The sequence below is a fragment of the Nelumbo lutea genome, chromosome 2, assembly GCF_056320005.1.
Source record: "Nelumbo lutea isolate HS-2025 chromosome 2, American lotus-T2T, whole genome shotgun sequence".
Classification (NCBI taxonomy): domain Eukaryota; kingdom Viridiplantae; phylum Streptophyta; class Magnoliopsida; order Proteales; family Nelumbonaceae; genus Nelumbo; species Nelumbo lutea.
In genome coordinates this window covers 48,024,029-48,168,207 of record NC_142685.1, presented here as the reverse complement: position 1 = coordinate 48,168,207, position 144,179 = coordinate 48,024,029, and the positions used below count along the sequence as shown (strand labels likewise).

Genomic DNA, 144,179 nt, shown 5'->3' with positions numbered 1-144,179 from the left:
TGTTTATGTTGCCTATTGATTGTTGCTATTGGATTATTTTACGTTTTGTCAATGTTAACATCTTGTTTAGGTCCTTGAGCGTAGCCTATAACAACATCCAATGATACATCACATATATGTGTGTTAAATTTATGGGAAGATATTTTCAATGTATACTGGATATCCATACTTTCACAGTAAGCATAGAGTTTTTGCTTGAATATAATCCTTTTGTAAAAAGGGCATCGGGGAATTCAACCAAGATTAACTTGCGAAGGAATTCTCTACGAGAAAAAACCTTGAACACTCTACAAACATGAAAACCCCATTGCACATTAGGAATATCTCCCCATGAATTTAATATGTTTCCAATGTGCAGTTGGATGATATATATTAGATGGCTTTAAAATCTGATTCTCTAAGGGGTGTTTAACAACATAGACGGTTTTGTGCTTTTGTTTATGAAAACAAAAACAACTGCCACTTCAAACCAATTAGACGGTTTTGTGTTTCATCGAATCTTGTTGGAATCTTTTAGGAACATTCCACCTTTTCCAATTTTTTTCCTTGCAAACCAATTAACCAAATAGAGCTTTAAGTTCCAGCACTTTGCACTTTGACTCATTAAAAGAGTTGACAATAAAAAATAAAATTATTAAATTGTGCATTCATGATTCTATAATTTGACAATAATAAATATTGGTGAAAATAACAATTTCAAAAGGTTGTGTTTGTTTTTTAGTGTAAATTGGAATCGACGTAGGACTTCACCGTTGGTACGCATTTATATGCATTTGTTTCCAATGTAAAAGTGAACCGGTGTAAAACTCTACACCCAACTCATTTTTTGAGACATTTGTTCAACAATTTAATTGTCTGACTTTTTCATCAATAATCGATATAATTGTACATAAACTAGAGCTGTTCACAAAATATCATAAACTGACCAAACCGAACTAATTCAATCCGAGATTATCCGTTTTATAAAAACTTCGTTGGTTTCAGTTTTGATAACAGTAGAAACCATTGACTCAATTCGGTTATGGCTTATATTTTTTACCCGACTTAAAGTATATATTATTAAAATTTGATTTTAATATATATTATATGTTATAACTGAAAACCAAACTTAAAAATTCAGTTTTTCTATAATATGGTTTTTGTTTGCTTTTATTTTTTATTTTTTAATTCAGTTTTTAAAATTTTGATTTATTCAATTAGGTTTTTAACTAAATAAATTGAATGCTTCCCCTTACCTTAGTTCCATTAAAATTTGACAAATGAAATGACTAATAAGGGGCCCACATGCATAGGTGGTACTATACTCTTACATTTGTTTCACTCTGTCCAAACACGCCGAATATAGGTTCCATCAATAAAATCTAGATTGTATAAAAAACCAATGGATCCTTAGATGGCCAGAATTTTACGATATGGTGTCCATGTATATATATATCAGGTCCGGTTAACATATTTTATGAAATCAAAATTTATTATATTATATATTAATATATAAATATATTATGTATTATATGTTATATATTATATACTATATGTTACATATTATATCTTATATATTACATATAATAATAGAAAGTTTGGTTAACTGAGTTTCTAATTCTAAAAACCAAAATTGAAAACCGAATTAGTCAAAAACCTAATTAATCAAATTAATTTAACCAAAAACCAAAAAGGTTGAACCGTAAAAACCAATACCAAAATTTTTGGTTCAGTTTTTCAGTTTTAACCAAATATTTCTCACCCCTAACTATAGGATATAACTACCTAACCATCTATAAAATCCACCCCACTTTTACAACAAATTGTGTCATTAAATTCATGCACCTGAACTTGACACATTGTCACAAGTGACCAATTTTCCACACCATCAAGTGCCTTCACCATGCCCACAACCTGCCATCCGAGTGTCCAAGTGTGTGTCTTGGGTGGGGCATTGCATGATTTTGTATGGGGGATTGCCAATGGCATTACTATAATTCTATAGTATGATTTTTCACATTTTTTATGTTTCTTATTGTCACTCCCTCAAAAGCTTAATGTACTCTTTGAGGGGAGGTAGGTAGTTGAGTGAATCAAGAGCATGTAAAGGTTAAGCATGAGATCCCCTCAACACTGAACTGTGTGCTTATCATTTCCATCCACTAATATAATACAATTTACTTTTTGTCTAATTTGTGTGTCATCTTTGTTGCATTTTCTTGTATTGTTGTTTGTCACTTAGGCTTACTCGTCGCATTCAAGTGCCGCACAGGGCCCCAATGACTATCCCCGTGACAGTTGGTATCAGAGCAGGAGCTTCTACATACACATTGGACCCTATCTTCTCCCATACTTTAACACAATGAAGAGCAACCGGGACATTGCCGCTGACACACTACACGGGCTACACCAAGCCCACGACACTAATGAGGCTCCACTCGACAAACCCACCAAGACATAAGCCCCAAAGTGCCGCACAACTAAAGCTAGCAAGCGCGATAATTCAGTCGACCAACTAGCTAGCATGGACATGTGCACCCTACGTTGCGAGGTGACAGTGGGAGAAACCCGAGATTGGGTCGATGAACTCCACCTCAACCTAGAGACTGTTGAGAATGCAGTGGTGGAACTAGAAGGGTGTTTCAATGGCACCTTTGGAGACACGCACAACACCCTACAAAACCTGGGAGCTTTGCCTTCCCAAAGTACTCTATAGGGCTTGCTAGACAGATTTCAAGCGCAATTGGACGAGATGAGAGACGAGATAACTCTCCTAAAGAGGGCGGTGGTCAACTCATCTAGCACTCCCTCCACCCTAGCTTCCATGCACATCAAGATTCGCAAGCCAACACCTTACTCGGGTGCTTAGGATGCTAGGGAGCTTGACAAATTCTTGTGGCAATTGGAGTAATATTTCTCTACCACTGGCATCATTAATAACCAAACTCAGGTACGTACAATCGCTATGTATTTGATTGATATCGCAGTGTTATGGTGGCATAGGTGTTGCCAAGACATAGAACGTGGAACCCGCACCATTGACACCTAGGTTGGATTCAAGCATGAGATCAAGCGTCAATTCTACCCTGAAAATGTGGAGCACATGGCACGCCGAAGAATGAAGAACCTTAGACATCAAGAATCACTACATGACTATGTCAAGGAATTTTTGGCCTTAACGCTTGAGATCTCTGACATGTCAGACAAGGACCTCCTGTTCAATTTCATGGACATTCTTAAGCCATGGGATGAGCTTGAACTTCAACGACGCGGGGTTAAGGACCTCGCCACTACCATGGCCATAGCTGAGCAACTTGTTGATCTAAGGGCACCTAAGGAAGAAGAGCAAAAACCATCCAGCCCACATACCATGAGTTTCAGTGGAGGAGATCAACAATCAATCTCTACAAAGGAGAAGCCAATGTGCACTAACAAGCCCATCAATCACCAACAAGGGAAGAAGCCACAAGGAGCCCAAATCCATCAAGGCCATCGGTACACCAGGAGACCCACTACTCCTCCCGCACCTTGTTACATTTGCAATGAAAAGCACTGGATTAGCGACTGTCCTGTGTAGAAGAAAATCAATGCCCTCCCGCACCTTGTCAGTGATGATGAAGAGAGTGATGAGGAGAAAACCACAGTTGTGCCAAGAGTAGGCGCCCTTCAACTTATCAACGCCATGGTTAAGAAAAATGTCACGTCTAAGTGGCCCACCAAAGCTCATAAGGGGCTGAATTATGTAGACATCACCCTCGGTGGGAGGCCAACCCAAGCCTTGATGGACATTGGGGCCACCCACAACTTCATTTCACTTGCGGAGGCAAAGCGACTTGACTTGACCACCACCAAACAAATAGGGTTGGTCAAGGCTGTCAACTCAGGGGCCAAAGAAGTAGAGGGCATGACTCGTGGAGTAGAACTCCAAGTTGGACCATGGAAATGACCCATCAATCTATCTATGGTACTTTTGGATGATTTTCAGGTTGTTCTTGGAGTGGAGTTTCCCACGCAGGCGGAATCAGCACTTATGCCAAACACTAGCAGCTACTTATCTTGGATGAGCACTCCCCTTGCATGGTTCCCGTATCATCAGCCATGCAGATACATGGGAAGCAGCTTTCAACCTTACAGTTGTACCAAGAAACAAGCAACCATGAAGCCAGCGCCGTGTCAACAAGAAAGGCCCCCTGTCAATCATCTCACATCAACACTGGAACTGGTTGGGAAGTCATCACTAGGAAGAAGTCTCCCCCAAAATCATTCCATTTCCAGTGCCGCCAGCACCAACATCAACATCAGCCTCAGTCTCAACATCAGTAGAAGCCGCAAGTGCCCGCAATTGATAGACCCAAGGGAAGACCCAAGGCCAACTCCAACACCCAGTTTACCTACCATAATGGGAAGAGATTGCCACCCCAACTCGATAGGGTCCATTCCAACACTCGACCTTAATCCAAACACCCCTCTACATCCAACGCCCTCTTAATCCAAACTCACCTTTTGCACCAATCCTTCCCTTAGCTAGTAGCGCAAGCCAGCCTAGGCCTCATTTGACATACCTTCAAGCCGCTAGCCAAGGACTTAATCTAACATTTAGCCTTAGGTCTCCCCAGCACCTCAAGAACCTTCAATCCCATCACCCCAGCACTTGCCCAAACCTTGGAAGAGAAGAAGCTTGTGGAGCCGCTGAAGAATCCTTCACCAACAGCAGTCTCACGCCACAAGCAGAAGTTGGTCTTCGAGGATGAAGATCGAATTGAGTGGGAGAGACTATCACAAGTGACCAATTTGCCACACCGTCAAGTGCCTTCACCACACCCACAGCCTGCCATCCGAGTGTCCAAGTGTGTGTCTTGGGTGGGGCATTGCATGATTTTGTATGGGGGATTACCAACGGCATTATTGTAATTCTATAATATGATTTTTCACATTTTTTATGTTTCTTATTGTCACTCCCCCAAAAACTTAACGTACTCTTTGAGGGGAGGTAGGTAGTCGAGTGAATCAAGAGCATGTAAAGGTTAAGCATGAGATCCTCTCGACACTGAACTGTGTGTTTATGCTTGCCATCCATTAATGCAATGACTATCCTCGTGACAACATGGCATAGCTAGTCATCTATAAAATCCACCCACACGAACATTATCAAAGTATTGTACTTGGGCCCATAAAGGAGAATGCTGGATCGATTGAATTCAAATCGACTAAAACTAACTCCAATAATAACTAATTTCAATTTGGTTTTAAATTAACTTTGATTAGTTTCCATTAGTTTTTAAATCAAGCTGATGTGATCAATTTGGTTTTAAATAAACAAAACCAAACCAAACCAATCCAACCCATGAACAGATCATCAATAAAATCAATGGAAAAAGTAGGAGAGGGAAGGAAAAGACAAGAAAACCATTATAAAGGTTGTAAAGGTTACTTTATCTTTTCCTTCCTTTTCTTACATTTACCTTCAAACCAAACATAGCATTATGGATTGACTTTTCCATCAACTAACATTTACATGGATGATTTTTCCACGGAATCAAATGCACCCAAAGTAGAAATTGTTCTCAACACAATCTTAAGACGAATTAGGATTTAAAAAAAATAAAAGCTAGGTTAAAATGGTAAATGAATTTATAAAGTAACATAAGGGTAGTTTTGAGTTTTACAGCTATTTAAAGAAAATAAATATTTTATGAAATCAATTGGCGGAATAGTAACGGCGACGGCAAAGTGCTGAAATGCAGAAGTTTAGGGGAGCTTTTATTACAAAACAAAGTTACGGGGGTCGAAAAAATGTTATAGGGTCAAGTGTCACTACATCCAATTATAAGGGTTGTTGTTTATATGATTTACCCTAAGATTTTCACAACAGTAGGGGCATTTTCGGTAATCACATAGACCCCCTCTCTATCTCTCTCTCTCTCTCCCCGAGTCTGGTCACCGTTAGTACATATTAGGGAAGAAAAATGAATGGTTGTGTGTATCTCTTGTGTTAGCGGTACGGACTAGGAAGAAAGGGTTGAGGGTTTTGAACTTCTACTTGCTTTCTACACAGAGAGAAGATGCCTTGCCTGAACCTGTCCACTAACGTCAGTTTGGATGGAGTCGATACGTCCTCCATTCTTTCTGAAGCCACTAGGACCGTCGCTAAGATCATCGGAAAACCGGAGGCCGTAAATATCTCCCCTCTTTCTCCTTCGTGTTTCTGTTCTTTCCATTATTTTCTCTCTTTTTTTTTTTCTTTTTTCTTTTGGTAGTTTTCATGTATCGTGGATCCTCACATCTTGATTTTTTTCTCCTTTTCTTTTGCTTCATTTTTTCCATTGTTTATTGGGCAAACGTATTAATTAACTTTATGCACATCAACCATCTAGGCCACCTTCATCACTGTTGTTGCTTGCCTAGGTATTCCTCGGCACCCATTGATCGGGATATGCAGGTTGTCAGATGAAAGCATTTAGGAAATGTTCGTGATTCAGCAGTTTGAACTTAGTTGTCTTGTTACTAACCAATATACCTTTAGACTTAGTAGCTCAAGATTTAGAATATTACACTATATTTCTGGTAGGAAAACCAAATAACTGAATAGATTTGAGCAATAACCTAGAAGTTCCAAGAAAGGGGGAAATGAAAAGGGCGAACAGATTAATTGAGGCATATATGAAACAGTTTACCATATAACATGCATAAAAAATGGCCTAGTCCTTTGTTCTTTGAAAACCCTAGTCACCATGTTCTCTGTAATTGTCTAATTTATTACTTTCTTTTTACCTGTTTTGTTTTGTTTTGTTTTGTCAACTCTGCTTCCCTCCCTTCAGATTTCTCCTTATGTACTGCATACAGAGCAATTAATTCCAATTAATTTATTGCATTAACTTAGAATGGAATATACCTTACAACTTTAACAACACCAATTCAACCAAAAAGGCAAAACCATAGTTATCCAAATCGCTAGTTTGCTTGGTTCCTATTTGTGTTTGTCATTCTTAGTCGGCAACCCAGCCTTCAGTGAACGAGGTTTAGTCGGGGTAGGATTTTATATATTTTTTTCATTGATGATTTGCTAGTGCATGGAGTTCTTGATAGGGTATTATTTAGACTATACTTTGTTTTATAGTGTTAAAAGTATGGTTTGCCTTCTTTACATGGTAATAATTTTGCACATAGAAATAAGAGTTTTTGCATTTAATGGTAATTTTTGTTTTATTAGGCTTTTTGTCCAAATGATGGTGGAAATAAAGGAAATATTTTTTAGTTCCTTTTTGTGGATAAGTATTGTATTGTATTGTATTAATTATAGGCATGTTTCAAGAAGTTACATCAGTAACGCTGTCCAAGACATTGTACAATGGGGCTACACAAGCGCCATATGCAATTATGCATCAGAAGAGATGGCCGTTCTCAAACTTTGATCCTACGAAAGAGAATTATAGGAAATGCCCCTAAATCTCCTATGCATTAATAGCAAGCACAGCCTGCCCTTAACCTTCCTTGTTAACATCTCCTCAGAGCTATTTTATGCTAAAGTCCATGCATTTCTTCCACCCCATATGGTGTAATGTTCCATACAACTTTGCCCCTTTTACTCAGTTCCAGAAAATACCAGCCACAAAAGAACTCCTCAACTGAGCTTGGAAATCAAACTTCTTCCCTAAATGGTCTTATGCTTCTTCCTCACAGTTTGCTACCACCATATTAGTGTAGAAAAGATGATCTCAACACAGATTCATTATATAGAACCACACTTCTCTTATTAAGATTATCAGTTGTTAAGCACTTGGATGGCACACCTGAGTGCCTTTTTGTTGAACTAGGAAAATTTCCTGCCGCCATTGGATCGGTATTGTTGAAGGACCTCACAAATAAAGCACCGGATCTATCCCATGCCCACACTACTTTTGATTCTGAATGCTTAATAATCACTCAAACCAAATTCTGAATTTCCCAATTATTCATATTCCTTCTGAACTGCATACTCCACACCACCTCCTCATTTTGCATTTCAAAGTACTCTGCAACCAATGCTTCCTTCTCCTATTGCAATTGCAAAACAAAGAGGGAAAAACCTCCATAAGTGGGCATTACCATGCCATGGATCGGTATTGTTGAAGAAGGACCTCACAAATAAAGCACCAGATCTATCCCATGCCCACACTACTCTTCTAGTCTTCTATTGTCTTCATCTGGACTTGGCTTTTGATTCTGAATGCTTAATAATCACTCAAACCAAATTCTGAATTTCCCAATTATTCATATTCCTTCTGAACTGCATACTCCACACCACCTCCTCATTTTGCATCTCAAAGTACTCTGCAACCAATGCTTCCTTCTCCTATTGCAATTGCAAAACAAAGAGGGAAAAACCTCCATAAGTGGGCATTACCATGCCATGGATCATTTTGCATATCAATGAATTTTGTGTCCTTACTATTTTACAAGCTGTTTGTTATATAAATCAAATCAATAGGGTTCTTTAAAATAAGCAATATTTTAGTCTTCCATTGGGGTAAACAAATAGGTCTCTGTCTTTGTGTATATTCCTTTAAGAGAATTGAAGTATTATGTTATTTTCTATGGTTGATTTAATGTGAACCTACCTGCAAATTGGTTTCTTGTCAAGTATCTTGCAAATTACTTAGATAACTATGTGCAGAAAATAAAAGGATTCTGATATGATCACCTGCGAGTTGGTTTCATGTCATATCTCATATCCATTGTTAAATTGAGTACTCATTTTTTTTTTATTATGTTGATGCTTCCATCAGTTACATAAATCTTGTATTGACTATGTTGGCATTGTCCAATGTTTTGTAATGTGATGTGTATGTATGTGTGTTTGTTTATGAATGTGCGGTTTTCTTTAATTTTGAAGTATTCCCCTTTGTTTGCTTTTAGTTGTATCTTTATTTACCTGATAACTAAGTAAACATTTATACTAATTTTATGGTAATTTCTTTAAAGTATGTCATGATAGTGTTGAAGGGATCAGTACCCATGTCTTTTGGTGGGAATGAGCAACCAGCAGCCTATGGTGAGCTGGTGTCTATTGGGGGCCTCAATCCTGAAGTAAACAAGAAACTGAGTGGTGCAATTGCAACAATTCTTGAGACCAAATTGTCTGTTCCTAAGTCACGATTCTTCCTCAAATTCTACGACACAAAGGCAAGTTATTTTATTTTCTCAAGGTGTCTCCACTCCCCCCATTGGGTAATGATGGATCATCTGAAATTTTCTCATTGCATTTTTCCTGTTTGTTTAGGCCCATCAAAGCCAAGAATATGCACAGTGTTTGCATTCTTTACATCAGCACTAGATAATGTAAATAACCTTTTACTGTTTAAAATCACGAGTGAGGTTTTTGTTAGCTTTCAACTTTCTAGACATTCCCTCAAATAATGCTTTTCTTCAATCTCTGCACTTGTATTGTGTGCCATTTCATGCTCTCTGCAATTGTAAAGCTTGTAAGTTTAAATCTTAATCTCTTTTCCTATTTTGCATTTGCAGGGCTCCAACTTTGGATGGAATGGGTCCACCTTCTAAATTCTGTAGAAGTTCTGGTGTGTTGCCTGAACTCTTTTTACAGACCAAATGGCATATGTAGAAGTAAACTCTATGACAATCTATCAATATGGTCTTATAACTGTTGTAGAGACGCAACAAGGGACATCATGTTTTGTTTTGTAATCGACATGTTTAATTTCAGGGAATTGTTGAACATATAGTGGCAGTACTTTCGTTTGGGGATAAGATTTCTTCTTTGTTGGTTTGTTGGAATAAAATGTTTTTCCTTCTGAGGATTAGTTAAGCTGTTGCCTTATATTGGAGAGATTAAATTAGATACCCTGTTTCCATACAAAATTGGATACCTGTATAACAAAGCATAATAGATGGCTTCAGACTTAGGTATCTCCAATGAAGTGCTTGTAGAAGCTTGGTGCTTTACGATGACCATGTATTTGTGGCAAGGTTCAAAATATTTATACGCCTCATATGCCGATAGGGGTGTATCGGGCGAATCGATACACATTTTGGAGATGCTTTTTTTTTTTTTTTGCAACCGGTTCAGGGGGGCTGGTTTAGGTCTTCTCTACCCCTGAACCGGTTAGACCTCCGATACACCTGTTGGGGTGTATCGGAGGGGTCCTGGAACGATATGCATCGGCCGATACTTGTTGATACTTTGAACCTCGATCTGTGAAAATCTGGCTCTTGTTAAATATTATAAACATTTTTTTATCATTTCGGTGTGCATGCTTTATTGCACATACCATAAAGAAAATTGCCTTTGTACAGGAAGAAATAGTGCACCAGAAGAACTAAAGTCTGTCTTGTGCAGAGTTACGCAAGTAACAATTCACAGAGTTTAGATTTGTTTGAGTTAATTTTTCCCCATCGCATTTTGATTTTCTGCGCTTTTGTTTCCATGCAAGAACTGGAGAAAAAGGTTTAACCACTTAAAGAGTTATTACAGTGCCAGTGCCATCTTTATTTAAACAATATATGGCCAGTGGCCATCACAGAGATGAGAGATCACAGCTCACGAGGGCTCGCTATGTAACATTTATTTTTAACTTAGATTGATGGGAAGATGGACGGTTTCTCTGAACTCCAGCCTCCTAGTCTCGTTATAAATTGTCCTATATTTATTAGGCCAGTATGTTAACCAAATCCACCCTTTAATCTCCCACTCCATTGTTGTCCCTATCGCGCTTCTATCCACCTTCCACAAAACACTCTCTCCATATTCATCTCCAGCAAAAATAACCCCTCCTTCCCTGGTAAAGGGCCGATGAGCGCTGCAATACCGGTTCTTGAACCAAGCTTTTGGTTGGACCAATTTGAGCATTGAAGGCTTTTTAGAAGAGACTTCTCGTCCGTCTTTGCTATCGTGGAGGAACCAATTCAAATTTGCACCGTTTCCATCCACGGATTGCTCAAATTTCCATGGTTTCAAGCTCATGGTCACGGTCTCCGAAGCTGAGACTTTTACTCCCAAGTAAGGGTTTGGGGGATCAAATCCAGCTTCAAGGGCCTTCTCTGTGCCGATCTCTCGTGACGGATTATCAGAGGATTTGCTCACCGTTACTGATAACACGTTGGTTTGGAGAGTCGGGGTGAGCTGCAAAGATATACGTGAAGGGAAATGTTTTTCTGCTACTCCAGCTCCTCTCTCTGCCATGAGGGTCTCAGACACCAGCCGGGTCACATCGCATCTGATAGAACAAAAGAAAGAATGAGGCAATACACAAAATAATTTAAGAAGCCTCACCTCAAGCACAAGCCCACACATGTATTAATTACCAACCTTATGTTATCAACGTTCACCATCACGTCGACCCACTCATCACGAACTATGACCTTGTAACCAAACTGGATGACACACTCCAACTGGTGATACTTGAGCGAGAAGAGCACTCTTTTGTCCGCAGTATTGCTTGAATTTTCAGTTTCCATGGCAACGACCGGACAATATAATTGAGCTTTCCACAGACCAACTGTCGAAATTGCATAGGAAAACAAGGGTAACATTGTTGTTAGGGCGTGATGGGATTCCTGAAGCTCTATGGTCCAATTAGTGATGGCAAGGTTTAATGACCTCATCCATTGGTCTTCGATGTTGGAGCCCAGGAGCCTCATGAGTTGCTTTGATGCTTCTCTCGATTGGGATCTGGTTAAGTGATTCTTAAGAGTATCTAGACATCCTGATCGTATATCCTTGGGGGCTTCGTAGATGCAAACGAGGAACGCCAGAGAAAAGAAGGTGATATCGAAGATGTCTTTGAAATAGATGATGGTTTCTAAGGTGGGGATATTGAGAAAGGAGGTGTTCTTGCTGGGGCCGTAACCAAGGAAGTCATTAATGAAATTGATGAACAGATTGTAAACGATCCCCACATCTATTGACTCTGGAGCCTTGGTGTTGAGTTTGAATGATTTGGAGGACCAGAGAGAAATGGGGAAATTGAAATCTGCAATCACAGAGAAGGAAACAAAAGAGTCATGAAGGTCTTTTGTTATGGAGAGATTGAGAGATGGCTGCAGGGTTGATCTTGAGGAACATATACAGACGGAAACGGCATTGGTTTTCCACTGGGTGATGGGTGGGAGATTATTGATCCACGACCATATATCAACTGGAATGCAGAAAGAAGCCATGATGCATGGAGTGTTGTGTTTAGGCACTTGATTCATATTTAAGGACCTGCATCAACGAAAAGAATAGAGTGGACAGTGGAGAGATTCTTCGTACGAAATATGGTGAAAAGGATACCCACGTAAATAAGCCCAGTTCCTTGGAAGGTAGAAACTACACGGATGACGGATGCTGGTAGACTGGAATTAGCCTGTGAGCATAGGCATAGCTAGCTAGTTAGGACCTTGAATAGTAGTGCAGGACTGAAGCTATCCGCAAGCATTGATGGACCGTTAGGTCAAGATGATGAAGAATGCCATGTACTGACCCTAGTTACACGGAAGGATGGTATTGAGTATTGACGCGACCACTCCCACAAGTGCTCAAGGTGTTGTGATTAATCTGTTGCATGAAGATTTTAGGAGCTACCACTTAGTCAAACACGTACGCTGAAAATTGCTCAGTTAGAGTGATTGTCCACCATCCCTACTTCAGGGAAAAAGACGGATTTGAACGATCGAGGTGAGCACTGAGAAGAAGTTGTTAAGACAATGATGAGCAAATGAAACATTTTCAGGCAATTAGCAAAGCTGTTGTATTAGAACTATTATGTACGAACTTTTGTCTACATCACTCATTGCATCAACCCTTGGCTTTATTTCTCTAGATTAAGAAAACTCCTACTTTCAAGCAAGACTATTGGGTATGGAATACATCAATAGGGATATTATCTAGAAAGGGTAATTAATAGTTGTTAAGCAAACCTGCGATAAGGTTGAATGAAGGAATGGATGAGTAAGGGACGGAAAGAAAACATAGAAAATGATGGGGAATTTTTAACCCATTCAAAGCTTGCAGCAAGTTTCTTTCTTCTGAGAATTGGCAATCATTTAGTTGCAGAATCACACCATGCTGGAAACCTTTCTTATGATTTAACTAGAGAATACAAGAAACCCAACACCACTACATAGGGAGGAGGATTTCCACCTATGTATATATTCATCAGATGGTATAATGTTTCTTGCTCACAGAGAACCCACCTAACTTACGAATATATGCTTAATTAAAGCCTTAAGCTTGCCAGGATTGCTTAAGATTCAAGCAAACTATCCTATATCTTTATTTGCAGCGACCTAATTAACGTGGGGAAGATAAAAAGAAGTAAAGGTTTGTTAAAATAGCTAGCATCAACAACTTAGGGTCCGTTTGGTTTGTGGTTGGAATCGGAAGCGGAATGGTCCATTCCTATAGTCTGTTTGGTTCAGACAAGAATGAAAATGGGAATTAAAATCAGTAGGAATGGGATTTTGGTTACCAAGAGGAGCAGGGAATGATCATTCCCTCAAACAGTTGGAATCAGAATAGTCCATTCCGATTCCGATTCCAAACCCCTATTCCTGCAAACCAAACATACCCTTAGTAATTAGTTCCTTACAAGTTTCTCAACGCGCCGAATCTGTTATATATCTAGGACTAAACAGGTTTGCGTCAAGTCCTACAATTAACCACAAGGTTGTAATGAGATAAACATCTTCTCTTGCAATATCAACAAGGGCTTAAGGACCCGTTCGGCTCTAATCTCATTCCTTCTCTTCCCTTTGCAAATGAAATTCCATTCCAATTTTGATTTCCACTTGAACCAAACAGATTCTAATTTATCTCGTCTAAGAGATATAAAAGACGAAATACCAGCTTGGTTGGATGCATTCAACCATCAAATGAATAGATCGCCTTCTTCTAAAGGATAACAGCATTCTTTAACCATGTTTTTTTTTTTTTTTGCCAACTTTGGAGGTAAAAATCTTCTAAGACGGAACCTACAAATGGAAAGCAAGCTAGTTATGGGAGTAAAGGGTTTGCCTAATAAGCCGTAAGCATCCTTTTCTTGAAACAATGCTTTCAACCCAAATTCCAACCAGCCGGTCAAACTGGTTTATTCACACGCACCCAAATTTTTATGTCCATTTCACCCTCTAATCATCTGAAAAAAAAAATATTCAGTTAATGATCAAATGACACGTTTGGTTCAACCACTGAACCATTTGATCCATTCAGCAGACGGTTGGACCACTTGACCAGTCACCTGGACGAGGCTCATATATTTCAAACCAGCCTAACCCGGCCCAAGATGCCTCTCTCTCTCTCTCCTATATCATTATTTGCACTCTTCCTAAAACGGAACCTCTATTAGTAGACCTGGCAAAAAGTTGACTCAGCCCACGAACCCGACCTAACCCAACCCGAAAAAACAGGGTTAGGGTCTCATATTTAGCTACCTAAATGTGAGAATGACCCGACCCGACCCGGAAAAACTGGGTTGGATTGGGTTGGGTCATGAGTCAATCCACTAACCCGATTATTGAGTCTAATTGGGATTATTTATGCATTGTTAGAAGTTTCCACTCTTTAATTTTTTTTATTTAGCCTTTACTCTTTATTGTTTACTCTTTAAATTGTTAAATGTTCAAGTTTTTTTTGTTTTATATTTGGAATTTTAAGGTTAATTCCTTTAATTTTGGCATTTTTCATGTAGTTTTCTTTATTTTTTTAAATTTCAGTTATATTTTAGAATGGCCTGAATTGACCCATGGGTCAACCCTAACCCGAACATTTAAGATTAGAGTCTAGCATTTGATAACCCAACCCAAAATTCAACCCGACCCAAAATCAATCCGAAGTGTATTGACCCAACCCGAACCGGACCCACCCGACCCAATTGCCAGGTCTAGACTATTGGTTTGCAAAGAGTGCAAATACAAATACGCATGAGACAGAGAGCCCTAGTTTCCATTTATTTGCAATGTAATTTCATTTGTACTAATACAAATGCATGTGAACAAGATGCAAATTTCAGTTAAATTATTTTAGATTTTAGCTTGCTTCCTTTCATGTTTTGTTTTATTTCATCTGCACTCCAAACAAAAAAAAATGGTAAAAACTAAAATAAAAATAAATCAAAATTTACACAACTAATTTCCACTCCCATACTTTTCATTAGTGTAAACAAACTTAGGGCCCTACGTGTGGGAAGGTTATTTATAGAAACCTTAAATTGACATTGTTTGGTGTAGGGATAAAGTTTAACCAATCTAGCTGAGAAGTAACTCTCATATTGGTGTGACAATCACATCTCTCAACCTAAAAAGTTTCACTCTTGTATCTTTAGGCTATATTTGGTTTGAAGGAAAGTGTAGAAAAAAGAAAGAAAATGTAGGAATACCTTTAGATTTTGTTTGGTTTGAAGGAAAAGGTAAGGAAGAGAAAATCAAGAAAATCTATACAAAGTTTATAAAGGTTTTCCTATTTTCCCTTCTTTTCTTTACATTTTCCTTTAAACCAAATATAGCCTTAAGCCACAGAGGACTGAAGCCGCCAAGTTTCACCTACTGGAGTGGGTTGATTTTAAATCCCACCTCCCATCCCCTCGATACCTCATGATTCTTAGCTTTGTATTCGTTTCAATTTCAATCCCGACATGCTCATTGGAGAGGACAGCAGACCGACTCAAATTGCTGTTTCTAACTGAGATTTTCTTTTATTACCTAAAAAGCTTTGAATTATGAACTGAACCATAAACTTAACGATAAAGCCCCATATATATATATACACGGTTTACTCAGTAAAGTGACATATATTAGATGTGAGTTTGTGACAATGCATATATTTCATCAATTTAAAATGATAAACACAAATCGTTTCAGGTAGAAACGGTAATAATACCAAACACAACGTTAATGTGGCATGTCATGACTTTCTCTAGAACACAATGAGATGAGTTGAAGTAACTTTTTAACCGTTGAGTCATGTGGCTATCGTCTACTTAGATGGATATTTGGTGCCAAATGCCAAACAAAGCATAGCGATTATTGACACCTCCATTTAAAAGCTCAGCACCCCCCATTAACGCACCTTTTTTTTTTCTTATTGTGCCCTCCTTATGAGTGCACTTATATCGCACATCAGGAATATTATCCATGGTTGGTGGCACCCACCCACCATTAGTAAAAATTGAGACCGTGTCCCAGATTAGTAGGTACAGAAAAGAAAATTTGCCTACTTTGGCAATTGATATCTCTCTCTATATTTGAAAATTTCATGGATGGGCCCGGCTCATAACTTACCATCATCACCCAACAGTATTCAGTGTCATGCTGATTCTTACTGCAAGGCATTCTTTTTTTTTTTTTCTGATGGAAGTCAATGTTTTCAATCCACTGTAACATTGTTGATTCGGATGGTTGAACCATTCAAATTGTTATTCAATGATGTTTTGTGTCCAATTTTTTTAAAACTCGGCTTTTGACAAAAAAAAAAAAAGCAAATTATTGATTTGGTAAAAAAAATATTCAATTCGGATAGTCAGATGATTGAACCATTGACTCATTTGATCTTGTCATTGGATCACAGGTTGTATATTAAAGTTTTAGGAATTAAGTTACTAGCGGGGACCAATGCAATGCAATGAAATTATTAAGCAAAGACTAAATAATAGAAACACATAAGAGTATATAATTGTTTTATTCTTTTATTTTTTAAATAATTAATGTTTATTTGTATTTTGGGTTCAACTTCAATATGGGAAACATATGATATCTGAAAATTTTTTTACCAATCAACTAGTATCATAATTGTGGTAGCCAATCAGGTGTTATTTATCAAAATTCATGAGTGGACTTCGATTGATCAAAACTCTTACAATACCATATCTTTCTTGCATCATAAATTTTCCCTTATATTTTATATACCACTTTTAATAATTTTTTTTTTACAATAATAAATTTCACCTAGGGTTGTTCATCAAACTGGTGAAACCGACCAACCTGACCAACTCGACTCGAGTTTATCAATTTTCTAGTATTTTTTGTCAACTTTGGCTCAACAATTTCCCAACTTGACCAATTTGGTTTTCATATTTCTTAGTCTAAAATATTTTATATCATAAATTTAATTTTTTTATTTTAATTTTTTAATAATGCTACTTAATTTTTTAAATTTAACTTCAAGTTTTTAAGTTTAAATCTTTGGAACCGACCGAGCAAACCGAAAAAATTACCCAAACTGATACAACCCAAGTTGTCTTGTTTTCACAAACGGTCAATCAGGTTCAGATGACCAACTCCCCAACCTGACCAAGTTGATTTGGATGGCAAAACAACCTACAACCAAACAGAACCAACCCATCAACACTCCTAATTTTAGCTAAATTAAAAATTTAATATGTCTATAATAAATAATAATAGTTTAACCTCCAATAATTACTGCAAATTTATTGCAAAAGTACATAATTATTGAAAATATATTGATAATGAAAATAAAATAATTACAAAAATAAAATAAGTGCAATAAATTACACTTAAAAAGTTAAACACCAGTAGTTTAATCTCCAATAATTATTGAAATTTTTTTGTTAAATAAAAAACAAAAATTGATTTTATACTTAATTATTGAGAATGTATTTATCACAAAAAACAATAAAAAATAATCAAAATACAATAAATATTAATTTTAGTACATATTAATATATAATAAATATAGATCATGATTTTAAATTTATTATTAATAAATACTAATTTTTTGAAAGTTTTTTTTAGAATTTTTAATTAATATAAGTGAAATTAGTTATTTGCAATATTATTTAGTTATTTAAATAATCTCATTATTTAAATTTAAAAATATTAACTATTTATTGAATTTAATAATCCATAAAATTATTTTTTATACTATTATTACATAATTTCATTATTAATTTTGTAAAATATTAAATTATTAATTTAATATTTATGTTATAATTATTTTTCTAGTTTTAAGAAAATATTTAATTTTATTACATAATTTCATTATTTTAACTATTTAAAATCTAGTTATGTTATAAAATTTTTAACATTTTTCATTATTTGAACTTTATTTCTATTTAAGATATTACATAATATTAAATATTTTGTTAATAATTTAGCTATTTTTAATATTTTTTATTTAAGATATTTAGTTCTTGAAATATTTAAATAATATTTTATTTTTTACTGTTAAATTCTTATTATTTGAATAGCATTTAAATTGAATAGTCCAGAAAACCCTAATTTATATTGTTAGTACATAATTTCATGATGTATTTTGTAAAACCCTAATTTAAATCAATTATAATTATTTTTTGTTTTTAATAAATATTTTTAAGTTATTATATAATTTTTTGTATATATGTATGTATGTGTGTGTATATATATATAAATGCGTATGGAGCTTTTTTGTTTTGCATTCTACAATTTTTATGGTGTTGCAACTTGCAACCATTTTTGCAAACTAAATTTTTTTGCTTTCTTGATAGGCTTCTTTTATGCATCAATCATGGAATTATTGAAATAAAAATGGAGAGTGATATATGATATCAGGTGTTATTTATTAAAATTCATGGGTGGTTTTGATTGGTCAAAACTCTTTCCATACCATGTCTTTCCTGCATCATATATTTTCTCTTTTTTTTTCACAATCATGGAAATGTCTTTCCTTGATCCTTGGTGATGAGTAATTTGGTCCTCTGAATCACATCACGGCACGTAGCCTTCAAGTGACACCTCATCCCTGAGTAAGTGAACCGGCTCGTCAAGTTGGCCTAAAGCACCTCGCCCCGGCCAACCTCCATCTCGGTTGGGCCGAGCTGACAGATTTCTCAACTTATCACGACCTACCTCGGTCGGGCTATAGGAACCTATGGCGACTTGCCAAACGAGCCCACTAACTTGTCTCGAAGATACGTTACCAGCCCGAGATCTCTAGAACATTAATGCATTGACCATTAGACCTGCCTACAACACTACACACATCAGAGTTATTCGGATGAAATGTAACCCTTGCGCAAATTTTGTAACTGATGTAATAACTCACCCAACCAGGCAGAAACATCTCCGCGAGAACATGAGACCCGTTGTGAGAAGGCTCAAACCACTCACACCTATATAAAGTCTCCATTCCTACTAGAGAAGGTATGTGTGATTATAAGCTCTCAATCTCTCTTGTTTTCTAAAAAAATTCAAAGACATTCTCTGACTTAAGCATCAGAGTGCCCACCCCAGGTAAAGACAGCGTGGGCACTCTAACCCTCTCTCTTGTAGAACATAACAGCAAGGCTAGCTACAACTCGACCCTGACAAGGTCTCATCCGAATCAGCGTCTGAGTCACCTGACACATGAGAGCAACTAGATCGCTCTACATCAATTAGCATCCTCTGCGGGAATTTGATACAAAAAGCTAAGTACTCATCCTTTATTTTACGAAACCTTAAAACAAATGGCATCTTCAAGCAAGCCTTCCAACAACAACAACAACCAAATCACTAGGTAGCTTGAGACAATCCCAGAAGCCCCCTTAGTGAACATTGGACAGATTGATGTCCCTCTGAACCCTACCATCGCACCGGTGAACGTGCCTCCCCTTGTGGTCGAGCCCGAAGTGGCTCCCTATCGACCTGTACATCAAGCTCATTCGACACATCGTTCACGGAGAAAGTGCCAAAGTCGAAATCAGGGTGCAGTGTCTTCAAGTAGCAGATTTAGATTTTAAACCCCTTTTGCATTGCAAGGATTGAGAGCTCCACCTTCTCCTGGTCATATTCAGGAGAGATACAAAAACGAGAAATGACTGCCACCTTGTCTCAATAGATATCCTCGGTATACTTAGTATGCTTCTCTTCCAATTAGCGCTCCTAGACGACAATGGTCTCTCGGGCCTCCTCCATCTCAAGCTGCATCTTCCCGCTCATCTCGATGGATCGCTGATAGTCTTCCTCAACGTTGAGCTAGACCCCACACATCTAAGACTACAACGCGTTGACATTGGCCTACAACTTGCCTCTCTCCTTTTGGCCCGTAGTGACTTGATCCAACAGGACTTGCCACATGGTGTTCACCTAGCAAAAGAAGAAAGGTATGATCAGAACAAGAGTTACAGAATTGAAAGACATAAACTTAGGAAGAAAACAAACCTGGACTATGCAACAAGCCATCCAAACCCCTACATCAACTGGGTCCAGGCCGCAATAGTACCACACGTCCTTGGGAAGCAACATGCTCCTTGCCATCTGAAGAGCTATGCATGGGACGAAGCGAGGTATGTCCGAGGTGTGAGGGCTGGCAAAATGTTCCTCCTGGCCAACCTGAGGTTGGAAGGCAACTAGACCCATGGAGTCCCAATCAGTACTCACTGGGCACCCTTCATTGATGAAGGGAGCAAACGACGACAACCTCACCTCGGCACTAGCCAAGGTACCCTTCATTGATGAACAACGATCGACCCTTTGCTTCTTCCTTGGAGCTTTCTTCTTAGATGCCGCCAACATCGATTCCATGCTCGCCATATCTGAAAATGGGAAAGAGGAATTAGTCGAGTTAAGAATCATTGAAATACCAAAATCAAATGCAAAGGACTTGAAGGCCAACCTAACTACGCAACTCATGCTAGCCTGTATAAGCATGGGCTAGACCAAAAGAGTTTCTACTAAAACCTTCTAGCGGACAAAATCCTGAACAGCAGCTCACAGCTTCCCATCGAAGTCTATGCTAAAACCCCGACACTCCCCCTACCAGACAATACTCATGTTCCAGCCACTACTCTTAGAAAGGAAGAAGTATCTACTCTTCCAATCCTTGACCTTGGAGGGAAACTCGGTTAACACCTTATAGCCACCGCAAAAGGGGAGGTAGAAATAGTAAGGGACACTAGGAACTTTCTTCGTAGAGCACAAGCCGAAGAAGATATCTAGATCTAAAGGGAAGCCGCGGTGGTGGCATAAGCAAATAAGTTCTACCAGAATTGAAACTGCATTGGAGTGAAGCTGACCTAAGGAGACACCATAGTACGATGACACCAAAGGAATAAAAGGATGCAGGGGAAATCGGAGGCCGGCAACCAGCGCCTCCTCAAAAACACAAACAACATCTCGCCCATGACTCCAAGGGTATTTGTCAAGGCCTGGCTGGATACAGTCAAACTTGGCAGGGATTTGGTAAAGACTGTAATCTACAATGTGCTCCCTAGAAAGTGAAGTTGGACAAAAAATGGACTTCACTAATTGAACTTCTACTCCCAAAAACTCCCCTTGGGAATCCAAACCTGAGGAACCCACCTCTTCGTCCCACCTTTGGTCAGGCGACCTACTTCCCGAGGGATCAAAAGACATCAGTAAAGGGAAGCTACTCACCGGAAAGAAAGACAGAGAAGACCAGCACCGGTGATGGGCAAAATCTCAATAGGTGAACCGAAGGCAGTACTTCGACCTAACCTCCTTAGACTGGACACCTCCTCAGAAAATCCAAAAATAGTGTAAATGGGGACCTTAGTTGGGACCCCATATTTATATTCCGCTAGGCATAAGGGTGAATTACTGAGATACACTAATATCAGATCGGCGATTGAGACAAGGGCAACGCATGCAAGAAATTTTGAATTCAAAATTTTGTGTGCCTACTATGCATGCCCCCTTTTTCAAATTTGAAATTTGAAATCCACTGCGGTCCCGCCCAGTCTCAAACTGGATCAAGAGAGCGAGTCAAGCGACCTTTGAACCAATTGGACTAATTACCTTACTAAGAGCTACTCCCTTCACCGAGCTGACATAGGCTCGGGAGTGGGGGACAATTGATGAAGGGTAATTTGGTCATCCGAATCGCATCGCAACACGTGGCCTTCAAGCGACAGCGTTGAGTAAGCAAATCAGCTCGGAAACTTGGCCTAAAGCACCTCGCCTAGGCTGACCTCCACCTCGGCCAGGCCGAGCTGACAAGTTTCTCAACTTATGGCGACCTACCTCAGAGACCGGCCAAGCTATAGGAACCTATGACAACCTATTAGGCGAGCCCACTGACTCAGAGATACATTACCAACCTGAGATCTCTAGAGCATTCATGCATCGACCGTTAGACTGGCCTACCACATCCGCATGCATTAAAATTATTCAAATGGATCGTAACCCTCGCGTAGATTTCATAATTGACGTAATAACTCACCCAACCAAGCAGAAACGGCTTCGCGAGAACATGACGCCCATTGTGAGAAGGCTCAAACCACTCACACCTATATAAAATCCCCATTCCTACCAGAGAAGGTACGTGCGATTACAAGCTCTCAAGCTCTCTTGTTTTTTTTTCTTTTTCTTTTTTTAAAAAAACTCTCAAAGACATTTTTCGACTTAAGAGAAGGAAATAGATGTGCTAACTTTCTTTGCTAATGCTGGAATTGATGTTAGATGCCATGCAATATTTGATAATGATTGAGATCTTCTGACTAGTCTTAATAAACTCATGCATGAGGACCCTCTTTTGCGTATTTACTAGATGTATTTGTTTTTTTATTTTGTAATGTGGTTTGCTTCTTTATTTTGGGTGGGCTTCGAAAGAGGTAAGGTGATAGCTCTTTATTTAGGCTTGAGGCAAGGCGAGTTATGTCCTCTCCCGTGGTGGATGCAAATGGATCGGATACAAAGCAAGGTATATCAAAATATAATTATTTAAATAAAGAAAATTAAAAAAATACAAGTTTTTTCAATTATTTTTGTAACATATATAATTTTTTATAAAAAAATAAATAATATAAAAATATACAAAAATGCAGTATAAATAATACATTTTTAAATAAATAAAATAATATATATATATATATATATATATATATGAAATATCTGAATTCGAAAATCCAACTCCGACGAAATAGGATGGGACTTTGGATCATTTGCCCCCCTTAATCTTCCTTTTGATAATGAGGAATAAAATTTATCTGTTCGTCCGTCCTCCATTTAGAATAAATTTTGGGGTTATAAAATACATATTATTCGTCCAAAGAGAAATCTAATCTCTTCAACATCCTCGAGGTCCGGATGATCAACGCTGATTTTCAGCTATCAGCTCTCATTTTGAGCACTAATTACTGACCGCAAGTCCGCCACTTGTACATCCTCACCTCCCAAATGGAATCATGGTAGGACGTATTTCACAGGTTACACGTTGGTCCACTATCATGATGGGCGGTGGGCCCTTAACCTCTGATTGTGACCTGTGAGCAACAGAATGCACCTACTCCCCAGTCCCCGAGTATGGTTCGTTCACTAGACGTTGTTTCTAAACCAAACCAATATTTTAGCAAAATAATAAAAAAATCCTGATTAATGAATAAAATTTGTCGGTGAGAAATGAAAACTAATGAAATTTGTACTGCTGCATGTGGGACAGGAGTGATACCGGATCTGCTCCTTACAGCTCCCGCACTTATTAATTATTATTCACGCACTTATTAATTATTATTCAGAGGAGATTTCCTAATACACCTAAATGTGCATGTGAGGCGCCCATTTCTGAAAAACAGATCTCATCTCGTGTATTGAAACCCAGTGTTGGGATCAGGTCTAGATTTAGACTCTCTCCTGAAAGCAAAATACGTTCGAACATATCGACGTTGTGAGGCGCCTGTGTAAGGAGATCGGCTTCGGGCAAATTTGTGTGACACCATTCTAATAACCTTTTTCTACCATGCATTGAAAATATTTTCCCATAAATAAAACATGTGTGCCGAGATATTTTCAATGCAATGCAGAAAAAGTTGTCTGAATGGGCCTTGCCCTGATTGAAGTTGACTTGCTATTTGAGGTGCTTTGATGGAAGCCAAGATGGCATACCAAACAAGCAAACACCACCACGTGATGGTTTATGTAAGGACAAGTCAATGTTCACAATGTTACAACCCATTGGTCCCACATCGGTAGTTTGAGATGTTGTGAGGTGTATATATGTTTGGCTTCCCTTTCTTTAGGGTAAGTTCTTCTAAGACACATAATAGATGGTATCAAAGCCTATATTATTCTTAATTGTAATATGCACGTGATAACATCAGCATTATAGTGTTTGGTCGGACTAGGTGGATTAGTGCCAAGTCAGCCTGTATGAGTGTCGGGACTGTGGAGCATGGTGGAATGTTACAACCCATTGGTCTGGATTCTCTCTTTAACAATTAGCTCTTAGGGGTGAGTTATTCTAAGGCATATTACAAGCACATGTGGAGCAACCCCTTACAATTTTATATTAGGAATATCTTAAAATAAATCACATAAATACGAAAGATATTCTCAACGCACGACCGTAAAGGCTGTTGGAACGAGCTTTGCGCTGACCGAAGCCGGACTCGGTGGAACGTGCCTCTGACGTCGGTGTTAGGAGCAGGTATAGACTTCCACTACCAACAGCCAGCGCAGGTGAGGTGCGGCTTCCCGTCATGTTCATAAGTGCTGCCCCAACGGCTAACGCGTAGGGTAGTAAGTGGACAGTAAAGAGGAAGATACATCAGCGTGCGCGAGAGGTATATCACTATATTGTAGTCAAATCAAATCTTCACGATTAAGTTAAGTGTTTAACCAGTTATCAAAAAGGAAAAAAAGGTTGAAGTGTGTAAACGGCACCCGTTCGAGAACCTACGGTGCTATATTATCTCGCAATACATATTATCAAAGTTCTGTTTCTGCTTATATATCCGTCCAATAAAAGCGCAGGCACAACGCAAAGACGGCTCCTTTACTCTTTGTTCTCTCCGCTGATCTCTCTCTCTCGTCTCTCCCAGATCCAAAGTCATCTTCTGCACCTGAAAACCTCTCTCGATAATCAAATAATCAATCCCGCTGCGCCCGATTTACCGGCCAAATATCCGTCCACTCATCGCAAGAGAAGGTATGTCGTCTCCTCCTCGCGCTACCCTCCCGATCTCAAACCCGCCAACCGTCCCTACGGCCGGCCAATCTCAGCCGCCCATTGCCACACCCGCCTTCCGCGCCTTCATCTCCCGCCTCTCCGAAACCGTCCGCCACGGCCTTTCGCAACGCCGACCTTGGTCGGAGCTTGTCGATCGTTCCGCCTTCTCCCGTCCTGATTCATTAACCGAAGCCGCATCGCGTGCCCGCAAGAACTTCTCCTACTTCCGGATCAACTACGTCACCCTTATCACCGCTGTCCTCGCCCTCTCTCTTCTCTCTCACCCCTTCTCTCTCCTCGTCCTCCTTTGCCTCCTTGCCGCCTGGCTCTTCCTTTATCTCTTCCGTCCGTCAGATCCGCCTCTCGTCCTCTTCGGCCGCACTTTTAGCGATCGTGAGACCCTTGGTATCCTGATTGTGCTCACCGCCGTCGTTGTCTTTCTCACCAGCGTTGGATCGCTTCTCATCTCCGCTCTAATGCTTGGCGTGGCCATAGTGTGCGCTCACGGTGCATTTAGGGTTCCAGAGGATCTATTTCTTGACGACCAAGAGCCTGCCACTGCCGGATTTCTCTCGTTTCTCGGAGGCGCGGCCTCATCTGCCGCCGCCGCCGCTGCGCCTGTTGTTGCCGCTCGCGTCTGAGAGTCTGACATGATCTGATTCACGGTGTCAAGGTTGGTTGGAGCAAGCTGAATTGTTTATTCTTGAGTGGGTTTTCTCCCATTTTCCTCCTTTTAGGTATCAAAACGAAAGATTCATTGCTTCGAAATTTTTTGCCGCACTCGCTTAGGGTTTACTTTTTTCTTCTTCTTTGCCCCTTCTTTTCTTCTCTTCTATATGTAGATCAGATCTCGAACCAGCAATTGTAGAATTGTTTACGCTTTATATTGTGCCTGATATAGAAATTCATGTAATATTTGAAAATGGATCTGAAAACTGCTTATTAGTGTTCTATAATGCTGTTTACGACAAATCTTTAGCGATCTGTTATATATCATGTTCATGGAGTCCTTTTGCGTGGTTGGTTAATGACATTTTATCTTTCTTGTATACATTTTGTTTCGGTTAAAATCAATCCATCGCTGCCAACTGATGGTGGCTCAGTTGGTAGGTTATCTGACTTGTCGGAGTAGAGACCTGGGATCAAATCCCGCTGTCACCAGGGGGGGGTGGGGGTTAAGGGAAAGGGGATGGGTTACCCCCTGTTGTGTAGCCCCATGAAGCAAAAAAAAAAAAAAAAAAAAAGAAAATCAATCCAATGCTTGTTCTTTTTTCACTTCCACCCAGATACAGATCTACATGCTTGTGTAAACTTTCTCTTCTTCCCTTCTTCCTCTTAGGATTGAGTACGAGAGGGGATCCTGTCTGTTTCCTCTTTTAGATCCCATTGCTTTTCCATCTTCTCTGTATCGGCTGTAGGATATTGGTTCCTTGTTTCATTTGAATTATTTCATTCTTAATCAAGATCTTGGGATGAAAGAAAGACGCATGAGGTTTTCTATACCCCGAAATTGCCGACGGGGCTACTGGTTTTTACTCGCTTTAGAGAAGATCGAGTTTGCAATTACTATGATTTTTACTTTCCCCAACTTTTATTTCCATTTGTTACCTAGGCTTTTTGTTTATATTCCACGATATGTTTGTCGGCGAGGATTGTGGATACATTTTGCAAATCAGAAGGGTGATTACATTGTTTTCGGTAATCTCTGTTTATTTGAGCATTGAATATTTGGAGTTAGAGGTGCAGAACATGCATGCCATGGATCTCCAGTTGTTAAGTTGGAAAACAGACGAAACAGACGAAGCGTTCTCTGCGGTTGATCATATGTAGTCGTCACTCGTAGCCAGATCTCACACTAACATGAAAATTTTGGCAGAGAAATGATTTTTATAAGGAAACATTCGCACACTTCATTCTTCTTTAAATTTTCAAGCGCAAATTTTTACTAATTTACCAAGTATACCCTATTGTTTGATTATTGTCTAATCGTTAAAATAATAATGGAAGGCTGAAATGCCCGTTTAGCCCTTAGGTCAAATTGAAAGTTCCACTGGTTTCTTCATGAGGTGGGTAGGCACGGAGGAGCTTTGAACAGATGTTGATCTGAGCAAAATTCAAAGTATCGATACGAATTGGCTCGCAACGGCCGATATGTATTGTTCCGGGACCTTTCCGATACGCACTTAGGGTGGGTGTATCCGAGGTCAAACTGGCCCTCCTAAATTGGTTGCAAAAAATGAAAATAAAAAAAACGCCTGAAAAACTGTATCGATTAGTATGAGAGTATAGGCGTATCGATATTTTCAACCTTGGATTTGATCGGAGAGCTTTGAAAAGATGTAAAACAGCAGCGGCCTCTTCCTCTCCTTTGTTTTCTCTTGTACTCACATTTGGCCCCTCTCTCTCTCCCTCTTTCCCTTGTTTCATCATCACCATTGCAACACATTTGGCCTTTCTCTCTCTCTTTCTCTCTCCATCCCCTTCTTTTTTTTGGCCCCTGTTTCATCACCACTGCTATTACTGCAAAGCCGTGGACCCCTCCACATCTAACCTCTCTCTTTGTCCATTACACTCTCTCTCCCTTACACCCCTGTTTCATCAATGTTGTTGCAGCAGCAGCGGATCCCTTCACATCCGGCTTCTCTGCGTCTTTCTATTTCCTTCGTTCTTTCTCCCTCTTGCCCTTGTTTTGTTCTTAGAGAAGTTTTTTTGTGGGATAAGTCGCTTGGAGGAGGAAGTAGAAAGCAGCATTAAAATCGTAGATGTATGCTATATTTAGACTGATTATTAAATCAGTTAACAAGTTGGATCTAACTTTTCTTTTGGGATTTTTGGACTGCAATCCCCCATAAATCTTTTTTGCAGCCCCATCCTAGTCTAGTAGTAGTCTCCCCCCCTAAAACCACATCCTGCCTACGAATTTGACATCAATCCACGGGCAGGATTCAGTCTATCCCTAGAAATCCTAGCTCCACCCAGGGGTTGACTGAACGATAAAATCCCCCTTTTTTTTTGCTTTAATACATCTCTGTTATAGAATCTACAACTCAAACTATAAGAATGGATAAAAACCTGATTGTATTGCCATTGATTTGTGCAATTCTTTTGTTGAATTTGATTTGTGAAAATTTTATCCCATTTGATAGTTGGACTTGCCCATACATACTAGATGCTCGAGGAAATTAAAGTCCTCTTTATTTCTTTGTGTTTTTTGTTATTAATGTAAAGAAAAAGAAAGAGTTAGTTTAGATTGTGGTCTCTGTTGCCATCTTTGTGTGAGTTAACTTAGATATTGGAAAGACTTGCTGCCAATCAACCGGTATAATAAAAGAGGTTATCACGCAACTGATTCTGATTGATTAGCTGTAAGGTTTTCTGGTATTATAGTCAGACCCTAGTTAGGGTTTAAAGACACTTGTGGGTGAACTATCATATGGATGAATAGTTTAATTGTTCTCCCTCTTGCCCCTATTTCATCACTGCCAACCCTTTCAGAGAGAAGCAACAAAAAGAGGAAATGAGGGATAACTCTTTTTGTTGTCAACATGAATTTTTTTTACCCCACAGAGTGGAGTTTTTGGGTTTTTATTGGCAGATTGGCAGGTGTTGAAGACGGTGGAGGAGAGGGAGAGGGACGAAGGGTAAAATTGGGTTTTAAAAAAAATGTCATTAACGGATGCTAATGGTGATGGTAAGAGCTAGTCAATTGTCATAAATAGTAGGGGTAGCATTAGACAATAGTCAAACAGTAGGGGTATACTTGGTCAATTAACTAAACCATAAGGGTAGTTTAAGAAATTTGCTCAATTTTCAAAATAACTGCTCTATAGACTCTAATTCTATACAAGAAGATAGACTAATACAAGAACACAAGGTTCTAAGTTCTATGCGTAGAGAAGACCAAAGGAAAATTTTAGGGAAATGGCGATCGAAAGAATCCTGATTCATCATTGCTTATCATCACCTTTCAAATCTTCTCATTTTTTCAATTTTCATATCTTTTAAACATTGTAATGAGCCAACAGATGATATAGGGTGAAAGTCAAAATAACTGCTCTATATTCTTCAAGGAATGAATATATATATATATATATAGGCCTTCTTCCATCTTTCCTTGTCCAATACAAACTACTCCTTTGATAAGGATTAGTGATCACTAACTCCGGATAGGAGTTGTCCCTTGAATTAAATAATATCCTCCTACTTTGACAGCTCACGCTAATACTCCCCCTCACGTTGGTGCATACAAATCTTGGATGCCCAACTTGCTAAGTGAGCTGTGGAAATTTTTACTAGATACAACTTTTGTAAGTATATCCGCCAGCTAGTCTTCAGATTTGACAAAAGGAAATCGGATGATTTTGTCTTCAATATTTTGTTTGATGAAATGCCGGTCCACCTCCACATGCTTTGTTTGATCATGTTGAACGGGATTCTGAGAGATATCTATGGCAGCCTTGTTATCACAGAATAGGTCCATCTTAGAGGTTGGGGAGAAACCGATTTCAGTCATTAATCTTCTAAGCCAGAGAAGCTCGCAAAGCCCTTTAGCTATTCCCCGAAACTCAGTTTTAGCACTTGACAATGCCACCACTTTCTGTTTTTTACTCTTCCATGTGATAAGATTTCCACCAACAAATGTAAAGTACCCCAAGGTGGATCTTCTGTCCGAGATATTTCTAGCCCAATCTGCGTCTGTATACCCTTCAATCTTTAGATGATTATTCTTTGAGAACACAAGTCCTCTTCCGAGTGAGGACTTCAAGTATCGAAGAATTCGCATTACAGCATTCATGTGATCTTCGCTTGGACAATGCATGAATTGACTCACCACGCTAACCACGTAAGTGATGTCTGGACGAGTATATGAGAGGTAAATAAGTTTACCAACCAGCCTTTGATATCTCTCCTTACTGGTAGGTACTTGGTCGGGGTATTCTCCAAGTTTATGGTTTTGTATAATTGGTGTGTCTGCCGGCTTGCATTCCAATTGTCCTACTTCAGATAGTAAATCTAAAGTGTACTTTCGTTGAGACAGAAATATACATCTCCTTGATCTAGTAACTTCAATTCCTAGAAAATATTTGAGCCCTCCCAAGTTCATTTCGAACTAAGTTGCCAATTGCCTTTGAAGAGTTGCTATTTCTTCTAAATCATTTCCGGTGATAATCATGTCATCTACATATATTATTAAGGCTGTTACCTTCCATCGTTGGTGCTTTAGAAATAGTGTATGGTCCGAATAGCTTTGTTGAAAGCCATATTTCTTCATCGCAAGACTAAACCGCCCAAACCATGCCTGCGGTGATTGTTTCAGTCCATATAGTGCTCGTTGCAGTTTACACACAACTTTGGTCTTGGAATTTGCTGTATAACTAGGTGGGATGTCCATGTACACCTCCTCTTCAAGGTCACCATGGAGGAAGGCGTTCTTTACGTCGAACTGGTGTAGCGGCCAATCAAGGTTTGCTGCAAGAGATAATAAAACTCTAACCGTATTCAATTTTGCCACTAGTGAGAATGTCTCTTGATAATCTACGCCATGTATCTGAGTATAACCTTTCGCGACTAGCCTTGCTTTGTATCTCTCGGTCGACCCATCTACTTTGTATTTAATGGAAAATACCCACTTACACCCTACAGGTTTCTTCCCTTCGGGCAAGGTAACAAGAGTCCATGTTTTGTTCTTTAATAGTGCCTCTATTTCTTCCTGTATGGTCTGTGTCCATTTCTAGTTTGTCAAAGCTTCTTGAACATTGGTGGGAATATGATGTGAGGACAATTCTTGCACAAATGTTTTGAGAGGTTTGGAGAGTCTCTTTGTTGATACATAATTGACAATTGGATACTTTGACATCCGGTCCTCAATCTCTAGAGAATATCTATTTGGCGGTTTGCCACGATTATGCCTGAAAGGTAAAGTGTAACCAACAGAAGTATTCATATCATTAGAGTTTGAAGGCATAGTAGGAGAGTTTACCTCAGGGTCATTCACTTTAGGAATATTCTCAGGAAATGGGTCTTTGGGTACTGTGGAGGTTGGGGTCTCTATTTCTTCTACTGGAAGTGGCGATGGCGATGTAGACGTTTCCGGTGTTGTAGATGTCTCTCTTGAAACTCCACCAGTTGTAGAAGGTTCTTCATTGACCATCTTTTCTGTTGAATCACTATTATTCAGTCAATCGGGTAGAAACCAGTTATGTTTTGCACTCTGATTCTCCCCCTGAAGAGAAGAATTGGTTTTGGAAGGAGAGTAGAATGTTTCAGATTCCAAAAAAGTAACATCCATGGTAATATAGGTCCGTTGGGTGGCTGTATCATAACATCGGTATCCTTTCTAATGTAACGCATACCCCAAAAATACACACCGAGTTGCTCGTGGATCAAGTTTTGTGCGTTGATTTTTATGTAGATATACAAATGCCACAACCAAAAACTCGAGGTGGAATCATCAACACGGATGGTAGAGAGACATGTGATGAAAGTGCTTGTAATGGTGTCTTAAAATGTAAGATGCGTGATGGCATTCAATTAAGGAGGTGTACAACAGTAGCAACAGCATCAACCCAATGTCGGTTAGGTACAAGTGCTCCAAGTAGCAAAGCACGAGCAGTTTCGAGTATGTGCCGATTCTTTCTCTCAGCAATGCCATTTTGCTGTGGAGTTTGTAGACATGAAGTCTCATGAAGTAGTCTATGAATCCATAAATAATCTTGGAACCGTTGATTTATGTATTCTCCGCCATTATCAGACCTGAGAACCTGAATTTTAGCCGAGAACTGAGTCTTCACCATCATATGGAAGGATTGAAATATAATCAACACTCCATCTTTATGTTTCATCAGATATAACCATGTCATGTGAGTGCAATCATCAACAAATATTACAAACCAGCGAAACCCAAACACCGTAGTTACCGGGGATGGCCCCCACACATCAGAGTGAATTAAAGCAAATGGAACTTTACTTTTATTCATACTTAAAGGATATATAGTTCTATGACTCTTAGCTAAGATGAAAGTTTCACATTGAAAATTACGAGGCTGCATATCTGTAAATAAATCCGAAAATAAATGTTTCATGTAACCAAATGATGGATGTCCCAACCGGCGATGCTAGATCCAAATCTGCTATTCTTTGGTATTACTCTGATGGTGTGCATGATGTGCTCGACCCATACTGAGATCATCCATGTAGTAGAGCCCCCCCTCCCTAGTACCACACCCAATTATCTCCTTGGTGAGAATATCCTGAAGAAGACAAAAAGTAGGATAGATGAGCACAACACAATTTAGATCAGTGGAAATTTGGCTAACAGATGGTAATTTATGAGAGAGAAAGGAAACAAGCAAAGTGTTCTTTAAGGATATTGTAGGTGACAAGGTTACAGTGCCTGCTCTTGTCACTAGATATATAGCCCAATTGGCATTAGAAATTGTAGTCCGTCTTGGTGGTGAAGTTTTTGAAAAATCAGTGGCATCATAGGTCATGTGGTCGGTAGCCCCCGAGTCAAGTATCCATGCATTGCTATCAGTAGTGTTGTGGGGAAGGTTGTTACCTGAATCTGAGAGGTGTACGTCTCCTTGTGGTAGTTCAACAAGCGATGTGAATGACAGTTGGGATTCTGCTGTAACCATCGCAGCCTTACCACCAGTTTCAGCCTTGTCTTGACGTTTCTGGGCTTAAAGTTCATGTAGTTTGAAGCAATTCTCCCGGGTATGCTTTGAGTTACCACAATGAGAACACATAGTTTTATCAGAAGATGTTCGAGATTTAGAGGACATACCAGCTTTTCCGTTGCTCAAAGAAAGAGAGCCTATTAAGGATGAAGTAGGTTGTCCCGTTTTAACACTTTTGGAGGCCAAAACAGCTCCTGGAGTTTCAATATTGTTACCAGTGATCATGACCTTTTGCCGAATAGCTTCCCTACGAACATGTGCATATGCCTGCTCAATAGTGGGAAACACGTGCATTTGGAGTACATCTACTTGAATCTTGTCAAGTTTGTCATCAAGGCCATCTAAGAAAATATACACTCTCTCTTCTTGAAGAAGATCATTATATCATTGAATATTTGCAGCACACTCCATTGGATTTGGATGGCGAAAATCAATTTCACGCCACAAACCTTGGAGATCATTAAATATTTTTCAAGAGATCCTCCAGACTAGCGCAAGCGGGTCACACGGCGTTGGAGATCATATACTTGTGAGGTGTCACTGCCATCAAAGTAGGTAGTAGCAACAGAATCCCACACCATCTTTGCCGTAGGGAATCGAATAAAGTTACCGATCAAGGATACGTCAATGGAGTTAATTAACCAGCCCTTGACAATAGCGTTGTCCGTGCGCCACCTTCGAAAGGTTGGGTCAGTCTGAGGAGGTCGGGGAAGCTCACCATTAATATATCCCAATTTGTCTTTACTGGAGATATACGTCTCAACAACTTGGGACCAAAGAGCATAGTTGGTGTCGTCCAACTTGATACCAATCTGTGCGACAGGAGTCTCTGTAGTCAAGGTTGGTCTGTGCAGGTTTTTAGCCATTTTGGTGGTTGATTCTGTGAGGGTAGGTCGGATCGTTGTTCCCCCACCGGATCTAAGGTTTTTGAATTGGACATGGTTGTATCTCCCGAAGGGTGTCCCTACTAATGGTGTCTCGGAGCAGAAGAGCTTAGTGCCATAGGGCGGAGGAAGAGGTGAGAAATCTTGGAAATCAAACACCGAGTTCGCAATCTCGACGAAGGAATCCGAGTTCCTCTTGTTGGTTGAAAAAACCATTCGCGCTTCGTCGATCTCCGAGATAAAAAACCAAAGCTCTAAAAATAGTAATATTCTAGTACGGCTACGAATTACCTCAAGAACGTGATCTTGATGCTGATCTCTGTAGATGCTCCACAGAACCGATAAATTTTCCCAGTAGATTGAACGTGTAGAGGTCCTTTGGAGATTGCCTATCCGGCTGCGTTCGACTTCTGACGTCGGAGATAGACGACACAATCCGGTTGCGTCCACAGAGTTGAGGAAGAGGTGATCGCCTATCCGGCTGTGTCCGACTTCCGACGTCAGAGATAGACGACATGATTCGGCTGCGTCCACAGGGCTGAGGAAGAGGTGATCGCTTGTCTGGCTGCGTCCGACTTCCGATGACTTTATCACTGCTCCGAACTTCTATTTTATCTCTCCTGGTTTTTGGGTGATTTGTCGTTGATCATCAAGCAGAGAGAGAGAGAGCCAACCATGACTGGAAGGACGAAGCCTAATAAGCACACGGCCAAGGAGATTGCCACCAAGATCAATGCTGCTACCACTAATAGAGGAGGAGGTAAGGTTGGGCTCGTCGATTGTTCTGGGCTCGGTACGGGTGGCCAATCACTGTAGGATCACCTCTCGAATGCCTTCCCTATAGGATCGATGCTCTGATACCATGACAATTCGTGTAGAACGAAAGATATTATTCTTTTATTCCCCTGTCTTTCTTCAGGGAATGAATATATATATATATATATATGGCCTTCTTCCATCTTTCCTTGTCCAATACAAACTACTCCTATGATAAGGATTAGTGATCACTAACTCCGGATAGGAGTTGTCCCTTGAATTAAGGAATATCCTCATACTTTGACAACTCACGCTAATAATTTTTGAGAGTCCGGATCTCCTGCCCACACAAACTCTGCCCACGTTGATCGCAGTCACACATGGAGAACATCTCACCATCTACATAGTATTATGCAGGGGGAGATGTTCTCAATTCACGGGGGGTAGTGTGTTGTGGGTAGACGTGAATAGGAGATCCGAATTCCATTTTTTTATTAAAACCATTTTCAAGTAATTCATAATTCGCAAAGCCAAAGAAATCTGTTGGTCAGGCTCAATTTGGAAAGAGTATAAATACAAATATGTATAGTACAAATACATACAAAATAATACAAAATGCAAGGTTTTACGCTCTACATATTTGTGTTTGTACTCCTTCCAAATGTAATCTTAAACAATATCAACAATGCAAAATTAATAAAACGATGAAGATTTTTATCTGTTTCTGTTATTCTTTTTCCTATTTCCTATGATGTTATTTTTTTTTTTATGTTTCTGTCAGAAATCCAAACGACCGAAAAGAACGCCGTAACAGAGAACAGAAAGGGAAAACCCTCCAACCCCAACTAAACTCTCACTAGAATACACTGATTTATTTTCCATTACCATCCATACAAAACTGCTTGAACTGTCACCCAGGTCTTGATTTTGGGTCTCGCATGGTTGAAATTTGCCTTTTGGCATTTGGTTAAAAACTGTTTGACCCAGGTAGTTTAGCCGTTGGTTCGTTTGGCCAGTCATTTTATTGTGGGTTGTACATTTGATGTACGTATAAATTTTTGAAGATCATAATTTTGTACTTAGTTGATTTTTTTGGGTGAATAATTTTTTAAGATCTATAAGTCATGTTATTTTCGCCAAAAAAAAACCCTCTTTTGGGTCTCAAATTTAAGTTTTTAATATAAATCAAAAACTAAATTTAAAAATGATTATACACATTATTACATCTCAAAAATAATTATATACTAGTGGGGACTTGTTCCATGCATGGGATTTGTTAAGTTAAAGATAAACAATAGAAACATGTAAGAGTATATAATTGTTTTATATAATAATTTAATAATCATTTATATTTTATATACTACTTTTAATAATTTTTTACAATACAAAAATAACAATAATTAATTTTAAATAGGGTTGTTTATCAAATTTAGGGATGACGATTTTTTCCATTTCCCCGCTCTTAGTAGGGGTCCACCCTAAATGAGGCAGGGATGGGGGTGATTTTTCCCCATGGGGATGGAGATGTGAAAATTTTCATCCCTATTGGTGGGGACGATGTAGGGACGGGGAGAGTGCTCCCTGCCCCACGGGGACCCTAATCCCCACTCCATGGAATCCCCGTTACTATATATGTATATATATATCCATACCTTTATATATGTATGTATATATGTACACATACGTCTATATGTCAATATTTTTAAAAATATGGTTGAATTTATTTGAATCTTTTCTAATATGATTGTAAATTTTAATTATTTTATTTTATTTAACAAAAAAACATAATGGTTGACATTATAAAGAATCATGGGGAGTGGGGATCCCCGTGGAGACATGGATAGGGATAACTTTGTCCCTATTAGTAGGGATGGGGATTTTTGCAGGAACGGGTATGGGGAGAGGCTCCTCATCCCCGCCTCGCCTCATTGCCATTCCTAATGAAACTAACCAACTCAATTTCTATTATTTCCAATCAGGTTTGGTTCAACAATTTCCCAACTCAATTAGGTCGGATCAATTTTGCTTTAGCCATTTATAAACCAACTAAAATCAAACGACCCAACCATAGATATATTTTAATATTTTATATTTTAAATATATTTTTAATATGAGAAAATGGAAAATTTTCAATATTTCTTAGGTTAAAATATTTTATATCATAAACTTAATTCTTAAATTTAGTTTTTAAATAATGTCATTGTAATTTTTTTAAATTTACTTAATTTTTAAATTTAATTTTTTAGTTTAATTCTTTTGAACCCACCGACCAAATCGAAAGTTGACCCAAACCAATATAACCTTAGTGACCAATCCCCAACCTGACCAAGTCGATTTGGTTGGCCAAATAACCTACAATTGAACCGAACAAACCTATGAACAATAGTTTAATCTTCAATAATTATTAAAAATTTATAGCAGAAATACACAATAAATTAAATTTAAAAAGCTAAGTAACAGTGGTTTAGATTCCAATAATTATTGAAAATTTTCTATTAAATAACAAAACAAAAATAGATTTATACATAATTATTGAAAATATATTTATCATAAAAACAATAAATAATTACTGAAATACAATAAACATTATTTTTTTGAAAGTTATTTTCTAGAATTATTAATTGATATAAATGAAATTATTTATTTATTGAAATAATATCATTATTTAAATTTTAAAATATTAATTACTTGTTCAATTTAATAACCTTAAAATTATAGTACTATTAATACATAATTTTGTTATTTTAACTATTTAAAATCTAGTTTTGTTTTATAATTAAAAGTTATTCAATAACTATTTAAAATATATTATTAATTGATTTAAAATATTAATTTTAATATTGATAAAATTCAGATCTATATATTGTTAGTTTTAGAATAAAAGAGAAGGAAAGATAAAAGAGAGAGGGAGAGAAGAGAGAGGAAGAGAGAGGAAGAGAGGGAGAGAAGAAAGAAAGACCGATTCAAACTAGAGAGAAGAATCTACCCTCTCTAGTTGGCCAGGTTATATTTATAGTTTTCTATATCAAAAATAAGTTCACTCTTGTGCCCCTACTTAAGTATGGAACATATTACTTAACTCAACACTACACCTCATATTAAACATAAACAAAAAGACTAATCTGCCCCTATATAATCGACACTAACATTCCCCCTCAATCTAGTGAGTATATATCATATAATCCTAGCTTGTTACATATGTAATCCACTCTTGCCCGATTCAACCTTTTGGTGAACAGATCTATCCATTGGCTTCTTGTGTTAACATATGTTGTACTTATTACTCCACTAAGAACCTTCTCTCTCACAAAGTGACAATCAACTTCTTCTGTGTTTTATTCTCTCATGAAAAACTAGATTAGAGGAGATGTGGATTGCAGCTTGGTTGTCACAATAAAGCTTTATCGAAGTATTAATTGAGTATCCCATCTGTTGTTAAAAATTTCTCAACCACACTAGTTCACAAGTTGTATGTGCCATGGCTTTGTATTCAGCTTTTACACTATTTGCCACCATTGTCTATTTCTTACTCTTCCATATCACCAAGCTACCCCAAGAAAGGTACAATAACTTGTAGTGGACCTTTTGATAGATACAAAACCATCCCAATCAGCACCAGTGTATCATTCTATTTTAAGTTTTCCTCTACTCATGTATAGCAAGCCACGACCAGGAGCTCCCTTCAAATACCTTACAATCCTTAGAATTGCATCCCAATGTGGAACCCGAGGATTTTGCATAAATTGATTCACCAAACTAACTGTAAATGAAATATCTAGCCGAGTAATGGTTAGGTAGTTTAGCTTACCCACTAACTTTCTGTACTTTCCTGGATCTTCAAACTCCTCACCTGTATTAGTACTCAACTTGGCATTCAATTCCATGAGTGTTTCAGCTGGTTTGGCACCCAAGAACTTTGTTTCCTTTTGTAGGTTAAAGACATATTTCCTCTAGCACAAGTTAATACCATAATACTTGGACCTCGCTACCTCTACCCCTAATAAATATCTTATTTTACCAAGGTCCTTTGTCTAGAAGTGATCATGCAAAAAGGTCTTCAACCTATCAATCCTGGACCTGTCACTACCAGTAATAACAATATCATCTACATATACCACCAACAAAATCTTCATAGCACCAAAATCATAGTTGAATACTGAATGATCGACTTAACATTGTTTCATGCCAAATTTCTTCACTACTTCACCGAATCTTCCAAACCATGCACAAGGGGACTGTTTAAGTCCATAAATAGCTTTACCACCATTAGCCACCGCATGATTTGTCCAGGTTGAAAGTGGGTCATATAGATCATAGCAAAAATTAATAGTATGTCCATCCATACCACAATGTGTACACCTTCTTGGACCATTACTACATCCTTTACCACGAGCTTCCCTTGAATCTTGACCTCCAACATGCCCACCACCATGACTGTATGAGTCTACCTCCACCACGACTGTACAAATGTCTACCACTACCACCACGGCCTGGTTGAACCTGATGAGTTACTCCTATACCACCATGACCTGCCCCTTTTGTCACTATAAAAGCATACCTATCCGATATGGTGGGGTTCTCCAGATGTTCAATGGAAATCCTTTGGAGATGGGCAAACACCTCTTCAAGGGGAGGAAGGGCAGACCCACTTAGTATCTGTGCTCTCATCGATTCATATTCAAACTTCAATCCCACCAAAAATTTGGTTACATCAAGTTGCTCTCTCTATCATTGCTGAATTTTAACATCAGATGTAAGGGAATGATACACATTCAACTCATTTCTTAGATTCCTCAGATTAGCATAGTACTCCTCAAGACTTTGATTATCTTACTGTAGATTAAAATGCTCTTGATAAAGCTGGTATATTGTAGTGGTATTGTCCTACCCTAAGTAAAGTTTCTTTGCATGATCCCAAATCTCCTTAGTTGTGTCTAAGAATATGAAGTTCACACTAATCTTAGGTTCCATAACCAAGTCATAATCTATGCATCTTCTTGTTCCTAATCATTGTACTCCTGAGAGTCAACTAAGGGTTTATCTTCTCTCACATGCTTTACTTTCTTCTTAGCTCTGAGAAACACTTCAATAGATTTGTTCCAGAGCAAGTAATTCTCTCCGTTTAATTTGATGGAGGTCATTTGCACATTCAAGTAATCAGGGGGAATCATAACAGACTTGTGTTCACTACTGTCTCCCATAATTGTCAAATTTTTTTTTCTTTCTCACACTAATATGCTACCCTACCTTACCAACAATCACCATACTACACTCCTATGGCTGAACGATCACCACTGTTTCACTCTTACAGCTGAGCATTGCTGAAACATTCACTATCACAGGTTTCAACAATGGTAATAACCATTGTTCTCCACTTTTGGCACCACACAAAATCCATCAAACCAGCACTCCACACATCTAGTACTAGATCTTCAACCACCTATCTGAACCACACATCTGAACATAGACCACGAAACTACTATAGCAACCCTCTTTGGTCCATCGAAGGGTTTCCTTCCAGCCACCTGAAACCATCACACCACAATCAATTGGAGGCATTAAAACCTCTAGAAGGAAAGGAATGACTACTCCTTTTTAGCCTTTTTGTCAAACTCCAAGAGACCTAAGAGAAATCTGCAAAATACTCAACTAGGGTGTGCAAAAGACTATATAGAACACCTCATACTAAGCATAAACAAAAGGACTATATAGAGCACCTCCAAATCTTGTGCCCCTACTTAAGTATGAGAGACATCACTTAACTAAACATAAACAAAAAGACAATTCTACCCCTATATAATCGACACTAAAAATTGTTTTGTTATTTAAGATATTTAGTTATTGAAATATTTAAATAATATTTCATTTTTTTAATATTAGTTTTTTATTATTTGAATAACATTAAGATTGAATAATCTAAAAATCGTAATTTATATTGTTTGTACATAATTCTATGATGAATTTTATAAAAACATATAATTATTAATAATATAAATATTATTAAATCAATTATAATTATTTGTATTTTTAATAAATATTTTAAAGTTATTATATAATTTTGTTAGAATATTTTAATAATTCTTAAATTTTTTTAATTTAAACTTTCTTTAGATAGATGTAGATAAAAAGTGGGGGAGAAGATAAATAAGAATTAGAAATAATTTAGGAGAGAAACTCTCTACTAAATTAGTGATAACTCAGGAGAAAGTTGGGGATAGTTGAGGGACTCCGGATCACCTTCCCATGAGAACTTTGCCCACGTCTACTCACAACACACTACAACACTCGCCAGAGCAACAGCCTCAGAACTTCTATTCACTTGATTCCTCTATCGACGATGCTTTTCAATCTCTGGCAACACTCTTGTGGTTAGAACTTCATACCCTTTGCTGTCTCAACAGCCTCATTTTGGGTATTAGGTTCTCTTGTCTCGTCTTATTTCTCCTCTTTTCCACATACACTACCACCACCTAAATGTACCAATGCTTCTCAGTTTGAGAAGAATAATGAGAGTGATGGAGGTGGTAAGGGAAAAGCAATTGAAGGAAAGAGAATATAAGAGGAAGGAGAATAGAAAGAGACTGTTTGGATTAGTTTTGTCTCTTCATAGAAGACACGGGTTTTGAAGGTTCTGGTGTTGAAGAAAGCAGAGCATCAACCACAAAGGATAATATCCAGTTTTAAAAAAGTTTTGTTATGTGGTCACATGTAAACGAATTGTAATGGAACACTAATGGATGCTAACGTAAACGGTAGGATAGGATTTAATCAAATATCAAAAAAAAGGGGGTACTTTGGGGCAATTTAAAAAAAATAGGGTAAAATAAATCAATTTTTAAAATTTAGGAATATTTTAAGAAATTTATAGGTTTCTTTACCATGATTTGGCTAGGCTTGAGCATTGTTCTAAAATAGAGCTTACATACACGGGTTTTCAAGCGATTAAGGAATGTAAATGTTACCAACTCGCCTTGTGAAATCTGAGACCAAGAAAGCAAACAATCAACAAACATAGAGTATGTATTTGATGAAGAGAAATTAATGTGATTTGGTGATAAATTCTCACTCTTCTCAGGTCAGTTTTTACTTTTACCTCACGAGCCACGACCCCGATACCTAATTAGTATTTGGCTCATTCCTTACAATTCCATTGTTTTTCTTCGGATTACTGACGGGTTTGTCGAAGCCCTCAAAATTATTACTAGTCCCACAATAAAATATTTGCAGTAAAAGTAGTTCTAGGTCGAATCCCACAGGGAGCAAATCAGTAATTTCTTAGCCGAATGGATAAAGTAATTGTGTGGGAAAATTAAATAACTAAAATTAAAAGAATAACAAACTAAGCAAACAAGAGAAAATCAGTCTTACCGAATTCTGGTTCAAGGGTTCGGGTTGAATCGATTGGCCATCGATCCTAGGTACAATTCAGCATTCTTGCAATTCAAGCATTTAACCTTAGATTTATTAGGATAGCCATAATAAACCTTGTGTTTTCCTAATTCAGTTGACCAAACCCAGCATTCGATCAACACTTATCACCACTCAACTGGGTACGATAGCGTTCCATGTTAAACAATGATAGCATTAAGATTTGTGAAAACAGTTAAACCAAAATAACAATAATTGAGATAGCTGCAACTACTGAATTTTGTTCCATCGATTCTTTTAGGTTGAACCATATTAAAACATTGGTCAAAGGCTGTCACGAACAATTGACCCAAAAAGATATCAACCTAATTGCTACTTGTACCATTATTCGTGACAATTACGGATCATCGAAATCATGGATAGCAGTAGGAAAATCAACATTAATTCAGTTTGTCAGACTAATTAACATTAACATCCAATAAAAATGTGCACAAAAACCAATGAATACTTGAATTAAAAAGAAAGAAAATAAAGTAACTACAGAACCTCACAATGGCACAATCGAACCTCCCCCCTTGAACCAGAAAAAGAAGCTTAGCTTCTCATGATCTGTGCAATCTCCATGCTTTGCTTCTCCATGGCCGAACTGATCTTCTTGAGTTGCTTGATGCTTGATTGCTGATTGATTGAGTGATTGCTAGAGCTGGTTCGCCCCCCTCTTTATATAGCCAAAGGAGAGGGCTGTTATCCAACTCCTTCTAGGAGATCATCTTATCCTTAGGGAGTTTTGATCTTATCTTGAACTAATCATATCCTATCTCTTATCTAATGCTCTAATCTCAATCTTCTTATCTCTCTAGGATTACATTCAAGACTTTAAATCTGATAAAACTCTCTCATTGGAGATTACATTCGAAATTCGGACTCTTAACTCTTGAATTCGAGTTGGGCTGCTTCAAGGTACTTCTGCGAGTTGGGCTTAAGTTGTGAAATGGGCCTGGCTACGAACTTGCTCCAACTTTGGGCTCATTTTCCTACTCGATGCGGGCCGAATCTATCAAAACCCAAAACATAAAAGTTGTGGGTTTTCCTTTCATCTTTCTAATGCTTCTTGAATTGTCCAATTCGGTGTCCGGAATTGAGAGTTAGGCCCAGATTACTGACTATCGCCGAAACTGTGCAAAATCACTCGATTTGCCATGTTTTCTTCTAATTGCCTTCTTTATTGCCCTGAATCGAAATACAATAGTAATGAATCCATTTAAGTGCTAAATAAATGTAAAAGAGTGAATATTAGGGGATAAAATTAGGGTTCTTTTTTGTCTCATCAATTACCAAGTGAATGTGAATGGAATTCTTTTTTACTTGACTTTTGGTTTAAAAGAGGTTGTTTTGGACCTTTTGGTCCTCTTGTCCATTAGAGGGGAAATGATTTTGTGATATAAAAAGAAAATATATTAAGCAGAACATCATCCAACAAAAACAAAAAGTTATAGGTCGAAGGGAGAGAAGAAAAAGATCCATTTAGAGCTGAAAGAACCACAAAAGAATCAAAAAGCACCAACAAAGAAGGGAATCCTCATACACAAAAGACAATCCAAAACCGACATGAATTTTAATTACTACTAGATTTTGAAGATCCACAGTCACCCATGATTGAAAAAACGTTCCCAAGGAGCCAAATATAATGACATATAACAGCGATCCAAATCAGCACAAGACTTTTATCCCTTGCCAAACTAAGAGAAGCTCACAACCATTAAATTAAATCCACCACTGAATGATGACTGATGAGAATAAACATCCCTACAAATTTCAAAAGGAAATGGGTTAAGATAGTAATTTACACCTTTAAAAGGATATCGGTTAAGAATATTAACAAACGATTCAGTGGTTCATGTGGCAATACCATATAGTTGGGATAAGGTTCAGTTGAGTTGTTATTTTAAAAAAAAAAAAAGTAAATTATTTTATAGGGAATGTGCAATGAATTGTGAGGTTTTGGAGCTGCAACGGTTCAAATCGAAAAAGGATATAAGTAAATCCGAATTTAAATGGAATCATATCCATCACACTTGCATTGAATTCAGATTGAAATAAATATTGGATAATATTAATAAGTTAAATAAAAATATATTATTAGTAGAATAAACGAAAAATGACTTTAATATTTAATTTCATGAACCAAATGAATCAAAAATAACATTGAACCTACGAGAATTTTGAAAAATTACAATTTTTTTACTCTACAACAATACAATAGCATCAAGAGGGAAAGGTGGGGTCTCGTGTCATCTCCATCTATGCGAGAACTGCAATAATGATAAGGTCCCGGTTCGGAATTGATGTCAATTTAAGGGCGGATATGGGTTTTCGACCTTTTAAATGTTTATAGAATTGTATCAGAATTCAGAATTCTGCATTAAATCCATCCGTACTTTTCCATAAAAACAAATATGTAACGTTTAAAAATCTGCTCTGACCAGTTCATAAATACAAATCGATTTAATTTTGCACTGATAAATTTTATATTTCAATCAAACGTTTTTTGATTGTAATGACTGATCTCAAGACTGAAATCCACCTTTTTTATGTTAATCAGCTATGAGTGCAAAGTTTGTAATCTAAAAAATTGATACAAACCTTCTATCAACTATAAATACAAATATGTCATAAAAATTGGGATAACTATTATGTGTACACAAATGTATACTTACCAAAAGCGCTTCCACTTGTATTGTGTATATACTGTTCTTCTACGCCTTTTACTCCCAAATCCCAATGCTTCTCTTACTTTTCGTCCAAAAAATAAAAATAAAAACAAAAACAAAAACAGAACTTCCTTTCTGTGTTCAAGTCTCTACATTTTTTCTATTTTTTCTGTACCTGATTTCTTAATTTCGTCATCATCCCAATTACTTCGCCAGTAGCTTGAATCGGCCGCGGCCAGTTTTTATAAACTATGCACATCTATTGGCTTGAATCGTGATCATTAGGCCAACCGTATGGCAAAAGAACTTCAACGCCAAAACAATTAAATTGAAAACAAAATCATAACCTCTTCCATTAATATCATCATCGTCATCGTTATTGCTGTTATTGTTATTTTATTTCTTGTTTAACCCGATGTATACATTTATCCACATCAGTTTACTTCACCTTCCCAACCCCTTATAATTTTTCATAGTTTTCTGATTAAAAATATAAAAATCAAACATAGGGCTATTTAAATTCACCCACAATCAATACTGTTTCCTTTTCATTAGAACACTGAATGTAATCAAAACATGGGGCTATTTAAAAAAATTCACACATCAAGTAACTCACAGTCCATGAATCACTTCATTTCCCAAAGTCAAAGGGGAACATGTTTATAAAAAAAAAAAATAGAGTAAAAGGCTTAAACCTCCCATACAAGGCCTTGCCTCTCAGCTCTCTTTTCAAAATAGATTAAACCTAACCTGTCAGATATAATAGTAAAAAAGTTACAAGAGAATGTCTACAGCACCTCTCTAGAATTGTTGTCAAATAACCCACAACGTATAAACTTTTCTTACAGACAAAGTTGTTTGGCACCGAGGCGTTGCACAAGCGATCCGTTTCTTGGAAAATTAGGAACGCCTCGGAAAAAAAACAAGCAACCGATTCCACTGAAAACACAAAAAAAAAAAAAAAAATCGGGATGTAGGCTGATGGGGCGTTTAAAATAATTTAACTTATTATTATAATATATTTATAATAACAACCTATGATATCTTAGAAAGAAGAAAGTATTTTCAAATTTAAATATGCCACATCACCTTGGTGAGTTAAGATAGTTATGGCAATTCAAGAAATTTCAATTTGGCATTTCAAAAAACCCCTCCTTTCCTGAATCCTCAGACTAATCATTGCAAAAAGGTTGTTTTAAGAAACAGAATCTACATCAGTAGAATCGAATCTCTCGTGAAATGCCTCGGTCCCAAGCCCCCTCAGAGACTTTTCTCACGTCCACAATGTCACTACAAAACTGGAATAGCATTATGAAGCAAAGCAAACCTTTTATAGGAGAAGAAGAAAGAAGTTTGTAGAGAGAACAACCACACCGAGTGTATCTTGCAAAAACAAAGAACCTCTCTGTCGTTTCTCTTTTTTTTTTCACACTCTCCCCACCAAAGATATAACCTTCCTTAGTTCTTGTCGCCAAACAGCTCATGTCCCATGATGTAAGTTATGAAGTGTGCATTCCAAAAGTGCCCTTTCAGAGAAAGACAAAGTCACTCGAGTGCAGGAAAATAAAACGGTGGTTTTGTATTGCCCATACAGAGCCATGCCATGGTGATTTGAGGAATTTTGTTTTCACCACTACATCGTGTATTTGAGAAAGCCCTAAACTAAAGGATTCCAATCTCCTCTTCACTGGTCCACAAGACAGAAAGACGATGAAATAAATGCGATGTGAAAATGAGTGAGGTTTTTACATATTCAATGCGATTTAGCATTATAATGACATGCAGAAAACTTGAAAAGGGTCAATTTGTAGGTTCCCACTGTCAACTCCAAGGGTGAGAAAGGCTTCGAACAGGCCTTAATACACAGGTATAGACCACCCAAAGCATCTGCACACTCAGGTTTGCTGATGACAACCACAGCTAGAAAATTGGTTTTCTGGTTTGTGAGTTGCACGAACAGAGGCAGTGATGAATTCGACAATCCGGCAGCCCAGGGAACGGATTTGACTCAACGATACAGGAAAAAGTGTGGGAAAACGTTGAGTCCTTTCGGAGTAATGCTCCATAGATTCACATTTCACAGCGCCATTCAACCAGATTTCTTGTCTAAGCAAAGCAACCCAATCCAGTTCCCATAAGCTTGTTTGAACAAGATAATAGGCCAGTAGAATACGTAAGATTTGGTCTAGTTTCGACTTTCGAAACATCCGTATTATGGTGGATTTCAAATCTAGCACTATAAAAGCATCATACCTCCTGCCTTGCCTTCCAGGGCAAACAGTGTTTGTACCAAGATTCCTGTTCCTTTACAGCAACTTAGGTGATGTTTGGCATTAGTGATAAACTGATGATTTTTTTGAAAATTACTTGCATGTCGAAACTACATCAGTGTTGGAAGAATCGGTGTTAAAACTTCTGATTGGTTAACCAATTCTAAGACAAAAATAATCGGCCCTTGAAAATCGGTACCAAACAGATTCAAAATGGCAAAAGATACCAAATAACGAAATTTACCAATTTTTTAAAATACACTGATTTCAAAATCTCAGCGATTTTTGAAAAATCCGCAAGGAATGATCAACAACTTCAGCGTAGTTGTTGTTAGACCACAGTGCGAACAGAATTAGGAAAAGCATGATGGATCTCTAGATATTCCATATTCTAACCAAGTGCTCTCCTTTATTACTATGGAGAATGGACGTGTCATTAATTCATTATTTCCTAGTAGTGTACATAAATGAAATTGAGGGAAAAACTGCATGTAAAAACAAAAAACAAAACCTAAATTTACAATCACACTTTAACTACTCTCTTTTGTGTAACCACTTGTTTCTTCTGCAACATTTGCCCACTCATTGGCTATTTTCTCGGCATACCCCACCTGTAATCAAATAAAAGCATTTTTCATGTTTACATACACCAGTAAAGAACCATATCGAATAAGAACCATAAGAAAACTCCATAAAGAAAGTAAAACATGTGATGATGTTGAAATTGATCACCACTAGACAACATTTAGAAGCCACAGAGCAATTTAAAACATGATAAATATCTAGTTAATTGGCAAGGATAAGATGAAAAGTATGCAAAGACAGAACTACTCCCGCCTAGTACGATTCTTTTTCTTTTTTTCCTTATCAGTACTCGCACAGTCACACCTAGTATGTGTTAGTCTCAACATTTGTCGTGCAAGTCCTAAAATTTGCTGAGAAAAAGAGGTTAGTAGCAACTTCTTAAATAAAATAGCCTCTCAAGTAGGTCTCAGATTATCAATGTAAAGTAATTTTCATAGGGAAGACCAAACCACCATTATTAGTAGAATATACAATGTTAATATTTGCAATTTCTTATTGATACAATGATAAAATCTAGGGATGATAAGCATGAGGGTGTCATTTTTCTTTTTTTTCTTCTTTAAAGAACGTCAGCTCAAGAGTGAGAAGGATCACTCTGCTGAAAATGCCAAAGGCTAGGTCCATATCCAACACCTCTCTCCCAAGACCCCAGATAGCTAGGACAGCATTGGGTAATAGCCTTTTTCATAAGTCTCCAGGAGACAACACTACATAATATCCTCATTTGAATTAGGATATACAAGAATATCTTCTAGAATCTGCATACACCGTATGCCCGTTCAATTCTGCAGTGTATATATACAAGTCTGGTGTGAGAATATCATGGGAATATGATGTAATTTAAAAGTCTTCCGCCTATGCAATTCAAACAATGGATTCTCCGGAAATACTGCTGACAAGTGAGCTGAGCAAGCCAAGTTGGCACTTAACACCTCAAGCTTATGACAAGCCTCGTCCTATGGTAATGATTCTGAGACAAGCAGAGCAAAGTTGTCAGGTCGGTTCATTGACAGGCCTACTCAACCCCACAAACCACTGATCTCTTGGTTATCAAGTGGTCCATAGGGTCAGGTTGGCCCAAGTAAGATTTTTACACTGCTTCGGGCTGGGCCAATTGAAATGTCGACAATACCCCAGCCCAAGCTCCACACCAACTAACTTATAGTACAATTTTTTGTTTTATTTATTTATTTTTTGAGAAGCACCCAACTTAAAGTAGAATCACACATCAGATTTACTTGGATCATTCTTTAAGTTGAAACAGTTATCAGAATCCTCCAAAAGACACTGTTGTATCTGAAGTTCTCCCTGACAATGCTCCACCAGACGCACCGATATTTTGTTGCACCACCCTTCCATGTTATCTATGCTGTTTTAACACCTTCAACTTGCATTAAAATTCACTAGTTACTGATGTGGCATCTGTTTAGAGTGGTAGTGTTCTTTGTCTTACGTCATAGAAGTGTGTAAAGATCTTTTGGGCTCTTACTGGCTGGCCTCCTGGGTTTAGGTGTTTTCATTGTATACAATCTGTAGAGGTGGTACTTGTCAATGTTCTCCCTTCCTCCTGCCTTTTTTTTTTTTTTTGAGAAAAAAAGGTAAGTTTTCTGGCTTAATCCCTTTAGATGTTTCTTCTTTCTTGTACTTCTTTGACTTCTTTTCAGTGGTTAATGAACCAAGTATGCACAAATGAGGAAAAATGAGAAAGAAAAGCCCAAGGAAGAAAAGAAAAACTTACCAGTGTAGCTATTGGTCCTATGAACATGACAAAAATAGGCCTAAAAGTCTAAAACCTAGCTTGCACTTGAGCTAACATAAAGCCAGTTCAGACCATCGAAATTTAAAAGGAATTTCTTTTATCAATAACACCAGCTTCATTAAATTAAAAGAAAAGAGGGAATATTGATACAAGAGGGGAGATAAAATATCTTAGCTCCCCAAAAACAGAAAACAAAAGGAGTGCAAAGAGAAAAGATTAAAAACTAGCCCAAAAAACAGACTCCCTTTTCATTCCTTGCTTGGCCAACCCATCCGCACATGAGTTGGCACTCCTCTTCACCTAGATGTACTGAATCTCAATGTCCCTACCCAGCCATAAGAACTGTTTTTTTTCATTGTTAAAGTTCCACAAACCACTATCCTCTGTCTTCAACCAACTAACCACCACCTTCGAATCACCTTCCAGGATCAAATGGCTGATATTTAATTCCTTTGCTCTTCAAATTCCTTCAAGCGCTACGAGGATCTCAGCCCTAAGAGAGTCACCTTCCCCAATAGGGCCAGAGTATAAAGCAATAACAATCCCTTCCTCATTCCTGAAGACTCCTCCAATCCCAGAGGGCCCTGGATTCCTTACACTGTTGCCATCAAAATTCAGCATTATAAAGCTCGAGGGGGGAGGGGACCAAAACGGACAAAAAGTCCTCTTGTATCTAGTATTGGAAGCAATCTCTTTCCAGTTTCTTAGCAAGTCATCCATAGGAAAATCTGAAAACAACTCCAAAGATTTTAGCTAGTGGACAGCCCTTAAAAGGATTCTATCTAACAATTCTTCCAACGTTCTTTCCTTGTCGGAAAAAAATTGCGCGAGTTTCTTTCTTCCCACAATGACCAGCATACCGCTGCCCTAATACACCTCCACATAGTCTTCCCTCGCTTCCTAGGCCAATTATAAAAAGAGAAAACAAACCTTGGACAGTCTCCGGAGGATACCAAGAACACCCAAAGTGGGAGAAAAGCCACTCCCATACAGTTTTAGCAGCCTTACAAGAGACCATGAGGTGGTAGCCAGATTCCCCATCAGCTTTACAAAGAGCACATCTATTAAGAAGTAGACAATAGTTGGGTCTCTTTCTCTGAAATAAGTCTAAAGTGTTGATTCTTTCTAGGAAAATTTTCCAACAAAAAAAAAAAACCAACCTGAGGAGGAATAGGCCCTGCTCCAAATTTCCTTAACCGGAAAGGACAACCCAAAGGGAATAGGAGACTGAGTTAAGGTTTCAAAGAATGAAGCACATGAAAAGGTACCAGAGCTAGAAGGGGTCCAAAATCTAGTGTCTTCCTTAGCAAGGTTTAGGAAGACAATCTCAAGGGAGGCTAGCAAAGTTACCAAGCTATTCATGTCTGTATCCCTAATTTCCCTACACAGGCCTAAGTTCCATCCAAAGCCAGAAGTGGAGGCTGAAGGGACCAAGAAAGAAGATATGGGTTCATTTTTCAAGTCTGATAGAGCATACAAGGAAGGAAACTGGTCATTCAGAGGAGAATCTCCGACCCAAAGTTGTTCCCAGAATTTTATTCGGTTACCAAAGTTTAAACCATACCTGATCCAAGGGGAGAAAACTGGAAGCAGATTGTGAATGGATTTCCAAGGAGAAGCAGCTGAGGCCCTTGCCAAGATTCCAGGATCCTAGCCATTGTCTTCCAACCCATGAATGCTAGTCACAATCTTAGTCCACAATTTATCCATTTCCAATGAAAATCTCCACAACCATTTCCCCAATAGAGCCATATTCCTTTTCTTGAAATTACCAATCCCAAGACCTCCTAGTTTTTTACACCTAGTGACCACCCCCCAACTCACCCTATGATCTCTCTTCTCCTCTCCAGGCTCCCACAGAAAGTTCCTTATTAATTGTTCCAAAAGATTGAAAACCTTTGAGGGGATCTTAAACACTGATAGATAGTAGACAGGTAGGTTAGCTAGGGTAGACCTAATGAGAGTGACTCTCCCACCTAACGAAAGATAATTTCTCTTCCAGGCCGCGAGACTTTTTTCAAACCTCTCCACTATCGGAGTCCAAAAGCTAACACTCTTAGGATTATCTCCTAAAGGGAGGCCCAAGTATGCCAGGGGCCAGTCCAAAATTGCACAGCCTAGCTCACCTGCAAATTCCCTTAGGTCCCTTTCATTCACATTCACTCCCGCCACACAATTCTTATCAAAGTTCACCTTGAGGTTAGATATCTGCTCAAAGAGTTGTATTGTCAACTTTAGATTTCGGATCCAATTGAAGTTCCCTCCTTCACAGAATAGGACAGTATCATCTGCAAACTGTAGAAGTGTTAAGGGAACCTCCTCCCTTCCTACTCTCCACCCTCTTTTCAAATTCTCGAGTCTGCTCTATGGATCAGTCTCCCAAGCACATCAACAATCAGGGTGAAAAGAAAAGGGGAAAGAGGATCTCCTTGTCTTAGACCTCTCAACGCAAGAAAGAAGTCAACCACAGCCCCGTTCACTAGGAAAGAATAATGACAAGTCCTAACACAGCCCCAAATCCACTTACACCACCTATATCCAAAACCAAAACTCTTCAACACCTCCATCAAGAAAGACCAATCAAACAAGTCATAAGCTTCTCCAAATCCAATTTGCAAACCACTCCCTTCTTCTTTGACTTCCTAAAGCTCTCCAAGCTCTCATTTGCAATGAGAATTTGATCGATGATCTGTCTTCCCTCCACAAAAGCACCTTGGTTGGGTGCAATAATAGAGGGAAGCACCTTCTTTATCCTAAGAGAGAGCACCTTTGCAATGATTTTGTACAAGCTAGTCACCAAACTGATAGGTCTAAAATCCTTTGGTTGTGATGCATCTTTCTTCTTTGGGACCAAAGCAATGAAAGTTAAGTTCAAGCCCGGATTTATTACTCCCCTTCGGTGGAACTCCTCAAAAACTGATCTAAGATCATTCTTCAAAATATCCCAACAGTCCTAGTAGAAGGCCATTGTGAACCCATCTGGACCCAGAGCTTTTGTCCTATCCATTGAGAATATTGCTTCCTTTACCTCCTCCATATCAAAACTTTTTTCTAACCACTCTCTCTTCTCTGCACTTAGAGTCAGCCAATCCAATCCCTCCAACCACACTCTCCCATTCATAGGCCTTCTAAAAATAGCTTTGAAGTGGTTTACTAGAGCCTCTGCAATTTCTGCTAGGTGGAACAACAATGCTCCATCAACTTCCAAATTAGAGAGGAAATTCTTCTTTCTCCTCCCATTTGCCACTGAATGGAAAAACCTTGTGTTTCTGTCTCCCTTTAGCCACTTACTCCTAGATTTTTGCCTCCAACTAATTTCCTCCTTAACCAAGATGTCCTCCATCTGCCTCCTCAAAACCCATCTCAACTTCCTTTCTTCCTCTCCAAAGGAACCTCTCTCTTCCTTCAGGTCCAAATCCTCGATTTGCTCCACCAGAACTTATTTTCTCTCTTCTAATCTTCCAAACTCTAGCCTATTCCACTCCTTAATTGTGATTTTAAGTATTGGAGTTTCTTGTGGAACCTCATTCCCTCCCAATCAACTACCGGATTAGCTTGCTCCCACCACTCTCTGATCTTCTCAATGAAACCCGGATGAGTCAACCACATGTTTTCAAACCTGAAAGGGGTTGGCCCAACTCCTCTTATTTCCTCCTTGACCAACACTATAAGCTAGTGGTCTGAAGTAAGTCTTGGGAGAGCCCTAGAAGTAATATTGCCCCAATGTTCCTCCCAATCTGTTGAAAACAAAAATCTGTCCAACTTAAAGCAAATTGACCTTGATTGAAGGTTGGACCAAGAGAAATTATTATTTAGGAAAGGAAGTTCTTTAAGTTGAAAAGAGTCCACAAATTGGTTGAACTTCCTCGTACTTGTTGTCACTCTCTGTCTGGGGTTGTTGGTTTCCTCTGTAAATCTCACTACATTAAAATCCCCTCCCACACACCAAGGTCCATCCCAAAGGCCTCTAATGTCACTCAATTCTTCCCATAATTTCTCCCTCTACCTATAGTCATTGGGGCCATACACTTTGTTAGTACCCATGCATACCCATCGTCCACCTGTCTGAACTTTAGGGAGACAGAATGATCTCCAATTAGCTCCTCCACACCTATGAGTAAATCTTCTTTCCACAAGGTCACAATCCCTCCTGAGGAACCCCACGAGGGAGCAGCCACCCACTTTATACCCCTAGAACTCTGCACACTCCTTGCTCATCTGCAATCAAAATCCATTCTTTTGGACTCCTGAAGCATTACCACATCCGGATTAAACTTCTTAATTACCTCTTTAATTGTCTCTCTCTTCCTAATGCTGCCCAACCCCCTCACATTCAAACTTAGGATTCTCATTGAAAACTCTTAGCCTTAACCCCAACTCCTCCAAGATTTATTTAGACCCTTTTCTTCTATCCCCTTTCACTTCAAACTTCTTGTCCCCCTCAATATCACTTTTTAATCTCTCCACTTCACTCAGCTTTCTATTCTTCATCTTGCTGTCCTCTTTTTTTTGCATGTAGGCTTTTAGATCATTCGGGTTCTTCAGCATGCACAACCTTTTCACAAACTCTGCAACTGACTCTTCCCCAATAGTTTCCTCTTTTTCTAAAGTTGCACTCTCCTCACTCCTAAGAAACTTCTCGTTCCTTCTCACATTACCTCCAACAACAACCCTTTCTGTCCCCTCCATGCTCCCTCTTTGCATTTCCTTCCTCTCCACTTCACCCAAAAGGCTCTCTATGATTTCCCGTATTTTTGTCTCTCTGCAAGTTTTCTCACCCACTTCCCCGCCTTGTAGACACACTGTGGCTTTCAGACCAAGGGCTTCCGACTCTTGGTTGGGAAGAGAATCTGGAACAAGGGACACAGAGTTCTCATCAATAGCCAAAACTGAATTGACAGAGTTGAGGGATTTACCTAAGGCAGAGATGTGAGGAGAGAGCGTAGGCGAAGGAGTGGTAGTCACTTCCTTTTTTGAGAAATTAGAGCACTTTGTCTCCCCGAGTTGGGGGAAAAAAATCCTTGTCGCTGTATCAACACAAAGGCCCCTTTCTGTACCCAAGTATGTACCTCTCTGTGAGGTACCCTTGTTCAGCTCTGAGAAGACCATAGCTACCTCCTTTTTCGCTTCTTACAAAGCGCTAGAACTAGGGAAGGGCTCAGCCAAATTTGGGTTAAGATCATTCACCCGCTCCTCCCCTTCCTTTCCCTCCCCCACCGAATCCCTATGAACAAACAATTCAGGCTGAAAGAATCCCTGTTCTGTTCTTCAGATAGAGCTTCGCCTGCCGCATTGCCTAAAACCCCAATTAGAGCTTGGACCTAAAACCCCATTGCAAGTCTTTCTCTATTTATAGAATCATATCTAAAGTCAAAACTAAAAAACAATAATCCAGCCAAAACAGATCCAAGTCTACTGTCCAACTTGATTGAAAATTTCCCTTTGCTTGCGGAATTACTATCTTGTGCTAGAGTGCAATATCAGTTGAGGCTAAATCTACCACAAACCCTTGTGTTGAACCCTCAACCCTAACCAATGTACTCAATCCTAAGAACATGTATGATTCATCAGTTGCAGGTTCATTTGGTGACTAAGGTATGGAGATTTTTCAACCATAACCTAAACTCAGCCAACCTGATATCCTGATCCCCCATCTTTTTTCCATTGGATCATTTGGCTCTGTGTTAAGCCTGACTAGAATTGTAACCATGTTGGCCTTAGAATGTGGGCTTTGGTTGGCCATGAACCTAAGCCAATCTTCCCAAGTTGCCTCCACATGACTGAGTTCATTTCTGCTGCACCCATGTTAACATATTAAGTTTGAGATTCTCTCAAAACATGGGCAATATGGTTGTAGTTAGATTGACCTGTAGATCCCTAGGATCCATGATCATGTCCTTTCCCACTATACCTATTGTGGCTACCCTAGGCTCCCACAAATGCATTTCTCCAAATCCAATCCAACCACCCACCATATCAATTCCATTCATCTTATGAGCACTTATTTCTTAATTGCCCAACATTTTTTCCTCATAGAATTTTTTGATGAATAATAGTAAATTTTATTAGTTCAAAAGCTGATTTAGAGTTGTGAATTCATGCAACATCCCAGGGAGAGGCATGAGTTGTAGCCCCTCCTTGAATCTTACAAGTAAAACTAGGAAAGAAATATAGGAACCACAGTTGAGCCCAAAACAATTCTTCCCGATTTACCCCTTGCTTAGCTAACACATCGAACGAAGTATTCACTGATCTCCCCACCCACTGTAAAGAGACCAACATATTCCTTGTCAACCAACTAAGTTTCTTCATTTCATTCTTGTAGCGCCATATAGCATCTTCAGGATTTTTCAACCAGCCCACCACCACTTTGGAATCTCCTTCAATTACTAGATGTACCCCTAGCTGATTTGCAAATTGCACCACTTGTACAACAGCTAATAGCTCTGCCCTGATGGAGTCCCCAACTCCTAAAAGACCCGAGTAGAGCAACAGAATCTCTCCCTTCTCATTTCTCAAGACACCCCCCATTCCGGATAATCCTTGGTTACACATGCTACTTCCATCAAAGTTCAACTTCAGTGAGCCTTCAAATGGAGGAGACCAGCTTGTAGTTGACTTATCCTTTAAGGTGAATACCTTGCTACTGTTGATCAGTTTCTCCAAAGGTCATTAAAGGAGAATTGATGAAAGATTTCCAAAGTATTGCCCTATGCAACACACGGTCTTTCAATTCCTGACTACTCCTTTCCTTTTCTTGAAAGATTCTAGCATTCCTTTCTTCCCAAAGAGTCCAAATCAGGGCAACGCGAGCACATCTCCACATAATCCCCCCTCTTTTTGTAGGCCAAGAGAAAGTAGAATGGTTAAAGATCATGTGAACTTCTGCTAATATACTCCAATTACTCCCAAACAACGAAAGTAGCCAAGCCCAAAGGTCTGTAGAAAAAGGACAAGATATTTGTAGATGGTACCAATCCTCCTGGTGAGCTCTACAGAGGATACACCAATTGGGAGTAATACAGAGGAAGGGTCTTCTCTTTTGTAGATTATCTAGAGTGTTTACTTTCCCATAGAATACTTCCCAACAAAACATCATAATCTTTGGGGGAACGGGCCCACACCAAATTTCCTTTGACGGAAAAGGTTGTTGAGCAGAATGCTGAGAGATGGACTTGAAGTAAGAAGAACAAGTAAAGGTTCCTTTGGGTCTAGGAGTCCATGCCCTTTTATAGGGCTTGGAGGGATCCAAGCAAACCTGATTAAGGCAATATAGCAAGTCAAAGAGAGATTCAATTTCATCATCCCTGAGTCCCCTATGAAACCTAAAATCCCAATTAGGAGCCAAGGGTTCCTCATAGAATTGCTAGTAAACATCTAAACACAAATCTCCCTTCAATCTTATTGATTTATGTCAATCATACAACACTCAAAATACATTTCTATGCCTCATCCCAACTATATGGGGGACATCTCCACTTCATACATCTAATTCCATGGACTATATCAGCATCCATAATGGATAACCAAACTAATATCCTAAAAATAATTTGACATGCAAGAATATCCTTCTTAACCACTCCATTAAGAAGACAATGCTTTGGTGATAAATGGTGTAATTGGATAAGTGGTTGCCTAACTTCCCGTCACTACTCAGTCTTAGTTAACAAAGTGGTTAAGGATTTCTTCCCAGCTAGTAGAGGCATAAGACGAGGTGACCCACTCTCTCCTTTCCTCTTCACACTCATTGCTGATGTGTTTAGTAGATTGATCTCAAAAGCAGACGAGCAGGAGCTAATAAAGGGTTGGAGACTAGGAAGGAGAAGCATTCCAGTGACCCACCTTTAGTTTGCTAATGATATTATTATTTTCTATGAAGGGAGTGATTTAAGGAAGGTGGACAATCTAAAGAATCTAATAAGAGGTTTTAAGAATGCATCCAATTTGAGGATAAACTTTGATAAAAGTTGTGGCTGGAATAAACTTGGAGGGTTGGGAGATAGAGTCCATTGCAGGTTGCTTAGTTTGTGCCACTTCTTCTTGGCCTTTGACCTACTTAGGTCTTCCCTTAGGCGCCAACCCTAAAGAGAGCAGTTTTTGGTCCCCTATTGTGGAGAAATTTGGGAAATATTTGGCGGCCTGGAAAAAGAATTACATCTCTATAGGGGTAAGGTGACCTTGAATGGGGCCACACTTGCCAACCTTCCAACCTACTTCCTTTCAGTCTTCAGGATTCCCTCGAGGTAGGCTAAAAAATTGGAAAAGGTAATAAGGGAATTCTTGTGGGAAGTGGGAACCAAGAGAGGTGAAGAAGGATCATCTAATTAGATGGGAGATGGCCAATAAAAGTAAAAAAATAATAGCTGTTTACAAGATAGAATAGTAAGATCTTTGCAAGATGTTATCAATGCTAGTGTTTTAAGAGAAAAGAAGTGGCAAGAGCAAAGGGTACCTAGAGATTTAGGCACAAGGTAAGGTGTGCACCCAAACAAAGTGAGGTGCCACTTTTAGAAGAACTTAACATACCAAGTATATGCAAATAAAATTATGAAAGAAAAATATTTCACAAAGCCTATTTCTCAATTGTTAAAGCATCCTGTTATTATATTAACACAAAGGTTGTAGCCCTATACATTCAAGCCCTACTCAAGCTAATCTGTCTAAACTCTAAATACCATAAGAACAACAGAAAATAGAATACACCTACCCAACATTTGATTCAAGCTTAATTCATCAAAATACAAGTCATCTGAGGTGCTTCTGGGATTAGGCGAGGTGCACCCCCAAAATACATCAAATTACATCAAATTAAACATTGATATGTACATCAATAAGCACCAAAAAAATTAAAAGATAAAATACATCAAATTACATAGAAGAATATTCCTGAACCATCATTCATATATTGACTACATATAGCAATACCATGAACCAGATTTTGGGACTTGATTCAACAAAAAAGACCAAAGAGAAACAAGTCAACCACCTTTGTTAACAATGTGAAAGTAACAATATGTGTAATTGATCCCAGCATAGAACCCAATAGACAAGTTAAAAGAACCATAAATAGCTATAAGCCATAATGACCAGCAGGAGTCGCAACATGGTTAGAAAATCTACATCCTGCAAGGGTCATTTTAGCTGGTTTTAGCTAACAGAGAGATAAAAGTCACCATTTTAACAGCTCCATTAATCACATACATCTCAAAGAATACCTAATGCATCCTTCAAGTAGATAATTTACTCAACTTGCAAAGGACCAAACTGTTTCAAGGGCTTCAACTGAATTCAACAACTTTTTTTGTAGCTTGAAAATGGCAGCCCTTGTTGTAGCCCATTGAAAATATATGCAGAAATCAACCATTGAACCCAAAAAGTGGGAATACACATTTATCCTATCCCCATGTAAACATCATTTTTGGGTCAAATGACCATATGTTAAACCAGTAATGCCTTGTTTTCCTCTGGATACGAAGAGGAAATCCATTTAAGAAATAACTTAAATCTTGGAATTTAAAGTTAATGTCCACCTTTAGTTAGCTCAGAATTTTGGCAACCAGAGGCAATTAAATGTTCCTATTTATGTACTCAAAAATGAACTCATTGAATTACAAACAATGGTTTTGCCTGAAGTCATGGCGTCTTTCCCTTTCAGCATGAATGTAAAAAAGATACCTGATTAATTACAAACCCTTTCAGCATGCTCAAGAAGTCATGGCGTCTTTCCCTCTCTAGTCTCTCAAGTTCATTTCGATTGTTTTCCTGCAGTTTAGCATCAGAAATAAATTTACAAATAAGAGATGTATTTCATAAAAGGATTGACTGTTGAATGAGGATTTCTATGCCTCAATAAAATGTCAATAGAAATACCATCATGTAAGAACAAGTTGCTTTTAATATAATAAATAAAAGGAACTACAGGAAGTCTGTTGACAGAATTCCATTGTCATATGGACAATGAAAAATGGTCATCTACTATTTTCTAGTTTCACCCTCAGAAGCTGTGGTTATAAGAGGACAGAGTTATCATGAACTGATAATACCCGAAAGAAAGTTCAACATAATAGTACATCATAAAAGTAGGGGTGCAACTCAGGTTGGCCTGCATTAGCATTTTACACTACTTTGGGATTGGGCCTTCAAGCTAGGCCCATTCAAATTTTGTTAAAAACACCAACCTGAGCCTACCCATGTTGCACCTCTACACAAAAGGAAAGATCTTAGCATTTCAGTCAGGACTGACAGTGTTTCTGACCTAATGACATTCATGCCAAAACATAGTTATCAAGGTAATGCTCAGGCAACAAGGTGTTTTATAGGGATACCTTTATAGCATACCAGATTTGCATGAATGTTAGGCGTCTTCTTGGGCAAGGAAAAGGGCACAGTGGGCACTTTTTATAAGATATATTTTATTTGTGCTCTATGATACATGTTAGTGTGTTGTCAATTATTTATTTTCTTGAATTCTTGCAAAAAAAAAAAAAAAATCCATGATTTCAAATGTCTTACTGCTTTACAGAGTCAAATTGATCAAATTGTAATGGAATATTGAAATTTATGATCAAACGTAATATAGCCTTGTGAAATTAATGATGTAATATGTCTTGATATATATTATATACAAATTCATTTATTATTGATTTTCTTCAGTATTTTTTATTTTGTATAAAGTAAAAGAGAATTTGAAAATATATCGCATGTCAATGTGGATCATATACACAAAACTATAGGTTGTATTTGCCACCTTGGTTCCAGTTAAAACAAAGGAAATAATAAGACTTGTTGATGACTGCTTGTTAGTCTTTAAATATCAGTTGTGATGTAATGCACGTGCTGTCCTTCTTCCTTTTACTTCGAAAAGAAAAGCTTATCTCCTTGCAGAAATTTTCATGGCACAGACTTAATTCGAAAAGAGAAATTTGAAGAAAAGTTTTTGAATTATGACCTTGTACCATAATGAGTTATAACATGTGAGAGAAATGGTTTCAAAATCAAATTTAAATAGCCTTCCACCCTCTCTGTTAAAAGAATGGTCCACTTTGCCCATCATTAAACAAAATTTTTAATATGCAGGATACTAGGATCTAGAACCTTTTGGCAGCCAAAGCTTCAAGAGCTTAGCATTGTTAAATTATATCAGTCACTCATCAACTCATCATAGATCCTAACACGAATGGTATTTTGCACTCATAACAAGACCATGTATCTATTAGACAAATAAGTATTAATTACAAGTTTACAACATGCATTTAAAAAAAAAAAATAGTATCACTTATAAGGACTCTGTCAGAATATCAGGAAGATATACAATACCTTGATCCTTTCATATTCTCTAACTGCACAACTTTTGGCATTCTCAGTAACTCTTATTGTTTCTTTCAACTCTTCTATTTTGCGAATCCTAGATCTATCCCCGCCAAATATTTTGGAGGATGCAACTTCTAGTTTTTCAGCCCTTGATTGCAAAGAAGACAGTTCTGATAGAAGAGTCTGTACTGTCAATAAAGCACTTGAACGATCTGAGAATGCACTGTGAACAGCTAGCATTAATCCAAGATATTCATGAAGTGTATCCTGCAAGATATGGACTTCGAGGATAAGAAAAATGATAGAAGAGTACTGCTACTATATCATAAGATCCTTCGACCAAAGTTATTAATTTCTTTGACCACTACAACGGCATCCAAACAACCAAGAACTACTCTCTTTTAACTAAATTTTTAAAAGGCCCTAAGCACCAGAATAAATATGGTCTCTTACAATGAGGGGAGGAAGCATGGAATATTCGAACATTTATCATCCAACAAGTTTAGAGTTTCCAAGTTCAAATTTACATTCGAAGCTGCAACATCTATTATCAAATAAATATCCAATGAGGAGAACATACAGGTAACAAAAAGTTTGTAACTTACCAGATACTTTACTGTCTGAGCATTTGATTCCCGATAAAATCTGCTTGCTTTGACTGCGGCGGTTGCCACACGTTTCATATCAGCAGCTCGTATTCTTTGAGAATTGTACATGGCCTCCTCGGTTTCAAATTTTGTTAGTTTGATAAATGCTAGACCTAATTGCCCCATCGTTTCTCCAATATCCTGTTGAGCCTTGACAAGAGACTCAGCCTGCAAAGAAAAAGGATACAACATCCTGGTAAAAGAACACTAACTGCAAGGGCTTCTAAGTTTAAAAAATAAAATTCGAGGAGAGAGAGAGAGAGAGAGAGAGAGAGAGAGAGAACATATACGTCGAACTACCTGCTGAGATGCATTGCTAAGTTGCTGCTCGAAAACCTGCAGCTTCTCCTTTTTCTCTAGAAACTCCTTATCTTCCTCAACAACTGGTGGTTTCGAGCCACCCCAATCATTAGCTACTGATTGCTTCAATTCTTTAAAGATCCTCAACAGATCCCTTCCCCCTTTTGCAGGTTGCACAACCTCATGGGGAGCGACCACAGTCGCAGGTTCCCCAAACAACTGCTTTGGGAGTTTGACGGCACCATCAAGCATCCTCGAAGCCACATCGGTGGTTGTTGGCAACGGAAGCTTCCCCTGAACCTGTAAAAACACCTTCAATTCTTCACTCTTCTCGATCACCGGATGTGCTGCCAATCGAGTCAAATACTTCTCCAAGGCCACCCGCCTCTGTTCCACAAATTCCTGCTTATGCATGACTTGACTCTCCACTACATTCTTATCCGGCCGAGGTGGAATAAAGAACCCTCTGTAAGATTCCGATAGCCGATCCGCTAATGTCACCACATCTTTGAATCGCCTCCGCACGCTGAACTCTGACCCTCCAAACTCGGGTATGTTAGTTCTCGTCGTGATCAGATACGTGACGTAAGTATTTCCTCCGGGAACAAGCGAATTCGAGATCTCCTGCTCTTTTACAGGATTTGACACTGCAATTTTTATGTACCCAGAACTTGAGGAAGCTGATCTAGATATAATTTCGGACTTTACTGAATCATGAGTAGAATTCTCGAAGCCGTTTGCCTCGCCATTCTCGTTGCCGAAAGGACTGAAAACGACATCCGCATAAGATGGGGGTTCCAGGTACGAGTTCTCGGATACATTAGGGTTTCGGCGGTCCATGTAAGACGAAGGCGATAGCAAGGGATCGTCGTCGACTTCGATGCCAACGATCGGCGGTGACAAGGGATGGTGCGCTTCAGAGATAGAAGGCATCGCGCTCCGGTAATCAGAGAAAGATTTTCCGTCTAAAGGCTCGTCCAGAACGAGACTTTGGATCTCTTGTCGAGATGAAAAGAGATGGGCTTCTTCGAAGCCTTGATTCTCAGAGCCCATCATCTTATTTCAGTTTGAAAATTGACACCGAAGTGAAAAATTGCAAATTATGAGCAAGAGAAGAGAAGAAGAAAAGGAAAAGGAAAAAAAAAAAAAAAGATAATAATTTACAATAATAATAAAAAGAAGAAAGAAAAAAAAGCTAAGGTCTCATGGGCCTGTCTTTCATGAGAAAGAACCCAAACCCAAAAGCAAAACAAAACTAACAAGCATAATAGTTGGAGACAAATCCGAACCCGGGAAATGCTGAGAGAAGAGGGAAGAGAAGAAGCTCTGATTCCTGTGATGGCAATTGAAGCTATCTTGCGCCGAGAGGTGATATGGACTCCTGCGGAAGGGAGCGAGGAAGAAGAAAGACAAAGTGGAAGAAGAAGCATCAGTGACGTGCGTTAGAAGGCGAGCGATGGATCAAAAAATCGAAATAATACACGTTGAAAGTCTTCAAAGAGACTCTGGATTCGATTGGTACCGGGTTGTTTTGTTTCATTCTCTGGGACTTGGGGGGTGGGGAGTCTGGGGACCGGGGCGGGTTTTATCGGGTAGGGTGATTTATCACTTATACAATTACATGGATACAAGATCTCTACGCCGTTGATCTCGTAATTTTAATGGGTTCTGGACAAACTTTTCCATTCCCTCAAATCCAGTGCTACAGTAGAGGTGCAGTTCACAGACGATCAGAGGCAACCAACCAGTCAGACCATCTAAAATATTCGAATTTCGTATGTGGAGAAGTGCTGAATAATTTTCGGTTGTCGAAAGAGTTGAAACTTTAAGCTGTGTTTGGTTTGAAGATAAAGCAAGGGAAAGGAAGGGAAAGGCAAAAAAAACCTATGCAAGGATTGTAAAAATTTCCTTACTTTCCCTACATTTTCCTTCAAACCAAACATAGCCTTATGATTACTTATTCACTGTTTGGTGGAAGTGCAAGGATACAAGTTTGAACAAATTTCTTAAATTATTATTCTTAATGTTTAACTAATTAACAAATGGTATCTTTACTGTTTAATTATTATCTAAAATCACCCTATTTTTAACAATTGATTAATTCTATCTTTATTGATATTGCATGATTTGGTTGTTCCCTCGTGCTAATTCAAAAGATTCTTTATCAAGGTCAAGCTGATGTATTCCTATAAGAGAAAATATTAGAGTGCCCAGGTTGTCTTTACCTGGAGTGGATACTTTGATGTTTAAGTCAAGTGTTTAAGAGTTCTTTAATAGAATGAGAGAGCTTGGGAGCATATAATCACACATACCTTTTTAGGTATAAATGAGTGCCTCATATAGGTATTGATGGTCATAGCCCTTTTATAATAGGTCTCACCTTCTTTATGGAGTCATCTGCAGTTGGTTAGACACATTAATATGTCGATTACAAGATCTGCGTGGAGGTTACGAACTACTCAAATAACTCAGAGGCATGTGATGCAGTAAGCCGGTCTAACGATCGAGGTATCAACATTCTAGAGATTCTGGGTTGATAATGCATTATTGGTCTAAGTTAATGGGCTCTCCTCCCAGGTCACGAGCCTGGGAGTTTTGCTCCGTCGATCTTTAAAACAGATCGTCACCAGCTAAGAAACCTGTCAGTTTTGCTCGATCGAAGTGGAGATCGGTCTAGGCGATGTGCTCCGAGCTAACTTGTTGAGTTAATTTGCTTGCTCAATACCGACGTATTACTTGAAGACCACGTGTCGCAAGGCGATTTGGAGGACTAAATTATCGCTCATCAGTTATTCTTAGCATTCATTAATATTCTGTCAAAATTCATATATATGTGACATCACGTGACGTTTAATATTTTTTAAAACCTAATAATGCAGTATTAAAACACCGGCACCCGCTTCCTCCTCCGACTCCACTCCCTCTCTCAACTCGGCTGAGTGGTTCTTTGGGGCAAGTGGACATATCAACCCGGCTGTAACCTTTGGACAGATTAATCCTCCGACCACCGGTGATCAGGGAACCTTTAAAAGAAATCACCACCGAGACTTCCTATTTCCTTCAAGTCAGCTGGTTTGCTATGCTAGGGTGAACTTGGATCAGGTTTCCTGGTCTAGGTGTAGGTAATGGGAGTACCTCGGCTTTGAACAACAAAGAAGAAGAGAAGGGCATACTAACCAGTTCCACTGTTGGCGGTGCCAACCGCCCGGAGGAGAAGATGATTGTGAGCTATTGGGACATGCCTTCGACTAATCTCACGAAGCAAGACAGCTCGGTTCAATTTTTTGGTGCAGAATCGGTATGGTTGTCGGGAAAAGATGCTGGAGACGGTTGCTGCCGTGCCAGGAATGGTCGAAGGGATGCTCATGCACCGTGTGGTGGGGTACCCGGAAATGGGGATCGAAGGAGCTAACCATCGTCCATTAGAGCTTGGAATTGCTTGATCGCATCTTGAGAGGTGGCGCCCATTCGAGGACCCTTTTTTTCTAAAATATTAGTTTTTCTCTGTCTCCCCTGTTTTCTAACGATGGAAAAGAAGACCATTAAAGAGAGAAAGAAAACGATGACATAGAAGCTAACCCCAACCAAAAGAAAAAGAAAACAGGGGAGTGTTAATAAATGCTAGCCTCTTCAGACTCCTCCCCTCCCTCTCCCTGCAATTCAATTCCAATCTTCGCTTTGCTTCTCTTTGATTCAGAAAAAAAAGAAAAAAAAAAACAGTTAGACCCAATTTGAGTAGAGTCAGTCTTTTAACATGTTTGTAGAAAATTAGCATTGTTGTTATACCCAATCTGAGCAGAGTCAATCTAAATACAGAAATGCTGATGGTGGCTATGAACAGAGGTGGAGATGATGGAGTAGAGCAAGGAAGGAGAAAAGGGGGGAGGGGATGACGTGAGTGAACTATGGAGTGGATCTGGGAATTGTTGCGGCTGTGTTGAGAGGAAGATTTGAATGAACTATGGTTGTAATTTTTCTTTTTGAAATTATTAATGAAAATCAGATCAGATTAGCTTGAATGGGAGAGGCCATGGAGTGGATTTGGGGACCTCAACCCTCCATCTATGTTGTTGAGGGAATCATTCAAAGCTTAGTTAAAAATTTCATTGTCGCTAGTAGGCTGTTCACGGGCCAGGCTTTGTCCTGACTTGCATTATGTTGGGCTCAGGCTTTGGGTCGAGCCTCATTCAAATTTTTGGCAAAAGCCAAGCCCAAGCCTGGCCCGTGAACAAGTATAATCGCTAAGATCAAAGGTTTCTTTGTCTCCAAAACATTATCGTCAGTGTTGTGATCCGCTTCATCTTCCTGATTTTTTTCATCAGTTGAGTTTTATTTTGAAAATTTGAGAAATAGTAGGGAGCAAATTCAATATTTTGTTTCTTTTTGTTAGCACTTAACGTGATGTCAATTTTCAAAAACAGTAGGGGTACTTCAAGACAATATGTAAAATTTAGTGTAGAGTTAGTTAATTAAATAAACCATAAGGGTATTTTAAGAATTTTTCCCTTATATTTAATTACATTCCATTGTTTAAAACTATGATTTGCACTTTTAATTGATGCAAAATTCGTAATTTTGTCGTCATTTGCACACAATGGTGTAAAATTTATATCACCTTCTTCGTACCTTACTTCCCTCTCATTTAAAGTAGGACCACGTCATTTTAGTTCTTACCCTATGTGTGTCTCAATCTCTTTTCACTTAGGTTGTGTTTGGTTGCAATGCAAATAAATTTGTACTGATGCAAAACCATGGCAGTGCAAATTATTTGAGTGTAAATTCTGACCTATTTTTGTTTCGAATTTTTGTTTATTTTGTTTAATTGCAATACAAATAAAGTAAATTAAGACATGAAACAGAATAAAGTAAAATCCAAAACAAAATTAAACCAGAATTTGTATTTTTTACATTTGCACTCCCATGTTTGTACTAGTGCAAATAAAATTGCACTGCAATTTTATGTGGATCACAGCCTTGAAATGTGGATCATGTCATCCTACTTCTTATCTTATTTCTCACAAACAAACAACATTAAATCAAATTTGAAGTAGTAATAAATCAGAATTGACACAGCCCATTTCCACTCCCACCCATTTACACTAGTGCAAACAATCAACAAATATGTGGAAAATTATATATGTATTATTAGCAATATTGTTTTGCAACTTTCAACATAGGATAGGATCTCATTTTTATTGTTTAAAGAAATATTAATTCTTTCGCCTTAGCAAATTCTAGAGTACTGAATCTTTTTCATTGTTTTCCACCTTATTCCAACTTTACTAGTAAATTGGGAGCATAAAACTATGACAACCACATGGAACTAACCTTTCTAAACAGTAAACACCACTTCTACTTGGGTATATTAACGCTGTGTTCGGTTTGAGAGAAAAGGTAAGAAAAAAAAGGGAAAGGTAGGGAAGTTTGTACAAACCAAACACAGCCTAATGATAAAAATATGAGGGCATGTTTGGTTCAGAGGAATAGGGTCTGGCCATTCCGATTCCAACTGTTAGGTTGGGCTGAATCAGAATCCTATTTCCATTCCTATTCCTTCTGAAATGGCATTTCCCCATTTGAGGGAATGGTCATTCCCTTTCATTGTTTTCCACCTTATTCCAACTTTACTAGTAAATTGGGAGCATAAAACTATGACAACCACATGGAACTAACCTTTCTAAACAGTAAACACCACTTCTACTTGGGTATATTAACGCTGTGTTCGGTTTGAGAGAAAAGGTAAGAAAAAAAAGGGAAAGGTAGGGAAGTTTGTACAAACCAAACACAGCCTAATGATAAAAATATGAGGGCATGTTTGGTTCAGAGGAATAGGGTCTGGCCATTCCGATTCCAACTGTTAGGTTGGGCTGAATCAGAATCCTATTTCCATTCCTATTCCTTCTGAAATGGCATTTCCCCATTTGAGGGAATGGTCATTCCCTCCCCTACCAGTGAGAATGAAATCTTATTTCAGCTTATTCCAATTCCTGTTTGAACCAAACAGACTATGGAATAGACCATTTCAATTTCAATTCTGATTCTGACTATAAACCAAACGATTGTTATTGTTTTTTTAATGGATATCATAGAATACACTGTAAAGCAATATGAAATAAAAACAGTCAGAGATCTAGTGTTTGGTACTGTGGTGTTGTATTCCTTTTTTCAGTTTACTAGAGTTGTATACCTCTTTTTACCTTTTAGTTTTTTGTTTACTTTAGCTTCACATAAGTGAATCAATATTATTGTTCAGAATTCCTGTTTACTAGGGTCGGTTTAACTTAAAATGAGAACAAGAAGCTTGCATTGGGTTACACACATAGGAGATGTTTGAAAAAAATGAATGTCAAAATGATGTTTCTTGAATCGAGAAGTGCATGCTTAAACACAATCATACTCATGCACCTATATTTTTCCAAATTGACCATTTCATCTAAAAAATACCATAAAAATAAGAGGCACACTCAAAGGGTTGATTACCAAGTTTTAACATGCTAAACATACAAAACAACAATACAAGAAAAATGACTTTTAGCGGCAATCAAACTGCCGCTAAAAGAACTGTCGCTAGACGTTCTAGTGGCAGTTTTTACGACTGCCGGTATAAATTTTAAACTGCCGCTAAAAGGTTTTTTACTGGTTTAACTGCTGCTAATACTGGTTCAGCTGCCGCTAAAAGTTTGACGTGTGTTTTTTAGCGGCAGTCGTGACTACTGCTAAAAGTATAATTTTTTTCAAATAACCTTTTTTTTATTTTTTTCTAATTTTCTTCATATTTCCTGTTTTCTCTTCTCTGTATTCATTTAAATAGAAATAGAATACGAAAATAAATAAACATCAATTACAAATAAAATTTAAAAAAAAAAAACATTCTTTATTCAAAATATTTGAATCACAAATACATTTTAATTTCAAATTGATAAATTCTTGGCTTGTAAAAGAATTTCTTCTCTCTGTGCTTCACTCTGCTGTAGTAGGTCTACAAGTTCATTCAGTTGCTCTTTCATCTCCTTAAGTTCAATATCCTTCTCCCACAACTGGCACCTGATGGCACACAAACCATGTTCCCTTGTACCCCCAAAAAAGAATGTATCTTCTCCAAGTAATTAAGTCAAGAAATAATCCATTTCTTTTATTTTATTTTGTAATTTGATTTTTTTTTCTTTTTATAGTTTTGTATATATGATGGAATTTCCTATAAACATTATCAATTTTAATCCATTTGGTAGAGTTTCTAATCAGCCATTAGGCGCTGAGTGTACCTAGATCAGTATATCAATTCTTAGGTCATGCTGGTCTCAGAAGATATGTTGACAAATAGGGAAGAAAATAACTATAATCCCGGAAATTTACTGGTAGGTGCCATCAGAAATCCGATGAACTAAAATTAATTATGGGCTTTGTTGGTTTTATGATTTTATTCTGCCACTGATTTTCTGAACGTAAATAGGCTTGTTGGTTTTTACTGCTTAAAAAGAGCTGATGATCATACAACATTTTATCTTCAGTTGCAGAAATTCTTTCCTGCAATTAAAATTAAATAGATTAAGAGATAATGTGATGTTTTGCTAATTTGGAAATGATGAGGTTATCATGCAGGGCACTTACTAATTTTCCCCTCAGGCACTATGACTCTGAGATTGGGGCTTTTCCATCTTCTTGTGTTGAGCATTAGTTGGGTCTGTGCTGATGCTAGGTCCCTGGAGATCTCTGATGATTCTAGTGAGCTTTTACTCTGTTTTCCAAGTTTCCATGTTTTGAGCTGCAACCATTTAGAGATTTGTATAGTTGAATCTGCCTTTCATTTTGAAAAAGGAGTGATAGTTCTGTTTTCATGATTTTAGTCAAACAGATATACCAGGAGCTCAAAAGATAAATTTCAACCACCATTCTGCTTTTTTATGAATACATTATGATGTGGGATAGTTATGACCCAGAGCTGTGGAAACTGAAGAATAACCACTCAAGAGTTGGAAAATAACTACAAGTGAGGTCTTAGTGTTTATTGGGCTTGCATGGAAAAGATAATTAGGAATCTAGGGTAGGTAAGGTTAAGATGGAGGAATTGGAGATTCACTTTGAAGCTTGGAAAAACTCTAAGAAATTGAAAACTACATTTAGAGACCTTTAATGGCTGAAGTGGCTGAACTGTCTTTTAGTGAATCTCATTAAGTAGGTTTTAATCTCCTTAATTGCTGAAAAACATGTTAGTTGATTATATGACAATTTATCCATAAAAGCAATAAGTTATTCAATCTTCTACTTCAGTCATTAACAAAAAGCCCTCTAGTAATTGAACTTTTGGCTGAAATTTTGCAAAGATATTTGGAACGACACCAAAAGGACAAAAATTTGAGAAAGTCTGTGCTGTGAAATATGTAGATTTAATATAAAGGTGGTTTGAAAATGTCTGACACAAAAGGACAAATTCTGGGCTGTTAACCATGGGGAAAATACAATGCATGCATAAATTAAAAAAAAAAAAAAAAACAGAAACAAGATGCAACAAACAAAACAAAAAAAAAAACTAATTAATTAATACATCTATTATCTGGCCTAGAAATGACACATCAAAACAAATTAAACCAAATAGAGAATTTTTTTATTTGTTCATCCACCTGAAAGAAGTATTCAACATGCATATCAAGTCACATGCCTCTCTAATGGAAGGGCTGTGAACCATGGGGAAAATATAATGCATGCATAAATAAAAAAAAAAACAAAAACAAGATGCAATAAACAAAACCGAAGAAAAAGTTAATTAATTAATTCATTCATTAATCTGTTATCTGGCCTAGAAATGCCACATCAAAATAAATTAAATCAAATAGAGAATTTTTTATCTGTTCATCCACCTGAAAGAAGTATTCAACATGCATATCAAGGCACAGGCCTCTCTAATGGAAGGAGTAATATGCCATGAATAAACTATATTACCTCCCATCTACTCAATCACAATCTTAAGATTGTGCTTGAAAAGGGAGAGAATCCTTGCTCTGTTATTTGCAAATGCCAATAAGCTTGAAAATTGGATGGAAACCCCACCACCCCCTCCCCTCCTCTCACACCCGAAACCCACCCAATATAATAGTATATATAAACAACTCTTCAACAGAATTCATGCAAATCCTTGAAGGTATTGTTTTAACACCTTCCAGCATTTTGGTAGAAAAAATGAGAAGATGTTGGGTGTGGAGCATATGTCTATACCTAGGGACTAAATCTTTTCTTACAAAACCAACTAGTATTTCCATCTTATTTAATCCATTTATATCTCATTTTCAGTCTTTTAACTTGTCTAAATCTATTTTTAGGTCTTCTTATCTCCTTAATTTATCCCCCTCTAAAGTCCCCACCCCTATTTGGATTCTTGGTTTCTAAGTCTTGTACTTAGGACTTAGAAAAGAAATCATTTATGGAAAATTTTGGCACCAAAATGATTTCACATATAATCCATGTATATCTTTCTTTTAAGAACAGGATTATATCTAATAAAGGCGGTAGAAGGGTACTCCCAAAGAAAAAAGAAGCTGCACATATAAAGGCTCTTCAACAACAAAACAATAATGAAGAGCCACTCCTTCAGCTTTAAAGCACTTCATCTCAAAAACAGCTATGGTATGCCATATCTTTAAACTCCTATGTAACTGATAACAAGAAACAGGGAGAATATGTTTTTCATACTAATTCAGAAAATTGTATAAATTTGTCCTCAAAAGATTCTTGTCTTCTTTTTGGTCTATGGACCACATGATACCAGTCTTCAATGCTTTCATTAACAGTGTTAGGAAAGACCAAGCTAATATTGAATAGGTTCAAGAAAAAACACCATATCTTTGCACTGGATGGGCAGTGTAAGAATAGATGTTCTAGTGATTCTAAACTGTGATGACAGAACAGGAGTCGCGAGCCTTTGCCGAATATTTTATTGGTCAAATTCGAGTATGAAAAACCAATTGAACTTACCTGAGATTCGAACTCAATTAGCATCGAACTTGAATCAAGCTTAATCCAATTCAAGCCAAAACTGTTTGATTAAAACTTGAGTCTGTTACACCCCTACAAAATTGTACAAGGATGTAGGAGCCAAAATCCTTATTCTCAATAGAGGCAGAAAAACATTCTTCAAGATCATCTGAAGTGAAAGACCATTAAAGAAAGCTCAAGCAAGAAACTCACTATAAGCACCAAATCGTCATGCTTTACCATTGAATTTTATTCCACATGGAATATGTACATAGCTCAAATCAAATATGATACTGCTTAAATTCGCCTACAATAAATTCTGTTTCCTTTTTTCTGGCTTCATGGGGCTACACAACAGGGGTAGCCCTGAAAGAATGGTAGGATCCATCTAATGGACGCCAAAAAGGTTGCGGAATGGGTGGGCGAATTTCAAAAATTTCCTACCTTCTCTCAACTGGGAATCATATTCCCTAAATTTAGAATACAGTATTCAAGGATCCTACTTGAACCATAATCAAACCAGATCTGTACCAAAAGATAAATGGGAGGAATATATCTGATCCGGAGAAGCAGTATCTCCCAAAGTTGGTGTTCACGCCCAAAGAATGCTCCAAGATCCGTTCCTGCTGAAGATGACACAGCTGTGAATGGAACAGAACCAGCAGGGTGCGTCCTACACACTGGATCCTTCACAAGAATCCTCTGGAAGTACTAAACACTGAATCCTTTTCAGTCTTTCTTGCAAGACTGATGTCAAGAACAGATTTCTTGACTTTCTTCTCTGCAAAGATCTAATCTTCCAAAGGCAGATGGCGGCGGCAGGAGGAGATTTCCAAAACAAAAAGGCTGAACTGTTTTTCTGTTTTTTTTTTTTTTTTTGGAGAGTATGAATCAGATCAGATCTGAATTCGCAGGAGGTATCCTATACCTCTTCAAGGTGGTTCGAAATCTCCTCCTTTCTTCTTGATTAAGAAACCTCCTTTTTAGGAGTTATCCCAATCCAAATCAGTATTTGGATAGGGGATAATCTTAATCCTTTTCTACAGATAGAGTTAGCTTACTCCTGATCTTATCAGGAGGTTACCAGATTCAAATCTAATTTGAATTTGGTCTCTAAGAGTGGATAAGGCTAAAAGGCCCAATCCTTTACTAACTTTAATCTCAAATTCGCCCCATGGATGGGTGATCATATCAGCCCACCTCGAAATGGGCTTTTGGCCCATTAAGTGTTCAGTGTCTAATTACTTTCCAATCTGCTGCCCAGTTGGACTTCTTTGTATGGCGTGGGACCCAAGCATTGATCTACACACCAGCCACATGGGTTTGGCCCAGCCTTTAATACAAGGCCCAGCCAAATTCACTAAAAAACTCAATGAACCCCTTGAGTCCATTATATGGACCCTATGGGCCCAACACTTACATTAAGTGGTCCCTGGGCCAAGCCATCTTATAAAAACCCAGGGACTGTGGGCAGGTGCAAGATTAGCCCATCAGGTATTATTCTCAATGGTCTTACACTTAACCTCTCAGCCCTTAATGATCAAGCACTGCCCGACAAGAGAGGACCTCTCCCTCAGCTGCAAGGAACAGTGCCGCACTCTCCTCTCACATGGATCCCGGGAATTAAAACCATTTGCAAACAATTCGAAACCTTACATATATATATAAATATATTAATTTTGCAAAACAAAATTCCAACGATTGAAATCAACTGCCGGCAGTTTGGTTTCCATCAGAGAGAGTGCATTCCCGATCATTACCCTTTGTCCGACAAAGTGGCTGATTCTGTCACTATGATCACCCACTCAGATGAATTCTCAAACTGCCCCAACATACCCAGGTTTTGATCCCCGCTAAGGATCTCACTGAATGGCATATCAAAGGCAGCCTGATCCAACACCTAGTGAAATGTCATAATCGAGTCTAGGGGTCAGGTGTAACTTTCCAGTTTTGCCCATCTATCTCCAAGGTCCAGGGCAATACTGGAAATCTGGTCCAGTTCAAGGATTCAAGTAATCCCATACTGCATGTGCCTCGGGTCTTACCCTGATGGCTGAGACAGGCCATCCCAACACTTGGTGGCACACCAGTATCAGCCTTGGCAGGATAAATCTCCCCAGACTTATCCAACAGCTGTGAACATTTAAAACTAACATGAGTCTCTATAAATGTCCAGTTTTAGGGTTTTACACAGAATTAAACCAAACAACATGAATCAAACATGCACTTTATTTATTTCCACTAAATAACAAAAGTACATCAAATCATATTGAAGCTAAGGGCATACAAAACTGTCTAACAAGCCCATTCCCCATACACATAACCCCCCAACTTCGGTGGCAACAGGATTTGACCCCAACTCTTCGCTACAACTAGTCAGAGAACTTATATTCTTCTTTTGATATACAGCAATGAAAAGCAAGAATCACAAATTGCTAGTTAGTTTCCCAATATTCTTCTTATTCATTTATTTAGTTTTGGGTGTTTGGTAGATCAACGAACTTAAGAACAAAATGAAAAATTCAAGGATACCATGGCCTGGTGATGAAGGTGAGGAGAGATGGAGACAAGCTTGGCAAGCAATAAAGAAGGTAAACTTTGAAACATAACAATAATTGATAATATTTATGGATTATCATATCTATATTGTTTGAGTTCTGTTTGTGATTTTAATGATGTGTGTATAGAATATATTGATAATTAAAAAAATATAAAAGTTTACAAAAAGAATAGTTCTTCCACTAAAGATACATATTCAGAGATATAAAGGATATCTATTGATTTACAAAAATATCATGGAATGTTTAATTAGAACATGAACATTGCTAGATATAGATTGGATATAAATTATTACTTTTGAGGCCTGGCTTGGTCTATTGTGCCTTAACATCACATGCCTGTCCTGTTAAATCAATTATCCTTAAAATATATCCTATCCAGACCAATGGACTGAAAATAGTAGTTCAAGCTCATCTAGAGGATGCTCCTTGTCAGGCCATCTCAGCCATGTACACCATATAAAATATCATTATTAATAAGAACAGATGTCTTATGGTTATGGCACCAAACAGAACAGAATGGCAAAACATTCACATAACATCCATTTTTAATGGTTTTTCCTTTTTGTTTTTTAATTTCAGGTAATGATTCTAGTGCACAGAATAATTGGAAGGGGGCATGGTAGCATGATAGCTTTGGTGTGCACTCAGGTAAATATTATATATAAGAATATTTTATGGAAAAAGAAGGACAAAAGCATTCAACTCTGAAAGTCCTCTCTGATTCATAAAGATGAAAACATATTCCCAAAAAAGGCTCAATTAATTACACCCAAACAACAGCAGTCCGAGAAACTGTCATGACAGGAAAAATTCAATCTTCTTATGAGCTTCAATCTCATACCACTACCCAAACAAATGTTGACCTTTTCAGGAATTACACCTATTACTGAATTTATCCATCATATACTTTTTTATCCATATAAAAGTTATAATCAAGTAGAAACCAATTTGCAAATAAGTTATATAAAAGTTGTAATCAAGTAGAAGTTATATAAAAGTTATAATCAAGTAGGACCCTTTTGGTTTCTATAAAAAAAAAATTGAAAATAAATTAAATAATATCGGTGCCAAGTGATTGTCCTATAGATATCTCTAGTTCTGTTCCAACCAGGTCCTCATAGAGTAACACATGAAGAGAACATAAGCAAGGCATTCTCCTGAGATTGCCTTCCCCCTGATGCCCCACTTATAAACATAAGCAGTCCATTTATAAACACTAGAATAATGAGGTTCACATCAACAATTACAGAAGAAATACTTGATTGCCAGGAATCCTAACAGACTCATAATTTTCTGCATTAGGCATGACAGGTTTTCATTCTGTTTCTAGTGAAATTCTCCAATAAGAACTATCATAAGAAGACTATAAAGCCATAATTGGAAACATCGAACTCAAGGTTAACAGTTCTAGTGTAAGTGCAACAAAAATATTACAGCTTGTTCCTTCTTTTGTCAAATGAATGAAATCAAATGATGCTCATCTAAAGCAGTAACAGAAGCCAGAAGGCAAATAGATCATAAAAACTAACAGGTTTGCTGCTTCAAAATCCTTACTTGCATAGAATAAAACACCAGAAAACGGAGTTTCCAAGAAAGCAACGAGATACTAGAAAACGGAGGAATGGCCACTTAACACTAGAAAACAACCATTGATTTTTTCAAACAATAAAAAAACCTAAAAATCAGAGAAAGGGATTTTTACCTAAATCAAATGCCACCGATGTGTGAATGAGATACTTGCCAAAGTGCGACTGTGTGTGAGAGATATTGAGATAAGAGCGAGCGAGAGTGAGATAACAATTGAGAGAGAGGGTCGACTGAGATAGAGAGCTCAAGAGAGAGAGGACTAAGAGAGAGACGACTGGGAGAGAAGAGAGACAGAGAGGGCAGGAAGGAAGATGCGCTGGGGAGGAAAAGCTCAGCCCGTGCCCTTTCTCTAGCGGCAGTCGGTGGGTCTTTAGTGGCAGTTTTAATCGACTGCCACTTAAAAACCAATATATTTCTAGCGACAGTCGCCCTACTGTCACCTAAAAAACTGCCGCTATAGGTCATATTTTTTAGTGCAACATTATAAGGCAAATAATGTCATGGATCTAACCATCTTTGTAGTGTATTGAGATTGAGTGGTGGAAGTTTTGAAATGCCTAAAAAAATTCCATGAACAACAATAATTATCAATAGATTCTCATAACTAACACAATAGAGTACCATACAGTGACTATTATAGGTTGCACCTTAAATCCAGATTTTAACCAATCATGTTAAAGTATGGTCAGTTTTTCATTGATTTACATTTTAATAGTGTATCTTGTGTTTAAGAAGGTGTATTTATCTCGATGTTCAATCAATCACATCTTTTGCTTAGGAAAGACAATTTTGTGGGAATTTTTGGATACCTAACCCTAATAGGACCCATATATCAAAACTCCTATAGGGTTTAGGACATGTTTGGATTTTTAGATTAAACCCTATAGTGTTTGGGTCAAGTTTAGGTTTTGTCCTTAAGATACCAAAACCCGGTCGTATTTAAGATAGGTACCCATGCCCATTATTAAGTATGGGGAAATCTATGATATCTAAAAGACATGATACTAGAAGAGCTTTGACCAATCAAAACCTCTACATACATACATCTATACCACTAAAAGCGTAAACAGAGTGTAGAACTTTTGTTTGTTTAAAATACCCCAATATTTTAATTTATGACCTCTCTAATTGTAAGGACAAAAATATAATTTAAACAATCAATTTTCTCATCATTCAAATGATTCTCATTAAGTCATATATTTAAGTTATAACTCCCATTAACATTCATTGAATACTACTCTTGACTATAATACTCCCATAATTGAATTTGGTTACTAATTGTGAGGGCACAAAATGTAGTTTAAATTACTACGTTTCTCCTCATTCAATTCCGTCTTATTAAGTTATTTAGGGTATTAACTCCATTCTTTCATTGAATCCTATATTTGTTTTGTAAAGGATCCTATATTAATAAACTATATTAAAGAAAAATAAGTGTTACAAAGAATAATTATTTTTATTGATGGTATAAATAAAATACAATTTTAAAACAACCTAGAAATGGAGTTGTTTTCCTATTTGGTGGCAAGTCAACAATTCAATCTTTTGGATTAAATGTGTTAATCATTGATGCCATAATTAAATAATAATAAAATTTAAAAGACAAAAACACACAAAAGTATAAAAAACAAAAAAAAATATGTAGAAAATATTTTTGGCACATTTCTAATAATGTACACTTATCATATTAAATAGACATAAGTTTGACAAATAAGAATAATTTTTATAGACATAGAAATATAAAAAAATTTAAAACATATTATTTACTATCATGATCATTGTTATCATAATCAAAACTGTCACAATCAAAGCATGTAAACACTTAATAGTATATATAATAAAAAGGTTCGAAAAAGGATTCAAACCGTTCCCATTGCGTCTCATTAGGCATCTTTACTACTAACCTACCCCACCACTTTTGCTTAAGAGGGATATGACATTTCACTTATGTGATGACAGGTTTAGGACAGGATGGGTATAACTAGGATGAATTTGAGACAAAGGGTGCTTTCGTGGGTTTGGAAATGGGAAAGACTATTTTCATGGGTATCCTACCCGTTGATACCCTACTTTTGTTGCACGACGCAACGGAGCATCATAAGTTTTGCCATGACACAATGGGCAATGACATTTAATTTGCCAAAAGAGATGAAAGTGAACAAGAGCATAGAAATATTATATAATGCATGTCCAATAAACAATATGCATGCAAGAGTTTTACTAGGAAGGTAGCCTCCTCGTTTAATTTCGGCAGCTAAAATGTATAAAAAAGTAGATGAGAGGTAGTGGTTTTCACTCATTGTTGATTTTTCTTTACATCCCATTTGGTTATGCAGAAAATGGAAGGGAGGAATGAAAATTTTAGGAGTAATTTTATTGGCTTAGCTATTGACAGAACTCGAAAAAACATAAATTTCTTTTATTTTTCCCGATCCTCTTTTGTTCTATCCTAGAAGGTATAGAGAGCAAAGGAAAAGTACAAGAGAGTGATGGGATTTGGGAAGTAAGATTGGTTCTACTCTCTCCTAGCTATAAAGATATATTTTATTTCATTTGCTTCCCCATTTTCTCTTTTATTGAGAAAATATATTCACAACCAAACACAATGTTAAGAATGACTCTTGCTGATGCATTGTATTTCTTGGGCTTAACAATGAAACCCTTTTCTTTTTTTCATTCAAGATGGAAACAAAACAACAGTACAATGATAAAGCTAAAAGAGATTCGCATTGGAAAGAGCTAAGACTCAGTTTAGAAAGAGTACAAATACAAATTTGTAGAGTGCAAAATCTTGTATTTTATATTATTTTATATGCATTTATACAATATATATTTGTATTTATACTCCTATTATTGGAAGGAAAATAAATACAAATTTATACAGTATAAAACCTTATATTTTATATTAATTTGTATGTATTTGTATTGTATACTCTTTCTAAATTGAGCCTAAGGTACTTAATAATTAAACACAAAATGACCCTAATATCCTAAAGGCCTCATTTAGCTACTAAGTGAGCAAGACCATTACAATTACAATTTCTGTTAACATAAACAGAAGACACCTTCAAATCAGCTGCAACTTCAAAAATGTCCCGAAGAAAGAGCACATCAGGATTAAAATATGGGGATCAAATTCCTGCCAGCGCAACAAATCAAATTCAATTCACCCAATCTGACACCACAATGATTTGGGGAAGACTGCATTGCTAAGCTAACAACAGACCTTAACGCTTAGTTATAGCTTCTGATTGAATAGTTGAGGAGGGACACGGGCCAAACGAAGTTGCAACACACACTCTCTCTAATAACCGCTCCAAAAACTAGCTTTATTATGACCTAGAAATCCTTGAACGGATGTTATCATGCAAAGAGAACCAGCTCTAATTTCTCTCTCTCTCTCTCTATATATATATTAATATTAGCTGGTGATTGTTAATTGAATAGAAAGGTCCAAGCATCTTGTCTTTGATAGAGAGTAACAAAGTCTATTTGCATCTCCATTTAGTTGAAACTACTGTAGACACACATCTCAATATTCTTCAACTTCTATCGCTATCTTTCATCTTCTTCCCACTCCCACGCCCAGCTGGTGGGGAAATGTGGTAGATATCAGCCAATATAAAATGTTAATAATTAAACAATATGACAAGTTTCTGCAACCCTTTATTTATTGTCATGACATACAAACATAGTCAGATCCATGCAACTGTGTTTTACAGATCGGAAACTGCTAAGAACGTAACAGTGTCAGTTTTCCACTTCTGTGTGGGTGTGTTTTACAAGCAACATCCATTTCAGTCAAATCCATAAATAATGAGAATATTGTTGTTCACCTATTTTTGGCTGCATTTCCTCTTTTCTTTAATTAATACATTTTACCAGAAATAAGTAAAAACTTTTTTCATTTTTTTTATTGGATCGTGTTCCCAAAGCATTAGGTACCCCTTCCTTTGTGAATTTTGATAAAATTGGATTATGATACTATTTTTTAACTTGTAAAGGCAAACTTTATAGAGAATATTTAGAATATGGCCCAACAAATATCAATCAGTAAAAGGCCAAAGAAATTGACAAAACAGAGAGACAAATCTGTTAATAGACCACAAATCGAAATGTTGGTGAAGAAGATGCAGACCTTGAGCATTAAGAGAGAAACTTGCGATGCCTATGCAAACAACGCAAATCCATTGAAAATGCCAAAAAGGGAGGATCATCAACCCCCAACAGAGGCCGAACTCAACAAGAAATTCCTGTAATAACATGGGGTTAAACCAAGGGCAGAGTCAGGATTTTTTCTTCAGGGGAGCCAAAAGCTAATATGCTTACTTAAACATGGATCCTAATTTTCATAGTAAAAATGCTAACAATTGAAATAAAATGATTCTAAATACCAAAATACTAAAGTTAATATACATGATTTTTTTCTTGTACTATCAAGATCTCTTTGGCTCCTAGTTCAATAGCTCTAATTTGAATGTTGTAACTAAATTTTAATTTTTTATTATGTTTATATATTTATTGAAAATAGTAAAAATGTTTCACTCATCAAAATGTTAAGTGGTCTTATGGTTTTGATTGAATGTTTTTCTATTGTCATTGACTACTTGATTAAGAAGAAAAACATTTATTGAGTGTTTTTTCATTGTTTTTCAATTGTTGTTTAATCGTTTATATATTTTCTTTTTTAATTGGATTTCCTTGTTTTTTGCCTTTTTAATTAGAAAGGGGCCGGGTGGCTGGGCCAAGGCAGGTGGGTGGGTGGGTTGGATAAGGGCACAAGGTGGGTAGACAAGTGCAGGTAGGTGGGCTGGGTGCTGGGCAAGCCCAGCCCAGGCAAGTGGGCTAGGCAGTGGGCAGGGGGTGCAAGTGCTTGCATGCACTGGGTTGGTCGTGGCATTTGTCTATGCGAAAATATCATTTGGGACTTTTGTTGAACATATAGGGCTCATTCATTGCTAATGCTTGTCTATTTCAAAATTAATCCTTCATTCTCATTCATTAACCTTTAGGTTATGTTTGGTTTGAAGGAAAAGGTAGGGAAAGGAAGGGGAAGACAAGGAAACCAATACAAGGTTTGTAAAGATTTCCCTACCTTTTCCTTCTTTTTCCTACATTTTCCTTCAAACCAAACATAGCCTTAGGTTCTTTATAAAGGAAAACTAATAAAAAATACACCAATAAATAAAATAAAATATAAAAAATCCAAATAATTTATAAATTGTATCTCAAATCTACAATGTAAAATCTTTTGTTTTCGTTATTCCATCTTCCAATGTGTTGAATGAAGGAATTCCAGTGTGCACAAAATGACAAACTAACAACAAAGCCTCCATGAGATGAAAACCCACATGATTTCTTGCCACTTTTATGACCCTAGGGGATTGGTTATAAGTTTTTTCAGTATCATTTCTTTCCGACATCATAGTCGAACTCTTTAAAATATCATAAGTTCAACTTCAATTGCATGTGCAAATTAACGAATAATCAAATTCATTCAATTCAAGTGTTCAACAATTTGTCAGTTCTAGACATTTTGGAATTTGATTCTTCTAGGCACTATTGGTTGTAGGGCAGTGTTCAAAGAAAAACTTGAACAATGGACCAGAACAAAAGAAAAGAAAAAGAAAATCAGATTGTTGGAACTTGTAACCTATGCAAGTATCTAGTTCCATAGTTCCAGGGGAAATGTTTAAACTGATTTCAAGTGGTTCAAGGCAGTGGGTATTGGGTTCAGAATCTTGGTTTAGTTATGTTTTTATTTTCTTTTTTTTTTTTTTTATTTTGCAAAATAATAGATAATAGTAAATTAGTAATACAGGTTATAGGAGGGCCAAATCCTGCCCCCCCCGGTGGTCCCCTAAGTCCCCCTAGCTCCGCCCCTGGGTTAAATAGTAAAATGATGTGCCAAGGTCAACCCCAGTATCTTAGGCAAACCCTAGGTATGTAGACAACCTATATATTTAGTATAATAAAAGAAAACATCTTTAGACAACACACAGTTGATCAAAACCCTATTCTAGGTAAATTAATAATGGAAGGTTGAGTTAAATTGAACTCAATTTTAAGTTTACAAATTAAGAAAGTCTAGTGTAATCCAAAAGCAATATATCATAAGAAGAGTAGTAATAGAGATGTCACCAATTGATTGCGGCTCAGTTGGTGGGGTCTCTAGTTGGTTATAGTAGACACTCAAGACCAAATCCTATTGCCACCAAGGTTGGGGGGGTTTATGGGCAATGGGGAATGGCCAACTCCTAAGAAAAGCATGCCTCAAATGTAGTAGTTCCACTAAGTGCCTCTAGAAGATCATCTACAACACTAACAAGAACAAGTAGAATGAGATGGTTTTGTCACATGCATAGAAGGCCTTCTATAACACATGTTAGAAAAACTGATATATTACGAGTTGAAGGGGCTAGAAAAGTTATGGGTAGAGTGAAAAGGACTTGGGTGAAAGTAATAAAAAATGATTTAAGTTGCCCATAATTTAACAATGGATATGGCACTGAACGAATGGAATGGCAAAACAGGACTCATGTTGCTAGTCTTATTATAATATCATTTGTGTTGCTAAATCTTACTAATGTATGTGTTCTTTTGTTAATACATTCTGTTATATACTGTGTATCATTTATAATTTGTTTTAAAGTATAAAGAGAAAGAATAATGAATGAATAGAAGTATAAAGAAGTTCCTTTTTTTTTGTTTTTCTATTCTTTCTCTCTCATTAAATAAAGCTCCACCCTTGTTATATAGCCTTCTTTGGTTGCTAATTGATATGGAATTGTTCTATTAAATACATTATATTAGTATTATTTTTGAAAATATTGAAATCAATATATTTGAAATACTTTTATTTTGTTAGATATGATGATTTGCCATGTTTTGAGAAGAAGTTTAATGTTCTTAATAAAGAGAATTGTTATTCTTTCAATTAATGTGCATTCTGAATGGTATAAAAACTAGTAACCCAGCAAGAATGTAGTTTTTTATTTTATAAAGTTCTTATAGCGTAGGCAACTAGGCTTTTGAATGATTGGGAAGTAGAAGATATGTTGGTTTTACTTCAAAAATTATATGACACTCAGGTGGACATTGGGAGCACTGATAGAAGAGTGTGGAGATGGGACAAATCTGGGAATTTTTCAGTTAAATCCTTCTATAAGGCTTTCTCAAGGTTGGAAGAGTAGAGCATCCCAGTTCAGATCATCTGGTGCAAGAATGTTCCATCTAAGGTGGCCTTTTTTGTGTGGCTGAACTGCCTGAATAGACTCTCTAACCAGAGACAATCTGGTCAGAAAAGGGATGCAGTCGACGTCCACTACCTGTGTCTTTTGTGAGGCTCAAGAGGAATTGGTGAATCACCTTCTGTTGCGGTTTTGCCCAAGAAGTTTGGTTTAAAATTTGGAACCTGTTTGAAATAAAGAGCTGCTGCCTGGAGTCAGTTATAGATTTTGTAAAAGGCTGGAGTTTAGGGGGTTTATCTTCGAAAGGCAATGTGGCTTGGAACATGGTCCCTGCAGCTGTTTTTTGGCGTTTATGGCAGGAAAGAAATGCAAGAGTTTTCAACAACAAACACAGTTCTCCCGACACAGTGTTTCAGAGAATCATGGGCAAAATGATGTCTTGGCTTTCTATAAACAAAATTTTCAAAATAGGAACTACAACACTTTTTTTTTTTTTTGTACATGAAAATATCTTTTTTCAAAGCAGGGCTGGGGGGTATAGAGTTGCTTGAGCAGTTTTTTTTTGTAAATCCCTGTGTACAGCTTCTTGTTGTACATGGTTTTCTTCTTTAATGAATTTATACTTTACCTGCTTTTTTAAAAAAAAAAAGACTAGGCATCACACTGTCACCCAGAATCACCTAGATTCTTCTAGGGATTGAAAGTCCATGTGAACAATAGATTTTATCTGGCAAAACCTACAGTTTTTGTTGACTGGGAATGCAACATCATAGTACCAAACACTGCAATCATTTAATGTTGCCATTCAATTCTGTCTCATTGATAACAGTTTGTCAAATGAGGGTTCTCACAAGGATCTACATTTTCATCATTGAAGTTGGTGTTACCATGATACTTCAATCTCCCATGTCACTTTCCTTTCTTCTTTTCAGATTTATTTATAACTCTCTTAAGTAAATTATGATTAGCCCACTAGAAGGATCAACTTTTACTGTTGGAACAATGTCATGGGGCTATTACAATGAAAATGTAATGTTGAAATACAGAGAAACATGTTTTTGAAATGAACCCTTTTTTTGTGGCCTCTATTCTTGATGCTGCTGAGACTGAAAATACCATTGGACCTCAATATGCAAATATTACAGTGATCATCCTGTTAGCCAAGACCTAGATAACTCTCTTCCATAGTTGGGATAACAAGCTGTTGGTCACACCACCCCCAAGGAGTCTTTACTGTCAAATCTGCATACTTTATGGCTAAGAACATGTGCTCTGATGCTAGTGAAGATTCAGACCTGTCCACAAGTGATAAAGTTCTATTCGAAATCTGTTTGGTCCTTTCCTGTGCTTGTGAAGATAAATCCTTTATCTGGAGATGCTGCCTAAATAGTGTGCCTGTGAAATCAACTCTAGTCTCTAGACATATTAGTCAAGAGGCTCTGTGTGGTAAAAAGGAGGAAAGTATTGCTCATGCTCTCTTAGGCTGTGATTATGTGAGGAGTGTTTGGTTTGGTAGTAATATGGTCTGAGGTTTGATGATGGGATTTCTTCTGTGAGCTTCAAAAGTTGGCTTTGTGATTTGGTTAAAACTTCTTGTAAGATGGGGGAGGGAAGAATGAAATGCTTACTCATTCTGTGATAGTTCTCTGGAATGTGTGGCTCACTAGAAATAATTATTATTTCAGTAATTGTCAGTCTAATCCATCTTTGGTGCTCTCTTGATCTCTTCTATGTGCCGGCATATAACGGAGCAGAAAATCGTGATGATGAAAGCATCACCAAAAGTGTCCCCTTCTAGTTTTCATGTATCACGCCTTTTTGGAAGTTGCCAAAATGTGATAGGGTGAAAGTAACGTGGATAGTGCTTTTGCTAGCAATCAATTAGCTGCTTTTGGTGTTGTTTTGAGAAACTCTTCAGGGAATGACTGTATGGCAATTCGTTATGGTTCCTGTTTGCTTTGTCTCCAAGCCCATGTATCAAACTTGTGTGTGAATTAGGTATAACAAAAGCAGATATCCAAAGTGATTGCAGTGTACTGGTTAACAGCATCAAATCCTCGACCCTCGGGTGGTTTGTGTCCCAAGGAGACATTCTCCTCAGTCAAAGATCTCTCAGCTTGGCAAAGATTTGGATCTCTCCTTTTGTTTTGTTAACAGGGAGTGTAACAAAGTAGCTCATGTTGCTGCTAATCGAGAGCTCAAGGAAAACAGCTTCTTAGTCGTTTCTGTCCCAGACTGGTTAAAGGAGGTCTTAGCAGAGGATCGTAGAGGCATCGATCCTTGTTATTGATATTCCTCTTGTTTCTTTGTTTGAAGTCTTGTGCAGCTCTAGTCATCTTTGGTGGATTTGCTTTGTTTTTTTATTTCGTTGTTTCTCTGAACGCTTGTTTCGTTAGTTAATGAATTCTCCTTTCTACAAAAAAAAAAAAAAAAAAGAAAAAGAAAAAAAACGGTGTTATCAGAAAATTTTTAAACATGGGAAGCATCCATTAATGGCTCCTAGTCCCCCACCTGGACATTTGGCAACCTCAGAAACATGAAAAGGAAACTCGAAAGATCAACCATCATATATTAGTGCATTAAAGGCATCCCAAAGAGTTGCACTTCGCACGCTATTGTTTAACATTCTTCAATTTTTTTCCCAAACTAATCAAGGAGGAGGTGGGGCTGCTTAAAGTTAAAAGGATGTTGCCTCTTACCTTCTAAGAAAACAATAAAAGGATTAAATGCCTGATAATGTACACAAGAGGGAGTCAATTGTACATGGTGGACCTCTTTCGAAACTCAATCTTGATGATTGAACTGAAACTGGAATTCTGTGACGTGTGAGTTGTACGCCTTTCAAAAAGATATCTGGAAAAAGAGGAAGGCATAAGGCACAAACCATGGAAAAATTGGCAGAGGACGCTATACATATTACAAATCACTTCCTTTTAATATTCTCCTTTATTTTTCCTACTTTAGAGCCTCGACCAGTTGATAACAAGATTTCAAATCTCTTACCTAAATGATCTTTTTTTCTACTCTTGTTCACCCAATCTAATCCAAACTCTCTCTCTCTCTCTCGATGCTTCCTTTCAAGAGGAGAGTTCAACGGTGGCCTGACTCGTAGACATCCTACAAACAAGCTTTGAGGAGAGAATCATCTTGTTATCAACTGGTCCAAATTTAAGCAACTTTAAGTCCAAATTCATCTCCTGTCTTTCTGAAATTCCACTAGCTTTAGGTTTAACTTAGATGTATTGACTTTATTGAGAAACAGTTATGGCTTTTGCATTTATAGCTCAAAAGATAAATTGACAGTTTATCCTCAAAATCCAACTTCATAACACGCTAATTAATAGCCCAAGAGGGCATGAAAGACGATCCAATTTGCATAGGTGCATGCTCCAATTAGATTGTCCTGGACTGATGGAAAACTATGTCCACATTGTCACACAATTGATTCAGGCCCAACCCAAAATCGTCCCCATAGACTTGTTAATTCATCACAAATTAATCAATGTAAAAACGGTTGGCTTTAATACCTCTAACTAAGTGATCATAAATAAAAGTATTGAAAGAGTTCCAATGAAATATGTCATTATAACCCAAGAAGAGGTCAATACGCTCTGGTTTAAGTGGTATAGTCATTGATTCACGCTTGATTTTACCTAAACCAGTAGACTAAACAATTAGAAGGCCAGGCTAAGAAAAGCCTTAAGCCACAAGTAATAAAGTCAAAAGTTTTCTATTCATCGTTTTTTGGAAGCCAATAAAGTAAAAAATGAGGATTTATAAAGTGAACGTGTTAAATATGAGGTGTGGGGGGCCCACAAGCCTCACTCGTCAAACCATACTACCAACTCGTCTATATGACCTGATCAAATGGTGGGCCCAGACGAATCAAATAATTCGATTAATTAGAAGGATCTTAACCTTCTGATTTAGGATTAATTAAGGATTTGATGACCGGAATTTCATATAGAAGTTGGTCCCATTTAGGTGCCCATATATCGGGCTGTCTCAAAATGTGATTTGGGGCCTCTCTTTTTTAACCTTGTAGACAGACTTCCAGTCTTCCACCACGCAAATGAAAAGGTCAAAGTGACCAAAAGAATAACTAAGAAACATGGACTGCTGTCTTCCCTTATCATTCGAACCCAGGTAGAGAAGAATGAAAAGATTTCTCAAAGGCAATATCTATGCTGCCGGCCGGAAAGGCATGATACCGGAAGAATTTTGACCGATCAAACCCCCGTGAATTTTGATGAATATCATCGTGAGATTTCTTTTTTTTTTTTTTTAATTACAAAGAAAGTAAATTGCTTTGACTCCTGTGCTTGACATAAGATTGATTATAAGGCGAGTTAAAGATTTCATTCCTCTATAACTTTCGAATAGAGTATTATAGGCCCTTGTAAAAAATCATTCCTTTATAACTTTCGAAATTCAAGTATTCAACCCATTTGAAAGACTTGTGAGACAAGCACTCGAGAAATTCTCAACTTCTGATAAGCTAGTTGGTGCACCAACTCCCCCTAAGGCTGAACTAAGTTGCCCTTGAACCTGACCATGCATGTCTTGAATCAAAACCTAATCTGCCAACCTCAAAACAACTCTCCCTCCCTCCTTATACTTTATCATATAAAAAGAAGCCTTGTTTCTCATTCTCTTGCATTATCACAACAACTTTCGTTCAAACAAGGACTACGTAGAGAGATGGAGTCCTACGACAATGTTGTCAAGCCATGGTGTTCTTGCATCCTTCTAAGCCTTTTACTCCTCTTCGTGTCTTCACCATCATGCTCCGCAGATCCTGAGACTCATTATCACGAGTTTGTTGTATGTTCTTCTTCTTCTTCTTCTTCTTCTACGCACCACACAATCGTAGTGATGGTGGTTTCTGACTTCTTGGATTGAAACAGGTTCAAGCAACACCAGTGAAGAGGCTGTGCAAAACCCATAACACAATAACGGTTAATGGACAATTTCCAGGGCCAACCTTGGAAGTAAGAAATGGAGACACGCTTGTGATCAGAGTGATAAACAGAGCCAGATACAACGTCACTATCCACTGGTAACTGCTATGCATGAGTAATTACACATATACATATGCACAATTATATATTTTTATTCTTAGTTCTTCTTTTAATTTCTTTCTATTGCAGGCACGGCGTTCGTCAACTGCGAACAGCCTGGGCGGACGGGCCAGAATATGTGACTCAGTGTCCCATCCAACCTGGAGGGAGTTACACTTACCGGTTCACCATCCAGGGCCAAGAAGGAACATTGTGGTGGCATGCTCATAGTTCATGGCTCAGAGCCACCGTTTATGGAGCTCTAATTATCTACCCAAGACTGGGTTCTTCCTATCCATTCACTAAGCCCAAACGAGAAACACCTGTTCTCCTTGGTAACAATAATCCCCTTCTTCCCTCCGGGTTTAATTTCATGCCTTAATTTTTTCCCCTTCCTACCATTTACTCAAGAGTCAAGACCAACCTCGTGAAAAGTGAAAAAAGAGCTGTGGTTGTCTAGGAAGCCACCCATTTGAGCACTTTTTGATTAATTTCAAAATTCAAATGGATTAATAGTTAGAGACGGAGTGGAGCTAGCTCTCATATGCATGTATATATGATGATAATGATCACTGTTTATATGATGGACAGGGGAATGGTGGGATGACAATCCCATTGATGTCATCAGGAGGGCAACACGAACGGGAGCCGCTCCTAACGTGTCTGATGCATATACCATCAACGGCCAACCCGGTGATCTCTATAACTGCTCCAGCCAAGGTTTGTATCTCCACTCTACAACTCTATAACTTTTTCTTCAAACCAAAAACAGCCTTAAAAAGAAGTCTCCAAATTCCTCTCCCCGCTCTCTATGTATGTACAAGAACCCTCAAATGTGTTATGGGTAGGGCTTTAAGCAGATTGGATTTGAATGGGATGATATTAGATTAACTGAAGGCAATGGCTGTGCGGCAGGCGAGATCGGCTTCCGTCAGGGAGCTTTGCCCTGACCGAAGCAGAACTAGTTGGCAAGCTGGAACCAATGATAACACTCCCCATAAAATCATTAAGTTAATGCATATGCCCTATAACCACTCACTCTGTCACTTGACATTTATGGGCTTGCATTCAACTAATTCAGATTTTTTTGTACTATTTATAAGTTAAATTTAAATATATAATAATCTTTTATACATATAAGTTTATGAGTTTTGTACCTATGACTCTAGCAAATAGACATGAATTTTACATAGATACAACTATCAGGTTGTAAGATTGGTTAAGATCAGTGGATCCACATTCAATTCAATTATAAAAGGTTGAAGTTCTTTCGTCAACTAACCACCAATAATTAAGAATTAATTAATTAAGCATAACCTAGCTAGTTTACACAAAAGATTTATGGATCTTAAAGCTTCGCTCAAGTCAAGAGCTTAGATTGCGTACAATACAAAGATGTTGCTGCAACAAATTGAGGAAAACACAAATAACCTATCTACTGATGCGATTGGTATGCCGCGTGCAGACACTGTTATAATTCCGGTGGACTCCGGTGAGACCAACCTCCTCAGGCTGATCAATGCTGCGCTAAACCAAGAACTCTTCTTGGCTATCGGCAACCACCAGATGACGGTTGTTGCTGCGGACGCATCCTATCAAAAGCCCTTCACAACATCTGTTCTAATGTTGGGTCCAGGGCAGACCACTGACGTCCTTATAACAGCTAATCAACCACCGGGCAGATACTACATAGCCGCTCGGGCTTATCAGAGTGCTCAGGGCGCAGCATTCGATAACACCACTACCACTGCCATCCTTGAATACAAGTCCGCCCCCTGCCCAAAGAAGGGGCTCACCCTCCAACCCGTCTTCCCATCCTTACCTGCTTACAACGACACTACCACCGCCACCGCCTTTGCAGCCAAATTCAGAAGCCCCTCTAAGATTGACGTCCCCACCGACATTGATGAAAACCTCTTCTTCACGGTGGGTCTAGGCCTCCTTAACTGTCCACCCGGTTTCAGTCAGAGCCGATGTCAAGGTCCAAACGGAACCCGCTTCACCGCTAGCATGAACAATGTCTCCCTTGTGCTCCCATCCAGCTTCTCCATATTGCAAGCCTACCAGCAAGGCGTTCCTGGAGTTTACACCACAGACTTCCCACCAGTCCCACCAGTGCAGTTCGACTATACCGGTAATGTCAGCCGAGCCCTCTGGCAACCTATTTCGGGGACCAAGCTCTACAAGTTGAAGTACGGCTCAAAGGTGCAACTAGTATTACAGGACACGAGTATCGTCACCGCCGAGAACCACCCAATTCATATTCATGGTTATGATTTCTACATCATTGCAGAGGGCTTTGGGAATTTCAATCCTCAAACAGATACAGCTAAATTCAATCTTGTTGATCCACCAATGAGGAACACTGTTGCAGTACCGGTGAATGGATGGGCAGTGATTCGCTTTGTTGCTGATAACCCAGGTAATAAATTAAAACATGCATGCATCACCTTTTCCAAATTGGCAAATTCCAATAATAATATATATATAGTTTCTCACTTTCACATCACTACTGATCATCTCTTGTACGTAATCATTTAGTTATTATTTGGCAAAAACAGGAGTTTGGCTGATGCACTGTCACTTGGACGTTCACATAACCTGGGGATTAGCTATGGCCTTCCTGGTGGAGAATGGGGAAGGGGAACTGCAGTCTCTACAGTCTCCTCCAGCTGATCTGCCCCCTTGTTAATATCTTCAATTGCAAACAATAGCCAAATCCAAATGCTGCCTGAGACAGAATTGTTATCTGTCAGAGAGCAGGGTTTTCTGGTCCTTTAATCGGTTTGTCTGTTGTTGTACGTATTGTATACCCGCATTTGGGACAATGTTCTTGTTGTTATGTGTTCTTTCTCATTCACTCTCCCTATTTAGTAGCTAGGCTGGGCTCAAAGAAGTAGTGTCATTTTTCTCGCATTGCGCGGACCCTCTGGATATCCAGCTTCTTCTTTGTTTCTAGCCACATCATTTTTCAGACCTTGTGTGAGAGATGAATGTAAAATTTGAAATATCCTAGTTATTATACCACTTTTCTTCTTTCTGGTTATCATCAATTCAATGTTTGACAATGCTGATTGCTGAAGGTGAAACCATGCACTAAACTTTATATACATACTGCCTCTGTTTAATTTGACATACTGCAATAGGAAGTTAATGGGGGAAAATCAAAATAAATAAAAATGATGTTATTACCACTAGAGTTGAAGAACCAGTAATTCCTTTTCTTTCATATATACACAAGGGACACATATATGCACCGCAGGTAAATATGATGTGATGATGGGCTACTTACTAAGGTAAAATGTGTCTTGGTTGTTGGAAACATCCCTAATTGGATGGATGTAAATTATGTAATTGCCCCCGGTGTACCAATTCTTTTTTGCATGGCTACGAATTTTTCTTGGTAGAGAAAGAATGTACTTCAAACCTTGTATATAGTCCATCTATGAATCCATGAGTAATTTATATTTCTTTGTCATATTACCTACCATTAGTAAATTTTCATTATCAACTACTCTTGGCATTCATATATTAGTCAATATATATAGGTACAACCATACAGGTCTTAAGGGGTTAAACCACTTGGATTTTATATTATAAAAAAAAAGGGTAATTGTGAAGACCTCTTACGCCCTCTTGTTTTACTTTCAATGTGGAAAAGAAAGGGTTGCCTTTAAAAAAATAAAAAGAGAGATAAGAACGTTAGATTTGACTGGAGTGGTGGGGGGGGGGGGTGAAAATGGTCTTCACACAATGGTTGAAGAGGGAAAAGAAACATACCGAAGTCCAGCCAAGCGAGGAACATCACATTATTGAAACATTACGTTAAGATGTCAAGATGGAAACCTAAGCCCCGCTAGATACTAAGTTCTGGAAAACTGAAAACATGAAAAACAGAATTTACTTTAGGCTGTGTTTGGTTTGAAAGAAAAGCTAGGGAAACCGATACAAGGTTAACACAGCCTTATTGAATGGAAATATGTGTTAAGTTTTGATGTTCCAATTGTTGATGTTTGATTCATTTGGAAACCAAAATTGTTTTTTTGAAGCCAAAATTGGACTCAACCAAATTTCCAATTTTCCCTTGAAAGGTGTGTTTAGTTCAGTAGAAGAAGACGGGGAGAAAGAAGAAACAAGAGGGGAGGAAGAAGAGGTAGAGAAAAAAATAAAAAAAGAACTAACCACCGGTGGTTTTAGCAATGGAAATGGCTGAAGGGAGGAAGAAGAAGAGGGGGAGAAAGAAGAAAGAAGAAAGAAAAAGTAGAGAAAAAAAAAAAGGACCGACTACTGGCGGTTTTAGCAATGGCAGTGGCAGGAGGAAGAAGAAGAGGGGGAGAGAAAATTAAAAAAAAAAAAAAAAAGAACTGACTATCGGCGGTTTTAGGAGTAGCAACTGATAGACGTGATAAATATTATCATGATAAGGATACATGATAATCTCTGTGTTAATCTATGTACACTTAGTGTACATACCCAAGTCATCAGCGTAAATACCCAAGGCTTTGTGTTAATCTCTGTACACTCCTATCTCATACGTCTTCCTCTTGTATGTATAAATACCCAAGGCTTCTTAGTAATTAATTGATCAATTCAAGATTCTCTCAACCATTACTGCCTTTCATGGTATCAGAGCCCTAAGACTCACGTCGTCCTTCATTGATTTATGTCGACCTCTTCCAGCTCATCCACCTCTCCCTCTGCAACTATACCATGAGCACTCCCTCCCTTCCCAGTCCGTACATTCTCAACCTATCTCAACTGATAACGGTCAGACTTTCTGGACCGAACTATCATCTGTGGAGATTCCAGGTTCAACATGCACTTCTGAGTCATGAAATTCTGGGATACGTTGACGGCACCATCCCCTACCACGACGCTAACTCCACCTCGAGTGCTCTCACCCCTGATCAAGCATCATGGCTGAAACAAGACCGTCTACTAGTCAGTCGGCTTCTAGACACCCTGACTGACTCAGTTCTGTCTTAGGTTGTCAAATGCACCACCAGCCGTCAGATCTGGACCACTCTGGAGAATAACTTCGTTGCCAAATCCACCGCACGGGCTATTCACATTCGTGATGATCTGGCCTCACTACGAAAAGGGGACATGTCAACCCTGATTATCTTCATGAGATCAAGAGTTACAGTGATCATTTATCTGCTCTCGGTGAACTGCTCTCTAACTCTCAACTCATTCATCATAGCACCAAAGGACTCTCCTCTGAGTATGACTCCTTTGCTATTGTTCTCACTATTCGATCTACTGATATTTCTTTTGAGTAACTCCAGAGTCTCTTGCATCAACAGGAAACCCGCCTCACTCGCTCTCTTAGTGATCCAGTTTGAAGTGCCAATATTGCATCCTGTAATGCCAAACCTGTACGTGACAACAAATTGTCATCAGCACCTCCCACTTCGGCACACAAACCCAACAACAACAAGGGCCCATGTCAGAATTGTGGTGGTAAGTTTCACGCTACCAAGAACTGTTGCAAGTTGAAAGCTTCTATTGAATACTTGCGCAATCAGAAGTATGCCTGCAATGCTGCATTGTCTCCTTCCTTAGAGGATGCCTAGCTTCATGACTCAGGAGCTACAGATCATCTAACTCATGACCTGTCCCGCCTCAACATCCATGATGACTATCGGGGTTCTAACAAGATCACCATCGGTGACGGCACAGGCTTGCACATTCAGCACATTGGCACCTCTTATTTACCTTCTTCTCATCCACTCCTGCTCAAGGATATTTTACATGTTCCTGACATTCACAATCATTTACTTTCTGTATCCAATTTCACTAAAGATAGTGCATGCTACTTTGAATTTCACCCTAACTATTTCTTAGTGAAGGACTCCAAAACTCAACAGGTACTTCTCAAAGGAGCGGCAAATAATGGGCTTTATTATCTACCTGTGCCCACTACTTCCTGTTTAGCTCTATTTGGTGCTCGTGTCTCCCTTGATACCTGGCATCTACGATTCTGCCACCTGTCACCTTCCACAGTTCGTTACATTGTGCAGCATAATCAACTTCCAGTCAGCTCCAATAAGGCGTCTTCCTTCTGCTCTTCCTGTATTTATGGGAAAAGTCATCGGTTGCCATTTGATAGTAATGTAGTGATAGCTTCATTTCCTCTTGAACTAGTTGTAATGGATGTTTGGGGCCCTGCACCAACATCCTCAGTTCATGGTTATCATTATTACATAGCTTTTATAGATGTGTTCTCCAAATTAACATGGCTTTACCCTATGCATGCAAAGAGTGATACTCTCAATATTTTTGTTCATTTTAAAACTATGGCTGAATGATAGTTGGGGGTCCCTCTCAAGCGGCTACAATCCAATGGTGGTGGTGAATTTTGCAAATTGCAGTCCACATTGGTTAAATTGGGTGTTATTCATCAAATGCCATGCCCTTACACGCTAGCACAAAATGGTGTGGTTGAGCGTTGACACCGGCACATTGTTGAGCATGGACTGGCCTGGCCATTCTCGCCCACTCCTTAGTACCCACAAAATATTGGTGGGAAGCATTCAGCACCGTTGTTCACTTAATGAATCGAACACATACACAAGCTCTGAATAATCGAACTCCTCTTGAGGTTCTCTTCAACAAGATGACAAATTACCTACGACTGCGGGTTTTCGTATGTGAATGCTTCCCTCACACAAGGGGTTATGCCTCAAATAAGTTGGAATTTCGTGCCACCTCCTATGTATTTCTGGGTTACAGTGACTCCCATAAAGGCTACATTTGTCTACATGTTCCCACAAACAGGCGTTACATCTCCAAGGATATGCGCTTCAATGAAACTTCTTTCCCATTTGCACAACAGGTTGCAGCGCCTAGTAGAACAACTTTGGTCCCTTCCGTCATCGGACCTCCCCCCACTTTATGAGGACCCACTACACCAGCCCTTGACCCCTCCACCGATCCTCCTCTTCTACCTGCACCTGGCTCAACACCTGAACCCCCTGCCGCTATCTCTCCACCTGACCATGATCAGCCATGTTCTAATTTGCAACCTGGTGCACCACCACCTACTGCTCCCCCCATCATGAACACACATCATATTGGCCACCAGATACAAATCTGGTATCCTTGAATATGACTATTGGTAGGCCCATAACTCTACTAAATACCCTATCCTATCTCATAGTGTTGAGTCCACCAATTTCACCCAAGCCAATAAAGACCCTCGTTGGCACAAAGCAATGGAGGAGGAGTTCCTTGCCTTAATCAAGAATGGCACCTGGATCTTACGACCCAATAGTGAGGCCCAAAACATTTTGGGCTGTAAATGGGTCTTTAGTGTGAAGTGTTGTCCGGATGGCAGTATTGACCGCTACAAAGCCTGACTTGTTGCCAAGGGCTTTCATCAGAGAGAGGGTATTGACTTTCAAGACACATTCAACCCAATCATCAAGCCCACCACCATTCGTGTTATACTCACTCTTGCTATCTCCAACGGATGGCCGTTACAATAGTTAGACGTCCAAAATGCCTTCCTGCGTATTGACTTATCTAATGTCTATATGGTGCAACCTTCAGGCTTTGTCGATAAAGAGAGACTTGATAATGTCTTCCTATTTCGCAAATCTCTTTACGGGCTCAAACAGGCCCCACGGGTTTGGTTCCAAAAACTAAGCTCCCATCTCTTGTCACTTTGCTTCACGTGATGTACCTCTGATAGCTCTTGTTCATCCTTCATCATCATGGTGAGAAAATCTTCTTACTTGTCTATGTCGATGACATCATAATCACTCCGCTTCACTTATTGAGGCCATTATTTCAAAGCTAAAACTTCAATTTGCACTCAAACTCTTAAGCCCATTAAGCTATTTCCTTGGCATGGAGGCTGTACGCACACCAAATGGTCTCTTTCTCAATCAACGCAAGTATATACTTGACCTCTTGGACAAGGTTCAGCTTGCTGGTGCCAAGCCTCTATCCACACCGACAGCTACTACAGCTCCTACACAGGACGATCCTTTTGCTGATGTCTCCCTCTACAGGCAAATCGTTGGCGACCTCCAATACTTGTCTTTCACCAGACAAGTATATCTCCTACTTTGTGAATCGGGTATGCCAGTTCATGCATAAACCCACTATCGGTGATTGGATTGCTATTAAAAGAATAGTATGCTACCTAAAGCATACTGATGACTTTGGGCTTGCCATCATCCCCTCTACCTCACTCTCTCTCTCCATGCATTCTCTGATTGGGTCGGCTGCAAGGCTGACCGGAAATCTCAAACTGGTTATTGCATCTACTTGGGTGGCAATCTTATCTCATGGGCCTCTAAAAAGCAGAGCACCGTATCCCGTTCCAGCATAGAGGCTGAATACTGCAGTGTTGCCATAGCTGCCTTCTATGGCTTAAGTCCCTCTTCCTGGAGCTTGGTATCCCCTTCAGTGATGTTGTACTCTGGTGTGACAATGTTGGTGCCACATACTTGGCTACTAACACGGTATTTCATGCTCGCTTGAAACATATTGTGATAGATGTTCATTTCATAGGCCATCATGTTGTCACCAAGAACATCTTCACAAAACCTCTTGGGCTGTCGAGCTTTGATTGGCTTCGTGACAAACTGCAAGTGGTGTCTCTCCACCATAAGGATACATGATAAACACTACCACGATAAGGATATCTAAAGATATCACCTATCCTTATCGTCTGTGTAACAACTTTGTGTTAATCTCTATACACTCCTATCTCATACATCTTCCTCTTATATGTATAAATACCCAAGGCTTCTTAATAATCAATTGATCAATTCAACATTCTCTCAACCATTATTGTCTTTCAACAACAACAAAAGGGAGGAAGATGCAGAAAAAGAATAGCCATTCTGGGCTCGGATGGGGTTATAACTTATAAGGGTGCTTTTGTTGGGATATTGATAATTTCAAGGGATTCTGGAATGGAAAATGCTACAGGGGCCTAAAATAGCCATTCTGTCATGTGAGAGGATCCCATTCGATCCCGAAGAATGAAAATCAAAATTCAATTTTGCCCAACCAAACGACTGAAATTGAATGAACATTTCCATTTCAAATTCTCAGGACCTATTCCCGTGAACCAATATACATCCTAAATCAGAATTTGCACTCCAATACTTTTATACCAGTAAAATGAAATTATATTGCAACCAAACGAGGCTTAAGCTAAACTTTAATTCAAAATAAAAATATAAGTAAAATGGTATGGATTCCAACTATCACAATTACAATTTAAATCTGAATTGGTCTATTAATTCAAATTAATAAATCCTCCTAGTATTTGATTATAAATTAACTCTAATTTAACCTCACAAAATCCAAAAAAAAATGATTGTAAATTCTTGGGGACAAGTGACATGGGTGGGGTGGGTCCCAAACGAAATTAAACATATTTACACATGTATAGTTGCCCCGTTCCAAGAATGTAAAGAAGAGGGGCAAGGCAAACCTGTGTGCAGGCTCTTTTTTAATTTCCGAACACGGACTCCGGAAGTACTCCGGCGATTGAATTACTACTGCTTCCCAACTTCCGATCGATCACCCTTAATCCATTTCACCATGGGAACTGACACCACTCTCCTGTCAATGTCCTGTAAAAATCCTAGTTACTAGGCTGATGATATCCCTCCCTCCCAATTAACAATTGTGACCAAAATAATAAAATTCCCCCTAAATTTAATTTCATGAACATGTCTCTACTCACTCTACACAGAGCAAAGAAGTGCACAACCTAGTGCGGATCATCAGCACCATTTCTACAAGGCTTAGGGATGTCAACTCCGGTTAATTTCACTGCTGCAAGCCTGTAACACCAACACAGAGACCGTGCTACCCGCAAAGTCTGTACTCGCCAGGAAGTCTCCAACCACCCCAAGCTCTTCTTCATTATCACTCCAATCCACAATACATTTTTGGAGATTCATGTTCGGCCCACGTCGTCGTCCTACCACTGCGAGGTTGTAGTCACCGTTTAGAGATCGAATTACAGAAAACACTTGCTCTAGACCCTCTACCGCCTCTTCGCGGTAAACAACGCGCTCATTGTTCGTGCTAATGCTTTTGTATTCAAGAACGGTCGCGTCATCGAGCTGTGTTTCCTTCCAGTTATGGCCATCGTAGTTCAATAACGGCAGAAACCTTATAACGGTGCAACGTACACCAGGGTGACCTGATACGCGGCAGCCGAATATTAGCGCCTCACGGTCGTCTTCTCCGCCCAGGAATGTCAGAAGTATATTATATGAGAAGTAACCACGCACTCCAATGCGGCGGAATCCACGGTCTACAAGTATCCCCACGGAAGAAGGTGCATTGGCCAACACGTTGCGGTTAAGGTGAGATAAGCCAACACCCGTTCCACCGAGGACGGGGTAGTGCTTGTGAAAAGGCATGATGATGAGAGCTATCTCTTTCTCATGAGCTATTCTGCAAATATCTTCGTGCATGGTTTTATAGGGGGCGGTCACCATGAAAGGATGAAAGAAAACACGCCCATCTGAGTTGTCTGCATAGTTCTTGAAAGCGCTTATTATACGATCGCAGTTAGGTTCCCACATCTGCGCACTCTGATCGATTATCAAAGCGGCAGCTCGGCCAACTAGTTCAACCAGGTGGAGCACGAAGGCATTAATGGGGCTTTCTTGAGTGGGATTGGAAATATCGAGGATGGAGATCATGGCTTGCACATTTTCTTCGTTGTGGACGCATGGAAGGAGCCGAAAATCAGGGCTGAATTTGGCACTTCGGATTCCACTCTTCGTTGTGTTTGTGCGGATATAACTCGGATGCCTATGCAGGACTCTCATAAACTGCGCTACAATGGACGTCTCTATGAGGTGAGTTAGTGCCAATATAGTGAAAGCTTCGTCGTCTAAAATCTGCATGCACAATGAGAATTGAGAAACAAAGGGGATTTTATAAGTGTTAATTTGAAAGAAAGGAAGAAAAAAAAAACAATTAAGGAGGATGGATAATTGGATATGGATGGAGAGATTAATTGGAGGGTGTCAAGCGTTGTCACTCACACCGATCCTTTTCCAATATATGAAGATGATCATCTCTGGCAGGCCCTTAATATTCATGATGAGACCAAGGTAGTTGGCATCAAGAAAGCTGAGGTTGAAATGGAGTGAAGGTAAAATAGTCCCCACAAACTTTGATAGATAGGCCACCATTAGGATTGCCTGCAAACCTATCAAAAGCTTAAAATCCTGGATCTTGAACACGTCGGTGGCCAAACCGTATTGCATATAGAACAATGGTAGGAGGATGTTGGTGTTAAAGCTCTCCGTCTTTTCAACTAGGGCAGCACTAATGATCGACCCTTCCGGTATAATCAATCCTAGGACAAGCGGGCCATCCGTAACAGCTCCACCTAGCATTTCGCTGAGCAATCCATAGATCAAGACCCCAACCAGTATAGCTATTATGTAAACCTGTTTCACTGGTCTTCCCTCCGGTGTCTTCTCGATAATCCACAATATGCACGGCCTTACCACATAAACCGTGAAAACTATAAACGCCATCACAAGTATGAATGCTCGAAACGAGCCCAGAATGCTGGTCTGACGTAAAACGATAAAGAGTACCATGAAGCACCATCCCACTGCGTCATTGATAATAGAACAGGACATCGAAATCCTGCCCAACTCCGAAGTGAGGAGATCCAGCTCTTCCAGTGCATGACCAACACTGGGGAAGTATGTGATGGATAGAGACGCAGATAGAAAAAGCAGAAGGTGTCCATTTCCTAGTCCCCCAATGAAACTATGGAGGAGGGAGCCCGTGAATACGATGACTACGTAAGGAATCAACCAGCATAATAAACCAATACCCAGTGCGCTCTTACTAGGCTTTATTAATAAATTTCTGTCCGTTTTCACGCCAACCAAGAAGATGAAGTACATTATTCCCAGGTGGGAAACTACAGACACCATGAAATCCTTTTCATCGCTTGGAAACATCAGTTGGCTAAATGTCTTGCTGCGCCCTAAGACGGAGGGACCCACGATCATACCACCCTTCACATCATCATGTATAATATGATCATATTTATATTTCTAATTTTATATATATCGTCAAACAAAAGCCAAAAATAAAAGCAAAAGCAATGTTATTAATTCAATATTAATTGTACGTTGTTAGTTTATATAGCAGATGTTCTGGCTAATGGGAAGAAGAAAGACAGAGATCTCTCGGCTGACTCGGCATCGGCATGGCATCATTGTTGTTAATTAAAACAAAGTGATGAAGTCAAGGACAAGAATTAATGTGGAATTGCCACCGAAGATACCAAAGAGAGAGAGAGAGAGCGCGCAACAATGGAAAGAGGTTGGAAGAGCTTACAATAACATCGGAGATAAACTTGGGTTGTCCAAGAGGCTTGAAGGCAAAATCCACGATACGAGTCACGAAGACGACTGATACGATTTGAATCATCAAGACCAATAGAATCAATCTGGAATAACTGTCTCTGGTCCATAAGCCATGATTTAGGATTTCGGACATGGTACGACAGACCATTCCATCCTCATACCCCGTCATATTCTTAAAATTAAATGCAACTACGGGCCGTCCATCTATTTGTTCAGACGACATTTTCTCCCTCGTCAAAGCCTCCTCCCCCTCTTAGTCCACGGTGGTCTCAGCTTCAGGGAGGGGGAGGAGGAGACTGGAGAGGAATGATCGCGGAAGGGCGTAAGGAGCATAGAATGGGATTGAGAGACGGGGAAAGATCAATGGATTGAGACTTTTGAGAGGGGGCTCTCAAACATGAGATACATGTCTTTGACCCGGTTGAGTTGCAATGGACTATGGACCAGTACCTCCCTTCCGCTCCAATGAAAAAAAAAAATTGCAGTTTTTTCAACACGTGGATGGCTAATTAGCTACACAGCAAAAATCGGGATGGGAAACATTACGAAAGAGTCGGTGTCTTGCGTCATAAGTGGGAGGAAGCTAGAGAGGGAGAGGGAGAGGGGAGACTCCGGGTCTGATATTTGGAATCCGGATTTTTTATCCACGACAATTCTACCCACACCTACTCATATGACATTGCAACGATAACTTTATCCACACCTACCCAAATATCAATGCATGAAACTAGTGTTTTGTGGGTAAAATTGTTATGGGCAGGAGATTATATATATATATATATATATTATTGTATTATATTATATAATATGATATAGATTTAGATACATACCAAAAAATTAAAAAATAAATGCAAATAAGAATGAGGTAGGGCAGGGCAAATTGGAGGATCCCCGTTCCCTACGGGGACAGAGATGGGGTTGAGATTTTTTGTCGAAATAGAATTTAGGGCAGGGTATTTGAGTTTAAGGTTAAAGACAATGCATGCTAAATCCAGCCCCACTCTATCCCGTTGCCATTCCTACGCAGGCATGGCCATGTCTTTTGCTTTTTCATGGTGACTATGGAGTATGACGGAAAAATCAATGGATTGGAATATTTATATCTCCAAGGCTAACGATATACAAGAAGAAATCGTTGGATTGGAATTGCAACTCCATCTCCATCTCCATGTCGTACAACCAAATATTCCAATCCAATATCAACAGATTCTATCACTTATAGTTCAGGTCTATTCCTATATAGGAGATGCGGGATTCATCAAAGCAGAGTTGAATTCAAAAAGTGCTGCAACATGTTTCAGCATTGCAAGTCATTTAATGTGGTTGGAACTTGGAAGTTAAATTAGCGGGTAGATGCGGGTTGGCTTGGGGTGGATATGGATGGGTAACCACCTGGCCATGTAGAGATGGGTCGAATTGATGGTTTGAATGGTTGGACAATGGATTTAACGTGATTTGGCCAAATTGTCTACGTCGACTAACACCAGTTCGGAGCTTTTTTATTCACTATACAAATAAGAGAAATTACAATATAACCTCACTACAATTACTCAATACAATATAGTAATCAAGAGGGATAGAATAGGCATTTTAGAAAAACTTTGCACCCTTAGATTTTTCACCCAAATGGAGAGATAGAATTAAATCCCCCTTTTTAACCCATAGTAAATATCCCTGGACACTACCTTAACATTCTCCTACTTGAAAACATTTCTCTTTATAGTGTGAAAAAAACATTTGAGACCATCTACCGCAATTGTCATCATCTTGTCAGTTGTCAAGTAACCTCAAGCCCAAGAGAAGTTCTACACCAGATAAACTTCTCTTTTGTCACTAGTTCTGTCAACATATTTGCAACATTGTCATTGGTATGGATCTTCTTTAACAAGATCTGCCTATCTTCAAATACTTCACAAACAAAGTGGTATTATACATCAATATGCTTACTTCGCAAATGGAATACCGGATTTCATGCTAAGTGTAATACACTTTGACTATCACAATGAATTGTCACCATTTTCTGCTTAATGTTGAACTCTTCAAGCAACCTCTTTAGCCAAATACCTTCTTTACATGCTTCTTGTGTTGTTGACATATACTCTGCTTCTATTGTAGACGAAGCCACTACAGACTGCAACTTCGATGCCAACTCATTGTACCATCAGCGAAAGATAACACATAGCCAGTAATTGACTTTCTATTATTGCGATCTCCTGTATAGTTTGGAGTCTAATGATCTCTCCAAAGATTTTCCATGAACTTATTGATTGCTCCCATTGCTTGTGCAATGTCTGGTCTGATGCACAACACAACATGTCTGCTTTCATTGCTTGTGCGATATCTGGTCTGGTCTGGTCTGGTCTATTGAGAGGTACTCAGATTTGATATTCGACCATCTTCCGCCATTCTGACAGTTTCGACGAAGAGAATGAGAGGGAGAGATCCAAGTAAGGAACCTATATCTAAGTATCTCTCATATTTGTAAGGAACCTAAATCTGGTCATCATTTGTCGTTCTGGCAACGAGAATGAGAGGGAGAGGGAGATATCCGATTAATCTAGTGGAGAGTAAAATAGTCTTTTTCATATCTTTGTTGATGCACGTTAACGATTAAGAAGGATTAATCAATTGTCAAAAATAGTAAGAGTATGTTTGTCAATTTTCAAACAGTAAAGGTACACTTAATAAATTAACTAAACCATAAAAATAGTTTAAGAAATTTACCTTAATAATAATAATAATAATAATAATAATAATAATAAAACCTATAAGGATGTGTCATGCCAAAAGTGGCATGTAACAGTTAAGCTGTGTCAAAATTTAGACAGCCAAAATTTTAAAAGGAGAGGTGTCATTTTGAGATTGACCATCCTAGAATTGGTGTAGGAAAATAGGGAATCACTAACAGACGACAAGAAAAACAACCCCCCGCGGCTGTTACACATTATAAATTCTTTGCCAAAAGGTTTGGGTTATAGCATAAGCTATCGCTATGGTACGCCAAAGACCTCAACCAGCATCTTGGTCCATGAATTTGTCAAGTTCATCAAATTGTATCTCCTCTATTTACAATGAAATAATCTTATAATCAATCTAGAGCAAGGCAAAACAAAAAGATAAGGCATTGACCCTATAACCCTAAAAGCGCTCGTATTTCAGCACCATATATAGCTGTTAGGGGCTCAGCATGAGCCGCTCTCTGCACGGAGAAGCTTTGTGCTGGCATGTTGGAGGATGAGCCCTCGTCCTGCATTAACTGCATCTGAATCAAATGCGCCTTCAATATACAAGGTGGGAGTATTAGGGTGAGGTGAGGGAGGTGGGCGTAATTGTACCGGTGACCGAGTGTACAGTTTCTCTAGAGAGAATTATAGAGCTGTTTGAACTACTCGTAGAGGCTCTGGTGTGTTGTTTTCAAATAGTAGTTTATTGGGGGTTTTCCAGATGTGGTAGCTGACCAGGCTGAAGTTGCAAAGGGTCTGTTTGGTTCGTGAATGGAATCGGAATTGAAATGATTTATTCTTCCTATTTGTTTGGTTCAAACAAGAATCGGAATCGGAATTGGATTTCGATTGATGCTATTTGGTTTATCGAGATGCTGGAATCACAATCAATCATGGTTTCTGATGAAGGGTGATTTTGCACGATCTAACAGGAAGGGGACACGTAAGCGCGATCTGGTTGAAGGATGACAATTCAGCTGGGCAAGCCCAGTTCGCAACATTTTCAGTTTGGGTACCCAACCACCACGGCGTAGAGGCACCTCGGTCATTCGATCCAGGACTGAAAAATCAAAGTTTCATCTCGGAGCTAGCGGGCCGAAGCGTCGTATAATCAACTCCAAAGGCCTTCCCAATAGATCCCGAATCTCTTAGGATCACGATGAGCCAACAGATCCCGAATCCCCTAAGATCACGATAAGAACTTATTCCGGTTCCACCTGAATCGGGGTTGGACGATAAGCCTCATCCACGTACCGCCCTCCTCCAAAAATGGAATCAACCTTATCTCTACAGCCTGAAGAACCTAGAACTCTTTTGTGAAGTCCACGACTACTCCAGTATATAAAGACTCGAAACCTCAAGGCAAAGGTACGAGTGATTACTCTACTCTCTAGCACTCAAATCTCTCAAGCATTCAGCTCGCGTTTACAACATACTTACTAACTTAAGCATCGGAGTGACCTCTTCGGGTTAGCTACCCCCAGTTCTCCGATAGACTGTTTTGCAGATCGATCTAGCCTGCCGTCCATCTGGAGTCCAAATCGCCCTCTAGCTAGGAGTAGTCAGATCACGCACCATCAATTGGTACCATCTGTGGGAATTTGATCGAAAGGTCAGTCCTACCTTTTTGCTGCTTCAAGCTCAACTTCAACTTCAATGGCATCCTCTAGCCACACCGGGAAAAGTGTCGAGATGAACATCATCGGGGGGGCAAGCCCAGCAGCCAACCTTCCCCCAAGCTCCTACGGTGTACATCAGTCAATTCACTAATCCACTTACAGCGTATGGTGTCCCATCGCTGACTACACCGCCGAGCACCACACAGGTGAGTGCCCCACTTTCCCCAGTGGTTGGTGCAACTTTCTCTGAGCCCTCCGTGGTTCCTCCCGGAGTGGGACATTCCCAGTTCCATGACTTCGTTGAATGCGTTCGGTCTATTCAAATCCATATGCAATAGGTCCAACAGTTTTAGCAGTACCAACAGTATTACTTCTACCAGCAATATCAACACCAATTCCCTCCACTACAGCCTAACCAGCAGTCGATCCCACCTTGGCACCTAGGGCCCCATCGCGGTTAGAACTCGAATAGCCTTGGGATTAACCAGGACATCAGTCGATCCCCCCATCATGGTGAAGAGACCTCACAAGCACTGATTCTTCTCAAAAGTTAGGTTTCACCCCGAGGAAGGAGAGACGATCAACTCACTCCGCCAGCCTCACAAGGAAATGTCAGAAGTAGGCCCGGGGACGGTCAACCTAATCCACCTTGGCACTCACAGCGAGAGAATGACGGTTCACGAGCAGATAACTAGGTAGGGGTTCGAGGTGTGAACTACAAGATGCTCTTCAAAAACCACGAGCTCATGGTGACCATGAACCCAAGGGTACATACCCAAAGGAATACTAAAAATAAGGTTATTGGGAAGATGATAACGGGCTACCAAGGACAGTAACTTGTCCGGGGTCATAGTGGAAGGGTCGAAGTCATCCGGATCCCGACCCCGGGAAGAAGACGGGACCCCCTCTCTAGAGGTCGGTCCCTCCATCCGAGCTTCAGGTTCCTTAGGCCAAGATGGCCCGACTTCGGGTAAAGGTGTTTCTCCTAAGAGGCGAGAAGAGGAACTGCATGGCGAGGAGCTGATCTCGCCAGCGGGAGCCGAGGACTGCACCTCGGCACCCTCGGGCTCACTAGAATCGCTGAGAAGTCTATCTATACTAGCACTAGACATACTGGAATAGGAAAAGGAAAGGAGAACAAACTAACAAAAGAAGACAAACTCACCAAAAGGACGAAAATAATCTTGGAACACAAAGGAAAGAGTGGCGAGCTAAAAGACTCTGACGTGACCTCAGGAAAGCTCAAACACAAGATTTTTTTGCGAAGGAGAGGGGCCCCTCGGCCCCCTATTTATAGTTCACTACATGGCGATCAACGGCTGAGACCTGTGCAATCCAACGACTCCCATGAAAATTGGTTGCATGACACTCGAGGATGAAATCGGTTGAGGGAGCTCTTTGAAGTCTGTGAAATCTACAAATAGCGTGACGTCCGCGCGTGCCCGGGACACGATCTGGGTCATTCCGTGGTTGATCCAGACTGTTGAACAGGTCCGACCAACAGTTCGCTCTTCAAATTGACAAGACCCCGTGCCAAATCCACCTACACCCTCCATGAACTCCTCACACTGGGTTGGGACCCCTGGCACGAGGAGTGGGGGGAAATTGATGAAGGGTGATTTGGCACGACCTAACAGAAAGGGGACACGTAAAAGCAATCTATTTGAAGGATGACAACTCAGCCGGGTAAGCCCAATTTGCAACATTCGTAGTTCGGGAACCCAGTCACCTCGGCTCCAAACCCACCTGGTGTAGAGGCACCTCGGGCATCCAATCTAGGACTAAAGAATCAAAGTTCTAGCTCAGAGCTAACAAGTCGAAGCATCGTATAACCAATTCAGAAGGCCTTCCCAACAGATCCTGAATCTCTTGGGATCGCAATGATCCAACAGATCCTGAATCTCCCGAGGTCACGATAAGAACTTATCTCGGTTCCACCTGAATTGGGGCTGGACGATAAGCCTCATCCACGAACCGCCCTCCTCAAAAAATGGAACCAACCTTATCTCTACAGCTCGAAGAACCTGGACTCTTTCGTGAAGCCCACAGTTACTCCAGTATATAAAGACACGAAACTTCATGGCAAAGGTACGCATGATTACTCTACTCTCTAGCACTCAAACCTCTCAAGCATTCAGCTCGCATTTACAACCTACTTACTGAGTTAAGCATTGGAGCTACCTCGCTGGGTTAGCTACCCCGAGTTCTCTAATTGACTGTTTTGCAAATCGATCCAGCTCACCGTCCATCTGGAGTCCAGATTGCCCTCCAACTAGGAGTAGTTAGATCGCTTACCATTAGTTTCCAATTTTGCACCTCATAAAAATAAAAAAGCAAAAAATGCATGAAAATACCAAAAATGCAGAAAAATTGTTGAAAAATGCAAAACTTACACTAATTTTGTAGTGAATTCAGAAAAAAAGCATAAAAATACTCAAATTTCAGAAAAAAAAAACAAAAAATTCAGCAAATTTAGAAAAAAAATCAAAGTAAAATGCAATGAAAGTCGTATTTACCAGAGTTGGGATTTGGCCTGGACTTGATCGACGCAGCAAGTATGAGTTTTAGTTGATTTTTCACCTTAGGTTGTTTGTTGTGAGCCATAATGACAATTAGGAATGTGGACAGGGGCGATTCACAGGAGAAGACAATATCATTGGCGTGGACTCTGCTTGAAATTTGGAAGAAAGATGGATTCTCTCAAGTGATTTTCATTATCGATGGCTTTTCTTAACATGTGACAAAGAACAATAATAGGGGAGTCCTTGGAAAACTGACGAAACCAATGGTAGACGAGAGTAAACCTAGAAATGGCAAAAAATCGTTGAATATATGTAGGAAAACTGGAATTGCATCGTTACTGGATTGTCATCTCGTTGGAGAAGACGATGAACAAGTGTTTGTAAATGATGGAGCGCAATCCGGCCGGTCTTAGCTGTCAACGAATTCACCTCTGAGCTGGAGCGTAGGGGAGCCTGAAATGGGAAAGATGAGAGAACTCTGGGGGGAACCCGGTGTGATAACTCCGAAGCTCAAGTCAGTAATCTCTCAAAGGCCAAGTGTAGACCATATAGCGCAAAGTTCACATACCTTGTTTGTTGGGGGCGGGGGGCCTTTTATAACCACTTCACACACTCTCTCCAAGGCCCTTGTCAGGTCGGGTATGATTACCCTTGCGTCTGTCAATTCGGCCATCGTCCTTTCTGCTGGGACAGAACCGCCACTGCCTAACCGTCTCTCTAACGAGAGATGGCGGTGTCAGGATGCGGTGGTAGGTGGCCGTTTAGAGTGCGGCCGTCAACGTCAGATCCCAAGTCAGTCAGGTGCGGCGCCCTCGGGTACGGACTTCCTCAGTGTCAGGCATAGTATGATTTGTTTGGTTTTGGTGCCCTGAAGGTGATGTGGTGGAGTGGTGAGCGAGGCGAAGTCTTGAGTTCGGAGGTATGTATAGGGCCGGTCAGTTCGGCGAGGTCTTGAGTTCGGAGGTATGTATAGGGCCGGTCAGTTCGGCGAGGTGTATCCCGAACTGTTACAAGGCAGGCCAGTTCAGCGAGGTGTATCCCGAACTGTTACAAGGCAGGCCAGTTCGGCGAGGTGTATCCCGAACTGTTGCAAGGCGGGCCAATTTGGCGAAGTATGTCCTGAACTGTTGTAGGGCAGGCCAGTTCGGATTACTTTCTGGTTTGGGGCCAAGGGTGAGTTCGGGCCCCTAGTAGGGAGTTCGGACCGCTGGTTTCTCCCCTTGGTGGTCGCGCCTTAGGCTTGCTTTTGTGCCGAGCTGTTGCTTTTGCCACATGTCGCATAACTGTGAGGTCGGGCCAAATCTTCATTCATCAGTAAATGTTGTGCTTTTCTCGCTAAAAGAGTGATATGAATGATGAAGGAAATTAGGAAAAATATGGGAAATGGGAAAAAAAGAGTGATATGAATGTAAAATTCTACTCCTGTATAGTTTTGCGTACGTTGATAATCGATGTAAACCTCATCAAGCATAAAGTTTTACATGATAATCGATATAAAAACTATATTTTATTGATGTAAAACTTTACTCTCTTCCACTCATCATGTTTTCAAAAAGCACTTGTCACTTTCACAGTTCAGTGTAAAATGTTATTAGTGTATTTTTACATCGATGACGTTTTACACCAAGGTTTTAAAATTGGATCGGATAACGAATCAGTTAGGGGTCTGTTTCCCAGGTTGAATGGTCTAACCGCTTGAACCAAACAAATAACCCGTTTTGACAAAAAAATAATACAAGCCAAACCAAATGAATGGTTTTTTTGACCAAATCAACGATTTTGAGGAGAAATAACGGTTCTAGGTAAATTGGAATTGATCATCTTACTAGTTCCCAATTTCTCTGGTCCGACCGTCCAAATGGTTCAGTTTTGAAAACTATGATTTACACTGATTCTAAACGCAGCCTTAATCTTTTATACTTTGTTGTGTTATTCAAATTCAAATCTAAAAACAAACTTTATTTACGGTAAATCCCCTTATGAGTTTGGATCTCCGGCCTACGAAAATCCTGCCCACATTTATCACAGCCACGTTCATCTTGTGCATAGTATGATAATAGTATGATAGAGGGGGAGATGTTCCGAAGGACGGGGGTAATGTGTTGTGGGTAGAGGTGGGCAGGAGATCCGGACTCTATATTTTCTCCCTTTATTACAACTGCTATGCTGAACAGTGATAGAGCCATTCATACAAATTCTGAATTGTTTCAGATCAGTAATGGTGTACACCGGAACAAACTCCAACACCATGATAATCAATCAAATATACAAACCTTCGTCCTCGTCCACGAAAAGAGACACGCTATTAAATACTGTGTAACTGCTGCATTACGATTGCCAAATTTTCAAGGTTGGGGGTTGGTTACAGTGGACCCCACCACAATGATGATGGATGAGTCATCCAATCCTATCATAGTGTTCCACGTCTTGCTCACTGTAAGTATGCGAACGGCTAGGATGCTTCTGACCACTGCTCCGCGTACACCCAATCTAATCTAAACGGATGGCAATCGGCACATACTTGGGACCAAATTGAATACCCCCTTGGGAGGCAGTTGGTTTCATTGATTAGTTTTGGAGACGTACAAATCCCTTCACATCTACCGTACACGTCCAAATCCAGGTCTGGATTATACTTTATGAGGTATTCGATACTTACATCGGTACATACATCGCATTAATGAAAAATTAATACCTTTTTCTTGTCCGTAGCGTCGCAAGGTGAAGTGGTGGTGGAGGCTGGGGCGGAGTGTCTCCGACTCTGGGGACGCTCGTCCCCGCCCACTGTACAGATCTGAGTATCTGACATCTGCCTTGGCTTAGGGATTTGGTTAATGTATAAGATGGTCCCTTGTGTTACCCGTTAGTGACAACACACTATAGACCAAGAGACAACTTAGAAATAATACATCTCTTTTTTTTTTTGTAATAAAACGGCAGGGACTTCACATCTCTGGCCTCTGGAGTAGCACGTCCCCAAAAATCTCTCTTTGTTTACTTCAGCTGCCCAAAGCATACGCACAAGTACGTCCCTAGCAGGCAGAGCTATGACCCATACCATACCATTGCAAAATATAATATTGAAATAACACACACCGTATACGGCACGGGATCATCTGTTTGGCTATTCGGCACCATTTTCGATATGCAATTTACATAATCAAGAGATTTATATATGTGAAAAATATTGCATTTCCACGGTCTAGTCCTTACTGGGCCACCTTCAATCATAATAAACACGTCAGCCAACTTTTTTTTTCATTTAAAAATTTGACGGTAAAAGTGTAAAACCTAAAACGTGAATTGATACATGGATATGAAATATTATAGTGGAAAATAATTAGGGATGGAAACTGATTTGAATTCGAGCCAACATTGTTCGCATAGGATCCGATTATCCGAAGATCCGATTAGATCTGATAAGACTCCATTTTGATAACTCGGATCTTCGCATCTTATCCCATCCGATGAGTATGTTTTGAACTAATAAATCATTAAAAAAATAAATACACTAATTAAAATAAAGTAAAAACAAAAATATAAATATTTTTTTAATTATTTTCATTATATATATATATATTATATATTTTCATATAAAAAATAAATAATAAAACAAATTTATAAAAACATAATATAATAATATATTTAATATATATCGATCGTAGTAAAATTAAAAAGGAAATAATTGCACAATTGCCAATGAATTGAAACAAGAACTGAAAATTGATAAATAACAAGGGTATGAAACCACCCCAATTAGGTAAAAGTAGAAAACTAAGTACAGCGTTTTGCAATCGTCAACCCATTAGCGATTAGAATGGATGGTTAATGGTTTTTCCAACTAGGTATTGCAGGGCAAAGAGCGAGGAGTCCAACATGAGTGGTAATTGGACAAGTAATAGCTGGATTATGCTTGGTGGGATATGTTATTGGCAGTAGAAGTTTGGGAATACCAGAGGGATGGGTAGCCTCTTGTAGTATAGCCATGCCGAATGCGGATGTATACGCTGAGGCGGGAGGCTGGCAGATACATTTTTTTTTCGGTAGAACCTATACGTATAAAATGTAAAAAAAGAAAACCTAAGCGTATTGGGAGTCGGCTCATTTACGCTTTTTATTTCATTATTTTAATAAAAATAATAAAATAATAAATAATTTCTGTCTAATTAAAAAATAAATTAAATGAAAGATATATTAACTGGACATGTATCGTACAGCTATTACGTGCTCATTCTTCATAAACACTCTCGTTGCTCACCTAACGTGCTTGTTACATTCGGATCCATCAAATCCATGCTTTTTGCGTACAAGAGAGAAGCCGAGGAGACGCTAGCGTTGGTCACTGGCGTGTTCTAGAGTTCTTCCGATGGCGTGGGGTTACTGAAAGAGAATGGGGTTAAGTTCGGAATGGGTTGCTATAAGAGAGGAGGATGTTCCATTAATCGGCTGAGACCACTTCAACGGGATCTGCTACGCACACGGTCTCCAAATTGAGAGGGAAGGAACGAACAGCAATGGGAAGCGTTTGGGGAGCTTGGATTTGCTACTCACAGAACTCTGCCCAATCTTAAGGTGCTTCCAATTCATGGTGGGTGCGTTTCGTGGATAGGTACGGGTAGAGTTCTTGTGAATAGGATAGGATTTGGGTATGCCGGAACTCAAAAGGGCTCTTAATTACTTTGGATTTGTCTCATAAATCCGTCCGTTAAGTGTTGAAGTCACCGTTAGTTAAAAAAAGAGTGAAGACGTCTTCGTTTATTAGAGTAAGATAAAGATAAATCACAATTACTTTAAAGTATAAAGTTCAAGTCAAAACGAGAAATGGAAATAAATTTACACATAATCATATCAAAAGTTGAGGAGTGCGCCTTGTACCGGAGAGTGCTAACGACTTCTGTCGTGGCTTAAACAATACAGAGCTAATCAACGCCCTTACCGCATAGTCAAGTCATTAAAGACCCATTATTTATTTCGATTAAGCAAAGCCTGCAAAACAAGAGTCAACAACACCGAAAGAAGAACCCTAACTCTATATATCTCAGAGCTCCTCATTAGAAGAGGAAGCGAATATAGCCACCTCTTCTGGTTCCGGCTTCTAGGGTTTTTAGCTTTCTAAGCAACCTTTCATACGGTTCGAAAAGATTGAGAGAAAGTCACGAAGCACCATAATAGAACAAAAAAAGAGAAAAAAAAGGAATACATCATGTTAATCAGAGATATCGTCAACCATCAAACATGTCCACTACCGTCTATCCTAGTGGTTACCTAACACAAAAACAAAAAGATGGAATTAAGCATAGCGATGAAGTAGTGAATCATATACCCAAGTGCTCATTTATCTTTCTTCTCGCTCCAATTGTACGGGAGACGGAAATAGAGTCCGAAAAACCAATAAAACTCAGGATGGATAGCGCTAGAGAGAGAAAGAAAGCTTAAACAGCTGTCGTCATCCATGGCGCTATCCCTCCTGAGCTTTACAGATTTCCCTCTACGTTTTGATCGGATAAGAGAGAAAATAAGCCACAGCCGACGACGAGATAAAATGGGTGGGAGAAGGGGGAAGAAGACATCTCCCCATGACAGTTCTTAATGCTGGATCAGAGGAAGGACTGAAAGCCGATGTCACATGGCTCTCAACAAATATGTTGGGTTGAAAGTTGGAAAGCAGGGAGAGGTATATTTATAGGAGTGGAGGGCGACGTGCCAACGTGGGGGGAAGGGCTGACACCAGACAGGCGTCGCGTTTATTGGCTAACCACAATTGCTACGCACGCAGTCGTAGGAATCAGGAATACTCTGAAACAACAAAATCAAAAACCTTTCATTTATAAATATGGCTCCACCTTGAATTTGAATTAAATGAACTGACATTTTAGTGGGGCCACAACAATAAATCAAATCATCTCAATCCTCAAAGCCTCAAAGCCTCAATGGCCTTCTTCTCTTTTATTGTTTTATCCCTGCGCTACGACAGTCTCGTAGCAAAAGCGAACTCGTTTATAAAAGCTTGACCGAAACAAAATTAGGGGGACTAGCCGAGTAGGGGGTGACTAGGCGAAGCCGTGAAGGGCCTGAGCATTCTGTGTGGTGTGGACTGTGGAGGACCGGACTCCAGATTTCTTTCTCATCTCTCCCCCTCTGCCGATTACCCTCTCTTCTTGGGAATTGCGATTGGATACGGTACGTAGAAGTCTAGAAGAGAGATGATGACTGATGAGTGACGGTGACGAGAGCGGGGAACTAACACTCCTGCTTACCATTTCACCCCTACTATTCTCATTATTACTTTCGAGTTATCCACTGAAACGTTTCAGGTTAATTAACGGAGGCTAAACGAGAGAGAGAGAGAAATGGGTCCCACTTCCCAGAGGAGGAAGGAACAGGTTGTCCCAATTCTAACCATTCGATATTATAATCTCCAGAAGGGCCCTAACTCCCAAGAAATGATCAACAATGAGAAAGGCTCCAGTAGGGAGACCTGGTCCTGGATAAATGAATCAACGATGAATGCGATTTTTATATTAAAAATATTTAATATATTAAACTGTGACGATTATGTAATTCTGTATTATCTCGAGGGCCATTTGTAATTGGAGAATAGGAAAAATGCCCCGAAGTCGGGAATTCATGGAAGGATGCCTCGGAACTTGCGCAGGAGTGATCCTCCTCGGTACAAAAAATAGCAGGGTCCAGACTCCAGACCCCAGACCCAGAGGGCCACAGTCACTCGCAAATCGAGGTTTTTATGGTTTGGGTTTTCCTACATACTCGAACAAAAAGACATAAATGCCCTCACCACCAAAACAAGTCCCTGACTCCTTGCAATTGAATTGACGAAATTCCCTATATGGCAGCTTCACTTTTAGGATATTTTTGTCTAATAAATTATTTATTCCTTTTTATTTTTGTTTTTTACGCTTGCACCCTTCGTCCAAATGGCAAAATCTATCTCTAACCCCTTCTGGTTACTGGGATTAGAATATCTCGTCTTAAAATCCGGAGATCTTACGGTATTTGTTGCCATGATTTTATTTATTTTAAAATTCTAATCCAACAGCGGATCACTTTCTACAGCCTTGATTATATCTCATCGGACGAACCTGATCATTCCTTCAGATACCTGCGTTTCTTGATGAGGGCGATAAGAGACAGAGAATGTGTGAGAATAAGTGACAATGTTATTGAACGATCTAGATTCCTTCCAGATAAGGAAAGTGGCGAAGTATGGTGCCTTTCAAGTTTCAACTGTACCTTTTCCTTAGGGGTTCGACTATGATACCATGTATTTTTGGTATCATAGATTTTCAACGATATCCATCATAGGATACATGACAGTGGGACTGGGAGGACCTTTAGAGATTTTACATTTTTCGCATCTTAGTCTTACCCCAATATTATAATTCAAATTCCATTGATCATGGCAAAAGTTGTAGACAATTAAACGAGATCTGCGAGGGCAATATAGCCAATATGAAACAATCAGCTTTTCACCTGTATGAATTGATCATGTGGGAATATCATAGCGAATGAACTGTGAGACTTCTACCGTGTTCGTCATTCATTGGCTTAAAAGTTTAGGAATGCTAACACAAGCCAGTGAGAGACGTACACGATAGAAATCACAAGTTAACGAAGCGTTAGCACTACCGCGTGATCATTACCCTCCCAGTAAGAGCAGCAGGATGAGGAGTGAGGAGGGATCATCCGCGTGAGCAGGCGTCTGTCTGTCTAGTGTCGACACATCAGAGTGGCGAGTGGTGTGCAGTGTGGTAGCAGTCACATCAGAGGGTCTACATCAGAAAAACCCCATTATAAATGAGCCACGTGGGAGCTGGAGTGTTGGCCATTACGACCCTACAGACTAGGACTAGGTGCAGCCTTCCCACAGATTATGGTCAATCAAAATATTAATAAATTTAAATATTTATATTCATATAATAGAATAATAATATTAGAGAGAAGTGAAAACCCATCCGGTCAAAATGTCAAACCGGTAAATCACGTAATCATAAAGAAAGCGGATCATCCACCATCACGAGTTCCGGAGTGGACCCCACGACCCGACATCACTTCATATTTTCACTCATTTCTTTGTCCTGAAACGAGTAAGAAGTAAATGCACCCGACGCCAAACCCGGATAAGGCGCCCCCCTGCCCTGTGCCCTGCCTACCTGCTGCCTGCCTGCATCCAGCATCTATTGACTATTGAGTGATGATAAAAAAAAGACAAATAAATAATAGTAAAAATATTTAGCGAGCCGCACCACCCCAAGCTCTCGTCGCGCGTCCTGCCTCAACTTTCAACATTCCCCTATCCCCTGATCCCCTCCACCCCCTTCAAGTAGCTCATTGCCTCGTGTATGCTGCGGAAAGCAACTTGATTTGGACCACCCCAAATTGAAACTCAACCCGACCCAAAAATATGGTTAGAAATTTAATTATGGTCGGAATTAAAATAATGCCCACTCAACCCCATATTTATATTGGTTTGTCATAGGATTGCTGTCTTACCCAACCCAGCCCAACTAACCCGAATCGGGTTATTGCACAATCAATATATATTTACGTGAAAGGGGAGGAGAGACTAGAGACAATAATGATAAAAGGGTTTTTGTACCAGTTTGAGTTAATGTTCATCAGTAGTATTGAGATTATAATACATGGAATTAAGTGAAGGCTTGCACTTCAGAGCGACCAACTGAGCGTCTAGATTTCAAGATTGTATTTGATTTGAAGGGGAAAGAATAAGTAGGGAAATGAAGGAAAAAGGTAGGGAAAACCAATATAAATGCACCACTTCATTAAAACTTGGACATAAGTTCCACCCTCTTCTTAGCGCTCCAGCCATGTAAGGGGGCGATACAAACGAAGACCAGAGAATAGTAATATCTTGTTAACAGAAACATCTTTCGAAGGTGTGTTCTCAATATATGCTGTGATGCTTAGATGTAAATTCGTGTTAGGTGGTGCATCCATATTTTCTTAACAGTGATGATTTGATAAAAACATGGCATATAAATTACAAGTCTACCAAACTATAGAGAGAATTAAAACCTATTCAAGAATTTCACCTAAAATAATAAAATAAAAATGTTTTGTTAAATTATCTAATACTTTAATATTCTAACTTAATTTGTTACATGGAAATGTAATCACACATCCATATGTTTAGACTGATGTTGAGAATTTTAAGCTTTGCTAATTATATTCAAACCTTATTAGGGATCATACTGTCCTTGATCTTCACACTGTTTTGACCCTTTTAGATTAGTGCTTATATGTTTAATTCCACTTATTTGTCGGGGAAAGAAGTAATTTATTTGATTCCCTTCTTAAATCCTGTTAAAGAGGAATGACAATTATCTTTGTTTTGGTATCTGAGATGGCCCCACAAAGGTAGAGTCCATCTCTTTGATTAAGGCACCATTTGGTAAAACCGTTGTTTAGGAATATGAATGGCAATGGGGCAGGGCGGGGACTGGGAGCCTCTCCCCATCCCCATCCCCACGAGGATCCCATTTCTTGTAATTTTTTATAATGTTAATAATTTTGTTTTTGTTTTTGTCTTTTCTTAAAAAATAAAAATAAAATAATTAAAATTTACAATCTATTAAAAAAGATTCAAACATATTCATTCAACCATATTTTTAAAGCATTAATATATAGACGTATGTTTACATATATAACGTATACATACATATATATTAATGGGGATCCCATGGGCGGGGATCGGGGTCCCTGCAGGGCAGGGAGTGCTCTCCCCGTCCCTGCTAACAAGGATGAAATTTTCCCCATCCCCGTCCTATTCAGGGCAGATCCCCACAGGGATCGGGGAAATGAGGAAAATTGCCATCTTTTGGATGGTCTTTTGATAGTTTAGATGGTCAAACGGTGTAACAATCTCTTGGAGTATTGTCTTTAAAGATCTAGAATTTTTGATAAATATCCTAATCTACCATGTATTACATACTACATGGCAGTTGAATGAGAGATTTTAGGTGCAAAGAACAAAAAGCTTCATTTGAAATTTCTAGATTTTTTGCCATTTTGGGCTTTTGTGAACTACTTTTAAAGCATAGGTATTTTTTGGCTTGTTTTTATTGTAAAATATAAAAATACCAAATTTTGGTCTTCAAGCTTTGAAAAGTGCAAAAGACCATATGAAAAAACCTACCAAACGCTCCCTAAGTTTATTTTGTCCATTCTAAATTTAATCTTTGTCAAAGTCTGATGTTTCTTTTTCTTAAACTAGTGTGTATTTTATATGGTAGAGACCTCCAATTTGAGAATATGTAATTTAATTACATATGATCAAATGGACATACATGTAAAAGATTTTCTTATCTTTTCTTCTTTAATTTATAGCTTCTAACTTTGTAGAATTGAGGGTTCTTAATCTATTTTTAATATGATCAATAAATTTCTTTGACATTAAACAGAAGAATAAGATTCATGTAGGGGATTCCATGATGATGATGATGATGATATTGATTCATAAATTTCTTATGGTTATATTTTTTTATGACTCATTTGTTTGGGAGTGCTAGGCAAAGAGAATTCCGATTTACTTTTACTTCAGGTTTTAGTTTTTTTATTTGTTTATGAGAAGTGAAACTTTCCTTTTCTTGTGTAAATGCTTGGAAGTGATAGGCAACGTGTAAATTCTAATTTACTTTTGCTTCAGATTTTATCTTTTTCTTTTTTTATTTGTTTGTGAGAAGTGAGTATAATATATATGGTCCCCCTTACATGAAAGAGATAGGAGGTGGTAAGGACAAAGATGATGTGGTCTCCACCACTTTTTCTGCCTAAACTTGGTAGAAACCTGTATCCGCTTCAGATTTGCACTATAAACAAATGGACCCTAATAAAGAAAAACTGTGATATTAAATGACTATGCAAAATGTTTTTCTTTTCACAAATAAACCTTGGACAGAGGTGGCAAATTAAAAATTGACGAAGACCACTAGGGGTGGAGCCAAGGCAGTACGAGGGTTGAGCTCAATTCAAGCTAGAACCAGAACCTTGAGCTTGAACTTGGCCCGAATCGAAAGTTCATAAGTTCGAGCTTGACTCAACTCAAACTCAACTTGAAAAAAATGTTTTATAAATATAAATAAATATATATATATATATACATATATATAATATTTAAAAAATTAAGAATTATAATAATTAGTTATTATTATATATAAAAAATATTATATATATAATATTTTTATTATACATATTATTATTATTATTATTATAAAAATATTGTAAAACTCACAAGTCAAGTTTTATTAGGCTCAAACTCAATTCGATAAATAAATGAGTTTGTAAATTAGAGTCAAAACATGATTAAAACCAAACCGAATCAAACTTTTTATGAATCAAACTCGAATAGGTCAAGCTTAGTTCGTGACCATACCACTATAATTGTATTTGGTACCATTGATGTTTATTGCCGAAAGGTTAATATAAACAAGCATACTTTAAAAATGGATGCATAAGCAGCAATGGTTCTAATCATTCTAACTGAAGTGAGTGCTGTATGTAATGTGACATGTGACATGACATATGTTTGTGGTCTAGTTTTTCTTATCCTATTTAATTTCACTTTTGCCATTTTCGTATAACACCACCACAGATATTTCTGAATCAGTGAAAACACAAAATTTTATTCCACCGTGAAAATGGAACCAAAGGACAAAATCCAAAAAGTGAAGACTACTGAATCCTAAATTTTCTCTCTTAGAACTTCAAAAAATAAGTTACTTAAAATTTAGTACAAAATTTAGCTTAACTTTTTAGCTTAATTCTGATGAATAGAAAAGCCTTCAAAATTTTGAAAGGTATGAGTATAATTTAAATATATTGTAAGAGTACATGCCACGCACATGTGCATATAATTATTAACTTTTATGACTGAACTGTATCTGCTTTTTGTAAGTGTAAGAGAACATGCAAATAATTGTGAACCGTATCTGTTTTATGTAAGTAATATGTATGTGGATTTAGGCTGTGTTTCGTTTTGTGGGGGTGTTTATTAAAAAAACGCTATTACATTAGCGCCACATACATGTTGGAGTTAAGCAAAATAAAATAATTATTTGATTTCAACGTTTATCAAATAAATGAAAGAAATTTGAAACACTTTGATTTTTGTATGTGGGGCATTTCGAGAAATGTCAAATTTTTATTTTCCCCAACGCTCCAGTGTTTCTTGAAACTAAATGTTGATGTGGCACACTTTAATGTGTATTAATCTGAGGTGAAGAGTAAAAAACGTTTAAAGTGAAGTCCAACCAAACAATAAAAACGGGAAACATTTAAAGTGAAAAAGTACAAATAAATAGTCTATCCATAAATGCCCATGGAACCAAACACATACTAACAGGTTGTTTGGTTTTGTGGGCATTTATTCAATAAATGCTGTTACATATGTGTGACTTCAGTAGTTTCCCTCTCTTGCTCTTCCATAGACATTGAGAACGATAAAAGTGGATTTTGGTTTTTGTGCATGTGTACCATTTGGGGAAGTTATTTTGTAAAGCTTCCACAAATAGTTAAGCATTTTTTCGCTATTACGCTAATGTGGAGCCTAGTGGTGCCTAATTGTCATTAACGGTTGTAATTATTACCTTTCTCGGTTTTGCAAGCAAATAAAGTACAAATATTGAATGAAAAAACTTAAATGGAAACAAACACATACTTGGTTTTTATGACATGCACAGAAACCATAGAAAGCACACACTTTATATATCAGGGTAAGGGCATGTATACAAGATTGTATTTTGAAACGATGCAAATTAGTGTGAATGCAAATATGTAGAGTGTAAAACGGTTCATATAAATTGCAAAGTTGGGTTAGGTTTGTACTGACAAATTTACGTTCTTACTAAACAGACTTTTAGTTGTAGTAGATGCAAATACAAATTCCAAGAGGGCATATGCCTTTTTTTATCAAAAGCCAACTTGAATGCAAATTTACTTCTTTTCTATTGATGTACTTTTACATCTTATTGTCAAAGTAAATATGCATTGATTTGTCATTTGTTAATGCAAAAATGTAATATTACTGTAAACATGTGAACTTTTTAGTCAAACAAATGAGCTTAATTTACATGATAGCCTATAAATAATATGGGCCTCTATGGGCCCAAGGCCCAAGTCTACATAAATATGTTTTGGTGGCCTAAGGATCCAAGTGTATTAAGTCCAATTTGGCCCATCTCCTATTGTAATATGGTGGTTCCATTGGAAAACCACTAATTCCTACATAATGGTGCATGTATATGAGTTAATGCTAACCCAACACCCCACTCACATGAGATTGGTTAGCTAAGTGGGCTGAGGTGGCAGCCTTAACCCTTGTCTATAAATAGCATTGCATAGGAAGAAAAATGGTCATTTTTCCTTGTAGAGAATCACACAACAAGAAGATCTCAGACATCGACACTGAAGATCGCAAGCAACCACAAGTTCTTGCAAACTCCAACAACTACAAGATCAAGAGAGAAGAAAGAAGGGAGAAGCTTCTTCGTTCTCTACAGCATACTTAGATTCAAGCTCTCCAAAGAAGATCAAGCCACCACAAAAGGCCCTTTTTAGAAAAGCATCATTCACAGCTGATCAAACGTGAAGCTCGAAGTGAAGAAATCTACATCAAATCTCCCAAAGCATCAAAATCAAGGAAATCTACATCAACACTTCAAAAAGTACGAGAAACATGCCAACGACCCTCGTCTTCACCAAATTCGACCGTTAACCAAAGGTTGCTCACATCATTGATCGGAAATCAAAGAGAGTTCATTCCCTTGTTTGTTTTCTTTATTACAAATTTATTTTTTTTGTAAATTGTCTCCATATTTTGTGTTAATTGAAACACATGAAATTTGTGTTAACAAATTTCTAGCACGCCCGATGAGACGCTCTCTTCCTCTCATATTTTGAGTCAACAACTACAACAGTCATCCAATGGCTACCAAGATGGTTGCAACTTCCTTCCACAAGTCCTCTGGTGCTTTCTGTTTTTCCTACAACCGTCCTACACACTTGCCATAGTGAAATCCAATAAAGAGCAACTACCATCTCCAGCGGAGCTTCCTACATGGAAAATCACCAAGGTGACTACTCTGAAGAAGGAAAACTTATTCAATGCTTCAAACATTGATGAGAGGGGAAAAAACACTTTCTCCCAAATGACCAATCCAGCACTGCGTTTAGGACGAAGTCTCATTCCTCTTCATCACACAACTCCTACTCTTCTTCTAGTGGCATTGTACCAATGATGATGACAGAAGCCGTGACAATGGAAGAACGACTCCAGAAGATGGCTGAAGTCATTGACAACCTCAAGAACTCCAACATTGAGAAGGATCTCCAGATTGCCTTCCTAATGAACAAATTGGAGATACAAAACCGCCAAGCAAAGTCCAATCAAGGACCTTCTCACCCTCTAGGATTCACTTCTTCAATGACTCCTAACTTCCAAGAGCAACAAAAGCAGCAACAAGAGGAGCATGATCGGGTCATAGTGTAGAACATGATGCAAGACACCACCCAAGTTTCTGTCGCTTTTCTGACGATGCAACAACTCCAGTACATGATCGTTGACACCTTAAGGGCCTAATATGGAGGAGCTCCACATACCACTCTAGTGTATGCCAAACCATACACTCGTCGAAATGATGAGATGTGCATGTTAGTTGGCTACCAACCTCCTATGTTCTAGCAGTTCGATGGGAACAACAATCCGAAGCAACACATAGCCCACTTCATCGAGACTTGCAACAACGTGGGAACCTACAACGAACAAATGGTGAAGCAGTTTGTTCACTCCCTCAAGTCTACAACATTTGATTGGTAAACCAACCTCCAACCCAACTCCATCAACAGTTGTGACTAGCTCGAGAGAGAATTCCTAGCTCGCTTCTACTATACACGATGAATTGTTGGACTTCCAGAACTCTCTACTACAAGGAAAAGAAAGGATGAGTCCGTTATCGACTACATCGAGCGGTTGAGGAACCTCGCCCTTCAGTGCAAGGAACAAATCAGCCAATCCTCTACCATTGACACATGCGACCAAGGGATGCATTGGAGACTACTCTACAGCCTCAAAGGAAACATGACTACAACATTCGAAGAATTAGCTACTCGAGCTCATGGCATGGAAATCCAGATAGCCAAGCATGGGAATCTGCAACTAAGTGATCCTCGTGAAAAGAATGATGGAAAGAAAGAAGCCAAGAAGGACCTTAAGACCTCCTCCTCTAAAGGAAAGGAAGTCATGAATACTATCACTGCACTAGTTAAGAGCTCCAACAAGAAGAAGAAGACGGAGATCAAAGTGAAGTCTTTTGCAAAACCAAGGCCAAGAAAAGTCTAGGCCTATTCTGATCGAACTAGAAGAGAAGGAGTATCCATTCCTAACTCCAACATTCCAAAAATGCTCAGCCAACTACTCCAATCAAAGTTGATTGAGCTTCCACCGCCCAAGTGACTTGAAGAACGAGGACGTGTGACTTACCCCAAGTATTTCCAGTACCATCGAATGATAAGTCATCCAACTAAAAAGTGTTTTGTCCTGAAGGACAAAAGACTTCATCTTCCAGAACAAGGAAAGATCGAGCTAGATCTTGGTGGCAATTTTGCTACTACAAACGTCTTTATAGTGACTTTTGGGGCTTTATACCCAATACCACTACAATCCTCTATAGGTTCTTCCTCCTCTACTCAAGCTAAAGTGAGTGTGTAGACCTCAAGGAACTATGCACCCACAAAAGGGAAGTCAACACCACAACACAACTCAGTGGATTCTCCTCAAATTATGGAGACTAGGGGCAAGGTAGCTGGACCCCCAATGACGTCTATTCCTACGGTACCCCTCCCACAGGGGGGCAATTCCTGTCCAGTTTATTGTTGATCAAGAGGTGACCACTGTCTATACTTATCCTGACATGCCAAGGTTCAGGAATACCAACATCCCAACTCTCTATGAGCTGATGATTGATGACTTGGACTACTGGAAAGAGTCATCTGTTTCAAAAGATGAGATAGAAGATGGGTGGTTCATTTTCACCAGCAAGAAACCTAAGGAGAAGGTACAACACCAACCCGAAGGAACCATTTTGAATAGGGGCAAGACTATTTCCGTTTACTCTAGTGACTCAGAGCATCTCTTCAAGACGAGATCGGATGGACTATCGTCTCTCGGTGTAAGAACAACGCTCCTTGTCCCGTTGTCCCTACATCAACCAGACCAAAGCGAACTAGAAGACAGCGAGTACACAACGCCTCCAAGAAGAAGAAAGTGCCAAAGAAGAAAGCACCTCAAGTACCCCCAGCTAGTGAGGAGGAAGTGCTTCAACAACCTCATCCAACTCTAGTAACCCTTTAGGAGTTGATGCCTATAGAACTTTTGTCAGAGGAGTGTGTAGTAGCATACATGGTGACAATTGACAAGAGGAAACATCTCCATCAGTAGAAGAAGCTTCATTCGATGATGATGAAGACATGACAAGGCTTCTTCAAGAGCACCCCATGTGTGATGAAGAATTAGCAAAGCAACTGGAGGAAGTGCCATCCCACTTGAGCCTTACCTAAGCGCTACAACTACCGTAGAAGGTTCGCTTTGCAATGGCGAAGACCCTGATTCTCCCCAACAAGTACCAAAGCAAAGTACTAAAAGGGGATAGCTGCACGAATTGTATGTTGACAATTACCTTCACAAATGAGGATTTACAACTTGGGTCACGCCCACATAACAGACCCTTGTATGTTCTTGGATATGTTTGTGAACAAAACATGTCACTCATCCTCATTGATTGTGGATCTGCTATCAACATCATGTTAGCCTTCACTATGAAAAACTTGGGATTGACAAGGACGAATTGCTAAAGAGTAAGTTGAAAATCCAAGGTTTTAATCAAAAGGGACAACGTGTCGTGGGCATGGTGTGTCCCAATATAGAAATAGGGGACTTGACATCTTCGGCCCTTTTACATGTCATCGACGCCAAGACATCCTACCAACTTCTTTTGGGATGTCCTTGGTTTCATGTGACAGGAGTGGTTCCTTCTACGCAACACCAATCCTTCAAATACTATCATAATGGAACACAGAGGAAAGTAGTCGCTGAGCCAGAGCCTTTCAACAAAGCCGAAGCACATTTCGTTGATGCAAAGTTCTATGTTGACAAGGTCATTTAAGCTCTTCCGGTCTCTGTGCTGAAATCTTACACAGTGAAGGTTTGGAAGGCAAAGAAAGACACAATACATGAAGAAGAAAATGCATCTTCAAGTGGTGATAAGAAACATCTACAAAATCAACATGCATCTTCTACCTTGCCATCAACTCCACCATCACCTTCCTCTTTTTGTAACCAATCAACCCCTGTGCTTTGCTACACACCAAAGTCAAAGAGAAGGATGGACAACTACCTTTTGAGGTAATGGCTGCAACAAGTACTACACCAATATCAAAGAGCGACGTTGAAGTTCTCGAGAATGATCTTATGCTTCCAATCTCCATAGCATCGAAGTCATCAGTTTCTAAACCACCTCTAAAAGTATTTGTTAGAGTTACATCAACTAGTAAAGTAGGGCAACATCAAGAAGGGCGGTTTGACCTAAACGTTGAAAAGCTCCGCGAGAAGGTAGGTTACAAAGAAGGTGAAAATCATTAGTTAGGGAACCTTGAGCCAGTCCTTACAAGTAGACAAGCTTATGTCCTAACAAAGTTGCAAAGAGCTTTACAAAGTGGATGCTCCCACATCCCTCAGCAAAATGTTGGCTTAGGATACCATCGAAATCCACCAACTTATATTTCACAGAGGAAGACGTCATCCAACCATATCACTGTAAAAGTGGTGGACAAGAAGGAAAAGAAGCATACATACGGAGTTCAATCTTCGGTCGGTTAGAAAACCGATAGAAAGACTATCAACGTTTGACAGGCTCGGAAGACAAGATGTTGCTCCAACACCATCTGCTCAACCCCAAAGGACTTCAGTACTCTCCCGCATAGGGCCTAAGGGTGCCAATATGAAGAAAAAGGGCCGACAACAAAGTCAAAGCCTACAATGTGCCATCTCCACAAAGGAGAAGTTGAAGCCTCAGAGTGTTGTTCCTTCTCATATGAAGAGGGTGACGAACTTGGAAGTTTCTTTAATTAGACATTCACAGTTAGACAACCGACTGTTGTCATTAAATCATCATCATCTTCTCAATCAAAGTTCAACTTCTAACCAGGACAAGACATGGAAGAACATAGTGAAGGGCTAACCAAGGATGAAGACATTGTCTCGGTTAATCACATCACCATTAATGAGAAGGAGGATGGAGATCTGTCAAGAACTTCTTCTAATGAAGAACTTGAGCCCATTCCTCCTACCTCTAAAGAAAGAAGCCAAGCAACAGTGGATGACTTAAAGGAGTTGAACCTTAGCACTAAAGAGGAACCTAAACCTATCTACATCAGTGCACTCCTTAGCCCTGAAGAATAAGCCAAACACTTCAAACTACTTCAATAGCACAAGGATGTCTTTGCTTGGACATACAAGGAAATGCCCGATTTAGACACGAAGGTTGTTGTCCACCACCTCTCTATTAGGCACAAGGTACAACCAATCAAGCAAACACAACATCGATTCTGACCTGAGTTGATTAGGCAAATTGAAGCAGAAATCAACAAGCTCATTGAAGTTGGTTTCATTCGGGAGGTGAAGTATCCAACTTGGGTTGCAAACATTGTCCCTGTAAGGAAGAAGAATAATCAAATTTGGGTCTATGTTGACTTTCGAACCTAAATCAAACTTGCCCAAAAGGCAACTTTCCTTTGTCTATCACTGAACTCATGGTAGATGCAAGTACAGGCTACGAGGCATTATCTTTCATGGACAGTTCATCTGGATACAATCAAATTCGCATGGCACCTAAGGAAAAAGAACTCACGGCCTTCTGAACACCAAAGGGGATCTACTGTTACAAGGTGATGCCTTTTGGGCTTAAAAATGCTGGTGCTACGTACTAGCGTGCGATGTAGCGAATCTTCGATGACATTCTTCACAAGAAGGTCGAGTGCTACGTCGATGTCTTGGTTGTTAAGTCTAAGAAGAGAGAAGACCATCTCGATGATTTGTGTAGCATCTTCAATAGACTAAGGAGGTATCAAGTAATGATGAACCCTTTCAAGTATGCATTTGGAGTCACCTCAAGCAAGTTCCTCAGATTCATTGTTCGCCATCGAGGGATTGAAACAGATTAGTCAAAGATTGATGCCATCTAAAACATGCCAGAGCCACAGAACCTACAAGAGTTGAAGTGTCTCTAAGGACGACTAGCTTACATTCGACAATTCATCTCTAACCTGGTAGGACGTTGTCAACCATTCAACAAATTGATGAAAAAAAATATCCCATTTGAGTGGGATAAGGCCTGCAAAACTGCCTTACAGAGCATAAAGCAATACATCTTCAAACCCCCAGTACTTGTTGCACCAATCCTCGAGAAATTGCTCATTTTATACATTGTTGCACAAGAACAGTCATTGGGAACCTTATTGGCACAAGTCAATGAGGAAGGGAAAGAAAATGCACTCTACAATTCAATCTTCATAAGCAAGTTGCGTACATATGACTCTCATTTTGGTTGGTTCTGTTGGTTTACAGGTTACCTAATGACAAAAGGTCCACGAGCAAGGACACTGGCACCTTGGTGGGATAAGCTCAAATGCTTAATCCAATCGTCATAAGGGATACGTTCATGTTTCCTGTTGACTTGGTTTGTATACAATTCAATGAGAACTCCGTCAAATTTTTAGTGGGCTGCTGTCATGGAGTTTAAGCATCCTACTGTTGCCATGTGATACGGTAAGGTATCATACTATCATCTCAAAGATTGGCTCCCATACTGCGTTTATTCATCCAACGCCAAAAGGGGCATCCATGCAAAAGCCTTACTCTACAATTCACTCTGTAACAGTGGCAACTGAGCTGTTTACAATTAATTAAAGGAAAATAATCTGATTCTGTTGAGCATTGTTAAAATACCAAGCCCGCTAATGGGTCATTAGGAACAAACAGCCAGATCTTGTTTGACCCAGGAGTTTTAGTCATCAAAGTACGATTTCAGTCAATGTGATGGAACACATTTATAGGACAGAATATGAGAGCCTCAATCTAGAGTTTTTATGGTTTTGGTTATGAAACTATGAAAGTATGCAGCGTGTTTCAAGCATTACTTGATCGAGTGGATACCGTTTATTTTCCATGATGTCATCACCATTCACCATACCCGCTTCTAGTGGAAGAATAAACTGCTACACCCAAGTGGACATGTGCAGATTCCCCATATTAGTAATTAAATTCGATTGGATTCGATCGTCTTGGTGCCTAGGACAGGTTGGCTCTCCATCCTTTAGAGTTGCCAAATGGCCTGAATTTAATAGTAGACAAGTTGGACAACAAATCTTCTACATACATGATAGTGTACTAATACGTCTTTCCATTTGGTAGCCCCAATCTCATTAGATGGGCCTTGCAAAGTCTATGGCACCAGATCATTGATGAGAGGAGATAAGAGCACTATGCCAAAATTAACATCTTGCTATAAAATCCCATGGTCAATAAATGGGAATTTAACATGTTATGTAGCAACAACACATATCTTGGTAGATCAATTACAGCAATGGTGAGAACAGAAATAAAAGAAAGGGATGGACAGTCTAACAAATACAGCCTGATGATAGCTTCGATCGTTGAGTATTTATTTAAAAAAAACATGGATGGTCGATCTTGTCATGTAACATCAAATAGAAGATATCGGTTAAAACCTCTTCACATGAACTGTTCATGGTAGAGAGAGAAGAAGTCTCGAGATGAAGTAAACCAATGGCAACATAGGAAAGAGAGGAAAAAATCAAATCACTAACCTCAAGTATAAACCGCAACTTTTGTGGAAAGTAGGAAGGCTTTGCTCCAATCTCTCAATGTCTTCAAACTCGATCTCTCAATGGCCATTCTGATTATTCCAACGGAGGGCTGCATTGGAAATCGTCATCGTCATCGTATGGAGCTCAGTCACCTCGTCCTCCAGAGGGCATTTGTAGACATCTGAATATTCGAAACCAAATAAATGGGCTTAATTTACATGGTAACCTCTAAATTAATATGGGCCTCCATGGGCCAAAGGCCCAAGTCTACATAAATTTGACTTAGTGGCTCAAACATCCAAGTATACTAACTCTTGTATAATGGTGCATGTATAGGGGTTAATGCTAACCCAACACCCCATTCACATAGATTGGTTAGCTAAGTGGGCTGATGTGGTAGTTTTTATCCTTGGCTATAAATAGTCTTGCCTAAGAAGAAAGAGGGTTCATTTTTCCTTTTAGAGAATCACACTATGAGAAGCTCTCAGACACCAATACTGAATATTGCAAGCAACTACAAGCTCCTGCAAACTCCAACAACTACAAGATCAAGAGAGAATAAAGAAGGGAAAAAACTTCTCCGTTCTCTGCAACTCATTTGGATTCAAGTTCTCCAAAGAAGATCATGCCACTACAAAAGGGCCCTTCTTAGAAAAGCATCCTTCACAGTCGATCAAGCGTGAAACCCAAAGTGAAGAAATATACATCAAATCTTCCAAAGCACCAAAATCAAGGAAAATTACATCAACACTTCAAGAAGTACGAGAAACACATCAACGGCTCTCATCTTCACAAAATTCGACCGTTAATTAGATGTTGCTCACATCATCGAGCGAAAATCGAAGAGAATTCATTCCCTTGATTGTTTTCTTTATTACAAATTTATTTTTTTTGTAATTTGTCTCTATATTTTATGCTAATTGAAATACATGAAATTTGTATCGACAATTACCAAACACAGGCAAAAGTGAAATAGAATGCAAATTTATCCTAAACTGAGATTTACACTCTATTTGCATCATTTTCCAACACAGACAAAAGAGTAAAAATATAGATTAAGTCATTTGACATTATAAAATCAAATTTTGGCTGTATTACTATCACAAAAGCATACTTTCCTGAGTTAAATTTGTTGAGGCTAACATCATAAAGAATTGATTGACCTTCTAAATGAGTCATGCCATAAGCCCACCATAAACAAACCAAATTTCTTGTCCAATACTCTCTACCCGTGCTCTATCCGCCTTAATTTACAACTGCACATCAGCATCTTGTATTGTGAGACGTGTGGCCGCACATGGGTAAAAAATGTGAATAATAAATCTGTCCACCACCATAAATAGCATGTTTGTTTTATTAACCACACTAGTATTTACTAGAAACACCTTGTGCCTAAGGGTGTCAATTGAATTGGATTAGGTCTAATCCAATCCAATCAAATGGGAATTCATTATAAATGGACCAGGTCCAATCCAATTCAATGAATGTTTTGAATCAATTTGGACTGTTCCAATTCAATGTTTGGATCATCTAATCTATTCAAATTCATTTTGATTTAGATTGGTTTCAACCCAAACGTTCATTGACACATATATTCTTATCTTATATCAATGGACCAGATATTGGCTTAATCAACCCAATCCAAAATTTCTTACGACGAATCAGGTCCAATGCAATCTATTAAATATTTTGGACTGAATTGGTCCAATTCAATGTCTTCTTGAACTGTAAGGGGTCCAATCCAAAACCGGTCCATTGACATGCTTACTTGTGCCATATGCATCTCAATCACCTTGTATTTGAATTCGTTCGGTCAATGTTGGACTTTGGGGGCATTTTTTTTCGGATTTTTTGAGAGGGGGAAAAGTTGGTCAATAGGATTTTGGTTCTCATTGACCAAAAATCCCTTATTCTTTTTTCAAATTTATGTGGGGACCAGGGAAAATTTATTTTCCTGGATATCACTTACCCAAAAAAGTTGTCAACTCTTTAATGAGACAAAAATGCCCCTTTTAATAATGGATTTTTATGATTAAAATAGTCATTGTCTTATTTATATAAGAAATAAAAGAACATTGATAAATACACTTACCTAGATAAATATTTCCCAGAAAAAATTCACCCAGGTAACTGTATTTAACTGGATAAGTAACTTAAGAAAAAGTGAACTGGCCTTAATGTATTCTTTTAACAATCCAGGTAATAATCCTTCGTTACCCCCACATGCGTTTGCAAATATACCTCTTACGTATAGAGGACCGGTGGGATAATCCATTCGAAAAGCCTGGCTGTAACCTAGCCTGTGTTGTCAGACCAGACGGAAAACCGGATTACCTATTGATTGAATCATGGTAAAGGTTTTACCAGTTAACCGACCGGTTAGCTCATTCATTCAATCCATGAAAGTCATCAATTAACCGGGTCTCCAGTCACTGATTCAACCTCTAGCCAGTCAGAGCCTGATAACACTAATTCCAGCATGTAGGTGATGAAAGAAAGAAAGGCGGATTTGATCCCAAGTCTTGGTGGAGGACACCAACCGGAGATCTCACCAGCAAGTCTGGTTGGTATACCTTCCAAAGGATTCTAGTAATAGAAGAATACTATAGTTTAATCACTAAAATTGTCCATAAAATAACATGCCATAGTTTCAGAGAACTGAAATACTCCTCTTCCGTTTTATCCAAAAAAAATAAAAAGACGAAAGAAAAAATAGAGAATTGAAATACGACCATCTCTGGTTCTTCAAAGGTGCATCACAACTTTGTCACTCCAATCAATTCCAGTGTAAGTTTCCCTTTGACTCCGTTGGGGTTGTGCAGTATTAAGTTCACAAGTTGAACAGTCCAGCTAGTTCTGTCATATCTGCAATTAATCTGCTATTATATATGGTTTGGTTTCCATATCTGATGATATTCTGATAACACTGATATTTCGCCAATTTTAAGGCCTTAGAAGCAGAAATCTAGCCGAGTTTGTAACAAAGGGACGAAATTCAAATGAAGCTACAAGTATTACCAACTTATTTCTATAAAAGATTGAACAGTAATTCATTCCAGACGTCATGCACTCCAGGCAAACACCAGTGTATACAATCCGAGTAACTCGTGCGATTTGACAACTGTTGGGGACTCGGTGTCTGCCAGAACTTCCTGTAAATGGAAGGATGGCCATCTTTCCGATACTCGGATAGCTGTGTGATGTTGACAACAGAAACCTTCGACCTCAACTTTCCTAAAACATTCTCCACCATCCGCATTGTGGGCAAATCAGACCCACTTCCCCAGTAACCCTCTACATCAATGGGAGTATTTTCCTCATAGCAATTGCCCTCGCTACCCGGCTTCCACTCTCGGCTCCTGTATGCCACAAATGTTTTAAAAAGGTTTTGTTTTCGAATCTCCAAAATCATAAAATAATGATACCAGTTCTGAAACTCATCATCAACAATATTTAAACAAGAAATATTATGTCTAAACCTCCAGCACTGAAACTGATTAACCCACAATTTTTTCCCCAGTGAAATGCATTCATTATGTAGGGTGTTCAGATTGAAATTTATTCTTATTTGCATATTAATTAAACAGTCTATATCTACTTTACTCCAAAGCTTAGAGGATGCCATCTTTGTCTAGTTGCTAGTGTCTGAACACTGAAGAGCAATCATTGGATTTGGGTACAAAATAAATCTTCATCCAGTAACCTTCTTGCCCACCCAGAAAAAGATAAAGTGGCAATTTGTTGTGCATGGGAGAGAAAAATCGCTATGGGCTCAAGGCTGGAGGCTCTATCTGGAAAAATATGTCTTGGGTAGTTGATCAAAGGATAATTATAGTTGCTTGACAAACTGGATACTGCTGAATAAGAATGCCAGTCTGAGCAATCTCTCAATGGCTGATGGTAGCCTTGATAGATTCCAGCAACACATCACAGTTTATTTAAGGAATCCAACCATCGCAATAAACTTCTAAATATGCCATCTTATTGGTAAATCAACAGCAATATATAGTTTCAGCAACCTCTCATTTGGCAGTGCAGTTTGGATGCTTTGTTGCAAACAGCATGACGAATACCAATAATTAACATAAACAATAAATACAAGTATTAAAGAATTAAATTATAATATGATTAAATTCCACTTAATACAATTAAAGCAATATAAATAATCAATAACTTAATATTAACATGGTACGGTGTAATGCAGCTCCCCACCCCAATGCAGAGTGCCATGCAAGTGGATAGATGCCTATGATACCTGAGTACCTAAACAAAGATGCTATATCATGTTGGACACTCCAATATCTAATGTAAATTCCATACCTGATACCACATTATCTATTCTAGTTGCCCAAATTTCTTAAGGTTAGCACTTTGAAAGCAAGGTATTAGTGATCTTTCTTGATTGCATTGGCGTTCCTCACCTAGACATCCTTGTGACACCGAGGTGACACGTTAACAATCATGCTGATATCAATACGGCATAACATAGAAACTATGAAGCTTGAATACTGTGAAGTTTGGATTGTGGTAGATCTTGGACTGACCATGAATACATTTTCTCATAACACAGAAACTATCTGAACCCTGAATACATTTTCTCATAAAGTTTTTGTTGAGTTGGGACAGGGATTTACTCAGTTGAGTTGAATTATAAGATCATGAAACATATGTTTATCATACAAAACCTTGTGCATTGTAGTTTCTATCCAATACAACAGCATCCTCAACATGAATTAGACAAGTTGATTATCATGGGTACCTAGTATAAGGATTCCTACTAGATACAAACAGTAAGTTTGAAAAGTTGAGCAGGGAGGCAACTACAAAACAGAACTTCAATAGGAACTTTTCCAAAACGAAAACAGTAAAAAGAGAGCATGGACAATAGAAGTTTTCTGATAAGCATGGAAAATCTACGTTTAAGACTTTGCATTTATGCTGGTGAGAGGTGTCTGGTATAAGAGGCTAAATAAACATATAACCATCTCCCTTCCTGTCATTGGCTACCAAATATGTCCATTGATCCAGACTGTCCATTTAAAGCAATCTTCGACAAACAACATGCAGAAAAATTATACTGAGCTTTCTGCTTCCAACTAACAAAGCATTTAGTGCCAAAAAGGAGAAGATGAAGATCACCGTTTCATTCCTGTCAGAAAACTCTAATGCACAAAAGAAAATTCTAAAAGAAATACATTAAACTTCGTTCAGTACTAGAAAGTCCCTTTACAATGTTTTCTTAGAAATTAAAACCCCAGCTGAAGACCAAAGAAGAAGTCACAGTGAAAATAAAGTTTCCAAACTATAGGTGAGTCTGAGTGGAGGCAATGTACTAAGAATCTCTCTGCTAATTAATATAATTATCTTTAGTATCGAAAAAAAGAAGAAATTCCAAACTCATCCTATCGAGTAACCGAAACAGAATCAGCACACTGGTCATATAATTTGCTCATATCATTTTGAATTTGAATGATCTTGGTTCTCTTGGATGGCTAACTGAGAACTTATTAAATGACACCAGAAATATGAAAAACAGATTAATTTTGACTCCTTAGCATCAAGGAATAAGAAATTGACAAAACTAAGATATATAAAAAAAATCACTAAAAATAATAAAACCCCTATTTCAAACAAAATGAATTTGCCCTGCATCACTAATTGATTGATGGTGAATAGGGAGGTGCACCCTGTCAGTAATGATGGTGCTATGCTGGTTCCTTATGCTATTTTTCTTTACCAAAACCACTAGACATGCTAACAATGATACATGAGTTGCTTTTGTAATTTCAACCACATGCCGTTTTCTTCTAAAGCGTTAAATTGCTAAAGTAATTTCTGTAGTGATCCTAAGGCTGTGTTTGGAGTGCTACCGATCTACTCCAGTGGGCTTTTTGTGTTTTTTACTTTGGAGAAGCCAAAATCCAGTGAAAAAATTGTTTGGTTAAAAAAGCTTGAATTGGCCTTTTTGCATTAAAAAAAGTCATTTGAAAAAAAGCAGAAAAAACCTCCATTTAACTCCACATTTGTAAGAAGCTATTTCACACAAAAAAGCCACTGACCAGCCAAACAATAAAAAGCACTTTTTCCAAAAGCCTATTTCAAAATGAGGCTTTTTCAGAAGCCGATTTAGGCCAGAAAGCACTCCCAAACACAGCCTAAGTAAATCCAGATAACCATGTAGCCCTAAAATAATCTAAGACAGTTAAACTTAAGCATGTGAGTTTATGGTTCCACTCTATCTTTAATTCTTAAATTAATAGCTCACATAATCCATCTCTTATAAAGTTCTTCTTCATTTGAAAGCGCCCTTTAAAGTTCGTTGAAGTCTATAAATTTTGGTCATTTAAATTTATAGATAAAAAAATAGAAATTACAGAATGCCACCCTACACTTTTGGGGTAGTGACACTTGGCCCCCAAACTATCATTCACAACAAAGACCCCCTGGACTTTCATATGCCTAGAGGCACTCCTAAAACACCCCGAGGCATATGCTAGAGGCGCTAACACCTTTGAGGTGTACGCCTCATTAGCTTTTTTCGTGAAACGTGCTAGAAGCGTATGCCTCATGCGCCTCATGCACATCTTATATAAGAAGATAGAAAAAAAAGATAAAAAAAGGAAATATAAAGAAAATGAAAGAAGAAAAAAAGAGAAAATGAAAGAAAAGTGAAGAAAAGATAAGAGGAAATAAAGTGATCTGCCCCCTACCCCCCTTTTCAACTATTGTCATGCATCTTTATTATTCTTAATATAAAATATTTTTATTAAAAATAAAGAAAAAATGAGATCCCCTCTTCCTCTTCATCCTCCTCCCATTCTTCCTTGTAACCTCCTCCTCTTAAGGAGGCTTATGTTCTGGAGGCTTACGCCTCTTACGTTCTGAACTACGTCAACCTTACACCTCTAGGTAGTGGAACGCCTTGCATCACGCCTCTTCATTTTAGAACACTGATTCCAACACTTCCCTCCTCCGTGTTAATTGGAATGACAGAGGAAGTTAATTTACTAAAATGACCTTTCAAGAATCATATGGGTGAGATGACAATATTTTATTTTGTAAAGATGACTTAAGATGATGACATTTCAAACTAACGAAAATGGGCAAGGCAAAGTATGTTATCTCTTTCTTTCCCGGGCTTCTAAACCCTAAATAAATAAAACCCTTAGTGCAAGAAAGAAAAAGAAAAAAAAAACAGAAGTCTTTACAATAAATATGTAAGAAAAGGGTAAAATGGTCCAACAAATTAAAGAAAAAAAAGATAGTTTTGAAGATTTAGAAATGTTTAACAAACACATGGCAGTCACATGGGAATCTTTGAGTGCTGGAAGTGGGGGGGAAATGCTAGAATCTGAAGGTTCAGGGGGTTTCTGTTGCAAACAAAAGGTCAGGGGGCTAAGCATCAACACACAAAAATATAGGATAGTAATCTATAATTTACCCAAAAAGAAAGGAGTATTAGAGAAAGGGGGTTGACACTCACCAGAGATGGGTAGGAGACATGGTAACAAAGAATACCCGCTTTATGAGCGTATTCACATTTGAAGACACCCATTCGGCCCAAGCCTCCATAGCCAACTCCATAGCTCGCAGGCCATCCAGTTCCTCACATACCCCATTTTCTTCACTACTCCATCTGCAAAGTCATATGAGCCAATGGTTTAATAATTAAAAAAAAAACAGTGAGGAAAGAAGACAATTCCTACGTTCCTACTTAACTGGCTACACAGTTAGTGCCATGCCTGATTTGGCAAGAAATTGCACTTACAATAACTTAATGGGGCCGTGTCTCCACCACAAGTAGGTGTTAAAGACCAGTATGTCAGCATTCTCCCACTGGGAAGCATGCTTGAGAACTGAGTCCGGCCGAATTATTCGGTCCTTCAATCTGTGGTTCACCGGATCATCAGAATTCGAATCAACAAGAAGTGGTGCCCAATAGAACTCAACCGAAGCATTGTATTCCTGGGTGGGAATCATAAACATCAATGCATTAACAAAAAGGTGTAATGGTTGTTGTGTTAATGCATCTTGAGTACAGGATAATCCTCTGCCTTCCACATAACGTGTATGATTCTGAAATTGGGTAAGATCAACCTACTTGGAATGTTTCATTGAGAATACGTTTAGACAGAATGGGGGCTCTTCAAATGCCAGTTTAGTCTAAGGATTTTAAGTCTGATACTTCAACTTCTCTATTGAGGTTGGTTTTCTCTTACCTCTGCCCTGAAGATTGTTAGAGGAGAGACGGGGGACATGGATCTCTTGTCAGCTGGAATTGCAGATTGTAATAAACATACCATGGATGTCCACTGTCCTCTATTCAAAGAATCCCCAACAAACATCAGTCTTTTACCTCTCAATTTCTCCCACATTTCAGCCGCATTCCACCTTTAGCATAAGACAGTAGCTGTTTAAATTTTGAAAATTCTAAAACAAGTATTGAGCAAAGATGGACAACTAAAGGAGGCTCGAACAGTCTTGATTTCAATATGAAAGCAACAGATATGAGATACCTCTTCAAGTTGCAGTTATGAGGTTGCCATCTCCAGTTCTGGTACCTCAAGTCGGTCCTTCCGTATTTCTGACACGCCAACTCGTCGGACATATAAGGGCAGTGCGACTCGTTGTAGAGCGGATAAGAGGTATTGTCAAAGACCCATTTGCCGGAAAACAAGTCGCATCTCTCTGGAATTCCTCGCCGTCGGTCGGTCTCCATCATACGGTCAATCCGCACAGTTTTCTTGCCACTGTACCGTCGAGTGGAGGCGCATTTGGTGAACCTATCCAAGCTCGCTAAACTTACAAAATCCCATTTATATCCATGAGACCAAATCAATTAATCAAATGCAAAAATAAAATTCCAAAGAACGTAACACGACATAAAATTCAAGTGCGTAAAATCAGAACATAACAGAAAATTACAGAAATCCATAAAAAAAAAAAAAAAAAAAAAAAAAAAAACCATCACGGTCTCAAAAATAAGATAAAAAAGGGAAAAGCATCAGATAATTAAGCTACAGAAACGCGAAAATACTTCAGCAGAATCAGCAAACCCAGATAGATTTTACTGAAATTAATGGTAAGGGAAAAGCATCAGATAATTAAGCTACAGAAACGCGAAAATACTTCAGCAGAATCAGCAAACCCAGATAGATTTTACTGAAATTAATGGTAAGTAGATCGATAGGCTCCGATGCCAACGCACCTAGAGCTTGGTTTTGGTTGTTGACTCCAGAGGCTTTTGAAGGGTCAGAAGAGAGTAATGATGTCTGTGTAATGGAAAGCTGTTGCTGTTCTCTGTCTTCAAGTATTTGCCGAATGCTTCGCTGGTTGTAGAGGATTGTAACTCCAATGACAAACAGAGAGAAGAGAACACTGAAAAGAGCAAGAAGAGGGAAATGGATTCTTTTCCTGCTCCATTTCTGCAACATAGATACAACTCTTGAATTTACAGAGATAATCTTCTTTCAACGACGACGGTTAAACTTACACGAGGAGAGCTTGGATTTCTCGATAGACTGACGGTGGATTGCTGATTTGCTGCTGGCTGGAAAGGAATTTCTGTTGAAAATTAACGAGTAACTTTGTGGAATTACTTGTTGGAATTTCCCTCCATTCGAGATGGGATTTCCTGAAAGCGAATCCTGTGCTAACACTCTGAGACACGGCATCTAGCCGCACATCACGAACCTCTCCATGAATTTAACATACATGTACGGGGATGTGCGGTTGGATGTCCGTACTCTCAGTGTATTGGCACGGTTTTTGATTCAGGAGATCGGACCTCTCTCCCTTTCTATCTCTTTTCCGTGATGAATAATGGTAACGTGTTATTTGATTTGGTATAACCGAAATGGATTACTATCTATAATCATTAAATCACTCGACGTGAACGACGGCGTGATAAATATTAAATCATTCTGTCGGTCCACCTTATTCTTTGGTGGGCTACTCGCTTTGAGAACAGCAAGTTATGACTTATGACCTCCAACTTTGTGTTAACTCTGGACCTAGGGGTGATCATGGGCTGGCACGGGCCGGGCTTGATTACGGGCATATGTATCTAATGTATAAAACTTTACATATATTATATTTTATATTGTATTATATATTTATGAATTATTTACTATGTGTAAATTACATATGGTATGAAGCGATCATAAAGTATTAGTCTCAAGGCCCAGCCCTCACAATTGTGGGCTTCATGCAGGCCAGGGCCCAGGCTGGACTTGAACAGAAAACTTAGGCCTGAGCCCGGAATTCCTGTGCTGGTCAGGACCAAACTGAAAATGATCACCCATTCACCCTTACTTTTTTTTTTTTTTTTAAAGATGCATATTATATTAAACTAAATCAAGATAATAAATTCCTCCACTCTTGGTTTTCCATCTTGATAATCGTTAATAATAAAAGATGACAAACAATGCAATTTAGTTAATTGGGACACCTTGTGAGCAGGGCTATAAACTTTCTATTTACAAAACCAAACTTAACATTTAGAAAGTTCGATAGTAGAGATCTGGTCCTAGACAAAAGCCACTGGCAAGTCCAGGGAAGATCTGCATTTTGTTGAAGTGCCTTGACAACTTGCTGAGTGTTTGTATATATACAAATTTCCTGTATTTCCCAGTGTGAGAGCTCTGATAAAGCTTGCATAATTGCATATAGTTCAGCTTGAATTACTGAAAAGATTTTATTGGTTCTACCTTTGATAATTTTCAAACAAGATAAATTTTTAGACATGAGAATAGCACCATAAGTATATAAAGAATATGAGATTTTCCCTACGTCAGTAAACACAATAAGATCCAAATTGTAAGATATGGTCAGTGTAACTTTATCCATTGAGTGTTGGATTGGAGGAGCAGTAGCATTTAAATGATGATCCGAATGGAGGAAAGAATTATTAATTTGATGAAGGAGATTAATAGGCTGAATTAGCCTATTCTTGAAGCACTTTTCATTTCTGGCACACCAAATATAATAAGAAGCCATAGCTACCCAACTGAAAATATTCATAAAAAGAGAGCAATCCGCAGTTTGGTTATAAAGAGTTTGAATACATAAAGTACAAGACCCTTGAAATATAGTTTGAAAATGAAGGTTATAAGGTTACCAAATAAAACTGCTTGAGTATAAGAATAAGTCATAAATAAGTGATTAGTAGTTTCAGCTTCTAATTCACAAAGAACACAAGATTATTTGTTATTTTCTTGAAAAATAATATCTTTGACCGGAATGAAAATGAAGGTTATAAGGGTTACCAAATAAAACTGCTTGAGTATAAGAATAAGTCATAAATAAGTAATTAGTAGTTTCAGCTTCTAATTCACAAAGAACACAAGATTTTTTGTTATTTTCTTGAAAAATAATATCTTTGACAGGAATGAAGTCATTAAGGACTCTCCAAAACAAAAGCTGAAATCGAGGTGCAATACTTAGTTTCCAAAGCTTTTTAAGACAAAAACTGAGATCAGGAGCTATATTTGGGAATGAAATTTTTTTATTATTCTTATATTCTTCAGTTCTTCCTTTACTGTAGATTTCCAGAACTATGTTGAAACCAAATCCAAGAAGTCGAATGAGTGGAAGGAAAGATAGAGGTATTCAAAATCTTTGACACTTCATCAAGAGGAAATAAAGAGTTGATGACATCACAATTCCATTGACCATTGTGGAGTAGATGGGATATATTCAAGTTTTTAAGATGAGGTGCTAAAGGGAGAGATATCTAAGAGAACTGATTATGAGATTGGATCCAAGGTCTTTGAGATATTGGAAATGAAGAGTTTTCATTAACCAAATAACCACACTCAGAAGCTAGCTCTATAAGAGTTGAGCCTACTGATTTCCAAAAAGTAGAACCTAAGGACATGATAGAGTAGGGAAACAAATTATGGTTTCACAACTATGATTTCTCCAAGCTACTTTCTTAAGTAGAGCTTTATTATTTAATTGAAGGTTTCTAAAACCTAAGCCACCAACATCTTTGGGTAAAATTAGAATATTCCAAGCACACCAACGATAAGGATAAGATCTAGTTTTCGAAACTCCCCACCAGAAATTTGTGATTAACTTATCCATCTGATCAATAGTCTTATTAGGGAATTTGATAGGGTCATGGCATGGAGAGGGATAGCTTGCAAAACCAATTGAACTAAAACTTTTTCCCCCGCCTAACTAATTGAAGAAGCCATCCAAGAATTCAGTTTAGCTTTCATGTTGTCTAGAATAAAGGTTAATTTAGTGTGTTTATTTCTAGACCAAAAGAGAGGAAGACCTAAATATTTAGAATTATTGTGCAAAGGTCTTGCTTTGAGTTGCCTTCTAATTAATCGTTGGAATGTAGGATGAATATTTTTACTGGAAAAAAAAAGGATTTATCCAAATTTATCATTTGATCTGAAGCATTTTGAAATTTATTTAAGATCTGGACAATGTTATCTATCTCTTCCCTGCGAACTCTCAAAAAGATTCTAACGTCATCTATAAAGAAAAGGTGGGAAATTTTAGGAGATGAAGGAGAAATGAGAATACCTTGAATTTTTTCTTTATATTCTGCTTGATAGAGAAGTCTGGAAAGACCCTTCATTGCTAAAATGAATAAATAAGAAGATAAAGGATCTCCTTATCTTAAACCCCTATAAGGGTAGAAATGTCCTTCAGAAGTGCCATTAATGAGGACTGAAAAGGAAACAATGGATATACATTCTTTGATCAGGAGACAAAAGTCAGGTGAAAAACCAAGAAGAGACAAGGTTTGAAGGAGGAAAGTCCATTCTAGTCTATCATAGGTTTTAGACATATCTAGCTTTAGACCAATATAGACTTGTTCTTTGTTTCTTATGTTTTAAAAAATGGAACATTTCCTGGGTTATAATTGAATTGTTAGACATTTGCCTTCCTGGTACAAAAGCCACTTGATTTGGAACAACACACTAGTCCAAGATTGTATGAAGTCTACCAGCTATCACTTTGGCAATGATTTTAAAAGTCACATTGCAAAGGCTAATAGGCCTATAATCTTGTACTTTAGTACAATCAACCTTTTTGGGGATAAGACAAATGAAAGTATGGTTTAATCGCTTTAGGAGTTTCTTGTTCTAAAATAATTCATGTACTAACAATACTACATCAGGCCCCATTAAGTTTCAGAAATCCTTAAAAATTAAAGCTGGCAAACCGTCACATCCTAGAGATTTAAGGCTACCAATACTGAAAAGGGATGCTTTGACTTCATCAACAAAAAGAATAGCAATGAGCATGGAATTCTCTTCTTCAGATATAATTGGATTGAAAATATTGGATAGATCCTCTAACTCTTGAGGAATCTGAGAGGAATAAAGGTTTGAGAAGTAATCTAAGAAAATCTAAGTTATATCTCCATGCTCAGTTTTCCAATTGTTTTTGATCATCTTTAATCCCTTCAATATAGTTTTTTTTCCTTCTGAATAAAGTACTTTTATGAAAAAATTTGTGTTTTTGTCTCCCAACTATAGTCAAGTTTGACGAGAGGTTTGTCTCCAATAGCTTTCTAGTTGTTCGTTGGTTTGTTCATACTCTCTATACAAGTTGTTTAGATTACCAGAGACTCCTGATTATTCAGCTTGTAAGATCTGAACTTCCAAACTTTTGAGTTTATCTCTTGGTTCTATAAAAGTGGATTTCCTCGAGGTAATTAGATTTTTCTTTAAGGAATCCAATTTCTAAGTTATCCAATAGGTTGCATGACCATTAACTGAAAGTTGCCAACATTCTTCTATTTATTGTTTGCATGAAACGTCAGATAGCCACATTTCAAAAAACCTGAAAGGTTTTGGAAGGCTACGGATAGTAGGGGATAGGTTTAGAGTAAGTGGATGATGATCTGAACCCCATTTAGAACATAAAGTAAGAGTTGCGTTAGGGAAGATAGGTAACCAGTCAGGGAAAATGACAACCCTATCAAGAGTTCTTTGGATATGGCCTGAGGTCCTTTTATTAGTCCACGACATTCCACCACCTTGAATATTCATTTCTAACAAGTTTTGCTCAATTATAAGATTTCTATACTGCCCAGAAGATAAGGTGGAGGTATTAGAAGAGGTTGAAGGTTCTAGTGAATTTACAGAGGCCGCTTCATTAAAATCTCCTATTAATAAATATGGTAAAGAGACCTGTTGCATTCTCAGGTTTAGATCTAACCAGAAACTATTTCTATGGTGTCTAATTGAAGATCCATAAATGAAACCTAATAACCAAGAGCAAGTATGTAATTAAATTTTAGGAAAAAACATATATTGAAGACGACAACACTACAGTAACCCCAAAACCCGCTTTCCACAGAACAGTTAAACCACCAGCTCTTCCTTCGGGTGTAAAAGTGACACAATTAGGATAACAAATTTTATTTGTTAAAATAAACTTGTAGCATACATTGAATGAATACAATTAAGAACCAGTTCTAGGCCTATGAAAGGGTAAGAGTGCCAATGGGTCAGGTTATCCAATGCCCATGATACCTAGATCCCATCGCATTATGTATGGTTCTACATATTGTATTTTGTCTATTAGTACCAATCGGGTAGTGATGGTAGAAACCGGAATTGCTACAAAAAAAAAATCCAACAAGTAGGGGTGAATCGGGTGATCATGGGCCTAGACACAAGGCCTAAAATGTAAGTCCGGACCCAGGTCTGTATGGTCCAGTCCATTTTGGCCAAACTTTGGGCCCAATTCACTAATTAAATTTTATAAGATATAAATAATACTTTATCTTATATTTCATATAATATATGTATAAAATATGTCAATATTTATAAAATAATATATATATGTCTTATTTTATACTAATTGTATGCATAATGTAAGTAATATAGTATAAAACAAGCGAACATATAAATATGTGCTTAATGTAGAAATAATTAATTGTGGGGTGTCTCAAGCCATGCTAAGAATGTCGACTATAATGTCTTATTGGGAGCAAATCCAAACAAGTACTAGTACTCAATATTCACCCCGGTCCTAATTGAATGGAAGATTCGTTAGGAAAATATGTAGGATGCAAAGAATATAACCCCTTTGATTGTTATCGAAAGGTGGAGAATAGTTTCTCTTATCAATTTATCTATTTTTGTTATGGTATAAATGAGATTGTGGAACTTTTCTTTATGATTAAAATATCCTTTTTTTTTGAATTCGATCATTTCCTAATTGCAAGGGCAAAACTATAATTTAAAATACTACTTGTTACTTTATTCAATTCTCTCTCATTAATTTTTTTATATAAGGTATGTACCCCATTCTCTCATTAAAAAGGAATAAGTTTAAAGCTCGATAACTAAAAAGGAAAAGAAAATTAGTTTTTTTTACTATTTTATATATAAAAAACTAGAAATAAATAAAAGCTTTGATGAAACACCGATACTTCTTTTTTCCTTAAAAATACATTTTTAAAAAGAAGCCAATGAATGTAGTACATAAAATTGCAAATGAATGGACATAATTCTTGTGGGATTAGAACAATTCTGTTGGAAGTGGAGAGGTAGAGAAACACTGATGGTTTGCTCGGCAAGATCAAGTAGCACTTTCGTGTTCAAATATGATCAACATCGATCAGGCTTGTAGTGATCCAATTTTGAACTATGAGCATAAGGTAAAGATGATTAGGATAAGGTTATCTCATCTGTATGCTATTTATATTTGTTGTTAATATTAGCCTTATTTATGTATCTCTTATAACAACTCAGAGGCTCTCAGCCCTCAACTACTACTCCATTGTAGGGTTGAAAATCGACTGGATCATGATTCAATTTGAATTTGAATTTGAATCCAATCCTATTTTGTTGGATCTGGATATCCCTTTGTTCGATTTTCGAATTGGATTGGACAAAAAATATGGCCAGTTTAAAAAATAGAATAAATTTGAGTTACCCCCTATCCGAATCAGAATATAAATGTATGTATTATGTCATTTGATTTGTATACTATTTATGATGATTTTTATTCTTTTGTATTGATTTTTTATTTTTTCTATTTATAATTAAATCATATTGGATTTTATTTGGATATTTGATATCTTTAGCGGATTCTAATTTGAATGAATCTTTGTAAGATTCGTCATATTATTGGGTTGGATATAGGATTTACATTATCAAATTGGATTTGGATTCAAATTCGATCCAATCCATTGCATCCCTACTCCATTGAGTCCCTTGCATCTTTCTTTATCTCTTTGAAGAACATTTGTGTATCTAAAAAGCACTTGGTACCAGTCGCCAAAACATGTAATATAAATGGGAAACCCAACTTATATTAAGTGTTTTTTGCGGGAGGCATAGGAGCCAAGGCCGCATATTTTTAGGATAAGTAGGCTGCACTTCACCTCAGAATTCTGAATTAAACTGCAGACCTACAACAATTCAAAATTATAAACTCCTCCGCCTATGACACCTATATCCACTCGTAAATTGCTATTAATTCCGAACTCTTTGGAAACCTATGTTGGACAACAAGCAATCTTGTATATTGGGTGAGAAGAAAAGAGATGGTGTTGGAGTGTGTGAGGCA

At 38.4% G+C, this 144,179-nt stretch overlaps 8 protein-coding genes and 1 long non-coding RNA gene across 17 annotated transcripts; 3 read left to right on the top strand and 6 right to left on the bottom strand.

The window, feature by feature from the left end:
- Window positions 1-5,957: 5,957 nt before the first annotated feature.
- On the top strand, window positions 5,958-9,784 carry LOC148870472 (uncharacterized). Of its 2 annotated transcripts, XM_088968674.1 has the most exons (4): window positions 5,958-6,152; window positions 8,941-9,141; window positions 9,239-9,297; window positions 9,484-9,784. In XM_088968674.1, the coding sequence occupies exons 1-3, from the start codon at window positions 6,042-6,044 to the stop codon at window positions 9,290-9,292; spliced, it is 366 nt and encodes a 121-aa protein (XP_088824800.1). In that variant the 5' UTR covers window positions 5,958-6,041; the 3' UTR covers window positions 9,293-9,297; window positions 9,484-9,784. The 2 variants fall into 2 exon arrangements, with proteins under 2 accessions (XP_088824800.1, XP_088824801.1); XM_088968675.1 differs by lacking the exon at window positions 9,239-9,297.
- A 640-nt stretch (window positions 9,785-10,424) lies between these two features.
- Window positions 10,425-13,022, bottom strand: LOC148870471 (uncharacterized). 2 transcript variants are annotated; one of them, XM_088968672.1, is made up of 3 exons: window positions 12,877-13,022; window positions 11,285-12,641; window positions 10,425-11,192 (listed from the first exon to the last, which is right to left on the bottom strand). In XM_088968672.1, the coding sequence occupies exons 2-3, from the start codon at window positions 12,169-12,171 to the stop codon at window positions 10,547-10,549; spliced, it is 1,533 nt and encodes a 510-aa protein (XP_088824798.1). In that variant the 5' UTR covers window positions 12,172-12,641; window positions 12,877-13,022; the 3' UTR covers window positions 10,425-10,546. The 2 variants fall into 2 exon arrangements, with proteins under 2 accessions (XP_088824798.1, XP_088824799.1); XM_088968673.1 differs by having other exon boundaries at window positions 11,285-12,323; window positions 12,441-13,016.
- Window positions 13,023-23,940: 10,918 nt separating this feature from the next.
- Window positions 23,941-25,828, top strand: LOC148870470 (PRA1 family protein B4-like). The gene has a single exon (XM_088968671.1). The coding sequence runs from the start codon at window positions 24,814-24,816 to the stop codon at window positions 25,471-25,473; it is 660 nt and encodes a 219-aa protein (XP_088824797.1). The 5' UTR covers window positions 23,941-24,813; the 3' UTR covers window positions 25,474-25,828.
- Window positions 25,829-31,359: 5,531 nt separating this feature from the next.
- LOC148870469 (uncharacterized) lies at window positions 31,360-33,611 on the bottom strand. Its single transcript, XM_088969974.1, has 5 exons — window positions 33,039-33,611; window positions 32,619-32,778; window positions 32,221-32,513; window positions 31,980-32,082; window positions 31,360-31,883 (listed from the first exon to the last, which is right to left on the bottom strand). The coding sequence occupies exons 1-5, from the start codon at window positions 33,609-33,611 to the stop codon at window positions 31,360-31,362; spliced, it is 1,653 nt and encodes a 550-aa protein (XP_088826100.1).
- A 13,276-nt stretch (window positions 33,612-46,887) lies between these two features.
- On the bottom strand, window positions 46,888-75,598 carry LOC148870468 (sorting nexin 2A-like). 3 transcript variants are annotated; one of them, XM_088970594.1, is made up of 7 exons: window positions 75,331-75,598; window positions 68,710-68,863; window positions 61,102-62,482; window positions 60,760-60,969; window positions 60,161-60,421; window positions 58,520-58,606; window positions 46,888-47,111 (listed from the first exon to the last, which is right to left on the bottom strand). In XM_088970594.1, exons 3-7 carry the CDS (start codon window positions 62,155-62,157, stop codon window positions 47,031-47,033), a joined length of 1,695 nt encoding a protein of 564 aa, XP_088826720.1. In that variant the 5' UTR covers window positions 62,158-62,482; window positions 68,710-68,863; window positions 75,331-75,598; the 3' UTR covers window positions 46,888-47,030. The 3 variants fall into 3 exon arrangements, with proteins under 3 accessions (XP_088826720.1, XP_088826722.1, XP_088826721.1); XM_088970596.1 differs by lacking the exons at window positions 46,888-47,111; window positions 68,710-68,863; window positions 75,331-75,598 and adding an exon at window positions 47,497-48,055 and having other exon boundaries at window positions 61,102-62,658; XM_088970595.1 differs by lacking the exons at window positions 46,888-47,111; window positions 68,710-68,863; window positions 75,331-75,598 and adding an exon at window positions 57,540-57,967 and having other exon boundaries at window positions 61,102-62,659.
- An 11,322-nt stretch (window positions 75,599-86,920) lies between these two features.
- Window positions 86,921-90,518, top strand: LOC148870467 (laccase-12-like). The gene is made up of 6 exons (XM_088968257.1): window positions 86,921-87,229; window positions 87,313-87,464; window positions 87,556-87,800; window positions 88,057-88,185; window positions 88,931-89,887; window positions 90,027-90,518. Exons 1-6 carry the CDS (start codon window positions 86,960-86,962, stop codon window positions 90,155-90,157), a joined length of 1,884 nt encoding a protein of 627 aa, XP_088824383.1. The 5' UTR covers window positions 86,921-86,959; the 3' UTR covers window positions 90,158-90,518.
- On the bottom strand, window positions 88,729-100,276 carry LOC148870466 (cation/H(+) antiporter 15-like). 3 transcript variants are annotated; one of them, XR_016106844.1, is made up of 4 exons: window positions 99,820-100,218; window positions 98,499-99,494; window positions 96,923-98,351; window positions 88,729-90,602 (listed from the first exon to the last, which is right to left on the bottom strand). XR_016106844.1 is itself a non-coding variant. In XM_088968256.1 (3 exons), the coding sequence occupies exons 1-3, from the start codon at window positions 100,069-100,071 to the stop codon at window positions 97,248-97,250; spliced, it is 2,352 nt and encodes a 783-aa protein (XP_088824382.1). In that variant the 5' UTR covers window positions 100,072-100,276; the 3' UTR covers window positions 96,699-97,247. The 3 variants fall into 3 exon arrangements, 1 of the variants encoding a protein (XP_088824382.1); XR_016106843.1 differs by lacking the exon at window positions 88,729-90,602 and having other exon boundaries at window positions 96,699-97,064; window positions 97,178-98,351; XM_088968256.1 differs by lacking the exon at window positions 88,729-90,602 and having other exon boundaries at window positions 96,699-98,351; window positions 99,820-100,276.
- Window positions 100,277-111,440: 11,164 nt separating this feature from the next.
- LOC148870465 (uncharacterized) lies at window positions 111,441-112,366 on the bottom strand. Its single transcript, XR_016107393.1, has 2 exons — window positions 112,036-112,366; window positions 111,441-111,698 (listed from the first exon to the last, which is right to left on the bottom strand). It is a non-coding gene; the product is annotated as an uncharacterized LOC148870465 (long non-coding RNA).
- A 17,849-nt stretch (window positions 112,367-130,215) lies between these two features.
- On the bottom strand, window positions 130,216-137,477 carry LOC148870464 (protein trichome birefringence-like 35). Of its 3 annotated transcripts, none has more exons than XM_088967675.1 (6): window positions 136,837-137,477; window positions 136,145-136,424; window positions 135,848-136,019; window positions 135,397-135,593; window positions 135,112-135,264; window positions 130,216-130,987 (listed from the first exon to the last, which is right to left on the bottom strand). In XM_088967675.1, exons 1-6 carry the CDS (start codon window positions 137,060-137,062, stop codon window positions 130,657-130,659), a joined length of 1,359 nt encoding a protein of 452 aa, XP_088823801.1. In that variant the 5' UTR covers window positions 137,063-137,477; the 3' UTR covers window positions 130,216-130,656. The 3 variants fall into 3 exon arrangements, with proteins under 3 accessions (XP_088823801.1, XP_088823800.1, XP_088823802.1); XM_088967674.1 differs by having other exon boundaries at window positions 135,397-135,704; window positions 136,837-137,199; XM_088967676.1 differs by having other exon boundaries at window positions 135,397-135,704; window positions 136,145-136,429; window positions 136,837-136,978.
- Between the last annotated feature and the right edge of the window lie 6,702 nt (window positions 137,478-144,179).

What these genes read in the sequence shown, in the direction of transcription:
- LOC148870472 (XM_088968674.1), top strand. Translation starts at nt 6,042, where the DNA reads ATGCCTTGCCTGAACCTGTCCACTAACGTCAGTTTGGATGGAGTCGAT. An exon ending in TCATCGGAAAACCGGAGGCC is followed by an intron (nt 6,153 to 8,940) that starts GTAAATATCTCC and finishes ATTTCTTTAAAG; the next exon opens with TATGTCATGATAGTGTTGAA. An exon ending in TCAAATTCTACGACACAAAG is followed by an intron (nt 9,142 to 9,238) that starts GCAAGTTATTTT and finishes CTGTTTGTTTAG; the next exon opens with GCCCATCAAAGCCAAGAATA.
- LOC148870471 (XM_088968672.1), bottom strand. Translation starts at nt 12,171, where the DNA reads ATGAATCAAGTGCCTAAACACAACACTCCATGCATCATGGCTTCTTTC. An exon ending in GTGAACGTTGATAACATAAG is followed by an intron (nt 11,193 to 11,284) that starts GTTGGTAATTAA and finishes TTGTTCTATCAG; the next exon opens with ATGCGATGTGACCCGGCTGG.
- LOC148870470 (XM_088968671.1), top strand. Translation starts at nt 24,814, where the DNA reads ATGTCGTCTCCTCCTCGCGCTACCCTCCCGATCTCAAACCCGCCAACC.
- LOC148870469 (XM_088969974.1), bottom strand. Translation starts at nt 33,611, where the DNA reads ATGGTTTTTTCAACCAACAAGAGGAACTCGGATTCCTTCGTCGAGATT. An exon ending in TAGTGACAAGAGCAGGCACT is followed by an intron (nt 32,083 to 32,220) that starts GTAACCTTGTCA and finishes TGTCTTCTTCAG; the next exon opens with GATATTCTCACCAAGGAGAT. An exon ending in ACATCATGCACACCATCAGA is followed by an intron (nt 31,884 to 31,979) that starts GTAATACCAAAG and finishes ATTTATTTACAG; the next exon opens with ATATGCAGCCTCGTAATTTT.
- LOC148870468 (XM_088970594.1), bottom strand. Translation starts at nt 62,157, where the DNA reads ATGATGGGCTCTGAGAATCAAGGCTTCGAAGAAGCCCATCTCTTTTCA. An exon ending in TTAGCAATGCATCTCAGCAG is followed by an intron (nt 60,970 to 61,101) that starts GTAGTTCGACGT and finishes TTTTCTTTGCAG; the next exon opens with GCTGAGTCTCTTGTCAAGGC. An exon ending in GAGAATATGAAAGGATCAAG is followed by an intron (nt 58,607 to 60,160) that starts GTATTGTATATC and finishes GCTAAACTGCAG; the next exon opens with GAAAACAATCGAAATGAACT.
- LOC148870467 (XM_088968257.1), top strand. Translation starts at nt 86,960, where the DNA reads ATGCATGTCTTGAATCAAAACCTAATCTGCCAACCTCAAAACAACTCT. An exon ending in CTCATTATCACGAGTTTGTT is followed by an intron (nt 87,230 to 87,312) that starts GTATGTTCTTCT and finishes GGATTGAAACAG; the next exon opens with GTTCAAGCAACACCAGTGAA. An exon ending in CTTTGTTGCTGATAACCCAG is followed by an intron (nt 89,888 to 90,026) that starts GTAATAAATTAA and finishes TGGCAAAAACAG; the next exon opens with GAGTTTGGCTGATGCACTGT.
- LOC148870466 (XM_088968256.1), bottom strand. Translation starts at nt 100,071, where the DNA reads ATGTCGTCTGAACAAATAGATGGACGGCCCGTAGTTGCATTTAATTTT. An exon ending in AGTTTATCTCCGATGTTATT is followed by an intron (nt 99,495 to 99,819) that starts GTAAGCTCTTCC and finishes GATGATGTGAAG; the next exon opens with GGTGGTATGATCGTGGGTCC. An exon ending in TATATTGGAAAAGGATCGGT is followed by an intron (nt 98,352 to 98,498) that starts GTGAGTGACAAC and finishes TTGTGCATGCAG; the next exon opens with ATTTTAGACGACGAAGCTTT.
- LOC148870464 (XM_088967674.1), bottom strand. Translation starts at nt 137,062, where the DNA reads ATGTTGCAGAAATGGAGCAGGAAAAGAATCCATTTCCCTCTTCTTGCT. An exon ending in CATAACTGCAACTTGAAGAG is followed by an intron (nt 136,020 to 136,144) that starts GTATCTCATATC and finishes CTTATGCTAAAG; the next exon opens with GTGGAATGCGGCTGAAATGT. An exon ending in TAACAATCTTCAGGGCAGAG is followed by an intron (nt 135,705 to 135,847) that starts GTAAGAGAAAAC and finishes ACCCAATTTCAG; the next exon opens with AATCATACACGTTATGTGGA.